General features: G+C 40.0%; 1 protein-coding gene and 1 non-coding gene across 3 annotated transcripts; one reads left to right on the plus strand and one right to left on the minus strand.

Moving 5' to 3' along the window:
* Positions 1–5,009: 5,009 nt before the first annotated feature.
* On the minus strand, positions 5,010–92,823 carry TNPO3 (transportin 3). 2 transcript variants are annotated; one of them, XM_046669601.1, is made up of 24 exons: positions 92,406–92,544; positions 79,976–80,136; positions 59,622–59,822; positions 58,575–58,648; positions 57,155–57,311; positions 49,299–49,442; positions 42,892–43,067; positions 42,227–42,365; positions 40,769–40,915; positions 37,593–37,700; positions 35,792–35,883; positions 33,696–33,835; positions 31,048–31,239; positions 28,749–28,840; positions 27,831–27,907; positions 26,301–26,361; positions 25,071–25,211; positions 22,381–22,497; positions 21,382–21,476; positions 19,848–20,004; positions 18,268–18,435; positions 14,899–15,011; positions 7,827–7,918; positions 5,010–6,170 (listed from the first exon to the last, which is right to left on the minus strand). In XM_046669601.1, exons 3-23 carry the CDS (start codon positions 59,742–59,744, stop codon positions 7,858–7,860), a joined length of 2,574 nt encoding a protein of 857 aa, XP_046525557.1. In that variant the 5' UTR covers positions 59,745–59,822; positions 79,976–80,136; positions 92,406–92,544; the 3' UTR covers positions 5,010–6,170; positions 7,827–7,857. The 2 variants fall into 2 exon arrangements, with proteins under 2 accessions (XP_046525557.1, XP_046525556.1); XM_046669600.1 differs by lacking the exon at positions 79,976–80,136 and having other exon boundaries at positions 92,406–92,823.
* Positions 92,824–117,658: 24,835 nt separating this feature from the next.
* TRNAY-AUA (transfer RNA tyrosine (anticodon AUA)) lies at positions 117,659–117,749 on the plus strand. Its single transcript is given in 2 exon segments — positions 117,659–117,695; positions 117,714–117,749. It is a non-coding gene; the product is annotated as a tRNA-Tyr (tRNA).
* The last annotated feature ends 26,430 nt before the right edge of the window (positions 117,750–144,179 follow it).

Genomic DNA, 144,179 nt, shown 5'->3' on the forward strand with positions numbered 1-144,179 from the left:
GTGAAAGTAGAATAGTATGAAATTCCCCATGCAGTAGCTCCAACAATTATCCATTCATAGTCAGTCTTTCTCATCTAAACTCCCTTCCACAGCCCACCCTGAGATTATTTTGAAGCAAATCCTAGACATAGCATTTCACGTGTAAATAGCATATATCTCTAAAGGACAAGGACACTCTAAAAAACAAAACTACAGTATCTTCCCACCTAATGGGAAGAAATTAATTTTTATCAAATATCTTGTTTAAAAATTTAAGACAGAGAAATTTTATTCCCTTGCAACTTAATTGTGGAAGAAACCAATCACTTTGTTTGTTCTGCATTTCATTTTTGCCTAGATGCTGCCAATTGCGTCTCTGTCACATTAACATAATTTGCCTCCTGTATTTCCTATAAGTTGGTACTTCCATCCAGACTCCGGATTCTAGAGGCCTGATTGGCTGCAAGTTTTTGTTTTGACTACCTCTTGGTGGGTATTTGAGCTGTTTCCATCTTCAGTTATACATAATGCTGCAGCAAATAGGCTTGTGCACACTTATGTCTTTTCATATTTTTGCCAGTGTATCTTGTGATGCAGCCCCAGAAATGGGATTTCTGGGACAAAGGATAAATATGTAATTTGGGGGCTTGCCCGGTAGTGCAGCAGTTAAGTGCACACGTTCCACTATTGGCAGGCAGGGTTTGCCGGTTCTGATCCCGGGTGTGGACATGGCACCGCTTGGCAAGCCATGCTGTGGCAGGCATCCCACATATAAAGGAGAGGAAAATGGGCATGGATGTTAGCTCAGGGCCAGTCTTCCTCAGCAAAAAGAGGAGGATTGGCAGCAGATGTTAGCTCAAGGCTAATCTTCCTCAAAGAAAAAAAGTGTGTGTAATTTTGCTAGATATTGGCAAAATCCTGATAAATCTGAGTGTGCTTGTTTCCTTACAGTCTCACCAACAGACTATATCGTCAACTTTTTGCCAAGCTGACAGGTGAGAAACAGTATCTCAGTGCTACTTCTCGTTGAGCAAGGCTGAGCATTTTCATGTGGTCAAATGGCCTGTGCAGACATTTTAAGTAAACAAGTTTAGAATAGTTTTAGGTTTAGATTTACAGAACAGTTGCTAATAGAGTTTCTATATACCCCATACCCAGCTTCCCCAATTGTCAACACCTTACTTTGGTGCGTTTATCACAATAATGAAACAACATGAATACAGTATTACTAACTAAATTCCATTCTTTATTAGTTTTCATCTAATATCTTTTTTGTTCCAGACTCCCATCCAAGTTATCACACTACATTTAGTCGTCATGTCTCCTTAGCCTCCATTGGTCTGATAGTTTCTCAGACTTTCCTTGTTCTTGATGACTCTGATGGTTTTGAGGGTACATTTTAGAATGTCTTATTTGGGGCTTACCTGATGTATTTCTCATGGCTTTCATAAGGAAGATCACAGAGATGAAGTGTCATTCTCATCACATGGTATCTAGGGTACATACTGTCACCATGATTTGTCACTATTGATGTTGACCTGGATCATCCGGGTAAGGCGGTGTTCGTCAGGTTTCCCCACTATAAAGTGACTCCTCTCTCCCCCATTTTCCATACTGTACATATGTACAGAAGTTTCAGAATTGTTAACTGTTTTGTCTTTAACCTGTCAGTCATTTACAAAGATTAGCACCTTTTCTCCCCACTGGCCTGTACAGTTATATTTCCTCTTTAGATTGAAATTAGTAGTCAATGCTTTACGATTAAGAGATGTCACATATCTGATATCTAGCTTCTCTAAAAAAAATTGGCAAATATGGAAACATTGTCTCACATCCCCCAGGGGCAATAATCAGCTGAAACTTTAGATGGGAACGTCCTCCCAGTTCAGTACAGTCCTCTCGCAGCCTGCTTTACTCCTTCCACTGAAGGCATTTGAGTTTGCAACCCTTCATTAAGAGTGGAGCAGGGAGACCGAGAATAGATGAACTACACAAGCTTGGGAGGAACGTCTGCACTAGGCGATCACTTGTGGACTGACTTCTCCAATACTGCAGGTAGCTCAGTGGCTGCCAAAAATGTTTGGGCTTCTACTTACCTTTTTTTTTTGAGGAAGATTAGCCCTGAGCTAACTACTGCCAATCCTCCTCTTTTTGCTGAGGAAGACTGGCCCTGAGCTAACATCCATGCCCATCTTCCTCTACTTCATACATGGGACGCCTACCACAGCATGGCTTTTGCCAAACAGTGCCATGTCTGCACCCGGGATCCGAACCGGTGAACCCCGGGCCACTGAGAAGTGGAATGTGCGCACTTAACCACTGTGCCACCAGGTCGGCCCCTCTACTTATCTTTTGATCCTTTAAAAATAAAACAAAAATGAAGCTAGCCAAGTGGCATAGCAGTTAAGTTCGCGCACTCTGCTTTGGTGGCCTGGGGTTTATGGATTTGGATCCCGGGCACAGACCTACACACCACTCACCAAGCCATGCTATGGTGGCATCCCACATTAAAAATAGAGGAAGATTGACGTGGATGTTAGCTCAGGGACAATCTTCCCCACCAAAAATAAATAAATAAAAACTAAAACAAAGACAAAAACAGCACACCTGGCTGTCATTTCCTATAGATCTGTGATGTAGCAGCCAGTTGTGGATGAACACTACTCAAAAGAAGTGACAGACAGGGGGCCGGCCCAGTGGCGCAGTGGTTAAGTTCGCACGTTCCACTTTGGTGGCCTGGGGTTCGCCAGTTTGGATCCCAGATGCAGACATGGCACCGCTTGGCATGCCATGCTGTGGTAGGCGTCCCACATATAAGGTAGAGGAAGATGGGCATGGATGTTAGCTCAGGGCCAGTCTTCCTCAGCCAAAAGAGGATTGTCAGCAGTTATCTCAGGGCTAATCTTCCTTCACCCCCCCCCAAAAAAAGTGACAGACATAACACATTCTAGAGATTGAAGGCAGGACAATGCATGTTGCAATTCACTGCGCCCTAGCTGCGCTAGAGATCCACTTAGTAGTGGCTTTTGACTGCTCTGGTGGCCTCTGCTGGTGTTTAAGTTGGAATCCACAGAACACTGATGCTTGTGACCCTGGGGATGAACACATCCCTCTAGCTCCCAGTAGTTCCTTCTCACTTTCTTCCTCCAAGCTCCTCCTCTTCACCAAGTTCATTGTTGTACCCACCTAAATATTCCCCTTTTAATTGAAGACTCCTTTCTCTTATTCAGATTTTCATCAAGATAAAGCACTTTTCAGTCTTCATAGAGTAGGAAAGGATATGGCTTCTTCCCATTTTTCATCAGAGGAATGTTCTTGGAAGGCAACCTTCTCATTTGCTGGTAATATCCCCAAAAGTCGGGCACATCTTGTTGCATAATCTTAGATTTTTAACTTCTCTGGATTTTGACTTTGATTCTTGTAAAATGATTCTGTTAAACAAGGGTCACACAAGGTGGACATGTACATTGCATCCATGAGGGATTGATGGCATTCAAAAGCACAAGTTCCTTTATGTCTTATTTATCCTATGTTCTCACTTACTATCTTTAGATAACAGGTATATAAAAATTACAAGTTGCTTTTCTTTAGTACAATCTTGCTGGGAATAGCCCCAGTGGGTGCTATGTGTTCCACATAATCATGACTAAAATTTCTTGGCTAAGCCAACCATGGAAATGAGAAAACAATTCTGTGGAGACATTATGACTTAGGTAAGTTCAGGTGCAAGACTCTCATCCTGCTTCCACTAGACAGTGTCATGCAGGAACACAGTATCTACATTAGGGTACCAGATCCCAAACAGTTCCTTTTTAAATTAAAATTTTGGTGGGTATCCCTGCTATGCCACAAAGTAATAAGACTAGTCTAGTAGTAAGAACTACTCTGAAGCAATCTGTAAGACACAGTAAGCAGTGAGGCCCTGACACCACTAATGAGGTAAGAGCTCTGGTTTTCAAAGCTATAGCTGTAGAGAGGCTGTTCTTGATATGAACTAGGATATGCATTCCACATGCTATTTTCAGGAGCTGGAAAGAGTTGTAGGAAGCCTTCCACCTGTCAATCTCAGACACAACTTTCTGTGAGAAAAGCCAGATTCCTTAAGCAGAGCCAAGTCAACTAGGTGTTGAAAGGACCTCAGGTTGGACTAGGCTTCAAAATTTTATTGTTTAACTAGAAAATGAGAGGGACAGCTGGGGTAATGTGCTGATCCCCAAAATTTGATAATCTCACTCCAAATGCTGTTTCACATCCAAGTTTTTTTCTCCCCTTCTAATAATGCCCCTTTATGGAGTAAAACTGAGTACCACTGATGTCATGCAGGAAGCTTTGTTTCACTGACTGCAAATACTAGATGCAGCTCTGTAGCCAAGGTTAATTAGCTCAAAGCCCAATTACTATAACATACTGTCTGACCCCATTTTTATAAAACTTAAGAAAATGCAAACTAATCTACAGCGACAGCAGATCTGCTGTTGCTTGGGCATAGTGGAGGATGGGAAGAGGCACGAGGAATCTTTTGGGAGTAAAGGATATGTTCACTATCTTGCATGTGTTAATAGTTTCATGGGTGAATTCTATGTCAAAGCTACTCGTATTACCTTAAATATGTGCAGCTTATTGTATGTCAATTATATTTCAATATAGGCTTTTCTTTTTAAAAGACCAAATACTCAGTAGGTTAGGAAACAATCAATCTACTTGAGTGGCCACTGTGGAAAGAATATGCCACATTTGTTTAACACGCCCAAGTGACCAATTCTCTTTCCCATTGAGGCTACATGAAAGGATAAAATGTAGCATGAAGAGTTTTAGGGTGAATTAGAAGAACAAGAAGTTTAAGGGTGAACTAGAAGAATGAGCCACTGCCCTGAAATATGAAGGGTCTGTGACATTAAGGGCAGGGGCCTGCCTTTTAAACTCCGTACCTAGACGTCTATTAGATAACAACTAAGACAGCTAACATGGGTGGTCTAGCTGTACTATTTCAGAGCTGTGAGGCAGTGAAAGGAAGTAAAAACAAACACTGATTACATTTTTAAAATTTATTGGTTTTTTTCTTTTCTTTTTTTGTTGCTGTGGATTTGTTCTTGAGATGGCTACAACACCAGACAGAACAGTGCCCTCATACCTAACGCCTGGGCAGGGTTGCAACTCCTTTAAAACAGTAAGATCTGCTTTGGTCTTCCCTCTCCCGCCTCACCCCCCATGGAGTCAAATAATTTCCACATTTCTTAGTAAAATACAGTTAGCCCTGTAAACACTTTCTTCTATATTCCCACTGCCTTTTTTCTCTCTCATGTCTGTGGGTGAAAAATTAATTAAAAAAGAAAAAAAAATCTTAAAAAAACCTAAAACTTAGAATATACATTTATATCCCACTCACCCCAATTTTGGCTCTTCTCTCCAAGGCTGATGACAACCCAACATGGATTGGAAGTAGATTTAGAGACAGACTAGGGTCAGGGGTGGGATATACATGAATTTTGGCCCTGGCAGGTCCTATTATCACTGATGTGATCATGATAGAAAACAGAGCAGGCTCCTTGCTTACTCCTCCTTGTCTGAACAACTCTAAAGGTGGGAAGAAATAGTTGAGTGGGAGAAATTTCTAATCACTTTCATTAAAAGAGGAGGGAGAAAGGGAAGGGAGGTGGGAGAGAAAAACAGAGGACAAACAACAGAAAACCTTGAGAGATGATCTCGACCCTTTTCTTTAGCTATTTAACTCATGTGAATTCCCATTTTCCCTAAGTAAATGTTTTTCATTTCACAGAAAGTTTCTTTTACTTTTGTGTGCACATGCATGTTAGCATGTGTGTGTAGGTACATGTATGTATGCGTGTGTGTCGTTTGCTACCAGGCGAACGTTTCAGTTCTGGTTTCAGTTTAGTTTTCCTTTTTTATTTCCTTAAAATTATTTTTCCTTTTCAAAACAAGTTCACCAGGAAACCAGCTCCCCTCCCACCACGCCGGATAGGCCACAGCCATCTTTTTTTTAAACCGCGCTGATTTTCCCTCACACCCCAAACAGGAACTCCTCAGGATGGCCTCGGAAGGCTGGAGTCTCTCCCTGTCTGGCGGGACGCCCTGGTGGCGGTGAAGGCCCCTCTGCCACAATGGAGTTTTCTGATTGTGGGACACAGTCTGGTTTTTGTTTTCTTCCTGTCTTCTAATTTAAAAAGACATTCCTGACAAAAAGAGAAAAGAGAGTCAATAAGTGTGGTCCAGGAGATAGTGAGCATTTTATGAAGTCAACCTCAAGACAGAAGTTTCTATACTTGCACAGGTAGCTCATTCTGGCCTCTGCCACAAGAACTCAGTACAAAAAGGAAGAAGTTGGGTTTTTTATTTGTGATTTCAAGGGAGCTACTGCGTTAATGAAATAATGTCTGCAGTTCTTTTCCAATTCTGAGTGTGCTGTGGGAACCAGGGATGAAACATCAATGGAGAGCCAGCAGGCAGAGGCCACCCACTCCAAACCAACCCGAAAATTTTCACCTCAGTCTGGTTCAGTATTAGAGTTGGAGGTAAGACTTTATTTTGAAGGAAGGCTTTGCCTGCTAACAAAAGTTTAAAAACCACTGATTTAGACTCTGTGGAAAGGGTTACTACATGAAAGCATTAAGAAGAAGGGTTAAAAGTGAGGACTGGCACTAGAATGTCTATACTTGAATTGTGGCTCTATCAATTACTGACTGTAACATCTAGCAAATTGTTTAACATCTTGGAATCTCAATTTCCTCATTTGTAAAATAATATTATTTATACTATTAGTATAATTATAATAGTAACTAATAATAATATAATTAACTCAGAATAATAATAGTAACTGACCCAGAGAACTGTATGAGGATTATCTTAGTTAATACATATAAAGCACTTAGAACAGTACCTGACACACAGTAAGGGCTCCACAAATGTTAGCTGTGAACACCCAGAGTTGTCCACAAGCCTGTGTGTGTCAATGTGTATTACAGATACTGCAAAACCTAAGGATCCCAAATATTATCACTACTCACTAAAGAACTAAAGTTTAGAAATAATTTCTGGTGTGGAGAGGCCCTGCTGAACAGCACCTTCACCTACTAATGCGTTTAATCACAGAAACATCAGTGAGAACGCTGCACATTCATTGAGAACTGCCTCCTGGGAGAATAAATTCTGCTTACGACGTCAAAAGATGGGCTTAGAGGAGAACTGTCTTTCTTCTTTCAGTCAAAAAACTGGCACCCACATCCCAATCCTTTCTTGCCCCAACAAAGCTTCTGCTTCAGCATCAGGAGACAGGAAGCACATGGAGAAAACTGATAATCAGGAGCTAGACAAAGATGCTAGCTCCTTTTTCTGTATCTCCTGCCTCAGTCAAAACCTGGCATTTCAGTGTTCAAATTGTAAAAGTACTAAGAATAAGCATCTTTGTTCATTAAATCTGAAAGGCTGGTTTTAGGAGAATGGTGCTATGTATCATGGTCAACTTTAGGTCAGCCTCATTTTCATCATACTAATAGCCAGGTTAAAAAAGACTTGTTTGTTACCATACACACTTACCATCCTAGAAGCGTCTGTAAAGGGAAATGGGGAGGAATTTTTTTTTGAGATAGTCTGCAATAGCAACTTTCTTATGGGGGTAAAAATGGCATCCAAAGGAAGCTGATGATTTTCTGGCTACCTTGGCCCAAGAAAATCAGGGCCTTGCATTTCCGAGCTGTTCAACAGCATTAAACTATTAAGTCCTTCCCTGACTCTAGCTGTAGTACTAGTTTCATGATGGACATTAAAACCTATACCCAGCCCCAGGTACTCACAACAGCCAGGGGAAAAGCTGGGAACTACGTAACACTCACCTGGGTGACAGGCACAGTGCAGGAGTGTGAGCTATCGAAACAACCTGGTGAAGTCTCGCAAGGCCCAGCAAACTTGTTTACATTCCTCAGCACTAGAAAAGACAAGACAGGTTGGACCCTGACTGATAAGAAAGATGCATAATACACTGAGAAGCAGCTGCAACATAGAGGCGCACCCAGAACCGTCCCAGCTCTGCTGGGAGCTCTCTCCATCATCTCTTGACTCTGCTCTGATCTTTCTATAACTCAAGGGTAAATATTAACTATTTACATGAGAATAATTATAAGTTGTGTGGTCCTTAAAGAGTGGGCTCTGGAGAAAAACTACCTAGGTTTGAATCTTGGCTTGTCTGTGTCTTTGGGCAAGTTAACAATCTGCCTCAATGTCCTAATCTATTAACCTACCTCATAAAGTTTTGAGGATTAAATCAGTTCATATACGTAAAGTGCTTCAGATAACAGAGCAGTAAACAAAACAATATTCAACAAATGTAGGCTGCTACAACAATAACAACACTTGGTTGAAGTCCTTGACATAACTACAAGAAAGCCAGAACCCCCAAGTAAAAAAGCAAGTACATTCTCCAAAGGCTGACAGTTTTAACTCTACAAGCTAAGCTAACTAGGTGCCCTGGTTTCCTCATTCTCTTCCAAAGGCAAATTCTGTTTACAAAGCCCAGTTCAGCAACTAAGTCTGTATCAGTTATCGATTTTCTAGGTGAACAGGCCTGCTCAAGGTTTCCTCCTGTGGAAGGAGGGAGAGGAGAGAGGAAAGGGTTAAGGCATGTAGAAAGGGAGGAGGAGGAAGCAGGACTTGGTCCTCAGGCAAGCACTGAGATGCCTAGGTCGTATGAATAACCCAATATTCATCTGATCCTATTTTTTCAAAAGGTCTCCTTTGTCCAAAACTGCCACCAAGAAACTAGTTGATGCCAGCTTCATTCTTTTGTGTCAGTCTTCATAACTGTTTTTGGTAACTGAACATGAGGCTAAGCCAAAAACAGTGGAAAAGGAACTACTTCCTAATATGCTCACTCTTCCATGGTCTTCTCTTTGCCTCAGAAAAACTCAAGGACCACAGCCTACAGCTTAGGATTCAATGTTAGAAGAAAGCGCTCTCTCCTTGTAACAGTTAAACACAAGAGGAGGAAACTGCTAATAGTGATCCAACAGAAAAGAAGGTGAAATGAGAGCTATTTCCTTAAGTGCCCACATCTGGATTTCCCCACCTATTATAAGGTCTGAAACATCATTAAGAACTTTGATTTAGACTCCAGGACTTGATTCAACAGGATATTCTAGCAACTTCCTTCTAGTCTCTCTCCATCCTTAAAATATAATAAAAATGAGGAAAGTTGTCTGGTTTTATTGGAATTCTGCCATTTGCTCTTTGTGAATTCAAAATACTTTAATGAAAGCACTACATTTCTCAGTCTATTTCCAAATCAATACTGACTGATAAGGAGGCAGCCCGGGTGACTGAGCCCCTATCACTCATGTTCCCAATGTCACGAAGGAGTAAGACACTAATCCAAGAGAAGCCTCTGTGTGGTATGTTATAAGCAACTAAGACAATAAGAAACAGTTAAACTTAGGATAGTGCTGAAGACTCAAAATTCTTTTGCTATCCTAATGCCTTACATGTTTTATTTATTTATTTTGAGGAAGATAGCCCTGAGCTAACATCTGCTGCCAATCCTCCTCTTTTTGCTGAGAAAGACTGGCCCTTAGCTAACATCCATGCCCATCTTCCTCTACTTTATAGGTGGAACGCCTACCACAGCATGGCTTTTGCCAAGCGGTGCCATGTCTGACCCGGGATTCAAACTGGTGAATCTCGGGCCACCGAGAAGCGGAACGTGCAAACTTAACCGCTGCGCCACCGGGCTGGCCCCCTCCTTACATGTTTTAAATTCTACCCTTCTACCAGAGATCTTGGTTTAATCTGGAAGAGAAATGATAACTCCATCCTTAGCCTCTTTTGAGACCCATGAGAAAACGTACTGAAACCAAAATGCAAGTACAGGAGAACTGTGGTGTGACGGTGAAACGAGGCACAGGCCACAGTGTCTCCAGTCAGCTCAGCTTCTGCTCTCAATCTTGTCAGCAAGTGCTTTGCTGTCAAGAGCTTCAGCCAAATGTTTAATGTAAGTGTCCACAGTGATTAAGCCCAAAGAAATGGATTTTAAAAAAACCTCCTTAAAAGCTATAACTATTTTCTGTTTTCTGTCTCAGTCGCTCTGGCATTTAATATTTCCTAGTTTTTCATGTTATTTATTTATTTATTTTAAACTGCCACTATTTTGCTAGGTTCTATTTTCTGGCTTCAGTCTCACAATCCCAATCCTTTCACCACACTTCTGAAAACTTTTATGGTCACTATCCCTCAAGACCTGTAATCCTAGGAGTGTGCTGAGAAATATGACCATTTTCATCTGGATGTTCTGGTAGATAATGGAGAGTAACCAAGCTCCAACTAATGACTTGAGCAAGAAGACACCCCCATAATAGCCTCTAATTCTGGTGTCAATGCCTCCTATATCGTTCAATATCTTCTGACCTTGAGATCCTTATGCAAGTGATAAGGGTCACAAAATAAACACCAGGATAGAGAAATGGGAAACGAGGGTAGAATTTCTTCTAATCCTAATTAGTAGTGTTTAGAAAGCAAGAATGGTATTTTAGAATGAAAAATCCCAGGTTTCTTCAAGCTGACCAACTAAAATACTAGGGAATTAATTAATTACCAGTACCATTTGAAAAACAGGCTTGGACTTGCTGAAGTGAAACAGAACCAGTTCAACCTCCCTGTTATGATGGCAAACAAAGCAGCATGTTGAGGCAGGAGTTATAGGACCTTAAAACCAAAAGGGAGACTGAGTCATGCACGGAACAGAAAGTTCACGGGCAACATGCATACTAAAGAAAGAGAATTACTAAGAGGAGGTGAGCAATCTCAAGCCCTTTCTCTAGCACCTCAACATTACCTCTTACTTCTGTTCACGTCCCTCCATTATGTCACAGCCTGCTATACAGGAGGAGCTGCAGAACTTGTCTAGCAATGAGAGATCAAGTAGGTCAGGGTGGTAGTGTACTATATTTTCCCATATCACAGGGAAAGATCACAGATATTTCTGTTCACAGCACTACATTATTTGGATTCCTTTTCCTTGACCCAAGATTTTCCTTAAATTAGGGAAAGTCCATGACTTTTAGTTCAGATTTACTCTATTCTACCTGTCATATATCAGCCTGGATGAGGGAATATGGGCTTGTTGGAGACTTATTCCAGAATGTGTGGGTGGTTGCCTTAGAGCTGACAGGAGACACGCTCCAGCTAGTTTTGCAAGTACATAATGACATTCTGACAGGTTCTTTTCCAACGAGAAAGTTAACATTCACTGATCACCTGCTACGTGCCAGATCTTTAGATTTCCACATGGTATCTCATAATAACCCTGAGATAGGTATTATTAACCCTATTTTACAGATGAATAAGCTGAAGTTCAAAGTAACAGTCAGTGAGAGGCAAGATTCAAACCAACATCCTTGACTCTAAGCCCAGTCCTTTGAGGGTTCTCCCTAGCTGCCCATTTTCTCTAAGGAAATTACAGCCAATATGATCCTGCGCTACTACTGACCAACCACTAGATGGAAGAGAGCAAAACAGAAGCAGAGAGAAGTAACTGTTAGAATTCTTTCCCCTGAGAGAGCTTGTAGGCGGAACACTACTTCTACTGGGAAGATTCATAGCAAAAAGAAATAATTTTGTAAGGTCATCCCAGTCAATATATGCCTACCTGGTAGAAGGGAAATCCCCTCTTCCAGCAAAACGTGTTACAAAGCCAGTCATATGCTATTCTTCAGTCATGCATGTCACTGATCTACAGCCAAAAGTCAATTACTTCTGGGGCATGAAGTTAAAGCCACTTAGTAAGCTACAAAAGAACAGCACTCAAAGGTATGGGAATTTAACATTAACAAAATTATTACAGATACTCCAAGAGATGAGAAAGTAAATCATTTTGGAAGGTGACATTAAGAAATCAATTTTCAGAGAAGATGATTAGCTCTTGTACCATTGCCTAAAATTTAATTTCTCTCCCTTTTAAAAACTAGGTCTGGTTTTAATTATAAAAGTATACCACATGCTCATGAAAAAAATGCAAATAGTACAGAAGGTTATGAAATGAAAAGTTAAAGTCTCCCTCTCCTCCCATCCTGGTCCTAGTTGTATACCTTTCTAGAAATTTACTATGCATAAAGTAGCCTGTATATATACAACATATATAATGAAACAGCTTTTAAAAGTGCAAGTTGGTTCTTTTACAATAGCATCAAAAAGAATAAAATATTTAAATTACAAAACATTGCTAAAAGAAATTAAAGACACCAACAAATGGAAAGACATCTCATGCTGATGGGGTGGAAGACTTCATACTAAGATGTCAGTACTATCCACAGTGACCCACAGAGTCAGTGCAATCCTGATCAAAAGTCCCAAAGACATTTTTTGTGGAAAAAGAAAAATCTATCCTAAAATTCATATAGAATCTCAAGGGACCTCAAATAGCCAAAATAACCTTGAAAAAGAACAAAGTTGGAGGTCTCACCACTTCCCAACTTCAAAACTTATTACAAAACCATAGTAATCAAAACAATATGGTACTGACATAAAGACTGACACACAGCCCAACGGAATAGAGAGCTCAGAAACAAATCTCTTGTATACATATGGTCAAATGATTTTCAGTAAGGGTGTCAAGACCATTCAACAGGGAAAAGGACAGTGCTGGGAAAATTGGATATCCACATGCAAAAGAATGAATTTAGACCCTTAACATACACCATATACAAAAATAACTCAAAATGGATCAAAGACCTAAACGTAAAACCTAAAACTATAACACTCTTAGAAGAAACCAGGAGAAAAGCTTCACGATATTAGAATCGGTAATGATTTCTTGGATATGACACCAAAAGCACGGGCAACAAAAGTACAAACAGATATGGAGAAATTAGAATCCTATGTTGGTGGGAAGGTAAAATGGTACAGTTGCTATGGAAAACAGTATGGAGGTTCCTCAAAAAATTAAACATAGAATTGCCAGCAATGCTACTTCCGGGTATATATCCAAAAGAACTGAAAGCAGGGTCTTGAAGAGATATTTGTACACTCATGTTCACAGCAGCATGAGTCACAATAGCCAGGAAGTGGAAGCAACCCAAATGTCCATCAACAGATGAGTAGATAAATAAAAGATGGTATATATATATACGATGGAATTCAGCCTTAAAAAGGAAGACAATTCTGATACATGCTACAACATGGATGAACCTTAAGGACATTATGCTAAGCAAGTCACAAAAGAACAAATATAGTAGGATTTCACTTATGTGAGGTATCCAGAGTAGTCAAACTCATAGAAAGTAGAATGATAGTGGCCAGGATCTAGAGGGTAGGGGAATGGGGAGTTGTTTAATACTATAGTTTCAGTTTTGCAAGATGAAAAAGGATCTGGAGATTGCGTGACAATGTTAACGCACTTAGCACTACTGAATAGTACACCTAAAAATGGTGAAGACAATAATTTTGTGTGTTATTTATCACAATTAAAAATAAAAGAGAGCCAGCCCTGATGGCCTAGTGGTTAAAGTTCAGCATGCTCTGCTTTGGCAGGCTGGGTTCAATTCCCAGGCACGGAACCACACCACTCGTCTGTCAGTAGCCATGCTGTGGCGATGGCTCACATACAAGAAATAGAAGGATTTACAACTACAACTATGAACTGGGGCTTTGGGGAGGGGGAAAAAGAGAAAGATTGGCAACAGATGTTAGCTCAGGGAGAATCTTTCCCAGCAAAAAATAAAAAATAAAAAAAATTTAAGTGCAAGTTGGGTTATAAGATACTGTTATTTTTACTTTTATAATATCTTATATATTTTTCTATACCATCACATGCACCTTTTTCCTTCTTCTTTTTTAGTGGATATTTACTAGTATAGACATAATTATTTAACTATTCTCTACTGATGGACAATTATAATATTTCCAGTTTTTTCACTATTACCAACCTTGCTGCAACACTCATAAATCGTTCGACAACTGCATGAATATAATAAGCCATTGCCTAAAATTTAGTCAAAATTCTAAAGACTCTAGATGTAAAAAGGAATATCAGGGAAAGGTAACATCCAGTTACAAAATCCAATTTAAGCTGCTGTTGTTAATACTATCAAGGACCATAAAAGTCTTATAACCTTTGATCCAGTGACTGCATTTTAAGGAAAATAGTCAAGAGAAGGGAAAAGCTGGACTTTTAATATTATCTGTAATACTGAAAAAATGAATATAATCTAAATGTCTGCTAACAGAGGCACTATAAGAAAATCAAGCAACATTTTTATAGCTATAAAATAGTAATTAGGAAGACTATTTAGCTATATTTAAAATGTTTCTTATGTTCACAGTAAAAAAACCACTCATGTACACTTAACATTCTAACTAAGCTGTAAGCAACTGGCTCAATGGACCTAATGCATCCCAGAGAGGTTTTTGATTTGGGCTGCATGAAATTAGAATGAGTATCTTTATGCATAGCAAAAATTTTTCAATTCACTGTAGTCTATATTACTCTATAACATTTTACAACCAATGTTTCACCTATTCAGGCACCTGCATTCTTGACCTCTGAATATGGATGGGAACTGAGGACTTCAAAAAGATAAAGACAGATCTCCTGAAGGGTAGTGGGTTGCTCAGTGCACTTCTCTTGTGGAAGAAATAATACTTCCACTTACCCATTAAGATCTTATACTAGTTAATACTATGTACAATAAAACTGACGCACACATATATAGCATAGCAACATGTTCCCCCAGATTGGTTTCCAATGCCAATTTGTACAACTCAAGGCTAAACAGACGCTACACTGCAAATTTACAAAGGCATACAAGAAACGTACTCCTGGGTAGATCTGTAACTAAGACGACATAAGAAACAAAGCTATATTTTTTCTATACACCCCAGTTGCTATTCACACTCCTTTAAAAAAACCCCAGCATCACTCACCTAGTGACTTGTTTGTGGAAGTCTGTAAGTTGTTTGTGTGTCACTGTGACGGCTCCCACGGTTGTCTCCTTTGGCAAACCTTTCAAAGAATTCTCTAACCAGCGACAAAAAGTCTGTACAGAGAAGAAGAGAGTAAGAGTTTTAGACAGGGCTTACTCAAATGGGACTCTACAGGTAATAACAAAACCCACAAGGTTTTCCATAGTAGCATTAGCTTTCCCAAACTTGGAAGCAAGTAAAGGAATGAACAAAAGTACTATCTTTAGGCCTTCTAACCTTCTGGGGATTGGAATAGTCTACAAAGGCATGCCGAGACTTCCCCTCAAAGGGGCAGCAGTCATCATTTCAGACAGAGCCCTTCTACCATGAAAGTGATGTCTCTTCTGGATGAGGATATTGTTCTGTTCCTGTCATTAAACTTATGTAATATTTTAAAAATTAAACAGCTGCCAGAAAACTCTTGAGTGGAAAGATTGAAGGCAATCCAAAGCAAAGGTTCAGGTACCAGAAAGAGCAGGGACAAAAAGTATAGCAAGTAAACATGTCAAAAAGTATATATGTAATACGAATCCAGAATCTTAAGGATTTTAAGGTCATCTCTCTCAGCAGAAGTCACATCCAGTCAGTTCCTTTGTGATAGCTGCCTGTTGTTTAGGTTAGAAAATTCTTTTGCTGCTTACTCTTGTTGCTATTTAAGAGAATTTGTTTACATCTGAGCATAGTCTCTTTATACCTTTCATACACACAAAACCTGTTTGCCCCCACCCCCTCTTACTTCCTCTTCCTCTTCAAACTAAAAATCAAAATTCCAGAGACTTCCTCTGAGTTCTCTTCAATTGAATTGTTCTTTGAGTCAGCTCTAATTTTTCTTCATGCCTTTCTTAAATAGGATATTTTTCAGCTGTAAAACAACTTTTTCATACCTAAATTTTTTACATTATGTATTTTCCCATTATGTTAATTTATGATCATAATAGACCAGAGCAAAAGTAAATATTCCACTATAATTGCTTAAAAATGTTAATTCTGCAAATGTTACCCCAAAAGAATACAGCACTCCACTCAACACAAAAACCAGCAGGGGCAAAAGATTCAGAAAGCACCCTTAATTGACAAAGTCTTGGCATCCAAAAATGGCCCATGAGTTAACTATAGTATCCCCCAAAACAAAAACAATAAGAACTAAACTAAAAGGCAGAAACTAATTACCTAGCACATAGTGATCCTTACCTTCCAGTAAAGGTATCTATGAAATTTGGTTGAAAACACTGAATAAATTTGCTACAGATAGGTATCCAACAAAGGGAGGAAACAGAGGAAAGGGTTTTAATTGTTTTACTCAAGTAAAGAGACAAAGCTGCTATGCCATCTTCTGTTGAAGGATTTGTGTGTTGAACTTTGAAAACACTATGATTAAGGAAGTGCTCAAGAGGGGCCGGCCCCATGGCCGAGTGGTTAAGTTCGCGTGTTCTGCTTCGGCAGCCCAGGGTTTCGCCAGTTCAAGTCCTGGGCGCGAACATGGCACCGCTCATCAAGCCATGCTGAGGCGGCATCCCACATGCCACAACTACAATGATCCACAACTGAAAATACACAACTATGTACTGGGGGGCTTTGGGAGAAAAAGGAAAAATAAAAAAAAAATCTTAAAAAAAAAAAAGAAAGTGCTCAAGAATGTGAATTTTCTTTGGACTTATATTCTCACATACAATCTCAATTGGTTTATAGGATATAGACAACCCAAATTTAGGTAAGAGTTCCTTTACAAAAACTCAGTTGTAAGTTGATGTTTATAGAAAACAATCACTTTAAATTACTTGGCAGTGGATATATAGTAAACTCCTAAGAGCACATGGCTACCTGGTTTCTGTTCCTATCCAAACTTGCAGTTTTCATTTTCTTCCTCTGTTAGCACTTAACCGTATGTTGACAAATCAAGAATGCTTTTGTAAAGTTAAATTTGCCTAATAAGTCTTTTATTATCTGGGAGCCAAGTGCATTTGTACAAAAGGGAAAGAGTACAGAAATTTTACTTCTCGTTTCAAGAACTTTTGGAATAAACTTGTTGGTCCCCAGGGGCTCAGAGTACTTTCTTTAGGAAAACACAAAAATACTACACTATTAGATTGAAATGGAACACATGTACTGAACAACCAGCAATGGGAACTAGGCACTATTCATTCCTGAAGCACGTGAGCTTATATGGACGAAATATAGAGCTATCTGATGAAACTGTAAGTTACACAGGAGCCTCACAGAGCTTGATAAGTAAGAATTAAAGTTCATGTGGCTGTTTCTGAAGTATAAGCCTAAAGAAAATGTTAGAAATCTATCAAGCATCTGCCCTACATGTGATCATTTTTCATCTGTCTGAGCCAAAGATCCAGTAAAGCATATGCCCACTAAGACAATATACATTAATCACTGAATTTTTGAGATAAACTCAAATCCAAAACTAGGCAGAACTTTTAGCTCAGTAATATTACAGTCTAATGGTAACAGTGTACTCTCACTTGTGAAACTACTGAAATTGAGGCTAAGAACTGCCATCAATGATATAAAGCAGGAGGCAACAGGAAAATGTACATGGACTTAAAAGTTATAAGATACTTATGTGTCTGGATTTCTCTGTGGTTCTAGAAGATAGCTCACTTTAACTAGGTCCAACTGTGCACTTTTCTGAACTGCTTTTATATTAATATTAAAAATTATAAATCCTGTTTTTAAAACAATTTACAGGCTATATTATACCTTACCACTTTGCTCCAAAGTTTCATGCAGAACACGTAACCTGATTTATGATCATGTGGCCCAGTACTGAATTACTTGGACACTATGGATAGACTAAAAAAATTTCCATGCTCAAGTGATAAAGGACCTGGATCAAGAACTACAATAGGATGCAAATAAACCCAAACGGGAAACAAATCCAAGTATATCTTATGGGCTAGTTTTATACTTATATGCCTCCCAAAGCTCTGGCTAGATTTATTATCAAGGTACCAAACAGTACTATCTAAGGAGCTTGAAGTGCATGAACACTTCTTGAATAACCTGTAACTATATAACTGATATATGGGCATAAGTGAACAAATTTCTCACTGACCAGCCACACAGCTGAATTCAGTATTTAGTATTCACTTCTGGTAATAAATAAACCCTACTACAGTGACACAAACATGCTTTCAAGTACCCAATAATAAATTACTGGTTTTTAATAGGCCCCTTCATCTAACACTCAAACTTATTAGCAATATGCCTAAATTAGGTTCCAAGAACACAAAAAAAGGCTGGTTTCCAAGTCCTAGTCGGCCTCAAGACCCAAAGTTTAGGACCATGAGAATGGGTTCCTTAAGAAAATAATCTTACCGGTCTGTCAACCTGCATAATCTCCCAGAGCACTTCGGCCACATCTGGTAGGGTATAAGGGGGGAGACAGAAGCAGCATGTGTGGAGCAGCTGGCTTACGAGTTGCTGTCCAAGCTGGTTCATCACCTGTCCAATCAGTTCTTTCCGTAATTCAAAGTCTTCTTCGTGCTATAAAAAACAAGAGCAAGAGATAAGTTCTTAATTTCAACTTTCCAAAGACCAAGTACTCTTTCCTCTTTAGTCTAGCAATTTCTTTTTCCCAGGGAAGAAGTATATCTAACAGCTGGATTCACAAAGTGCACTAAATATTTTGTCGTTAGGAAGAAAATACTGAGTTAGCATCAAGAAAATGGGCATGGGTTTCAGCTGAGATTAACCTTAATCCTTAGATTCTTCATGAATAGAGGACAGAAGAGAACAATGGTTTGGAGCTGGCACTGTGACCGAATGGTTAAGTTTGTGCACTCGGGTTCGGTGGCCCAGGGTTTCTCTAGTTCAGATCCTGGGCGCAGACATGGCACTGCTCATCAGGCCACGCTGAGGCGGCGTCCCACATGGAACAACCAGAGGCACTTACAACTAGAATATACAACTATATAGCGGGGGGCTTTGGGGAGAAGAAGGAAAAAAAAAAGAAGAAGATTGGCAACAGATGTTAGCTCAGGGCCAATCTCAAAAAAAAAGATGAGAAACAATGGTTAAAGAATAAGGGTATCAATTTTCTTAACCTTTTTTTGTTTCTGTGAAAAATAATTTAAAATGTCCCTATTTCCTTTTTTAAAACCAACTGAAAAAAGAATTGAAGACTTCTATCAGATATCTAATCTTTTCATCAAAAGATTAAAAGATTTCTTATAGTTTTTGAATACACATAATTTCTAATATCTTGAAACAATAACTTTTTTTAATCTGCTTTTCACTTCTAGTTATTTTTTTCTCTTTTACCACCAAACTTCCTAAATAATTAGCATATTCACATACTTGCTTACTTCTTCACTGCTCTCCCTTACCTTTACATCTAGCCAAATCTACCTTTGAAAATTTTGTGAACCACTTCACTACTCCAGCCAAACATGTCTCTTAACTGTCTACTAACATGGTTAGTGTTATGCCTGTCTTTCTCTGATCATGATTTACACCCAATTTAGACTATCCTCCCCTCTCCAATCCATCCAAACTCTACCTATATCTATGGCTTTATTGAGGTCCCTCCTCTTTCAGAAAGTTATCCCAACCTATTTCTTTCCAAAGAGCTTTCTCTCTTATAGCAATCATTACTTTTATCACTCATCTGACAATCAAATACTGACTTCTTGTTGTTATTTAACAACTCTCTATACCTGTTTATCTCTTCAACTAGACACCAAATGGAAGAGACAATTTTAGACTGTTTCACACAGCTTACAGCACTTAGGTTGATCTTAAATCTAACAGTTGATATTTTGGTCAGAAAATGATCCTCTATGGTATATGCCTATCAATAAAGATAAAATAAGGAGACACTGGTTTTCCCCTAAAGAATGAGGGAGATGAGAAGACAATGAGCTGCAAAGCAGAAAAGTTACAACGTTTATACTTACATCATTGGCTACCCCTGTGTGGATGAGGTCTCGTAGGAACCTCATGACACTACAATTGGCATCCCGGTGGTCCAGGGTAGTAGAGGCAATAGCCCACTGTAAGATAGGAATGACCACTTGGCTCCTCAACAAGGTAACAGGGCTACGCTGAATAAACCTAGTGTGGAAAGACAGACTGGGTGTAAACGACAGAATTAGGCTATAAAAGCAGCCACGGTAACAGTTAAAACTATGGAGACAGTAAAAAGGCCAGTGATTGGTAGGGGTTAGGTGGGGAGAGAGGGATGCATAGATGGAGCACAGGGGATTTTTAGGGCAGTAAAACTATTCTGTATGATACTCTAGTGCTGGATTTATGTTATTATACATTTGTCTAAACTCACAAAAGGTACACCACCAAGAGTGAATCCTAATATAAACTATGGACTCCAGGTGATAATGATGTGTCAATGTAGGTTCTTCAATTCTAACAAATGGACCACTCTGGCAGGGGACGTTGATAGTGAGGGAGGCTGTGGAAAGGGGTGTGTGTGGGGGGGGGGGGGGGGGGGGGTATATGCAAACTCTCTACACTTTCCACTCAATTTTCTATAAGGTTTCTCAGATCCTTTAATGTACATGGAGAATCTTCTCGAAAAAGATACAATATTTTTCCTAATTTATTTCACCAAGTAACCATGTGTGCAAAGAGCATCTCTAGGGATTAATTTTTCAAGTAACACACCCTGGGAAAACAGGTTGACAGCTCACCGAATCATTCTCTCACATCAAGTCAAATAAAAGGTTTTCTCTAACTTGTCTAAAAACTAACAAAAAAAGTGTTCAATATTCAATCTGAGATGAAATAATCATGTCAATACCACTTTACATTTGTAAATGATAAAATATATATATGTTACTTATATAATTATATAACCTAATAATGGTTTACTTTTTAAAAATGCTTTTATGTTCACTAACTGATTTGGTTCTGATTTCTTAGCTGGGACTAAGAAGGAATTCAAAAGGTAGGCAATAATGTCAGTGTTACTGGTCAAGGGAATTTAAGCAATAAGTGGGGTGGCAGGCTAGGGCTAGAGCTGGAAAGTACAGTACAGATAACTTCTAAGGAACCTTAAAATCCTAAGAATTTTTTATTCTGAGATATGATTATATCTAAAGGATGCTAAGCTTCTCAAGGAAAAAGCTGAAGTGAAGCATGACATCATAGAAGCATAAAAAGTTGAAACTACAAGGGATTCTAGAGATTATCTAGTCAAATGTTTTTACCAAGCTTGTTTATTGTCTTGTGCATGTTCCCTCCTTCATGATAGGAACTCAGCTACTTTCACCTGCTCCCTTCCAACTCCTCTTCCTTACTTAGGCGGATATTCTGGTTCACAATTTAACTTTTAACTTTGGGTTATGAATCATTAATCTACCTACTCCACTTACCTCATTTTATAGAGAATGAAACAGTAAAGTGTTAGGTGACAAGACTAAGCAGCGATGGGGATGAGCAATAAAAGAAAGGGTTGCTCTTCAGAGGACTGACCTGGTGGCTAGCCTGAACAGGTCATCCACGGTGTCAGGGTGATTCTGAAGCCCATTCTGCTGTTCTAGGAGCTGAAACGTAGGGATGCACAGTGCCTAAAACAGAAATGATTTTAAAATAAATGCTTGTCTACAAATGCCACAGCATTCAGACTTGCTAAATATCACAACATACACAATGGGAACAGATGGGAAGCACAGATGGGAAAAGAGAAAGACTGTGATTCAGAAGCAGATCAAGAAGAGGAAGACAGAAATCATTCTCAGTTGACAGTTTGAAGTATGAAGTCCACATTACAAAAAGTGTTGAGGGTATAGCTTTTAGTTGATGAAACTGGATAGACGTCATCTCAAAGTTTTAGAAGTTTCTGAAAGTAAAGACTGTGTTTATGTACTAGATATGGTACAATCCACTAAGGGAGTAGATGAAATTTTGATAATAATAATAATGAAATGTCAATTTTAAAGGAAAAGACATCTTGGGAAAAGGAGCATCATAATTTAACTCCCTAATATATTTTCCCTTCTGTGACCAGGAGGGGGAAAAAGGTAGTATATCAGGAGCTTTTCCAATATCTACTATTTACCTTAAGACCATGCCTGCTAAGTATATTAGTTTATTGGCTGTTCCAGGCAAGAAATTAAAAACAGAACCATTCTTAAGCTTAGAGATGCTTTATTTGAAATCCATTTGCCCACCTCCCCACTCCCCCAAAAAACTATCATCTCTGGAAACCATACATTAGGCAGTAATATCTATAATGACCATTACATTTGTGTGGTCAGTCTCTCTCTCATTCTCCCAAGCAGACCTGTCTAGAGAACAACCAGGAAGTTTCTATCTCCATTTTTAGGAAATCAACATGTGCGGGGGTGGGGGAAAGGAGGGAGGATCACGACACATAAGGAAGCTACAGATTTAAAGACATAGTGAAGAACATGCTGCCAGGCTTTAGACCCTACAAGCCTGATGCATCTATACTCCCCAAAGAAAACACACCTGGAGCATGTCTAGTAGTCCCTGCCGACAGCCCTCTTCCATGCCATACTCATCCACAAGGATACTGCCAAGGTACAGGAAACAGGAATGCTGATGTATATGGTACACGTTCACCATCTGCAAAGGGAAAAATCAGTTAGCTCAATTCTTCTCTTTTTTTAAACATTTTATTTTTTTATTTTTCCTCTTCTCCCCAAAGCCCCCCAGGACATAATTGTAAATTTTTTAGTTGTGGGTCCTTCTAGTTGTGGCATATGGGACATCGCCTCAGCATGGCTTGATGAGCGGTGCTAGATCCACGCCCAGGATCTGAACTGGTGAAACCCCAGGCCACCGAAGCAGAGTGCATGAGCCCAATCACTTGGCCAAGGGGCTGGCCCCTAGTTCAGTTCTTTAACCTCAAAAAGTATCAACTTAGGAAGCTGTCTAGAGGAAGAAATTCAGAGATACACTGGTTTCTTCTCTTTAAGACAACATAGTAAAGCTTTTGGGCAACATTTTTTGAAATATAGGGCTCAATTCCCCTATAATTTTCAAGTACTCTATTTAGATTTCTTTCAAGTTTTTGACCTTTTATCTTCCAAAAACAATGTTCTAAGAGAGTTGTATAATACTCCAAGTTGGAAGCCATTAAAGAGCTATTATCATCCAAGGCTTGTGTAATATTTGCAAACCCTAGCACAGTATACTTAAAATTCTCCAACACCTAAAGGTTGCTCTTATTTGTATTAAAGATAACTTTTTTTTAATAGCATATATGGCCATAGCAGGGACAAAAATATCAAATGTCCTCATCTCAGAGAAGATTGCAAAAGTAATTGTTTAAATTTTGAGTTGATCCTAAACCCCACTAATCTTTTAAGTAAAAAAACAGTATTTCTGATCAAGATATCTGAATCACAAAAGACTAAAAATTTTAACATAATACATATATTTAAATTAAACCATTTGCTCAGGATTTTGACTATAATGTCCTCCAAAAATTAAGAGGCGTCTATTTAAAATGCCATCACAACACACATGTATTGATCTTATCACATAAATTCAACTCTATGAGCTTGATGGGGGCTGAAAGATAGAGTGACTCTTATCAGCCTACACCATGGACTGAATATGAAATGGGAGCTACAAATCTGTTCAGTGTTGTATACTCAAAACTATATGTTCTACTTAATGAATGATTAATTCAGGGACTGGTAAACTTTTTCTTAAAGGGCCAGAGAGTAAAAATTTTAGGTTTTGCTGACCATACAATATTATTCAACTTTGCCACAGCAGCACAAAAATGGCCAACAGATAATACTTAAATGAATAAGCATGGCTAGCTCTCAGTGAAATTTATTTATCAAAACAGGTGGCAGGCCTATTGGCTATAGTTTGCTGACTTTTGATTTATGAGATTTTTAAAAGTAATTTTCATTTTAGTCACATGTACTGACTTTAGAACAGACTTCCTAAAGTGTGCCACCCTACTCTATTAGGTTAGTCATATACTTAATTAGCAGGAATTAAAAAAATAGTATCAAAGTCATGAGGGTATCCTCTAACAGCAAAGGGGCATTAAATTAAGTTATAAGGGACCTAGAACATATTGCACTGAAGGGGACACTTGACCAGAGGTAGACACAGCCTAAATGCAGACATAAACTGTTGTACTCAGGGGATAGTAAAAGTAGAAAATCACTAAAAATTAAAATTCTGATAAAAGATTTACCTACGCAACTTTAATCAAATCTACGACTTAAGGAGGCAAGGTCACGCAAGTGCCAACAGACATTGCATTAGCATGACCCTGCCTGAGGGTGAGTGTTTCCTTAAGAGTGAGGTGCCCAGGGTACAGAATTTAAGTGGGTGCAGAATCACTGTGAGGACAGTATTTCCCTCTTTAAAATCTGCACCGTACGTAGGTGCCCTGCCCAGGTGGAGAAGGGCCACTTTAGGCTGGGTAGGTGTGGTCTAGCCTGAAGTCCTACAGTACTTTTCCTCATAGTATGGGTGCAAAACGTAAGAAGGCACTTGCTCAAAGTCCTGCAAATGCAGGATCTGCATTTTCCCTCACCTCCCTCAGTTTTGGGCCAATGGCACCTCACTTGCCTTAATCTAGTTCTGGCCCTGCTGTAGGGTTAACATCAACACAAATTACTTGGTGAACTAAGTCACTAGTCATAGGCGTCTCATACAGAGTAGCTCTAGATGTGAATATGATCTTAGAAAACCTAATATAGTGAGTCACACCCTCATAATTACATATCAATCTCAGTGATTAAAAGAGTCAAATTTATTTCATGACAAATAAGAGACTTACGAGAAGGACTAACTACGGTCAAGATAGAAAAAAATCCCTTTGGGCCAAGAAATAGCCAAGGTTGACTTGCCACATTTTTTAAAAGGAAATTAATATAAAAGTGTTTAACATTGGGTATATAAGAGCTGAGCATTAAAGTCATTCTCTTTTCCTAATGTCACACTGCAATGTGTTGCTATTACACTATCACTATCCAGAACAGATTACAGGCTGTCTCCCTTATATACAACATACCCACTACAGAGACTACTTATCTCTTTCAAATATTTTTTAGTTTGTATTTAATGAATACAAAAGCATTTCATTTCATCAGCAGAGTTTTTGTTCTAAAGGCTCCATTTCAAATTCTGTACACTTTACATTTTCCCTCTCAGGGAGAACTTACCTGTGTGACTAGTGGTTGCAGCAAGGCTGCAGATCCTTTGCCTACACAGCGAACAGCAAAGCGGAGGCACCTGCAACAACGCTCTACAATCCGATTATCAGCCCGGTGCTTATTTAGAGTTTCAGATAAAACTGGCCATATCTGAGTCAAAAATGAAAGAACACAAAAAAGAAAATAATGAACAACTAAGAACTGAAAAAATGTTCCAAGCTGGTAACATCTGATTTGACTTTTACATAATTTGGAAAAAGCTTTCTTTACAGGAACACACATGGCCTGATTCTGGCCAGTGGGTGTGTGTATATGCGCAGAGACTCAATACACTGTCCATCACTAAAACACAACCACTTCTTAAGAGCACAGTGACTCTGTAGAACAGCAAGAGGAGCACGTCTAACTTTACTAAAAGACAAAAGACACATTTTCTTAAACTTTGGACTTCCTAATTTAAGATGCAAAGAGCTAGTATGAGTTATAGAGGAAGAGATGCTTAAAGACTGTTCCAAGAAGCTGGAAGACCTTGAACAAAAGGACTAGAGTTAAGGAGATGACATTATTTGATACCTTTGAACACATAAGGATATTTGGTGTTCCTGCTGAAGTCTGAAAAGTACTTTTCAAAACATACCTTTTGATCCTCGCCTTACCCTCAGTGAAAAAAAGTATGAGGGAAGTATGTTATCAGTGGGGAAACTTAACTCATGCGGCTTAATTGGCTTTGTCAAAAAAAATTTTGCTAGGGACCAGCCTGGTGGTGCAGCAGTTAGGTTCACACGTTCCGCTTCAGCGGCCTGGAGTTCGCTCGTTCGGATCCCAGGTGCAGACCTATGCACCACTTATCAAGCCATGCTGTGGCAGGCGTCCCATATATAAAATAGAGGAAGACGGGTACAGATGTTAGCTCAGGGCCAATGTTCCTCAAAAAAAAAAAATTTTTGCTAGTATTGATCAAGCTCCCTACCAACTCTAGGATTCACACAGTTATCTCTCTCTCTACTTCCTTGGCCTTTCAGTGCATTTCCCCACAGCCTATTTTTTTTTTAATCAAATCTAAAATCAAAAATATTTATTTGGATGGTTCTGTTCCTCTTTTCACTGATATTTAAACCATATCAACAAACTGAATCTTCCTATGAACCGAGAAGACAGTACCTTCTCACATTAGTTACCCATAACCTTGTAAGGAAAAAGGAAGAAAGCCCTGTTCCACAGGCATCCATTAGCACTTACTTCCTGTATGACTTTTTGGCACGGATGAGTCTGTCCATTTTCCACAATGGGATTGGTGTGTCTAGAGAAAGACAATGGCCCAAAGTAGTGAAAGAAGAGCAATTTCACCAAGGACCCAGAGCACTGATCCCTGCTAGGTGACTTAGTATCATTCTCACCAAATAAAAATAACATTACTATCTGATTTTCTTTAAGACTCAATATCTTTTCATCCTACACTATTCAAACAAACACAAGTACATAGTTTAAATCATCCTATCATTTTCTGCCACCTTTAAGCCACTTTCAATAGAACATGTAAACTTGATTCCAACTCTGGGTACAGGGGCTGTGGGTGTGCGGCACTACAACTATCTTTTTTATATTTTTTCCTTTATAAACCTGAATATGTAGTCTCTTCCAAATTAATAAAAAATATACACAGGTTGCCTGAATCCACTACAAGAAACCAAGTACTGCTCCATTCCCAGCATTAAAAGGCACAGGCTTTAGGAACTCTAATCTACCAAAGATGCTTCTCATGGTTCTAGTCTGAATCCAACGATATACAATATGGGCCCACCTACAATATGTCAAATCCAACTATTTGTCTAGTTCTAGAATCCACTAATTTGAAGAAATGCAGAAAAAAGAAAAAAAACCTGTATGATTAACTACAAACCTCTTCAAAGGGAAGAAATTCTTTAATTTTAAAAAGCTCAACAGCAACTTAATAAAAATCTAATTTTCTTTAAATCAAGGCATTTCCAACTATTGCAGATTTTCTTTCACTTATTATGAAATAAAGGTTATTATTAACAGATTCTCAGAGAGGCATGTAACAGGGCTCTCCTAATTATACAAGGAGAGCATTGCACCAATGAGAAAAAGGTACCTGTTAACAAGAACTAATAAGCTAAAACAATGCCTCAGTTTTAACTTATTCCACCACAAGCTTTTATGCAACTATTACTCTGAGATTACGGTTATACCTATGGGTCTCATAAATTACAACTGCTTTTTTAATTAGGCTCTTCTTGACTTCAAAGGAGGATTAATTTCACCTGGTCACTGAAGAGGTTTTCATGTTTTTTTGCACCCAAACAGTATACAGCAATGGTTCTGAAAGTACGGTCCTTGGAATAGAAAGCAGCAGCATCAGCATCACCTGGGAACTTATTAAAAATGCAAATTCTTGGGTCCTACCCAAGATCCAATCAATCAGACACTTTGGGGATGGGATCCAGCAATCTGTGTTTTGATAAACCCCACACGTGACTCTGATGCATGTTAAACTTTGAGAATCACTGATCTAGAAACCAGAAGAATTAATAACATTTTAAAGGGTCTTTTGATAAAGGTCTACCAAGAAGAAATTCTTAGAATTTGCTTTGCCCCAAAATTTCAGGTAGCAAGTTTAATTAGTCTCCTGACAGAGGAAATTACAGGAAGTACTTGGAAGTCTGAGAAGAAACACTTGCTTACTTCAATACATAAGGGTCTCATGTGAGATTTTAACCCAAGGCAGGCATATGGAGTTTCCTTTCTTACCTAAATATTACTGCAAGGCGATCTAAGAACACAGTGGGATCTGAGGACAGGCCATTGCTGGGCTCCTGAGACAACAGCTGAAGGGACAGAGACATTAATGTCCAGTTGTTACATATACACCCCTACAGCAAACACTGCGACACACATCCTTTATACATCAACCTCTGTCTCAATCTCAACTTATTTCCTTATAATAGATTCCTGAAAGTTATTCAAATGGTGCACACTTTTAAATTCTTGTTGTCAAATTACTTTCCTCTATCTTACTGTATCTTGGCCAAGACAGCATATTACTACATTTTACTACATGATCATTGTAGAGTAGAAAATAGCATCATTTAATTCTTTTCCTTTTACTTCTACTATGATTAAGATATTATATAATATAGGTTATATAATAACATTATAATGTATTTTATATTTATATTTCACTTCATATTATAAAGCTTTAAAATTATTATAGCTTTATAATATATTTTAAGATAAGGCAAGGTGCCTCTTCCTTCCTAAAATTTCTTAGATACGTCCACAAGCATATCATTAGAGATGAACTTTGGAATCATTTTGCCAAGTTCTCCTAAAAATCCCACTGATGTGTTCACTGTTATTCCACTATAAATGTAGTATGTGAAGATCTAACATCTTTACAATATTCAAGGAAATACGGTAAGTTACAGTTTTGGTTGCTGACTTGAACAGTGTTTATCCCAGTATATCTTCGAAACAGTTTTACTGATAGAATGAAAATCGATTGATTTTGGAATACGTATTCGTGTATATAGCTAATTTGATAGACTTACTAATTTTAATAACTTTTCAGCTCATTCTCCTGGCTTTTCTAAGATCACCTGTAAATAAATAATTTTGTCTTTTCCTTTCTAAGATGTAAACATCTTGTATTTGTTTCACTGGACTCACCTTTTTCAATGCCATAACCTGAACAGAACATAGTTCACTAAGACATTCAGTAATTTTATCCAAAGGTAATCTGGCTAGAACAAGTGCTGTCCCTGAAAGACAAAGAAAGATACAAATGAAGAAAATAAAAGCTGAAGTGAGGTAATTCAGCTACTAGAAAAGGCTGACTGGTACCATTTTTTTAAAAAAGATCAGCACTGTTTTTTAAATTACAATATGTTTTGCTATTTATGGTTGATTTTTCTTTATTTGGCTTACAAGACAATACTGGCTTTCACAATGACATTTACAACTGAAGTTAATATTAGATTATTTCTCCTCAGCAGCCTACAGGTTTAACGATATTTAAATACACCTCCCGTTCCAATTCTTCAAAGACTTTTAAAATCTCTTTCACAAAGCCAATGCCAAAGCTGTTTTCATGTACTGTAGTAGAATGGTTTTCAGCCTTCCCAGAGATTCTGATTGAGTGAGTCAAGGAGAAGCTTTATTTTTGATAAGTATTGTAGGCAATTCTTATCATCAGAGAAGTCCGAGGAATATGGAGAAAATTTTTTTGGAAGAAAGGGCCGACATTAGATATTTAATTCTAGTTCTACCATAACAGAATCTGTGAGCTAGGTAAGGCATCCTCTCTGGGTATCAGTTTCTTTATCTGTAAAATGAGTGCTTTGAACAGAAAGGAAATAGTTGAGTTTGCCTTTCTTTTTTAAATAGTTGTGAAAACCTCCGTACTCCCTGCCCCGACCCAATAAAATCTTCACTTGGAACTCCAATAAAATAGGTTTTGTTTTTGTTTTTTTTAAAAGAGGTAGTTAGGTTAAAGTGGGGACAGAAGGCCCAGAACCTTCCTATTCAGTCTCCATCTTGTCACAATCCCCCACTAACTACTGAAGCATCTCCCTCAAAGCCAAAGGATTACATATTAGACTAGGTCCCCTGTAGATCAAAAATCCCTTGACTATGATTTTTCTCATCTCCTGAAATTTCATTCAACAGAAATCAATCCATAAATTTCCAAATTTGAATAAAAAACAATGATTTTTTCTGACAGTCTACAAGTCACAGATGAGTTAGAGTTTTATTTAAAACAAGGGGGAAAATCTAACTTAAATATGATTTTTTCTTTTAGTTCATTCCTACAGAAAAGAATGGTACTAAAAAAAGTTTTCAGTCTAGAAGATACCGCTGTTAACTGGGATGCCACATTCTATTACAGGATAGAAGTAACTTCAGCAAAAAGGTTAAATTTCACTAGAAAATGACAAGATGGCAGCAGTAACCACTAGCAGTAGTTAAGAAGAATATTTGACTCTGATTTAATGCCTATTGTCTACGCCTACGAAGGGAAAGAACAAAAATTCATGCAACAAAAAGAAAATCTGTCTTTGAAAATGCAGTTACGCTGGCTGGTAAGGAACCTGGTGGTAGAAGTGAGAAAGAACATAGTTAGTTCACACATCAGGGTCATCCAATCTTGCCAAGGCTAACTACTGGGCACTCACAGAGGCTTAAAATATGCTGCACAGGTCATATTATCCAGTCTTTTATTTGATATACCCTAATCGCCTCTAAATTACCAGCTGTGAAGATTTCACTACCTCACAGGACACCCCAATCTGTTTTTATGAAGTTTGGTTAGAAAGCATTTTCTTTCTAGGAGCCAGTAAATTGTAAAGAGTCGATTATTCATAAAATAAATCTGCTCCCTCTTTTATAAGATAATCTTTCAAATATTTAAAAATAGCCATCATATTTAAAGTCTCATCTAAGTCTTTTTTCCTAGCCATAATATCTCTAAGTTCTTCTATTACTCCGAGATTCCTCACCACTCTGGCTGGCTGCCTTTGGATAGGCAATCACTCAGTGTAGGCTGATCAGCAATAGTTAAAGACCACTAAGAGACCAAGACTCTTGGCTTCTACTTATAGGACTGATCCAGGCACACTACCTTTACATTTCAACTTATTTCTTTGGTATGGGAATGCTTATTTGGTCTCCTTTTTTATTCTTCTCTTAACACAGAAAAGAATTATGTTTAGTTTGAATGTGTTGTCTCCACCCAAAATCTAGGTCTGCGCTACATACCATAAGCAGTTTGAATTAGTTATACAGCCTTAAAATATTCTAAGAAAAGAATGCGTGTACACATAAGCAACACCCTATCCCCTGAGTGGAAAAGCCACCTTTCCCGTCACTAAGCAAACTGAAACTGGAAAACCAGGACATGACTGATGTAAGATAACCCCCAGAAGCAGCTTAGAGGAGACTGTTGCTGGTTAACATCTTAAGTAAATACCTTTTAGCAAGCCCACAGCAGCTTCTGGAGACAACATGAAGGAATCAAGGGAACGGGCAATCTCCAGGAGTCCATTAAAGTGCTGAGCCATGTGGTCTCGGCAGACAGAGCAAATATTGTGAATGGCTTTGGCTGCAGCAGAAGCCAGAGGCTTTTCACACAGGCCTTTCATCAAATAGCCCAACACAGGGTCTAAGGAGAAACACCATATAGTAGAGATTACACATAAGAAACTCAAGGAAAACTTCTAGTTTGTTTTTGCTTTTTTTTTTAAAGCAAAAGAATCATATGAAATGTGTTCAAACCCCAATATATAAAACATATAAAAGTGGGGTTGACCTCACTGTCATAGTGTCAGGGAGCCCTGAGTCCTATCTATCCATCTTCCATTTCTTCCCTCATGGCAGTCAACTGATGCTTGCTGCTAGGGTTTCACAGAGTAGTTTGAAAACGGCTGTGAATATGACCATCCAAGTATCAACAATAAGGTAATGTAAGAAAAATGAAAAGCTCAGAGAGTTACCATTATACTCAGAGATGAATCACCTAGTAAAAACAGCCTACATTAATCAGGACAATGACAGCTAGATAAAGCTGACACTTTTATACTTGCTTCTTTATAGTTACAAAAGATCTTAAAAACATGCAGGTGGATCTTTAGCATTTCTAGAAGAATTATGTTTTACTTTTTAGCAAATTTAAGTGTTCCAAGAAAACTGATCATAAAGGTGAATTTCTTTTCTTTCTTTTTTTTTTTTGAGGAAGATTAGCCCTCAGCTAACTACTGCCAGTCCTCCTCGTTTTGCTGAGGAAGCCTGGCCCTGAGCTAACATCTGTGCCCATCTTCCTCTACTTTATATGTGGGATGCCTATCACAGCATGGTGTGCCAAGCGGTGCCATGTCCACACCCGCGATCTGAACCAGCGAACCCCGGGCCGCCGAGAAGCGGAACGTGCAAACTTAACCGCTGCGCCACCGGGCCGGCCCCAAAGGTGAAATTCTATAAAGCAAATTTAACTTATCTTTTACCTTGCTTTATAAAACTGAGAATGTTTTTCTACGAAAAAAGTCTTCAGAAAAATCATACATGGTTAAAGAGCACTTTATGAGTACTTCCGAGCAACCTCATACCAAACCATAAAGGAAAGAATAATGTCTTAAAGCCCTTTTAAAAGTTATCTCCATTTCTAGTCTAATGACTAATACAATGCACCAACCCAGCATGAGCCCCCCTACCCCACTCCACAAAAAAAGCATTTAGCCTAGGAATCAGAAGAACGAGAATCCAGAACCTAGTCTCAGCAACTCTACTACTGTAGACTTCAGTGATTCTGAAACTGAGTACTGGGGGTTTTGACTATTCTAGATTAAGTATGAACATGTAGCAATTTGTCTTACTGCTGAGGCACAAATTTGAATGAGATACTCCAAGGTGGTACTGAATGATAGGTTTTAAACAAATAAACAAACACACTTTGTTTCTTTGTAAAAAAAAAAAAAAAATCGTTCAGAAAAGCCAAATGTTGAGGTGGATAATAGATGTGAAGAAATCTAAGAGTTAGAAAACAGGTATTTTGGAAAAAATTTTAAATGGGTATGATGAACTTGAAAAGTGGCTCAGCTATGATGTGAGTATGTCTAACATGTGCACTGTACACAGAAATAAGAAAAAGGGAACACATCACTTTTTAAGCAAGAGTTTCAGTCAATAAAAAAGATGTGTAAATTAAAAAATTAAAATCAAGTTGAAAGATGGTAATAAAGATAAACACAGGAAACATATCAAACTTGAAACAATACTTTTCACAAGTTTGGGGATTCTCAAAATTCTCAGAATATATCATTCTTGAATATCAGGGGGGCTTAATATATATTACCCTGGACAAATTATTTAGTCTCTTTGGATTTCCTTTTCCTTCTCTGCAAAATGAGGGGGTTAGGGGCTGGCCTGGTGGCATAGTGGTTAAGTTCACACGCTCCACTTCAGCAGCCTGGGGTTGGGTCAAGCCACACTGCAGTGGCATCCCACATAAAATAGAGAAAGACTGGCACAGATGTTGGCTCAGTGACAATCTTTCTCAAGCAAAAAAAAAAGGGGGGTTAGAAGAAACTATTCATAACTTTACTTTCAATTCTAAAGTTACTTTATATGATCTTTAGTTATTTTTTCAAATCAATAAGGGCAGCCAGAGGTTCTATAACTCAACACTCTTCATTTTAATTTGTACTTCGTTTCAAATGATAATTCTTAGTTTTTAAATGCAGCACGTATTTAACACTGAAAAACCCTCTCCTTTGCTTTAGCCTATCAGTAGCTTCCAGGTTAGAACTACAGGAGAGTCCGATTAGCTCAGGCATATGCCAAACACTATCAAAGACAGAAATGTTCATGCTGAAGCACAGTACTGGTAGCAAACTGCTTCCCTTTCCAGATATGTAATCTTTCAAAGGTCCTTTCTCCAAAGTCTGATCACATTATAAATGCTCTATCAACTAAGCAATAACTCATAATATAGTATTTACTCAGTGTCTAGAAACATCCTACCTATCAATAAAAGAGAAAGCAGGAAAATAAGCAAAAGCAAGAAAGAGAAAGAAGAAAATCAGAAAAATCAGAAGCAGCAGCAGAGGGAGAGTTCACACATACCAAGGAACTGAGGATTTCGATCAACCACCTCGCTCATCTCTCCAACCAATTCAATACTGGTGTATCGCACAGCTGTATGCACAGTCTCTGGGAGACGGACAACTCCTTCTAGGACTTCCACAAGTGTTGGATTGTTCTCCCTGAGTACAGAAGGCAAGCACTCACAGTTACAGATTTCAGAGGTTAGGTTCTGGCCAAATAACAGGCTGCAATGACAGAAATCATTGCTAAGGGGCTTCTTTCTAAATAAATAACCATTTGGATAAAAGTGCTTAACACCTGGGTGAAAGTTCTTTAAATCCTCAAAAAAGGGGAAAAGACAGAAATGAAAGATATTGTTTTCAGAAACATACTGCTCCTTAATCTTTTGAACACCAGTGAAGTGTCTAAAGACACATCCTGCTATCAAAATAAGGCTCTTCAAATTGGAGAGGCAGGCATTTACTTTGGATGAATGTCTTCTTTTAAAGACTCTTATCTTATTTATTCCTATATCTGCAGCACCTAGAACAGTGCCTGGCACATAGTGGGCACTCAATAAATATTGCCAAATGGTCAAATGAATGAATAATTCTCATTGATTACTTTCTATCAGTTGTTATTCTCCAAAAGATTTCTTATAGCTGGATACTGGAAACTCTAAGGACAGGTGAGAATGGGTGGGCCAGCTGACTAAATAAAGGAACAAGAACACAAGCTGCAGGAACAGGTAACGGTGCTCTGACTTGGAACCAAAATTAAAGGGAAAATTAAAGTTAACCAAATACTTTCCACAGCTCCATGAATTTATTTTTTCCCTTTCTTTCTCTTTTTTCACTCCCCAAGAATACTAGCTGAAGTTCTTTAAGCAGAGTGGAGGACGTCCCCAAAATAGCAGAACACAATCCAGAAATGAAAGATGTTTAAAAGTAAATAATATCCTGGATTAGAGCAAGAGTGCTCCCTGCTGATAAACGAGTCTATGAAGCCCTTTATATACACTAAAAAATGTAATCATGCAGTTGGCTTGAAATGTAGATAAACAAAAAAACAAAACAAAATCTTCTCTTATCTATGCCTTATGATTCCTAGGGGCCCTAAGCTAATCACTGAGACTCTCTACCCATCCTTTTTCACACCAGCACGTATCGGTTACAATATTAGTGATTTTAATAATCTTCAGACTGTCACTGAATGTTCCAAAACATACCAAAACGGGTTTAAGAGCAAACAGTATGGTGTATAATTCAGAACCAGAACTTCTTAATAAAGAAAAACAAACCTACTCTATTTCCTTGAATATTTACTTGATTAGAAACAAGAAAAGATTTCAATGACTGGGCCCTGAAAGGCAGCTAAGAAAGAAGCTCTGTACTTATATAAATACATGCCTTAACAATCTCTCCAATCAAGGCCTGGATAGAGAGCTCAACTGCAAGTATCCAATCATGATACAAGAAAACGTGATAGATATTAACATCAATTTATAAACTTACAGCACAAAGTAAATTCTGTTTTTAGGGATTCATGTCAAAATAATAAATAGAATTTCTCTGCTAAGCAATTGCAAACCAAATTCTAGTAATTAAACAATTTCCAATGGCAATAACAAAAATAAAAACTGCCCTTTAGATTTTGCTGCTCTTTTAAGTGGAACAGTGCCCATGCCTTGTTCCTCTGAAACTCACAAATGATTCTATGAGACAGAAAAAAAAAACAATATAATTAAATATTTGTAAGGACAACTTACCCGAGATCACAAAAGCAGGTGAGAGCCAAATTAGTGCCTAATCACCTGCTTTTAATCAAGTGCCAACAATTTACCAGTCTAACAATTTTTTGATTATACCAACTTTCACAAAGGAGCCTCGTTTGGAAAAATAAATCAGCATTCTTTTCCTAGCATCAAGAACAAAATAATTTTAACTCTAGGAAACACGGTTAAAACATACATATCAGCAATGCATGCCACTCTGGACTAGACTCTAGAAGTCGGAAGACTAGAGAGTATTATAGAAGTTCTGTGAGTTTCCAACATACACCATATGAGAAAAATTGTGTAATTTTCCTTCCTTTGATATTTAGAGTTCCCAGCAAAAGACTTATTAGACACTCACGGATCAACACTCTTTGCTATAGCAGCCATGATAAAGAGAACCGCTTCTGTCACCTCCCAGGGTGGGTTGCCTTCTTTCAGAGTAGAATATAACTAGAGAAGAAGAGGTGGATTATGGATCCATTAAAAGAAAAACAGAATAGAATTCCAAAACAAACAAAAAATCCTGTTAGTTAAAATAAATACAGCTCCTTGTTTCGAAATCTAGTTAACTATCTCTCAGAGCCAAGGGAGAATATTATTTTCGTTTTTCACATCTTCACTAACTATAACTACTAATTTAATTTTTGAAATAAACCCATTTAGGTCCCCAAGAGTATATTATGATTATTGTCTGCCCCCACAAAATGAGTATTATGGAAAAAACAAAACATATTACATGAGTGTCTTTTCCTGGTCCTGATAATAGCTGATAAATACATAAACGCACTTAAAATTGAAATACAACATAAATCCTCTATATATGCATTAGCTTTACATTTCTATCGTTTGAACTACTTGTCTGCATCAACGCTAGTAGTAGAGACTACATTCCTAAAAAGTAGCTGTTTAGAAGAACCTATCATAATACCATGTGCAAGGCAAGGAAAAAAATAGGAGACCAAGCAGAATACTCAGAGAAGTCCAGAAATTCCCCAGGGTATAACTATCTGTGCTATGACCAGGTGTTAGTCCAAGTAAGATTTCTGTAATCAAAAAACAGATGCTGCCAGGTAAGACAAAATTAAACAATTCTGTTTGTTGCAGGACTTCACAGAGCCTTTAACATACTACTTAAGTCATTTCCCAATTTTACTTGATGACAGAACTTTCATTTTTGCCAAAGAACATCTCATGGGACTGGTGTTCCACAGAGCACATTTTAGACAAAACTGATAATTTATGTAAATTTGTGAACTGAGGTCTGGAGAAGAACAAGTAACTTGCTCAAAGCCACAGAGCCAGTGAGAGAAGAGTTGAAATCTGAGCACGGGTCATCTGCCTGTGACCTGAGGATCTTCCTGACTGAATGTGCTTTCGAAGAATCCCCAACCCTTTGTAATTAGGTCAATAAACACACTTTGCTTAATAGAAAGAAAAAGAGTTAGAATTTTATTAATACTTTCTAGATCAGATTATGCCCCAAAATACACAAAATGACTGGGTTACCAAAAAAAAAAGGTTAGTTTAGTATTGCTGACAAAGCATCAAAACTGGTATTTCAGATCTCAGAGCATGATCCAGCAAAATGAAAACCACCTGTAATTATGCTAATGTTAAGCGATGTGGAATGGTGATGATTGCAACCTTATGAGGTAAAATGTTACTGACTGTCAGGAAAACCACAGGACTGAATCTTCTACTCTAGTATAGTCACCTCTGGGATGAAACTGCACAGGAATCTAACCATCAGTGTGGACAAGGAAATGCCAAATAACTAAGAGTTGCCAGGAGTTGGAACATAATTATTAAAGAAGAAAAACTTGCCTATTTTTCTTGGCTAGGTCCAAATTCCCTACAAGTATCTTGGGGGCTTTAAGGTTTATCTACGATCTTTCACTCCAACTGGACAAGCAGAACAGCTCTCATTAGTAAGAGTATTAGAGTAAACCATAACTGAACCATCCACAGACTGCAATGGGCTTGTAAGATACTACATAAACATAGCTACTATATGCCAGGCAGTGTGCTAGGCACCTGAATATCTAGTGTCCCACTTAGCCATTGAGACTGAAGAAAAAGATGGAACATTTATAGAAGACACAGAAGTGAACACAATTAAATGATCCATAAAACTGTGAAGAATCGCCAAATGGGCTTACCTGAGCAAAACACTCCATAGACCCAATCAAGAAAATCAAGTCTTTCACCAGGTCTGATACCCTCATCCGAAACTCCCCAAAGTCATCAGTCTCCTCAGGAACCCCCTCCTGAAATTTCAAATCAGACAACAGTTGTCTTAAACTCACTAAGGATTTCACTGACCTTATAAAATCAAGAACAAAGAAGAAAAAGTCATTAAGCAGTCCAGTCCCAACGAATAACAGATAAATTGTCTAAATCACAAGGATATTTTATTTTACTATGGTCTCCCAAACTTTCAGGTATGTCAAGTGTCAATATAATCTATCCTCCACCTTTACTATGAGAAATAATAATTCTTCTTTTTTTGCATTTCCAAGCAACACCTTGCTCTATTGTTAGAAAAATTTGGAGTGGTGGGAGTGGGAAGTGACCTGGAAGAGGTGGTAATTTAAGAGTTTACAAGTCTCTCTAGATAAGGTCTAGCTTTTTAGCACTGAATAAGCCTCTGAAGCTTTATGGTTCAAGATCTACCCAAATCAATCATTATCACAATAACTAGATGTAGAACAGAACTTCAGACTTTAAAAAGAATTTTATATAGGTAGACAGATACATAATAAAATAGGTACAGTAGAATATTAATGATAGAATTTAGGGAGTAGGTATATAAATATTCACTATAAAATTATTTCACCTTTGCTGTATATTTGAAATTTTTCATTAAAAAATAGAGAGATTGGGGCCGGCCCGGTGGCACAGCGGTTAAGTGCGCATGTTCTGCTTCAGTGGCCCAGGGCTCGCTAGTTCAGATCTGGGGTGCCTTTATGGCACTGCTTGGCAAGCCATGCTGTGGTAAGCGTCCCACATATAAAGTAGAGGAAGACGGACACGGATGTTAGCCCAGGGCCAGTCTTCCTCAGCAAAAAGAGGAGGATTGGCAGCATATGTTAGCTCAGGGCCAATCTTCCTCAACAACAGCAACAAAAAAAACAGAGAGATCATTTATATTTCATGCTTCTTATATTTTTCTTATTCCAAAACACTCCTATGAGAAAACAAAGGCTGACCAATTGTGAGGTGGTTAAGGGCATGTATAAGAATCTTGGACCAAGAATATCTGGAAAAAGCCCTTAGTACTATTCAGAGTTGATTTAGTTCATTCTCCTTGCTTCAAGATGAAGAAATTAAAGTCAAGGAATAAGGAGGAAATGATGGCTGTCCCATATGAGACAATGAGTTATAAAGCACTATACAAATTACAAAGCACTATACACCTACAAGCGTAAGGAATTACCTGCAAGGGACATGGTGCCATGCAACTAGCAAAGGGAAGAAGGGGATCAAGCAAGCAGAGCCATTTAAACCAGAGCGGCCCTGCTTTTATTTACATATCAGGCTTTCAAGTAAGATGTAGCTGTAGATAGGATTCCTCATTGAAAAAAAAAAAACGTATTGGAAACCACTAGACTAGATCATCACTAAGGTTCTGTGGAAAGACAAAATACCATGACTCAAACAACAATACTGACATTAAAATGAAGAGAACAGACAGTTTTCATGTCAGATTTAACTGTAAGCAATGGGAAAAAACTCACTTCCAGGTCCTACGTTAAAGGACAAGGATTTAACCCACCAACCAACCAAAAGGATGAAATAAATGCTATAAAATTTGAAGAGACTAAACAACGGAGATTAAAGAGTTTTCCAATGGACTATTTTATAATATTTCTAGTATACTTTCTTCTAAGCAAACAGATTATTTCTATATTTTCTTTTAAATTATAATATCAGTACAAATAATATAAAGAAAAATGTGCATGTATGTGGGAGGGGAAGGGGGGATCATATTAGTCTCCAAATCCTCACACAAATATTTTACTCTTGTGTTAGTTTTAATCCAACCACATATTTTACACTATTAAAAATACAGGGTAGGGGCCGGCTCATGGCCAAGTGATTGGGTTTGCACACTCTGCTTCAGCGGCCCAGGGTTCACGGGTTTGGATTCTGGGCATGGACCTACGCAGTGCTTATCAAGCCATGCTGAGGCAGCATCCCACATAGATGAACTAGAGTGACATACAAATAGGATATACAACTACAGACCGGGGCTTTGGGGGTGGAGGGGAGGAATATTGGCAACAGATGTTAGCACAGGGCCAATCTTCCTCATCAAAAAAAAAAAAAAAAAAAAAGAAAGAAAGAAAGAAAAAAAGTTACAGGGCATATTGGGGCCAGCCCTGTGGCTGTGTGGTTAAATTCCACATGCTCCACTTTGGCAGCCCACGGTTTGCAGGTTCAGATCCTAGGTACGGACCTATTCGAATCATCAGCCATGCTGTGGAGGGATCCCACATACAAAGTAGGAGAAGACTGGCACAGATTAACATCAGGGCAGATCTTCCTCAAGCCAAAAAAAAAAAAGGGCGAGGATTGGCAACGGAGGTAATGGATGTTAGCTCAGGGCAAATCCTCCTCACACAAGTATACAAAACTTAGCGATTAAGTTTGGCATGCTCCACTTCGGTGGCCCAGGTTCGGTTCCCAGGCACGGAACCATACCACTCCTCTGTCAGTAGCCAAGCTCGGTGGCGGCTCACATAGAAGAACCAGAAAAACACACAACTATATGCAACTATGTACTGAGGAGGGGTCGGGGGTGAGGGGAAAGAAAAAAGGAGGAAGACTGGCAACAGATGTTAGCTTAGGGGGAATCTTCAGCTGTCCAAAAAAAAAAATAGAGGGTATAAAATTTTACATTCTGACGTTTTTCATTTAGCATACCAACCATCATTATTTCAATAGTTACTTTTAAGTGCTGCACAATGATCCATTAAGTTGCTACATCACAATTCATGTAACTCTTCTTCTATTGCTGTACACGGATTTACCATTTTTTACTTTTATAGATAATGCTTGGTACATAAAATAGCTATTTTTTTCTTCTGCAGAATTATTTGAGGTAAATTCCCAGGAGAAGAATAACTGGCTCGGCAGGACTGACTTCTTTCTATACAGGCCTAATACTCTTCAGTATTATTGGTATTGACTTCTTCAGTTAAGCTATAGAGTAACAAAAAACCTACAGATTCCATTAGTTTTATTCTCTGTCTTTTTGAGTTCCCTTTCAAATTAGCATTGAAAAGAGGAGGAAATTAAGATTTGAAGAAGTAGAGACGGGAACTTAACTTACATGGTCTGGTTCCAGCTGGCAGTGTCGAGCCAAGGCATGAAGCAGCCTTTGAATGTAGGCTTTGAAGATGCCATGAATAACTTCATCATTAGTTTTGTATAGATGCTCTCCTAGTCGGTACCAAAAGTTAAAGGAAATTTCTACTACCTGTTAAATTAAGAGAGAGAAAGAGAAAAGATGGTTTATTTGAATCAGAAAAGAAATGGAATAAGAAGACAGGTTTATTATTGCTAGGGCATATAGGAAAGAAGATAAACTTTTAAATACTAGGAGTAGAGCCAGTTAAGCAGCCACATTTTCTCTAGCAGATTTATTATTATCCTCCCAAATTACCTTCCCATATTAGGCCCAAAACTCCATTTAAAATGACTGGCTTTACCTTCCTGTTTAGCCCTGGGATACCTTCTCCAACAGTATATTAGATTCTGAATTCAGAAAAATAGATACAGACATGGAAGTCTCTTTTGAAGTGTTTTCTCCCCAAATTCTGAAATAATTTCATTTTATGTTTTAGATTAGAAAAGCTCTTACCAGAAAAACCATCTACAAAAACCTGAACATACCAATCTCTTGCCACTTTCATTCACCTGCTCTCTTGAGTGGGACAGTCTGGGACTTTATCCATAGCTTATCTTACATATGGCACTGTTTACAGGAGTGATAATTATTATGTAGTGCTACACTTCCTCCCCAAAAAATTCTGAGTTTCATCCAAATCTAGATATCCTCATGAGATTATGTCAAACAAATAAATATTATCTTTTGTGTGATAACAGAAAAAGGGCTGAGAGTCACAGGACTACTGTGCCCCTCCCAAAGAGGGGCCCTACCATTCTTTTCCCATCAAGGATCCAAAATAGGACTATTTAAAACAATACGCAACTTGAGAATTCTCTCTCACTTCTTCGACTATTAAGAGGAGGTAAAGCTTCTTGAATAAATGGAGAGACTGTTTTTCTAAATCTAGCAAACTTAAAAGAGGTAGGGTGTCGTAGAGATTTTGGAATGAAGGACACTCTTTAAGTTCTTTCAATCTCTTTCTCATTCCCATCCATAATTCGGAGAACAATTTTGGACATTAAGACTTGTGGAGGTACAGTTAAGATTTGGTCTTTCCTTTTTCTTTCTTTCTTTTTTTTTTTTTAGCTATAAAGCTCTAAAGAATAACTGGAGCTAGAGAGGGGACTCAGTAGAAAGGTAATAGGCTTCCTTTCTAACTGGTTCCTTGAGATGCCAACACCAGTCAGTCCAGCTAACCAGGTAAGAAAATAGAACAGGATTCAAAGAAGTCCAAATATAATTAAAACAAAGAATCCAATATAGAAGAAAGCCCAATATCACATTAATTAAAAATAAGATTATAATTTCCCACAAATAAAAAGCTGGACAGGAGACAATATAGACAATATGCAACATAAAACTTTAAGAATAATTGCTTTACCACAGTATAAACACTACCTCATATTGAGGATGTCCTGCACAGATAAGAAGCAGTTCCAGAGTTCGTAGGTCTCCAAGACCTTGGCCTGGAGTACAAACAATTTTTTCAAGAAAAGTTTCACATAGTTCAGTGAAAATACGGCAGTAATTCAGAACTCTGTAGATGAAAGACGAATGAGAGCATCAAGTCAGAAATCTGGATATTATATGTACATACTCACAGACACAATTAATCAAATAGAAGGATCCTCAGCCTAAGAGACATATAGTGATTATCTGCTATGCTGTACCACGATCTCCATAACAACCACCTTTTCTTACATCATATACTTTCATACATATAAGCAAACGACTCATAAGTCAGTTCCAATTCTCAATTACTAAAACATTTGAATAAAATTTCCATCAAACCACACTTGATACTTCAAAGTTCATCCCTATTTCTTAGAGCCTTACCCTTCATAAGTACAAAAAATTGCTACTTTCTATGATTACAACTTCTCCTTCTACATCCAATTCGCCACTCTCGGTTCAGATGAGAATAACAGAGCATCTTTAGGGTGCAGTGTATATATTTACAGAGTCACAAAGAATCACAAAGGATAAATAAATAATGAAAAGTGACTTAGAAGAACACCAGACTGCATGTGAACCCAGAACTACTGCCTTAAATAATTACTCACTTGTCTAAATCTTCACGTGCCACAGCCATATGATAGGCAGTCTCCAATGTTAGGACTCCTTGAAAAAGTTGCATGGCTAATGGCAAATTAGTCTCCACATTCTCAATGGCATAGAGAGCTGAGCACACACAGTCTGAAGCAGCTTCGTGTAGGTTGGATGAGGTCTTATCCTGTTGCTAGGAGATAACAGGAATAGGAAAACTTTAAGAAGTATGATTAGGCTGTAATACAAGTAACAGGAAAACAATTATAGCCTGTTTCCTAACATGTACTTTAAATGCCTAACAACCTAACAGTCATGGCCTTTGATGAGACAACATCCATCAACCTTCACAGTCCTATTTCTATTTCCCTATATGCCAAGCAAAACAGCCTTTCTGTACCTCAATTACAGTCACATGACTCCTAAAATCCATTGTTTTTTTCCATCAAGTCCTTCCAAATGCAATGCCATGTGTTTCCTGCCCTACTTTAATCTGTGGAAATCTTTTCCATCTTTTTTCTGACATTCAAGTACCATCTAAAATGAAAGGGTCCAACAAGTATCAAGGATCCATACATAACACATCACCATGATATTTCAGAATACCAAGGTTAAACAGAGATTCTTAAGGCTTCTGGGGAAAAGAGGAGAAGGTAACATAGAAAGGAGCAAAAATCAGACAGTTATCCCGCTTCTCATTAGGAACGATGCCTGCCAGTATACAAGAGAGCAAGGTCTTGGAAATTCTGAAGAGAAGGAATATTAAACCTAAAAGTGGGGGCCAGTCCCATGGCTGAGTGGTTAATTTCATGTGCTCCACTTTGGTGGCCCCACTGTTTCACTGGTTCAGATCCTGGGCATGGACCTAGCATGGCTCATCAAGCCATGCGAAGGCAATGTCCTGCATAGCACAACCAGAAGGACCTACAACTAGAATATACAACTATGTACTAGGGCTTTGGGGAGAAGAAAAAAAAGGAAGATTGCCAACAGATGTTAGCTCAGGTGCCAATCTTTAAAAAAAAAGAAAAAACCTAAAACTCTATACTTAGTTAAATGATCAATCAAGAGTGAAAGTAAAATAAAAATATTTCTCAGGCACGCAAAAACTCAAAGTTTACTTCCCACATATCCTTCTGGGGAAGGTATTTGAGGAGGTTCAAAAAAGAGTTAATCCAATCCAGAAGCACAGTAAAGAGAAGTCCCAGGATGACAGCTGGGGAGCAGATCTAAAGAGCAATTGATACAAATTAGAGCACATCAGAAAGTTCAAAAAGGGATGCCTCCAGGGTTTCCATTTTGAAGAGTACAGTTGAGAATTTAGTGAAGGCAACTTAGTCTTCTGTGAATAATAAAAAACAAGGATATTTAGAATCTCCAGGGTCGGGGAGGGAGGAAGCTATATTAAGCAGGGTTGGGAGAGCACAGATACAAATTATTCATTAGGTTATTCTTAGACTGAGCGGTGGATTCAAAAATATTCATTGTATTACTATGTTTTAAAAGTTAAATAAATGTTCAAATTTATTCTTTTGTATATATCAAGTACTATATTTTTAAAAGAATTACAGGAAAAAAGTTATATAAGAAAGTTGTAGTCAAAATATAAAGCAAACTAAAATACATCATGATTTTGAACTACAGAATGAATATAAGAACAAGAATACACTTGACTCTAGAAACACTAGACTCTAGAAACACTCTTCTTTTAAGTGGCAGAGGGGTCCTGACACTGGATCAGTAGAGAAGATAACATAATCCTGGCATACTACTTAGCTTGTTCCTTATCCCCATCTCTATTCCCAGAAGTCACTACTGTTTTAAGTTTAAAGTGTATTCTAGACTGTTCTCCATTTATATGTAAGCATATTTATAAATTTTTTAAACAAAAGTGGGATTTGAATTTATTTATACTGACTACTCTTCACACAATCTGGTGAGATGAGAATAAAAATTACCATTATTGAGGTAGGGCATCGAGAGACATGGAGACCCAGACAATGACTAGCAAAACAATTATTAACATCCCAACTTTCCTGAGTCTCAGCTTCTGATACAAGAATGACAGAAGAAATACACTGACAACAATGAAATGTCAAAAGTGTTTCCTTAGAGAATGTGCTTTCCTTTTCTTTCTTTAATTCACAGAGATATCAATCTAGTATCATGCTTCTATCTTCTAAAAAATAGTGTACCAGCACACAACTACTGTGCTTAAGATATTGCTATGTTTCTTGTTCTAAAAACTAGCCCCTTTATTCCAAGCACTCACTTACTCCTATCCACCAAAACAGAGGAATGTATTACCAGGCATTACTACTTTCAAAGTTTAAGGAAGAAATGAACAAGTACATAGAAGGACATTAACTCTTTATTCTTTCAATCCCCAAAACCCAAAATCCATCCTAGACATACCCTGATGTTTAAGTAAACTATTTAAGGTACAAAGATAATATTCTGATCTATAATTGCCTCAAAGGCCCAATGACCATTATTAGAAACCACAACTTTATACCTTTTAAAACAAGGAAGAAGAAGGGATTGCTGGGAAGATGTCAGCGTATTCACCTCCTCCCACAGACACAACAAATTTACAACTACCCCAGGAACAATTACCACTGAGAGAGAACTGAAAACTGGATTAAAAAGAACCCCCAAAAGAAGGGACAGTGCTGACTGAGGTGGAAGAGGCAGAAATTCCTTTCTGGAGAGGAAAAACCCACACTCTAGCCATGGTGCCTTATGGCTGGGAGCAATCTCAAGGTATGAAGCATTCCCTAGAGGAGTGGAAGATCTGAGCAGGAGAGCTTTGCTACAATAACCAGCTTCTGTACTCAGCACAACTGAGACAAGTGTCATAATATCTGGCTTTGCTGGCTCTTAACAACAACAGGGAATACCCCCAAAAAAGCTATTGAACATAACGGAAAGAAAAGCCTGCTCTTACAGGGCCCACAGGCAAATCCACTCATGTCAGAAAGCAACATAAAATCACCAGAAAAAAAGGTGTGCAGTCCTTTGGTGAAAAGAGACTCACTTGAAAGGCTCTGGGGGCATCTCAGGAAGAGGCGAGACCTCCCCAGGCTGGGACTACCTCCCCAGGAACTGAAGACATTGGTGTCAGCCATTATTGTGACCTAGTACAGGCATGCTGACACAGACACTGGCAGATGCTATTGGAGTTCTTCCCCTAGCCTGTTTAGCACAAGGGTCTGCCCCACCCGCTAGAGCACTAGAGTTAACCCAGCTCAGCCAAGGCAGGGAGCCTGCCTTAGGGACCGGCCCCAACCAACAGCAAGCCCATGGGCAATTTGTGGGCCTGCATAGGCAGGATACCGCTGCAGCAGGGACAAGTGGGTCCACCTTTGCAGGGCAGGGTGTGCCCAAGGGGCAGGCCTGTGTTGGTGGAGTGTGCAGGGCCTCTGGAGCAGAGTGAGTGGATCTGCTTCAGTGGGTTGGGGTGTGTGCAGGGGGTAGGACTGCACTAACAGGGTGTGTGGGCCTGAAGGCAGTGGGGCTTGTCAGCTGCAGCAGACTTGTGCTTCTCAAAATAGCAATACAGAGGATCAGCCCCACCTTCCAATGCCTGAAAGAACTGTGTGCTGCCATACCTGGGGCTGGCCCCACCCAGCTACACTACTGAGAGAGCTGACAACAGCCTTGCAGGCTGGAGGCCTATAGCAATTATAAGCCCCTGAGCCTAGCAACCAGTCATGCTGGGGAAGTAATCACTTAACAGAAAAACTGCAGAAGGAATATGCTATTAGATCTTCCAGCCATCTGTGCTGGGGTTCCCCATGCCCAATAAAGTGACTGAAACGACCATCGTAGCTGTACACAGCTGAGCATTACAACTAGCTGGCCAGTGGGACAGCCTAGACTTTCCATGCACCTGCAGCAAGAGCAACCCTGCCACAACAGAAGGACACACATAGCCCACACAGGGGACACTCCTAGAACACTTGGAACTGGTGACAAGAGGGAAGCACACTGCTGGGCCTCAGAAGGCATCTCTCACATAAGGCCATGTCTCCAAAATTAGGAGACGTAGCTGATCTATCTAATACAGTGATATAGGCAGAGAGAAAGAGGCAAAATAAGGAGACAAAGGCATATGTTCCAAATAAGGGAACAGGACGAATCCTCAGAACAGGAACTAAACAAAACAGAGATAAACAATCTACCTGATAAAGAGTACAGACTAAGAGTCATGTGGATGCTCATTGATCTTGGGAGAAGAATGGATGAATTCAGTGAGAACTTCAACAAAGAACTGGAAAATATAAAAAAGAACCAATCAGAAATGAAGACTACAATAATGGAAATGAAAAATTCACCAGGGAGAGGGCCAACCCGGTGATGCAGCAGTTAAGTTCACACGTTCCGTTTCAGTGGCCCGGAGTTCACCAGTTTGGATCCTGGGTACGGATCTATGTACTGCTTGGCAAGCCATGCTGTGACAGGCATCTCACATATAAAGCAGAGGAAGATGGGAATGGATGTCAGCTCAGGGCCAGTCTTCCTTAGCAAAAAGAGGAGGATTAGCAGCAGATGTTAGCTCAGAGCTAATCGTCCTCAAATAAAAGAAAGATATCAAGTACCAAATAGAAATTCTAGAAATAAAAAAAAATTCACTAGAGGGAATCAATAGCAGAGAAGACGATACAGAAGAATGTATCAGCAAGCTGGATGAAAGACTAGAGGAAATCACCCAAGCTGAACAGATAAAAGAAAAAAGAATTAAAAAGAATGAGGACAGTCTAAGGGACCTCCAGGACAATATCAAGCACACTAACATCGTTTTATAGGTGTCCCAGAAGGAGAAGAGAGAGACAAAGGGGCACAGAATCTATTTGAAGAAGTAATAGCTAAAAACTTTCCTAACCTAAGGAAGGAAACAGACTTCCACCTACAGGAAGCACAGAGAGCACCAAACAAGATAAACCCAAAGAGGCCTGCACCAAGACACATTATAATTAAAGTGTCAAGAATTAAAGATAAAGAGAGAATACTAAAAGCTCCAAGAGAAAGCCAACAAGTTACATACAAAGGAAATCCCATGAGGCTATCAGCTGACTTCTCAGCAGAAACCTTACAGGCTAAAAGGGAGTGGCATGACATATTTAAAGTGCTAAAAGGAAAAAACCTACAGCCAAGAATACTCTACCCAGCAAGGCTATCATTCAGAATGCAAGGAGAGATAAAGAGTTTTCCAGAAAAGCAAAAACTAAAAGAGTTTATCACCAATAAACCAGCCTTACAAGAAATGCTACAGGGACTTAAAGTGGAAAAAGAGATCACAAGGGGACGGCCCTGTGGCCCAGTGGTTAAGGTCATGTGCTCTCCTTCGGCAGCCCAGGGTTTTGCTAGTTCAGATCCTAGGCAAGGCCATGCTGAGGCAGCGTCCCACATAGCACAACTAGAAGGACCTACGACTAGAATATACAACTATGTATGGGGGGAACAGGAGGGTGCTTTGAAGAAGAAGAAAGAAAGGTAAAAAAAGGATTGGCAACAGATGTTAGCTGAGGTGTTAATCTTTAAAAAAAAAAAAAAAGAAAGAAAGAAAAGACCACAAATAAGAACAAGAAAATTACTGGAAAAAAACCAATAAAATCACTGATAAAAGCAAATACACAGTAAAGGTAGCAGATCAACCACCTACGAAGGTCAAAAGACAAAAGTACTAAAATAATCTATTTCCAGGCTAAGAGGGTAACAGATACACATGCACAAAAAAAAGGTTAAATGTGATATCAAAAACATAAAATGTGGGAGGAGGGTAGTAAAAGAGTAGAGCTTTTTAGCAAGAGGTCAAACTTAAAGAGACAATCACTTAACATAGACTGCTATCTACACAGGTTATTACATATGAACCTCACGGTAATCTCAAATCAGAAACCTATAATAAACACACAAAAAATTAAGAGAAAGGAACCCAAACATAATACTAAAGAAAGCCATCAAACCAAAGGGAAGAGAGCAAGAGAAGAAAAAAGGAACAGAGAAGAACTACTAAAACACCCAGAAAAAAAGTAAGAAAATGGCAATAACTACATACTTATCAAGACCTACTTTAAATATCAGTGGACTAAATGCTCCAATCAAGACAAGAAGTGGCTTATTGGATAAACAAGGAAAAAAGAGACCAATGGTTTTTTGTTACTTGGATTTTAATAGGTAAATCATTGATTTACATACAAGACTGTTTTCCTCTTAAACCTAACTAATACATTCTATTCTGGGTATTAAAACTAATGCCTTAATTTGGTACTTGGCAACAAGGAAGGGACACTGCTGTGTTCTTACTATACACCTTCCAATCACTGTGCAGAAATCTGAAAACACTACTATGTCCCAGAAGGATAGTTACTCTAAGTGACTATATGGCAGAAATACTTTGATAAACAAAACCATTACTTACCAAAACCTCAAAAAGGAGTGCTAGTAACTTATTATTAGCCATGAAGTTACTGTCCAAAACACCTAAGTTAAACCAACTTCCCAAACAGCGAAAGACCTTCATAAGCATTTTCTCATCCGTTCCTGCTTTTTCTACACAGGTCATCTGAAAAGAAAGAAAAAAAGTTAAAACAAATAATGCCAATCTTTATATTTAAACCATATTACAATCACCTTACAGGTGTAATCATGAGAAGGATGACAATAATAACAGCTAACAGTTAAAAGTGCTTTGTAAGTGACAGACACTGTTCTCAACACTCTTAATTCATTTAGTCCCCGCTAAAACTCCATAGGTAGGTACTATTATTACCTCCACGTTCGCAATTGGGAAGGTGATGTACAGAGAGGTTACAGACTTGCCCAAAGATAGATATATTTCACAAATAACTAGGTTTCTTAGATCCCAGTTCCGCATTAATGTAAACTTACCAATAGAATTGTTCTTAAAGTAATTCTCAGCTACACCCTTGATTTTATAGGACAGAAATAAGCTAGTCATACTACTGTATATTGTCCCATAAAAAGGCGATATTTCAACTTCAGCATTAAAATACTCTAGAAAATAACGCCATTCCACAAAAAGTGACACTACCATAAATATGACAGTTTATAAAAGAGGTAAAATGAAAAGTCAGACTAAAACTCACCATTGTTTCCCTTTGCAAACTGTTTTTCTGATGTATATTTTTTCCAAAGTAAAGTGTAATGCAACTCTTTCTGGATAAAGAACGTTTAAAAATAACTTTTGCAGGCAACGGGTTAGAAACATAATTGCCATGGGGTTTGGAAGGCATGGGGGTTATGGAATCCATAATGATCTAAATGCTGACATTTGTACTTCCAGTAGCCATGCTTCCCCTATGTTTGCATACTTATTAATTAGTTTTAATTGCACTGAACTGAATTGAAATGAAGGAAGAAAAAAAGAAAGAAATCCAAGTAAGTTCATGGCAAACCACCCCCACCCTATACTTGAATCTTTGAAACTCTCAATGTTAACTCACCACACAATTGCTTGGCCTTTTTGCCTCCTGAATGACATTTCAATTTAATAAGGCATGATGTTTACAAATGGAAGGATTTGACTGTACATTCTAATTACTGAGTCAAACTCAATAACAGAATTTTGGAAAAACCTTACATCTAAAAGTAGTTTCTCTGAAGAGAACAAATTCTGTTAATTAAATCAAATATACAATAAAGCTTCAAAACTTAGAGTTATCTTTAGTCCCTCTTTGAGAACTATATAATTTAAAACACTATCTCTTAAAGTAAGGCCTCAAAAGCTGAAAGATAAATGCCAGAAGACCTCACCAGTAAAAATACAGCAGAGGTAAATAAAGAATTGCTCTTGGATTAACAAAATGGAGAAAAATATTAGAGGATAGGCTCAGTTCAGCTATAGAGCAAGATGAATAATACTAAAAACTTCAAAAAGTTCAATGCAATATTTAAGAATGGGTCCATTTGAATAGCCCACGAAAGTATCATACTGACAAGAAGATGAGATTGAATAGAAACATTAAAGAGAATGTAAGGGAAATAAATGAAAACGGTTTTAAGAGGCCTTTGGCATTGCTACTACAGCCAAATATCTATTTTTCTTGACAATTCTGGACTAATTTCGTTCTCTGGGTTCTATAACGTGACAAGCTACATGACAAGATTATAGACATTTTTAAGTACCAAAGGGATATATTTTTCAGATTTCATCACAAGTCAGACTGTCACTTGTTGTCAATTATAATGAAGTGCTAAGTCAAGCAAGTGCCTTGGAAGCCCAAGTGGCTGCTACACCAGACCAATGTGGCAGTAATGATGACTGTAAGAACTGTAGTGTTGGCTGGATTCTTTTGAGTTCATTTGAGTGCTGTTACAAAAAGCAAATGACAAGCTCAGCTCCGTTAACTCTTAGCTCAAGTCACAGTCTGAGAACCAGAGAGCTTCCGTAACATCTCTAAAAGTAGCTCTTATTTTTTGTACCTACAGGGCTAGGGTGCTGAAACTTATATATAAAATTTAATTGTGTGGCTTGCTGAATTACAAGTAACAGTTGAATTTACAGTCTCAGTAAGTTTCTCATGTGAAAGTCAGGAAATTGAGTGGTAAAGAATGGGATTCTGAAACTTGGAATGGAGACATCAGGTTGGACCTTAATGAAACTGATAACCTTTTTTTTTTAAATGGAAGACATACACTTTATTTTCTTTTTTTTGTAAAGATTGGCACCTGAGCTAACAACTGTTGCCAATCTTCTTTTTTTTTCCTTGCTTTATCTCCCCAGATCCCCCCAGCACACAGTTGTATACCTTAGTTGCAGATCCTTCTAGTTGTGGCATGTGGGACGCTGCCTCAATGTGGCCTGATGAGCAGTGCCATGTCCATGCCCAGGATCTGAACCGGCGAAACCCTGGGCCGGCGCAGCAGAGCGCGTGAACTTAACTGCTCAGCCACGGGGCTGGCCTCGAAACTGATAATCTTGAACCCCTAAGCCACTCTTACCAGTGGAAGTAGCCTGCCTTCCAGTATCTGAGAAGACTAGCCTTCCTCAGCTTGAAAGCCTTGTAATAACCTCATCTGAGACAAAAGCCTTGAAAGGGGATGCTCACTCTCTTCAAGACCCCCCTTAACCATCTTCTGTGCCACCCATAACTAGGGTCAAATCTCAGCATGTTCCAGGGGCATGGGTACATACAGGAGGAAATACTTTATACACCAAGAGAATCACAAAACTTTGCCAATAGGTATCTGAAGAAACCTGGGAAACATAGGTGAGAGCTGATTGACTCTAAGGGTGTCAGACCCAAGCAGGCTGAATATAACATTAAATTGAGCCAAACTCATTGATATGAATGTACTTCCTAGAGATTCTGGATTTAATGAGTATATGGAGTCTCTGGGAAGGGGGAATATCACTGGCAGGAATATCATGATGCAAATATCTAGGACTTTGGAGCAAATCTATGCTGTCTGCTGAAGGTCGCTAGTCTCCTTTTGAGAAGCAGCTTCTGGCTTGCTACTGGGCTTTGGTAGAGACTGAACATCTAACCATGGCACACCAGGTGATCACATCGCCTGGGTTTCCCATCACAAACTGAGTATTGCCTGAACTACCTAGCCATAAAGTTGGGCAAGCGTAGCAGCAACTTGTGATCAAATGGAAATGGTACATAAGAGACTGACTTCAGGAAGATCTGCAAGGTACAAGAAAGTTGCATGCACAGATGGCTCAGATTCCTTTGACACCAACTCTTCTTGCATTGATTCATCCCCCTCAATCCATGCCCACGGCCTCCTGGAGTATTCCTTATGACCAGATAACTGAAGAAGAAAAAACTCAAGCCTGGATTACAGATGGATGGGCGCAATATGCTGGTACCACCCGCAGGTAGACAGCTACAGCATTACAGGCCCACTCAGGGGCTGTAGTGAAGGACAGTGGTTTAAAGAAAATCCTCTTAGTGGGCAGAACTTCAAGCAGTATATTTGGTTGTCCGCTACATCTGGAGTGACAGATGACCAGAAATATGGATCTACACTTATTCATGGAAATTTGTCAACAGTTTGGATGAATGATTAGAGATTTGGAAGACTGGTGACAAGGAATCTGAGGGAGAGGTATATGAATGGGCACAGACTACGGAGATATTTCTGTCCTATGAGAATACTCACAAAAGGGCATCCACTATAGAGGAACTTCTCAACGACAGATGGACAAAATGACAAACTCTAGGATGTCAGCCTCCTTCCCCAGCCACTCAGTGCTGGCTCAATGGGCTCATAAACAAAGTGGACATAGTAGCAGGGATGGAGGCTACACATGAAATCAACATGGGTCTCCACTTACTGAGGCTTAAGTGGTTAACACTACTGATAAATGTCTACTCCGACAACAGCAGAGACCAAAAATGAGTCCCCAGTACAGCACATTCACTTTGGGGACAAGGTTGATTGATTACATCGGACTTCCATCATGGAGGAAGCAGAGATTTGTGTTTACAGGAATAGACTCATATTCTGGATATAGATTTGCCTTCCCTACTTGTAATGCTTCTGCCAGCACAATCATTCACAGACTAACAGAATCCCGTTATCAAACTACCATGACATCATATCTAATCAAGGAACTTATATCAGAGTAAAGGAGGTACATTAATGGGCAACTTTGGTCTCTGTGGTTATGGAGATCTTGGTCCCCAGGGAAGGAATGCTTCTATCAGGAAACATAAAAGTGATTCCAGTGAATTGGAAGATAAGACCACCATTTAGACAACTGGGCTTCTTATGCCACTGAGCCAACAGGAAAAAAAGGGGTTAATCTACAGGCTGGAGTAATTGATCCCAATTACCAGAAAAATTGTGTTGCTTCTATACAATGGAAGCAAGGAGTTCTTGGTCTGGAAACCAGGGAATTCTCTAGGGAGCCTCTTAGTACTTCCATGCACAATAGTAAAAGTTAAGGGAAAACTACAGAAGCAACAACCAAAGACAGGAGGATGATTTAGAGCTCAAGCCTCTGGTAAGACACTTTCCCTGAACAGCTTTCTTGGGCTTCCTGGAAAGCAGACTTCCAGCAAGTACAAGAAGAGAGATTTTCAGCACGTGTGAGAAGACAGATTTTCGGCAGCACGCAGCACCACACATGGCTATGGCCCCTCCAACAGGGTCTGGATCTCAGCCCTGGGAGAAGGATGAACTCTTCCTTCCTTCCTTGGAAACTCTATCAAAGCCTTGGGGTTAAGGACTGCTCCTTGTATCTGTTTTATTTCCATATTCTTTAGAGCATTCTTTACTCATTATTAGGCAATCCGTCATAACTGTAACCTCCTGTTATAGTTAATCATTCTTCATATTAAACGTTCCCACAAATTACTAGGTGGTTTGTCTCTCCTGATTGGACCCAGACTAATACTAAAAGGAACCAAGAATTCTAGATCTGGGGCAAGAAGGTAATAAGATGAGTGTTAGTCATCTTTTTGTGTTAGGAAGCAAAGAAGTGCTCCAGTGGCCAAAGTTATAACATTTTAAGCATCAAAAGAATGATTTTAGTGGAGAGCCTAAATCAGTGAAAATCCATGTATCCATAATACTCCATAAACAGAAAGCCAGAACCCCAGCAACATTTGAGGCAGCTTTAAAACAAATCCTTATTGTGAAAACAGGAAATTAAAAAAGAATTAAGAGGGGCTGGCCCCGTGGCCGAGTGGTTAAGTTCACGCGCTCCGCTGCAGGCGGCCCAGTGTTTCGTTGGTTTGAATCCTGGGCGTGGAGATGGCACTGCTCATTAAACCACGCTGAGGCAGCGTCCCACATGCCACAGCTAGAAGGACCCACAACGAAGAATATACAACTATGTACCGGGAGGCTTTGGGGAGAAAAAGGAAAAAAAATAAAATCTTTAAAAAAAAAAAAAAAGAATTAAGATTTATCCTGCCTTTCTAATAGGAACTCAGAAGAATGCAAACTAATATATATGTAGAAGGAATGAGAGAATTAGTAAAACATTATTTTGCAAACCACAATGAAATTATTAAGGCAAGGATTATCAACTAGAATTTAAAACCATTAGGCAAAAGGTTCGTATGGAATTGGACATCTGTAAAATAATAAACTACCATCATATAAATCACATTATATTACAAAGGGGAAAAAAAACTTTATAAACAGAAGAACGAGACTGTCATCATCCTAATCCAGTCAATCCTGGCATCACTAATAGAAGGTCAACCAAAAAGTATTTATCTTCTGATAAAATGCAGCATAAAGTACCTATGATGTATTGGAGTCGAAAAAGTATAACCTTTTAGTACTGATTCATCAAGGCTTTCAGTCTTTCTTAACTAGGGTTCTGGGAAAGAATTAATTCCTGCAGAAAATGATTTGAGTGACTACTTTGTCGATTATCCTATGGATGGTATATAGCTAGACCATTATCAATGCATAGGAGAGAATTCATTACATACAATGGATGTCTTAGGACATTAAGGTTTAATTCTCTTGAGGAATCTCTACTGAGAAAGGCTGCTTTGGATATAACCTCCAATTAGAGGAATTATAGAGAACAGAAAAACAAGCTAAATGAAATAAAACAAGGCAACCAGAAATTCCAGAAGGTTAAGATATTTTATAAAACAAGTGGCCCAATCTCTTCAACAAATCCAGTGTCATTTTGAAAAATGAAGGGGAAGAGCGACTGTGATTAAGAGTCATAAGAACCTGATACAAGACATGGTTCTAGACTGGATATTAATTTGGAAAAACGCTGCAAAGCACAGTCTGGGACCAACTTGGGAAATGGGGATATGCTCTGGTTATTTATTAGATGATATAAAAATTTACTGAAATGGAAAGATAAAACTGGATAACTGAAAAAGGAAGCTGCAGAAGGGAAGGCAGAGTAAAATCTCAGCTGGATTTAGAAAATCTGTACATATGTTAATAGAGGATATGTACTAAAGGGTTATTTAACAGCATAATCTCCAGATGGTTTGACTGTAACTGCTTGTCTATATTTTCTAATTTTCTATACTACCTCTTTAAAACAAACAGTTAATTGAAAAACATTTAACAGAATAATTTCCCAATGAATTTCTAATACCAAACTGAACACAATTTGAAGCAAAATTTTGTTTTTTCAAATAAAAGTTCTATGATCCTGAAGTATTGAAAAAAAACCCTGAAAAATAATCTACTATAACCACATTATTGAGAAAACTGAGCTGGATTATAAAGACATAAAAATGAGATGTGGGCTAGATAATCAATTTAATATCACAAGTTCAGGAACCAGCAAATATTTTCTGTGAAGGGTCAGACAGTAAATAGTTCAACCTTTGCAGACCATAAAGTTCCTGTGAAAACTACTCAATTCTGCTGTTAGCCCAAAATTATGGACATGGACAATACGTAGCTGAATGGGCATGACTGTGTTCCAATAACATTTACAAACATAGGTGACCAGCCCAGAGACCATAAATTTACCCTCCTAATCTAGAGCATTAAAATTTCCACTTAACTGAAAAGACGTAATCACATTTAACTCTTTTTTAAAAGATAGTGGAGTATTAGCCAATCTCTAATTGTGATATTGCTCAAAGATCAAGTAAAGTCCTATACACCTCCCCATCAAAATTTCAATCCATTCTTAAGCAAGGATACTCTCTTTAAGTAAATTTACACACACTTCCCTTAGCATGGTCCTTCATCAAAAGCTGACAGCTTGTATCATGAAGTAGTAGAAGAGCAAGGGATATGTAATCAGAAGGCCCAAGTTCAAATTCTGAATTAGCAGTTGTGTAATTCTAAAGCCTTTTTGGGGGGGGAGGAGGGGGTGAGGAAGATTGGTCCTGAGCTAACATCTGTTGCCAGTCTGCTTCCCTTTTTCTTTTTTTTTCCCCCTCCCCAAAGCCCCAGCACATAGTTGTATACCCTAGTTGTAAGACCTTCTAGTTCTTCTATGTGAGATGCCACCAAAGCATAGCTTGATGAGCGGTGTGTAGGTCAGCGCCCAGGATCCAAACTGATGAACCCCAGGCCACTGAAGTGGAGCATGTGAACTTAACCATTATGCCACCGGGCCAGCCCCCTAAAGCTTGTTTCTTATTCATAAAATGGAAATAACATCAACCTCACATTTACTTAGAAGTTCAAAAAGTATGGTTTCTGAATGTATTTTTGAATTGTGAAGTGTTATATAAATGCCATACTTGTCAAATTTTGCAAAGAAGCTATTTCACAATAGTGCAATTGAATTACAAAATAACCACTATGGCTTTTTGCCCCTAGGCAGCAGCTTAGTATTTCAAATTTACTCACCAATAAAGATACCACTGTACTAGAGTAGAAGGCCAAATCTTCTATAATTTCTGTGCGACGGTTAGCTCCAATCCGTAAGGAACGACTATGTACTTCTTCAGGTAACACTGTAAGGATCTCCAGCAGAAAAGGCAGAGAAGTTACATCATTGCTATATCTGAAAAAGAAAATGTGAGAAATAGATGTTATCTAGAGTCAGAAAATACACAATCACATAAGAAAAACACAACAGCCATCAGAATAACCAATGATAACAAAAGTAGCATTCTTACTACAGTTAAAGGGGAGAAAAAAACAGATGTAATTTTTTGGAAATCAAAATTTCAACCTGCATAATCTTTGATCCAGCAATTCCACTTCCAAGAATTTATCTCTCAGAAAAATCTCACATATACATGCAAAGTATACAACAAAGGTGCACTGCAGTACTTTTTTATAATAGCAAAAATACTGGGAAAACATAAAGGTGCTCTGTAATTAGTATAAAAAAGGTTAAAGACAGTTGTACAATAGAACATGCACAGCCATTACAGTAAGTGAGATATCTATGTTATAACATGAATAGACGCCCACAGCATACTAAATGACAAAATGAGTGAATACATAGGTATATGTATATTAAAACATACATGCACTTATTTATTTTAAAATGCTTAAAGGAAAGTCTGGAAGGCTATTTAGCCAAGCATTAACAGTGGTGACTTATGAAATATAGGAAAAAGGAGAGAGGAAGGTGTTCTCTTTTTACTTGAATAGCTTCCATACTGTTAGAATTTTTTCAAGGAGCAAGTCTCAATATTCTTAATAAAAATTTTCTTAAAACAAGAAATAAACTATTCACATAAAGGCTTTAATGACACACTATAGTTGCAGGTAAAAAGGACATCCACTTTCTTCAAAATAAGTTTCTCAGCAAATGCTAAAATGCAAGCAAATATCAAGATTATTTGCCAAGACCATGAGGAAATACTTTATTCAAAGTAGCAGTCTCCATATATCTAAAAATAATATTGTCCCTTTGATAGACATGAAAACAAACCCCAACTAGTAAGAACGTATATTCATAATGACTTTCAATTTAATATAACATTAAACATTTTGACAACATTTTTACAGAACTGTGGATACGTCAGTTGGTGGGAGTGATCCACAAAGCAATAAAGGACTTTGCTGCAGTTAATTCAAGGAATGTGTAAGTGTGTGTGTAAATTATGAGGATCTTTTATGTAGTCCCACATGACATATTTCTGTAGTATTTAAATTTTAAATGATTTTCTTCTAATCGAACAAAATTTAATAATAAATAATTCTATGTTAAGGGTTTGGGGAAATGGTCCAAATGTTTAGCTATTGCTAACAAATTTCTCTGTAAGTTAATAGTAATTCCAAATGCTAGCATACAGTCAATACAAGTACTTACTTTTCCACCAATGTTTGTACACATCCCTTCCAGGAAGGCATCTGTAGGGCAAGGTCTGCTATTGCTAAAGCCAGCTGAATAAGAAGAGATTAAATAAATGAATAGAACAGATGAACAGAGTTACCATAATATTAAATGGAAAAAAAAGAAACTAAAGTTCTTCCAAACAACATGACAACTAAGACTGACAACCCCCTCCTCCCCCCACCCCCACAACTATATATATCATGTAAACTCTTCTGGGCTAGCTATAAATTGCTAGGATTTAAAAGTTTAACTTTTAAAAATGAAGAAAAAAACAAAACCAAAAAGTAGTCAGAACAGACTATAGATTTTCCTCAGACTACATCAATACTTACTTTTATTTGGCAATACCATAGAACTTCATGGATAAATTATACTTTGCAATAAGGCCAAAGCTACTGACAAAGTCAGCCCTTTGACTCACTCCTCAAGTAATGGATTGCCATTTCCCTTCTCTTTCCATTTCTCATCTTGAAGCCTTACGCAAAAGCCTCCTTCCTCTTCAAGGGCACTTCTATGCCAGGCAGAGAACATGTGTAAGAATACATTCACTGAAGCTTCCAGTTTCCTTCCCTTTCTAACTTACCTCCCTGTCTAAGGGGGAGATGTCAGATACTCTAGTTCGCCGTTTCATTCATGTGACTTTTACTAGCCAATCGGTCTAGAAAGGATTTTTTAAAAATGCAACTATGTAGACCTCTGACCCAAGACAATGTAGTTTTTTTTTTATCATCTGCAATTTTAATGTGAGGGGGGCGGGGCAGGGCGGCAACTGCCTATCTGTGTAAACCTACACTCACCTACCTCCCCCACTTCTGGTATTTAGGTTAGTTTGAAATCAAATGAACTTTAAGACTAAGACAAAAGATTTAAATTTTCACTTTCTAGCCACTTAGAAGAATATAGCAATGAGTCTGTAATAAAGTTAACATTACTTCCTGCGGCCAAGCAATGTCAATCAAAATTAACTTCATAAATCCAAATGGTCTTACAAATTTCCCTAAAGCGAAGCACAGGATTTACCTGCGTTACAATGACAGGTGACAAGTCTTTCAAGTTCTGGATATGGGTTAGTAATGAGTCCCGTAAAGAGGCATGAGAGTCTGTGGGGAGCTCATAAAATGAGGTCTGAATCTTCATTTTCATGGTCTGTGCAGCAAAATAGCATGATTCCACATCCTGTCGGATCTGTAACAATTGATCTGAAATCTCCCACGCATGGACCTGAAAGTAGATCAGACAAAAATGTCTTAGAGACGACTTTTCTACATAATTTCAATGCCATACAACCTCAATACATATATAACCATATTTGGGCTGATATATAATAAAACAAAAATATGAGAAGCTAAAACACCCATTAATTCAGCCAATACTTCAACTATATATTTATAGGCCCTGTTCAACAAAAGTATTACCTAAAATCTCCTGACTCATTCTAGGAAGGCATTGAGAGTTATCAACTGCATCAATAGATCTAATCTTGCTGACTAGAATCATTAACAGCGTAGGGGGTAGAGTAAGAAGAAAAGTATTCCAGAAATTTCTACTAAAACTAAAATGTCACTGTGTAACTCCAAACCCCTATCTACAGGTGGATGTTTCCTCTCTTTTCCACTTAAAATAAGCTTTGTTCACTCTGAGAATTGAGTCTGGAAGCTATTTTAATATATCCTATAAATAGGAGACTATATTTCATATTGGTCTCAATAGGCCTACATTTCAATCTGTAGTTCCTGAATAAAACAGCAGGAAAACAATCTTCACATGATTCAATTATTTTCTGATGTATTTATATTTGGCAAAGTGCTATACATGTTACTAAAATAATTTTCACAGGAAAATATATTTATATATGGAAATAATATACAGAACAAAAGCATAGAATTTGGTCTCTAACAGCTAATCAGAGTTATAAAAGGGAGTAGTCCTATTACGAAAGATAACTCTGGGAACAAAATTGTGCAGTACACAGTAGGTAACTAATTAACTGACAAATTCTAATCCAATTCTACTCAAAACTGCCTGTTCACCAGAGAAGGCTAAAATGGGCTGGCAATAATGAACTGAAAAAACTTTTCAATCTCAATTCAGGAACAGAGCCAACTGTGAAGAGAGATCACACAGACTTACTTAGTCAATTTCTTATGAAGATAGAACACTTTGCAAGTTATACATAATAATTCTTCAATATCTTTCCAAAGATAAACAAGAAATCAAGGAAAAGAAAGAGGTAGAATAAATGGTCTGTACAAGTTCCCAAAGTAAACTGAAAATAGAGACCTTAAAATTCACAATGATAGGCTTATTGACATAAAACTTAGCTTTAAATCAAATAATAAATTGGTGGAAAATAAGCATGAAAAACTAGGTTCCCTGCAGATAAAACATATTTTATTAATTTCTTGTACCTTTCACTCCTGGCATATCACAAAACATCTTCCAGGCCACAAAGTTTTTAGCCATTCATTATCTAACCAATAACCTAAATACGTCTATGATTTAATAGGCCATCAAAATTTATTTTGCTCAGTGCCAGCCCCATGCCCAAGTGGTTAAATGCTTTTACTCTGCTTTGGCGGCCTGGAGTTCCCAGGTTCAGATCCTGGGCACAAACGTACACACTGCTCATCGAGCCATACTGAGGTAGCATCCCACATACCAATAAATAGAGGAAGATTGGCACAGATATTATATTAGCTCAGGGGCAATCTTCCTCAAGCAAAAAGAGGAAGACTAGCAACAGATGCTAGCGCAAGACAAATCATCCTCACAAAAAGAAGAAAAAATTTACTTTGCACAAACTGATATTTTTAAAAATAATAGCAGAAAGATTCTATGAAGCCTCAAAATCTGCAGAAAAGCCCTTATAAAAACAGAGGAAGTCAAAACAAAACAAAAAAAACGATTTCTTTTTGGGGAACTGGTAAACATGGGGCAGGGATGCAAAGGAGATTTATTTTTCAAGGACCTTTAATAATGTCTGAATATTTTTTTAACATGTCCTTTGAAACTGCCTTTAAAAATAAAGACGAAGTGACGTCAGCATCATGGTGGTGTGAGCTCTCCAGGTAATCTCCCCCCTCCACCATACAACAAAAAAGCCATTCATACTCCAACACAGGACATACAAACACAACACGAAAGACATCTGAGACACCCAAGGAGCCATACAATGGAGGGTGGAGACAAGGGAGCCCCCCTCAGAGGAGGTGGAATGGGATAAGAGAAAACTTCACTCCCTGCCCAAAAGACTGGGAGCCGGGACACAGGCAGCGTCTGAGAGTGAATGAACAGGGGGAAGGCACGTTCCTTCACAGGAACATCAAAGATCCCCACCTCGCAGCCTAGGGGAAAGCCCCTACCAAGGTGGAAGCTAATGTGGGGGTGACCTCCTCAAGTCAACACCCCAGGAGAGCAGATAGTGAGGGCAAAGCGAGAAAACCCTGAGAGAATGTAGAAGAAAGCACCCCTCCCCGCAACCTGCCCAGGGCTAGCTCCAGTGCCTGGGATCTTGGCGAACACAGAGGGCTCAGAATGCAAAGCTAGTGACATCCACCCAGTGGCAATGGGCATAACTGTAACCAAATAATACCACAATGCCCAAAAACAGAGGCATTCCTTCTAACAGGATCAAAAAATACATTACATCCCCAGCCCAGAAAGAAAATGACAAGGACTCAGAAATCAGTCCTGAGGACACAGAAATATGTAATCTAAATGATAGAGAATTCAAAACAGCTGTCATCAAAAATCTCAATGAGTTAAAAGAGAACATAGAGAAATAATTCAGCAAGTTCAGGAGCTACTTCACAACCGATTGAAACTATAAAGAAGAATCAATCAGAAATAATGGAGATGAAAGACACATGGAAGAGATAAAACAAAATATGGAATCCCTGAAAGCTCGAGCAGACAACACAGAAGAGCGAATCAGCATAATCAAGGACAGACATCCTGAAATGCTCTAGATAGAGGAGAAAGAACTAAGACTAAAAAGAAATGAAGAAAGTCTCTGAGAAATGTCCAACTCAGGAAATGCAACTTAAGAATTTTAGGGATTCCACAGGGAGAAGAGAAGGAGAATGGAGCAGAAAGCTTGTTCAAAGAAACAATAGCAGAGAATTTCCCAAACACAGGGAAAGGGATGGAAATCCATGTGGAAAAGGCTACTAGATCTCCTAAATATGTCAATGTAAAAACACCTACTGTAAGGCATATAGTAGTGAAATGGCAAAAGTGAATGACAAAGAAAAAATACTGAGGGCAGCAAAGCAGAAGAAAATAGCCTAGAAAGGAACCCCTATCAGGCTTTCAATGGATTTTTCTTCAGAAACCTTACAGGCTAGGAGAGACTGGAATGATATATTCAAATATCTGAAGGACAAAAACTTTCAGCCAAGAATATTCTATGAAGCAAAAATATCCTTCAGATATGATGGAAAAATAAAAACTTTCCCAAATAAACAAAAGCTACGGGGGGCTGGCCCCGTGGCCGAGTGGTTAAGTTCGCGCGCTCCACTGCAGGCGGCCCAGTGTTTCGTTGGTTCGAATCCTGGGCGCGGACATGGCACTGCTCATCAAACCACACTGAGGCAGCGTCCCACATGCCACAACTAGGAGGACCCACAATGAAGAATATACAACTATGTACTGGGGGGCTTTGGGGAGAAAAAGGAAAAAAATAAAAAAATAAATAAAAAATAAATAAAAAAACAAAAGCTACGGGAGTTCATAGCAATGAGAGCCCCCCTACAAGAAATCCTCAAGAAGGTCCTCATACCTTGGGGGGGGGGGGGGGGGGGGGGGGAAAAAAGGTTTAAAAAGAAAGGGGGAAGAAAAAAAATAAAAAGACAAAAATCAGAAAATTGTAGCTATACATCAGAACAGGTTAGCAAATACTCAAGAAAAGTATTAAAGATAAAGGTAAAGGGAAGGAAAACACCAAAAACAGATAATCTTGTCATTTTAACCACAAACTCACAACACATGATGGAATAAGATGTGAGAAAAACAACTTAGGAGGGGAGGAGGAAAAGGAGTGAAGTGGTTTAGTCTAAGGATAAGAGGCCATCAGAAAATGGACTATCTTATACATGAGATTTTGAATATAAACCTCATGATAACCACTAAACAAACACGCAGGACAGACAAATAATAAATAAGGAGAAAACAGAGAAACAACATAAAAAACTACATAACTCAACTGGTAGACCAAAATACACAGGACGAGAAACAAACGAAATGCAGGACAACTGGAAAACAAGCGATAAAATGGCAGCATCAAGCCCTCATATATTGATAATCATCCTAAACATAAACGGATTGAATTCTCCAATAAAAATACACAAAGTGGCGGGATGGATTAAAGAGCGAGACCCAACAATATGCTGCCTCCAGGAAACATATCTCAGCTCCAATGACAAACACAGGCTCAGAGTGAAGGGACACAAGAACAATACTCCAAGCTAATGCAAACAAAATAAAGCAGGTGTCACAACACTTCTATCAGACAAAGTAGACTTCAAGATAAGACAGATAAAGAGAGACAAAGGGGGCAGTATATAATGATCAAAGGGACACTCCACCAAGAAGACATAATACTTATAAATATCTATCCACCCAACACAGGAGCACAAAAGCACATAAAGCAACTATTAACAAACCTAAAAGGAGATCTTAATAGCAACACCGTAATAGTAGGGGACCTCAACACTCCACTCACATGAATGGATAGATCATCCAGACAGAAAATCAACAAGGAAACAGAATTAAATGAAAAGCTAGACCAGCTGGACATAAGAGACATATAGAGAACACCATATCCAAAAACAGCAGAACATACATTCTTCTCAAGCGCACAAAGAACATTCTCAAGGACAGACCATATGTTGGGAAACAAGGCAAGCCTCAATAAATTTAAGATTGAAATAATAACAAGCATCATTTCCAATCACAATGCTATGAAGCCAGAAATTAAGTACAGAAAAAACACTGAGAAAGAGACAAAGATGTGGAGACTAAACAACATGCTATTGAACAAGAAATAGATCAATGAAGAAATTAAAGGAGTAATCAAAAAATATCTGGAGACAAATGAAAATGAAAACATACCATACCAACTCATATAGGATGCAGCAAAAGCCGTATTAAGAGGGAAATTCATAGCAATACAGGCTCACCTTAACAAACAAGAAAAATCCCAAATAAGTACTCTCAAACGACACCTAATTGAATTAGAAAAAGGAAGAACAAACAAAGCCCAAAGTCAGCAGAAGGAGAGAAATAATAAACATCAGAGCAGAAATAAATGCTATTGGAACAAAAAAGGCTGTAGAAAGGATCAATGAAATGAAGAGCTGGTTCATTGAGAAGATAAACAAAACTGACAAACCCCTAGCCAGGCTTACAAAGAAAAGACAGAAAGCTCAGATAAGTAAAATTAGAAATGAAAGAGGAGAAATAACAATGGATACCAGTGAAGTACAACAGATTATAAGAGAATACTACGAAAAGCTATATGACAACAAAAAGTCTTAGACTTTTACAACCTCCCAAAGCTGAATCAAGAAGAAATAGATAATCTGAACAGACCAATCACAAGGAAAGAGATTGAAACTGTAATCAAAAGCATCCCAAATAATAAAAGCCCAGGACCAGATGGCTTCCCTGAAGAATTCTACCAAACTTTCAGAGAGGATTTAATACCTATCCTTCTCAAGCTATTCCAAAAAATTAGGGAAGATGGAATGCTTCCTAATACATTCTACAAGGCCAACATCACTCTGATACCAAAGCCTGACAGGGACAACACAAAAAAGGAAAACTGCATGAACATAGATGCAAAAATCCTCAACAAAATATTGGCAACGCAAATACAGCAATACATCAAAAAGATCATACATCACGATCAAGTGGGATTTATACCAGGGACACAGAGATGACTCAACAGCCGCAAACCAATCGATGTAATACACGACATTAACAAAATGAGGAATAAAAACCAAATGATCATCTCAATAGACGCAGAGAAAGCATTTGACAAGATCCAACAGCCACTTATGATAAAAACTCTTAACAAAATGGGGACAGAAGGAAATTATCTCAACACAATAAAGGCCATATAAGACAAACCCACAGCTAATATCATACTCAATGAGGAAAAACTCAATGCCATCCCTCTGAGAACAGAAACAAGACAAGAATGCCCACTATCAGCACTCTTATTCAACAGAGTACTGTTTGGGAGGTTTGGGCCAGAGCAATTAGGCAAGAGAAAGAAATAAAAGGAATTCAAATAGGAAGCAAAGAAGTGAAACTGTCACTGTTTGCAGACAACATAATCTTATATATAGAAAACCCCAAAGAATCCACGGGAAAACTATTAGAAACAATTAACAGGGGCTGGCCTGTGGCCAAGTGGTTAAGTTCACAGGTTCTGCTTCAGAAGCCCAGGGTTTCGCTGGTTCGGATCCTGGGCACAGACATGGCACTGTTCATCAGGCCACACTGAGGCAGCGTTCCACATAGCACAATCAGAGGTACTCCACATAGCACAACCAGAGGCACTCCACATAGCACAACCAGAGGCACTCCACATAGCACAACCAGAGGCACTCATAACTAGAATATCCAACTATGTACTGGGGGGCTTTGAGGAGACAAAGAATTAAAAAAAAGGAAAATTGACAAGAGATGTTGGCTCAGGTGTCAACCTTTTAAAAAAAAAGAAATAATTAACAACTACAGTAAAGTTGCAGGGTACAAAATCAACTTACAAAAATCAGTTGCATTTCTATACTCTAATAACAAACTTATGGAAAGAGAACTCAAGAATACAATTCCATTTACAACAGCAACAAAAAGAGTAAAGTATTTAGGAGTAAATTTAACCAAGGAGGTGAAGGACTTATACAATGAAAACTATTAAGACATCATTGAAACAAATAGATGATGACATAAAGAGATGGAAAGAGATTCCATGAACATGGATTGAATAACATAAGAATAAACATAGTTAAAACGTCCATATTACCCAAAGCAATCTACAGATTCAATGCAATCCCAAACAAAATCCCAATGACATTCTTCACAGAAATAGAGCAAAGAATCTAAAATTTATATGGAACAACGAAAGACTTCGAACAGCACAGCAATCCTGAGAAAAAAGAACCAAGCTGGAGGCATCACAATCCCTGACTTCAAAATATACTACAAAGCTATAGTAATCAAAACAACATGGTACTGGCACAGAAACAAACATACAGATCAGTGCAACAGAACTGAAAGCCCAGAAATAAAACCACACATCTACAGACAGCTAATCTTCAACAAAGGAGCCAAGAACATAAAATGGAGAAAACATAGTCTCTTCAATACATGGTGTTGGGAAAACTGGACAGCCAAAAGAATGAAAGTAGACCATTATCTCACACCATACACAAAAATAAACTCAAAATGGATCAAAGATTTGAAGATAAGTCCTGAAACCATAAAACTCCTGGAAGTTAACAAAGATAGTGGACTCTTTGAAATCGAACTTAAAAGGATCTTGTTGAATACCATGTCTTCTCAGACAAGGGAAACAAAAGAAAAAATGAACAAATGGGACTTCATCAGACTAAAGAGCTTCTGCAAGGCAAAACAAACTAGGAGCAAAACAAAAAGACAACCCATCAACTGGGAGAAAACATTTGCAAATCATGTATCAGACAAGGGGTTAATCTCCATAATATATAAAGAACTCACACAACTGAACAACAAAGAAACAAACAGCCCAATCAAAAAATGGGCAGAGGATATGAACAGACATTTTTCCACAGAAGATATACAGATGGCCAATAAACACATGAAAAGATGTTCAACATCACAAATCATCACAGAAATGCAAATCAAAATTACATTAAGATACCACCTTATGCCTGTTAAATGGCTATAATCACTAAGACTAGAAATAACAAATTTTGGGGAGGGTGTGAAGAAAAGGGAATCCTCATCCACTGCTGGTGGGAAGGCAAACTGGTGCAGCCACTACGGACAACAGTATGGAGATTCTTCACAAAACTAAAAGTCGAAATACCATATGACTCAGCCATTCCACTACTGGGTATCCAGCCAAACAACTTGAAATCAACAACTCAAAGTAACATATGTACCCCTATGTTCACTGTAGCACTATTCTCAATAGCCACGACATGGAAACAATCCAAATGCCCATTGACCAATGATTGGATAAAGAAGATGTGGTGTGTGTGTATATACATATATATACACACATACACAATGGACTACTACTCAGCCATAAAAAAGACACAATCACCCACTGGGAACAACATGGTTGGACCTGGAGGGAATTATGCTAAGTGAAATAAGCCAGACTGAGAAAGACAAACACCAGATGATTTCACTCATATGTGGAAAATGAACAAACACATAGACAAAGAAACCACTTCAGTGGTTACCAGGGGAAGGGGGCTGTGGAGTGGGCAGAGAGGATAAAGGGGAGCATTTATGTGGTGACAGACAAGAAATAATGTACAACTGAAATTTCACAATGATGTAAACTATTATGAACTCAATAAAAAATTTGTTGAAAAAATAAATAAAGATGGATTTGTATTCTTAATATGGAAAGCTCTCTAAGATACACAATGAAAAAACAAAGGTGCAGATCTTGTAACAACCTTTTTGTAACAATTTAAATTACAAGCATACCTCATCTTATTGCGCTTTGCTTTACTGCACTCTGCAGATACTGAATTTTTCACAAGATCCTCACCAAGAAAAAGATTAAGATGGGGCCGGCCCTGTGGCCGAGTGGCGAAGTTCACACACTCTGCTTCAAGAGCCCAGGGTTTCGCTGGTTCAGATCCTGGGTGCAGACATGGCACAGCTCATCAAGCCATGCTGAGGCAGCATCCCACATGCCACAACTAGAAGGACTCACAACTAAAAATACACAACCAGGGCCGGCCCGGCCCAGTGGAACAGCGGTTAAGTGTGCACATTCTGCTCCGTGGCCCGGGGTTCACCAGTTCAGATCCCAGGTGCGGACATGGCACTGCTTGGCAAGCCATGCTGTGGCAGGCATCCCACATATAAAGTAGAGGAAGATGGGCACAGATGTTAGCTCAGGGCCAGTCTTCCTTAGCAAAAAGAGGAGGATTGGCAGTAGTTAGCTCAGGGCTAATCTTCCTCAAAATATAAAAAAATTTAAAAGGAATTTTTAAAAAAAAAAGAGAAAAAAATACACAACTATGTACTGGGGGCTTTGGGGAGAAAAAGGAAAAATAAAATCTTAAAACAAAAAAAGATTATGACTTGCTGAAGGCTCAGATGATGGTTAGCAATAAACTATTTTTTAATTAAGACACGTACATTATTTTTTAGACATAATACTATTGCACACTTAACAGACTACAGTATAGTGTAAACATAACTTTTATATGCACTGAGAAACCAAAATAATTTGTGTGACTCACTTAATTGCAATATTCCCTTTATTGTGGTGGTCTGGAACCAAATCTGCAATATCTCCAAGGTATCCCTGTACACATACTTTTTTAGAAAGTGTAGTGAAGCTTTTTAACACAGAAGAGTTAGTTTTATACTCCATATGCTCCTTAAACAACCTCAAGCTACTGTGCTCATAACATTTATCAGGTGTTTCAACTTTGCATTTATCACACTAGCTGGCATTCACCAATTTTCCAGCCAAAACCAAAGACAAAAGATGAATTAAATACAAAAAAGAACTTCTCTGAAGACACCAAAACTACCAAGATTGTTAGAACATGAGGCCACAGATTCCACAGACAGGGACTGGAAGAGCAGAGAGTTCAACCCATTATTTGGCTCCACTTTTTCCCTCAAGGTACTTGTGTATTTGAATGTGGAAGACAAGAGGCTTAAGAAGCTTAAGAGTTTTGGGCAGTCTCACTAGACTGGGGAGATGAAAACTGGAATTCAGAGCCTGCCAAGGAAGAGGGGGCCTAGTAAATACTCTAGTAACAGGAAATATACCTCAAAAAGACTTCTCCAGGACAGAACAGATGTTAGGCCACAAAACAAGTCTTAATAAACGTAGAAAGACTGAAACCATAGAACATATCTTTTCCAATCACAGTGAAATGAAACTAGAAATACCAGAAGAAAAACTGGAAAATTCATATGGAAAAAAACCTGGAAAATATGTGTAAATTAAATAACATACTCTTAACTGTACACCAACAAGTCAGATAATCTATGTGTCCAGAAATGGACACACTCTTAGAAACATACAATGTACCAAGACTGAATCAAGAATAAATAGAAAATCTGAACAGACAATATTACTATAACTACAGTCATGCAACATTTAACAGCAGGAATACATTCTGAGAAATGCATCGTTAGGTGATTTCGTCATTATGCAAACATCACAGAGTGTACTTACACAAACCGAGACAGTATAGCCTACTACACACCCAGGCTATATGGTACTAATCTTATGGGAAGACCATCATATATGCGATCTGTCATTGACAAAAACATAGTTATGCAGCACATAACTGTAGTAAAGATTGAATGAGTAATCAAAAACCTCCCAACAAAGAAAAGCTCAGCATCAGATGGCTTTACTGGTGAATTCTATCAAACATTTAAAGAAGAATTAACACCAATCCTTCTCAAACTTCCAAAAACTTGAAGAGGCAGAGGGAACATTCCTAATTCATTCTATGAAGCCAGCATTCCTCTGACACCAAAGCCAGACAAAGATACTATGAGAAAAGAAAACTAAAGACCAATAGCCCTTATAGATACTGATACCAAAAAAACCTTAACAAAATAACAGCAAGCTGAATTCAACAGTACAGTAAAGGATTATACACCATAACCAAGAGGGATTTATTCATGGAATGCAAGAGTGGTTCAATATATAAAAACCGAACAATATAATACAGCATATTAACAGAATGAAGAACAAAAACACATAAACAATTGATGCCCAAAAAGCATCTGACAAAATTTAACACCCTTTCATGATAAAGACACTCAACAAACCAGGAAAAGAAGGAAACTATCCCAACGTAATAAAGACCATACATGAAAAACCCATAACAAACATCTTACTCAATGATCAAAGACTGAAAGCTTTTCAAAACTCTAAGATCAGGAACAAGACAAGGATGCCCACTTTTGCCACTTCTATTCAACATAGTTGAACAGTCCAGAGCAAGTGGGCAAAACAAATAAAAGGCATCCAAATTGGACAGGAAGAGGTGAAATGATGTCTGCTCCCATATGACAATCTTATATATGGAAAACTCTAAAGATTCCAAAAAAACCTGTTAGAACTAATAAAGGAATTCAACAAAGTTGCAAAATACAAAATCAACATTCAATAATCAGTTGTTTTCATACACTAACAAAGAACATCCTCAAAAGGAAATTAAGAGAACAACTGCATTTACAATAGCATGAAAAATAACAAAATACTCATGAATAAAGCAAGGAGGCAAAAAGACTTGTACATTGAAAACTACAAAACACTGTTGAAAGAAATTAAAGACACCAATAAATGGAAAGACATTCCGTGTTCAAGGATTTGAAGACTTACTATTGTTTCAGTACTAACCAAAGTGATCTACAGATTCAATGCAATCCCTATCAAAATCCCAATGATGGGGCCAGCCCCAGTGTCCTAGTGGTTAAGTTCAGCATGCTCAGCTTTGGCAGTCTGGGTTTGGCTCCCAGGTGCAGACCTATAGTGCTCTGTTAGCAGCCATGCTGTGCTGGTGGCCCACATACTAAAAAATAGAGAAAGATTGGCATGGATGTTAGCTCAGGTGTGGACCTACACCATTGGTCAGCCATGCCGTAGCAGTGACCCACATACAAAATAGAGGAACACTGGGGGCTGGCCCGGTGGCACAGCAGTTAAGTTCACACGTTCCACTTTGGCAGCCCAGGGTTCGCTGGTTCGGATCCCATATGCGGACATACGCACTGCTTACCAAGCCATGCTGTGGCAGGCATCCCACATACAAAATAGAGGAAGATGGGCACGAATGTAAGCTCAGGGCCAGTCTTCCTCAGCAAAATGAGGAGAATTAGCTTAGGGCTAATCTTCCTCAAAAAGGAAAAAAAAAAAAAAAAGAGGAAGACTGATACAAATGTTAGCTCAGGGCTAAACTTCCACAGCAAAAAAACCCCCACAAAACAAAACACAAAAACCCACTCATACAACTCAAAAACAACAAAAACCAAACAACTGAATTAAAAAGTTGGCAAAGGAATTGAATAGACATTTCTCCCAAAAGATATACAAATGGCTAATAAGCACATGAAAAGATGTTCAACATCACTAATCATAGTGAAATGCAAATCAAAACCACAATAAGATACTACCTCACTCTTTAGGATAGCCACTATCAAGAAAAAAAAACAAGTGTTGGTGATGATGTGGAGAAACTGGAACTATGTGCATTGTGGGTGGGAATGTAAAATGGTGCAGGCACTATGGAAAACAGTAGGGCAGTTCCTCAAAGAATGAAAAATAAAATTACCATGTGATCCAGCAACTCCACTTCTGGGTATATACCCAAAACAACTGAAAGCAGGGGCTCAGATATTTACACACCAATGATCATAGCAGCATATTTCACAACAGCCAAAAGTTGAAAGCAACTCAAATGTTCATTGATAGATAAATGAATAAACAAAATGTGGCATATACATACAGTGGAATAATATGCAGCCTTAAAAAGGAAGTACTATTACACGCTACAACATGAATGAACCTCGAAGACATTATGGTAAGTGAAATAAGCCAGATGCGAAAGGATACATAGCGTATGATTCCACTTACATGAGGTATCTAGAATAGCCAAATTCACAGTGACAAAGTTAGAATTTTGGTCACCAGGGGTTGAAGGATGGGGATAATGGGGAGAGTTACAATTTAACAGGTACAAAGTTTCAGTTGGAGAAGATGAAAAAATTCTGGAGACAATTGTGGTGATGGCTGTACAGCAATGTGAATGTACTTAATGTCACTGAATTGTACACTTAAAAATAGTTAAAATAGTAAATTTTATGTTACATATATTTTACCACAAAAAGAAAGAGAAACAGTTTAGAATCTGCTCAATCCCTTCTCAGATTAAAGGGATCTAGTCCCACCAAAAAGACCTGCCAGGGAGCCAGCCCTGTGGCAGAGTGGTTAAGTGTGCATACTCCACTTCAGTGGCCCAGGGTTTCACTGATTCAGATTCTGGGCATGGACATGCCACCACTTGTCAGGCCACATTGAGGTGGCGTCCCACATGCCACAACTAGAAGGACCCACAACTAAAAGGTACAACTATGTACTGGGGGAACTTGGAGAGAAAAAGCAGGAAAAAAAAAACCAGACTGGCAACAATTGTTAGCTCAGGTGCCAATCTTTAAATAAATAAGTAAATAAATAAACAAATAAACAAATAAATAAAAGACCTGCCAGAAGGACAGTCAGAAATAGAAGGGAAGAGAAACATGGGAAATACAGAACAAGCAGAAAACAGGAGATAAAATGGCAGTATTAAGCCCCATATAGCAATAGTTACTCTAAATGTAAATGCATTGAATTCTCCAATCAAAAGACAGAGAGTCAGGGCTGGCCCCATGGCCTAGTGGTTAAATTCCCATGCTCCGCTTTGGCAGCCCAGTGTTTCACCAGTTCAGACCCTGGGCGCACACCTAGCACCACTCATCAAGCCATGTTGAGGTAGTGTTCCACAAAGCAGAACCAGAAGGACCAACAACTAGAATATAAAACTAGGTACTAGGGGGATTTGGGGAGAAGAAGAAAAAAAAGACACAGAGTGGCGGGATGGATTAAAAAATAAGACCCAATAATTTGCTGCCTCCAGGAAACATCTCTCAGTTCTAAAGACAAACACAGGCTCAGAGTGAAGGGATAGAAGACAATACTCCAAGCAAACGGCAAGCAAAAGAAAGCAGGTGTTGCCATACTGCTATCAAAGCAGACTTCAAGATAAAAAAGACAAAGACGGGCAGTATATAATGATAAAAGGGACACTGCAACAAGAGGACATAACACTTATGAATATATATGCACTTAAACACAAGAACACCCAAGTATATAAAGCAACTAGTAACAGACCTAAAGGGAGAAATTAACAGCAACACAATAATAGTAGGGGACCTCAACATCCCACTTTTATCAATGGATATCTCATCCAGATAGGAAGTCAACAAGGAAATACGGGACTTAAATGAAAAACTAGAACAGATGGACTTATTAACAGATATATAGTGAACATTCCATCTAAAAACAGCACATTCTTCTCAAGTGCACATGGAACATTCTCAAAGATTAAAAACTCTCAATGAAATCAGTATAGAAGGAAAGCACTTCAACATAATAAAGCCCACATATGACAAACCCACAGCCAACATCATATTCAGTGGTCAAAAACTGAGTCATCCCCCCGAGAACAGGAATAAGACAAGGGTGCCCACTCTCACCACTCCTATTCAACATAGTACTGAAGGTTTTGGCCAGACCAATTATGCAAGAAAAAGAAATAAAAGGAATCCAAACTGGAAAGGAAGAAGTGACTCTTTCACTGTTAGAGGACAACATGATCCTATATACAGAAAACCCTAAAGAATCCACCAGAAAACTACTGGAAATAATCAACAACTACAGCAAAGTTGCAGGGTAAAAAAAAAAATCAACGTACAAAAATCAGTTTCATTTCTACACAATAACAACGAGCTAGCAGAAAGAGAACTCAAGAATACAATCCCATTTACAATCGCAACAAAAAGACTAAAGTATCTAGGAATAAATTTAACGAAGGAAGTGGAAGACTTACACAATAAAAACCAGAAGACATTATTGAAAGAAATTGAAGATGACATAAAGAAATGGAATGACATTCCATGCTTGTGGATTGGAAGAATAAACATAGTTAAAACGCCCATATTACCTAAAGCAATCTATGGATTCAACGCAATCCCAATCAGAATCCCAATGACATTCCTCACAGAAGTAGAACAAAGAATCCTAAAATTTATAAGGAACAACAAAAGCCCTCGAATAGCAAAGCAATCTTGAGAAAAAAGAACCAAGCTGCAGGCATCACAATCACTGACTTCAAAATATACTACAAAGCCATAGTAATCAAAACAACATGGTACTGGCACAAAGACAGACACACCGATCAGTGCAACAGAACTGAGAGCCCAGAAATAAAACCACACATCTTTGGACAGCTAATCTTCGACACAGGAGCCAAGAACATACAATGGAGAAAGGAAAGTCTCTTTAATAAATGGTGTTGCAAAAACTGGACAGCCACATGCAAAAGAATGAAAATAGACCATTATCTTACACCATACACAAAAATTAACTCAAAATGGATTAAAGACTTGAATGTAAGACCTGAAACCATAAAACTCTCAGAAAAAAATACAGGCAATACACTCTTTGACATTGGTCTTAGCATCTTTTTGAATACATGTCTACTCTGGCATGGGAAACAAAAGAAAAAATAAACAAATGGGACTACACCAGACCAGAAAGCTTCTGTTAGGCAAACGAAACAATGAACAAAATGAAAACAACGACCCACCAACTGGGAGAAGATACTTGCAAATCATATATCTGACAAGGGGTTGATTTCTAAAATATATAGAGAACTCATACAATTCAACAACAAAAAAACAAACAACCTGATCAGAAAATGGGCAGAGGATATGAAGAGACATTTTTCCAAAGAAGATATACAGATGGCCAACAGGCACATGAAAACATGTTCAACATCATTAATCATCAGGGAAATACAAATCAAAACTACACTAAGATACCACTTTACACCTGTTAGAATGGCTATAATTACCCAGACAAAAAACAACAAATGTTGGAGAGGATGTGGAGGAAAGGGAACCCACATACACTGCTGGTGGGAATGCAAACTGGTGCAGCCACTATGGAAAACAGCATGGAGATATCTCAAAAGATTAAAAATCAAAATACCATATGACCTAGCTATTCCACTATTGGGTATTTATCCAAAGAACTTGAAATCAACAATTCAAAGACAAATCTAAATAGTTGGGCATATTAAAAACAAAGACAAAATGGGCCTAGATTTGTTTCTTAATGTCACTATCATAAAACAAACAAAAAAAAGTACCCTGGGGAACTAAAGAGACATAACAACTAAAAGCAACGCATTATCCTTGACTGGATCCTGGATTAGGGAAAATAAAATTTTTTAAAAACTAGAAAGCTGTAAGTGACACAATTGTGAAATTTGAATATGGACTGTATGTTAGATAAAACCATAATATCAATCTTAAATTTCTTGAGAGTGATAATGGTTTTAGTTTAGTTTAGAAAAATGTCCTTGTTCTTACAAGCTATATGTCAAAATGTTTAGTGAAACAGCATTATAAGGTCTGTAATTAACTTCCAAAAGATTAAAAAAAATACACACCCAGAGAAAAGAGACAGAAAGAAAGCAAATGAGAACTGTCAAATTGAGAAGAGTATATCACTTATGAGTTTTCACCATGCAATTCTTTCAAGTTATGAATTTTTCAAAATAAACAATTTGGGGAAAATCAAATAGCTGATTAATATACTGAAGGAATTAGAAGACAAACTGGAGAATTTCCATTAAGAAATGGAATCTAGGGCCAGACTGGTGGCATAGTGGTTAAGTCTGAACACTATGCTTCAGCAGTCCAGGGTTTGTGGGTTTGGATTCCGGGAGCGGACCTACACACTGCTCGTCAAGTTATGCTGTGACAGCACCCCACATACAAAATAGAGGAAGATTAGCACAGGTGTTAGCTCAGGGACAATATTCCTCAAGCAAAAAGAGGAAGATTGGCAACAGATATTAGCTCAGGGCCAATCTTACTTACCCAAAAAAAAAAAAAGAAAGAAAGAAAAGAAATGGACTTTATAAAAAAAAGAATCAAATGGAAATTCTAGAATTGAAGAGTACAGTAACTGAAATTAAGAACCAAATGGAAGAGTTAAATAAAAATAGCAAAGCAGACAACTGAAGAAAAGAGTACTACACTAGAAAATAGGCCTATAGAAAATAAGACTGAAGCACAAAGTCAAAAAAGGATAGAAGGTAAAGAATGAGAAGAATGCAAGTGACACATGGGACACAGTGAAAAAGTCTAACATCCATATAACTGAAATCCCAGAAGGAAAAGAAAAAATGAGGCTGAAGCACTATTTAAAGATAATGGCCAAGAAATTTCCAAACTAATAGAAGATACCAAGTCATAGATTTAAGAAGGTCTACAAACCCCAAAGACAGAAAAACCAGACCTAGGCACATCATAACAACACTGCCAAAAAACCAAAGACAAAAAGGAAAATCTTAAAGGCCAGAGACAAAAAGATGCATTATCTTTAAATGAACAACAACTAGACTGACAGCTGACTTGTCAACGTAAACAATGGGAACCAAGGGGCTGGCACAGTTGCACAGCCTGGGGTTTGACAGCTCAGATCCTGGGTACGGACCTATGTGTTGATTGGCAAGCCATGCTGTGGCAGGCATCCTACATATAAAGTAGAGGAAGATGGGCACAGATGTTAGCTGAGGGCCAGTCTTCCTCAGCAAAAAGAAGAGGATTGGCAGCAGATGTTAGCTCAGGGCTAATCTTCCTCAAAAAAAACAAAAAAACAAAAAAACAATGGGAACCAAGTATTTTCAAAGTACTAAAAGAAAATAACTGCCAATTGGTTATTTTATACCCAGCAAAAAATCCTCCCAAAATACAATAAAATTAAGACATTTTAAGACTAAAAAGAGTTCATTACCAAGAGACCCAAAAATAAAAAAATAAAGAATAGCAAATAAACCATAAATTAACTTTTCTTAAATGTATCAGAAAGCTGAGGTTGCAAGGTAACCAAGTAGACTGAAATCTAAAGACAGACCTCTCCAAGGAGACAGGAGGCAAGCATTGGCTCATCTGTAGCAGAACAAAGGTGGAAGAGATGCAGAGCACCAGACAACCAGGCAATAAAAATTCAGCTAAAATTATTAACAAATTGATAAAGGCTGAGTGAGTGTGAGCTAGCAAAACCCCTGGGACTCACAGACACAAGGGGATTTCATAGCCACTTACAGGCTTTTCTCCACAGATCTCCACGACACTCAGGAGAAAGACTGGAGGTAAGGCAGGAGAGCAGAGAAAACCTCCTTTCTTGGTGCAGTCCTGGGAGCAGCAGCCTCATCTGCAGAAAAGGCATAAAAAGCTCTGACTGGACACTTCTCCCCTACTCAAGAAAAGCCTAAGCCATGTGGGAGGGGCAGCAAATCACGTCACCACCAAGACATCAGCTAAGACTCATTGCTGTTGCAATAAGGGTAAAAGAAAAAACCTCTACTCCTAGCAGACAGGGTATAAAACAGTCTTGAGCCCATCATACTCGATGAATACTATCAGAGGTCTACTATCACTGAAGAAAGGGCGAAAAAATTTATCCTGCACAAGGTCCACCAGACGCAAGGCAGAGCACAAATGCCACGGGAGAGGACAGGATCACTGAGAAAGCCCCACCAGGGAGAATAACAGACAGTGGAACTGTTAAAGATTACAGAAGACGAGGGCAACAGAGAACATTCCTGTCCCCTATTCCCACAAACAAACAAACAAATACTAAACACATCGTACTCAAAACTCCTGAAAGCCAGAGATAAAGAAAAAACACTGGAGGCAGAAATCATTTTACCTTACTCCCAAGGTATCCTTGACTCTGTCACAGCTCAGTTGTAGAACTTTATGTTGTAATTACTTGGGCCTTTGTTAATCTTTCCTAATAGACTATAAGCTCTTAAAAAGTAAAGCACAACCTTATTAATTACCTCTGCATCTCTCAAAATCCTTTGGCCATAAGAGGCACTTAAAGTATATATTAAATTGTTAAATATGAAGCAAAATAACAAGATACCATCATCTCATAAATCTATAACATCTCTTTGTTTTCCCAAACATGAAGACCATTCCCTTAGCAGGTAGCTGAGATACCTACTAAATTGGAAATCAGCTACAAGACCAGAATCCAAAATGTTTAGAGAGAGAAAGGGCAACAGAACACAAGCAAATCAGGTCTTTACAGATAAAGAAAACAAAATACCTGAGAGGATGAGACATTTTTCATTCCAAGTCCTTATTTGCAGAACTTCAGCTGCCTTGCCCAGATGGAGCCTTGATTTTGTTTTGTTTTAAATATATATTTTGTTTTAGAAATGGGAAGAAGCTCAAAATTTTCTTAGCTAAAATCTGAAGATTTAAAAATTTCACTCAGGGGCTGGCCCCGTGGCCGAGTGGTTAAGTTCGCGTGCTCCGCTTCGGCGGCCCAGGGTTTCGTCGGTTCAGATCCTGGGCGCGGACATGGCACCGATCAGCAGGCCATGTTGAGGCAGTGTCCCACATGCCACAACCAGGACCTACAACTAAAAAAGTATATACAACAATGTACTGGGGGGGATTTGGGGAAAAAGTAGGGAAAAAAAAAAAGATTGGCAACAGTTGTTAGCTCAGGCACCAATCTTTAAAAAAAAAAAAAGATTCAGTGAAAGGAACCTTAAAGTCTCCCCAAAATAGAAGTCTTTCCTGGAACAAACTTACTTTAAAATATTACCAGTATTTCTGAAATAGGAAAAAAAGGAGAACAGCACTTAGGCCCTGGCAACTAAACCAAATACAAAGCTTGCATGTTCTAATGCTCATTATGCTATTATTTAGTTTTTTATTTTTTAACTAAACTAAAATATAGATGGCAATTATATGAATTTCCTAGGATAATTCCATGAGAAATTGGTCTTAGAAAAATTCCCCAATTGCTCCTTGCACAAATGTATCAAATAGAACCAAAGTGAAAGAAGAGCTCTCTTCTCATTTCAAGCATCATTATTTATCTTGATGCTGCCTCACCCACTGGTCAAATGTGCCTCTCTTTTCAAGTATTTGTCTTTTGTAATAAGAACAAAATACAAGAGTGACCTCTAAAGAAACCTGACAAACTGGAATACCACAAAGCTACTAAGCAAACTGTCAACGAAAAATTACCCAGAACGATACTACCAGTACTATATATTAAGGGGTCATAATTTATCACTTTATTTTGAATGCCAGAGTGTTTAAGAATTGTTGGCATCCAAAAACAATCTTACTTTGGTCACTGAATCATAAAGGAAATGCAACCAAATCCTGACACCCTAGACACTATAGCACATTGCTCACTGTTCTTCCCCTCTGCTAAGCTGCAGAAAAAAGGAGAGAAGGAAGGAAGGTAGGAAGGAAGGAAGGAAAAGGGATTCTTTACAAGGAAAGAATAAAGCACTTACACTTCATAGGACTTTCTAGCCACAGATGCCAGGTGCTACCCACTGAAATCCAGGCTTGGACTAAGCTCCACATTTCTGAAAGGACCATCTCAACCGAAGCCTGGGGCTCAGAGTCAGCAGGAGGAAGCTGCAGCTCCCACTAGCAGCACATTTCAAAGAGGCTGCAACAAGAGAACATTATCCATTTAAGCATCTAATTCCAATCTTCCATTCACAAAGCAGTAGCAGAACAGGCCTTTATATCAGTCTTTTCAAAAGATATTTCCATGACTATGTGATGAATATAAAGCAGGCTATGGCCCAGCAATCTTTTCACTAGCATGCTCTAAGTCTTTCATTATACTGCACAGCAGATCCTAAAGTACTTGCCCCCTTTTTGCTTTAATGGTGCATTATTGCTCCAAGACTCACTTCTACACCAACAGTTCTAAAACTGCCGAATCAACCGAAATCACTGAGCAGGCCCTCAACAATGCAGGCATACACCCAGATAGGAGCCTAAGGATTCATTAGCTGCCAAGAATTAGCAGCGGATTAAGGCTGCTAGTTAATCCTACACAAAAATTCCCCAAATTAAGCAGAATTACTTAAAAGACATCACTGAGGACGGAAGAGCTCTGGCAAATAGGAAATGAGGTTCTGGAAATACAAATATTTCAATGAGATTTGAAAAGTAACATAAAAGTGTCAGCTTGCTGTACTTTTTTAAGCATTTCAATTAGTGAATAATACACTTATTAAATAAAGACTTTCAAAGATTTATAGTGTACTGGAGGGAGGGGGAGACCAGGTCAGAGCACAGAGTAAGAAGAACTAAAAAACATAATCAAACAAACGCAACATTTTTGACACCTGCCCTGTAACAATGTTGTATAGAGCTAGAAAATCAGAATTTCCCAAATCAAGAAAAAATTATTTTCATGAGACAGGTAAAGAAAGAAAAACGTTTAATTTATCTGAAACAGAGAAAGCAATTATCACCCAACTATCTTAAGTTTTTGTATCTAATCCTTTACGATAACTTTACAAATTTAAGACAAACTGCTAGATCTGTCACAAGTTACTTTCTGATGCTTTGAAAGGGAGAGAAAATGGTGTGAGGGGATATTAAGAAAACTATAAGCTATGGGACTTAAAAGATAACCATCACTACCTAAAAATGATATTTTCAAAACTCCTTGTTTTGCAAGATGGCCTGAAACACAGAAACTATGATGAAATGAAACTTAGCTAATACCTTCACCGCAGCAGTGATGAGTAAACAACTCCCACCACCAAAAGCAGAGAGCACACAAAAAATAATTATAAAGCCCTTTGCTAGCTCCCAGACGCATAGAATACTCTTGTATGCATAATCTTTTTAAAAGCAAAACAGCTCATTTATAGAGACAAGTTCAGCCAACTTACATTTCACAGCTATTTTCAAAATAAGTGAATAGATAATTAAAAGGGAGACATTATTTCCCTTACGGGAGGGAAGAGATTTCTGGCTAAAAATAATTCTTTAAATATCAGAAGCTATTCAAATTCCAGAAGAAATACTCAAACACTCTTCAAGACAACTTTGCAAGTGCCCATGTGCACTGTTCTATCTTGATCTCAACAAAAGAGATCAGTAAGACCAAGTGACAGCAATGCACACTGTGGTCTTCTCAGTTTCTGATGAAATCCCAGTATTTCTCGGACAAGTGTTTTCAAACAATCCTATGTCGGAATGACCTCTGTCAAATTAATTTTGGCTCAAATCTGTAGCTGTCAGTCATGCATAATGTGGTACTGAAAAATCTTGCCAAAACTTTTTCATGACAAGTGCAAAGAATCCCTATCCCATTTACAAACCCTCAGTCACCTATGCATATGATTAACCTCAAGAATGGCCCTGAAAAAAGGCCCAAATACACTTGGATCTAGAAGACCAGCTTGGGTTGGGAGTGACTGAAGCATGCATTCCTTGGTAATCACTCCACAGTGGGCCTTACTAATTATACTGAGCAGCCTTGCTTTAAAAGTAGAAAATGCCAAGCTTGAAACCATTTCATTTGAAGCAAAAGAAGCAGCCCGTGTAAGAGCTTCCTGAAAGCGAAAAATATAGAAAATGTATTTCCTTTAACTACTGGTCTCTATTCCTGTCTATCTGAGCAAATTTCATAATAATTCATATAAAGGAGAATGATGAGATTATCAGATTTATTAAGCATATGTTAATGAGATGCTGAAGTTCCAAGTTTTCATGTTATAGAAATCGGAGATGTCTAGCTTAAAGCATTGTAAAAAACGTATAACAGTGTTAGAAAACTCTGAATGCTTACATAAGAACATGTACATTTTCATGTCTAGTTGCAAGTATATTCTTCTGCTTTGGGGCTATCTGTTTAAATGGTATTAAACTTGGCTGAGACAGAAAATACAAACAAAGAAACAATGAATACAGGGAAAAACAAAAGAATTGTGCTATGGGCTTAAGAAAAAAATAAGTAAAAACCATAAATGTAAACTCTGTTAACAGAAAATTTCTTACCTGCCCCCCCAAATATGTTTCATATTTTCATTTTGGGAACTCTACCAAAAAGAGGAAAATTAAGTCAGTACTTTTAAGGAGTTCTACCTGCCCAACACTACAAAATTATCCCCTTTAGCAATACTGTGAACTTCTAATAAAGAGAAATAACGTTTCTCTCTCGGGCTTCACCTATACAGCAATAAAACACTCTGGTAATATTTCAGTACCAGGGTACAAGCTAGAGAAATACAGCAGAGGGAATCTGAGCAATCTCAACTTACTATGAATTAGTTTTTAAGTTCAACAGAGCTTAAAATTCTATAAAACCTGGAAAACAGTATGGCAGTTCCTCAAAAAAAAACAAACATAGAATTACCATATGTTCCAGCAATTCTCCTTCTGGATATATACTCAAAAAAATTGAAATTAGGGACTCCAACAAATATTTGTACACCCGTGCTCATAACGGCATTATTCACAATAGCCAAAAGGTAGAAGCAACACAAATGTTCACCGAGAGATGAATGGACAAACAAAATATGGTACATAATTATTCAGCCTTAAAAAGCGATGAAATTCTGACACATGATACACCATGGATGAACCCTGAGGACATTATGCTAAGTAAATAAGCTAGTCACACAAGGACAAACAACTGTATGATTTCACTTATTTGAGGTAGTCAAATTCATAGAAACAGAACACAGAATGGTGTTTGCTTAGGGATGGGGGGGGGGATAAATGGGGAATTAACCATGTTTAATGGGAACAGAATTCCAGTTTTACAAGATTTAAAAAGTTCTGGAGAGAGATGGTAGTGACAGTTGCAAAACAATGTGAATGTACTAAAAGCCACTGAACTGTACACTTACAAACGGTTAAAATTTTCCTTTTAAAAAAAGGAACGAAATTTTGACACATGCTACAACATGGATGAACCTTGAAGAAATTATGCTAACTGAAATAAGCCAGACACAAAAGGACAAATACCGTATGATTCCACTTATATAAGGTACCTGGAATAGTCAAATTCATAGAGACAACATGTAGAATGGTGGTTGCCAAGGGCTGGAGAAAGGAGGGAATAGAAAGTTATTATTTAATAACTACAGAGTTTTAGTCTAGGAAGATGAAAAAGTTCTAAAGATGGGTGGTGGTGATGGTTGCACAACAACATGAGTGTACTTAATGCCACTAAACTATACACCAAAAAATGGTTAAAATAGTTCCATTTTATGTTACAAATATTTTACCACAATAAATAAAATCTATTTTCCATTTCTGTCATAAACATCAGTGCAATCAACATGAAAGAATGCTGAAGAAATATCTGGAAGGCTTTGAAAGAAAACTACGTTATAATTAGAAGATGCAGCAGTGTCCTGATAATTTTATATCCTGAATCAAACCATCAACTCTGGTCCAAGGCCTGGGAAGACAAGAAATAAACTAATCCAAATCCAGATGAATGCCACCATGTAACAGACTACCATGCCAACAGAAATACCATCAAACTCTCATTCATAGGCTCCAATACACCAATAACACAAAATGTCCCTATCTGCACTATCCAAGACTTGGAATGTGTCAGTACAAATAAGGAAGTGATTTTAACTTTTATTTAATTTTAATTTAAATAGCCACAGTAGTCATCTGGCTATTGACTACCATATGAGATGACACAGCCAGATTAGCAAACTCTTTTGGGAGAGAGTTTTTGGTTTTTATCATTTACTTATATACTCCCAGTTTCCAGCAATGCAAGGCATACAGGATTCCTATGTTCACTGAACTAATCAATCCACAGAAGTTGTATAGGAACATTTTCTATTTTGTAGAAGGCTTTCTTTTCAAAAGTATATTATGTTTTAAGGATCACTTAACTGGAGGATGAGAGCATAAGCATTAAAAAATGCGTAGATTTTCAGATACATCAAATCAATGACTGCAATTGCTAGAGAAAAACCAAAGACCCTAGGTTTCAGAACTAGGCTAAAGAATCAAGGAATTCCAAAGAGGAAAATTACTAGGAAAGAAGTTTGAAGCCAGTACTCCATGATCCATGACCTTCCTGATATGATATTTAGAAGAAAAATTCCCAAGGATATGTGATAAACCAAAAATGACAATGCCAACTTAGTCAATCAACGTATGACTTGATTTCACTTGGTTTGTGCTTTTTATGCTTTTCATCAATTCTTTTCAGTGTTCAGATAGAACTATAAAACTTTTAAAGTAACCTCTAACCCACACATTGTCTCTGTAAAAGCAGTCTCCTCCTTATAACCCCAACTACAAAATAGAACAAATGAGTAGCATAATTCATTAGCCCTAGAAAGAGATGGTCTTTCCTTCCATTGCTTTCTAGATTTTCTACTAATTTTGGTTACTGGAGGTGGACAAAAGAAACCACCAAGTGTTCAGAACAGTCCACTGTTACATAGGCTTCCTTTAAGATCTGTTTCAAAATAATTTTATTTTTTTTAAAATACTTTGAAGATATGAGTGATATCTGCCTATTACATAAAACAAAACCATGGCTGTAGGCTATTTCCAAGAATTTTGGCAGGAAAAAAGTTTAGAACAATGAACATAGATTCGTCAGAAAAATGGCTGTTTTATACAAATATTAAAGAGAAAAAAGGCTAACTCATGGCATCAGCTAAATCATACCCAAATTACACCTTTACACCAAATCTATAGTCACCAGGGTCATTATAACTACACTAAATGACTCTAAGATTAGTAAAGCATGGGGCATAAGAGAGTAAGGATAATAGTTTTTCAAAATGTATATTCTTCAAGGTGGTTTTGAAACAAATCAAGCAAATTCTGTTCCTTACCAACTTCAAATTGAAAATTAAAACCCGATGCTTGTTATTACATCAAAATACTTCTGGTTAAATGTATCACTTAGTGACTACTTGGAGAAAGACTTCTTGAGTCAAGAAATTCCTCCCCCTTTCTGTACCCAAGTATTTCAAAGCATAAAAAGAGGTCAATATAAACTCATAATAAAAGTTGTTTAAAAAAAAAAGGATGGAAAGATCAAAAACAGAGCATCATAGGAGGTTGAAGAATGCCTATTTTCAATTACCCATGGATATGGCAGAGAGAAGCAGCGAAAAATGAAATTCATAGAAAAAGACAAATCTGAGTTACCCAACTATCCCTTTGGAGGTGCCTACAAGCTACTGATTCAAAAAACATTTTTAAGAACCTATGTTTTGGGGCTGGCCCCATGGCCTGGTGGATAAGTTCGGTGCACTCTGCTTTGGCAGCCTGGGTATGGATCCCAGATACAGACCTATACCACTCCCCAGCCATTCTGTGGCAGCGACCCACACATAAAACAGAAGAAGACTGGCACAGATGTTACCTCAGGGCCAATCTTCCTCAGCAAAAAAAAAACAAAAAACAAAACAAAAAACCACATCAGGCATCTTGATTCCTTCTTAATAACCATGGTTTATTCCTTCAACTATGGGTATCAGATTACATAAACAAATAAAAGGATACGACAGCCTAGCGGGGGAGTCAAACAAATTTTCAAAAAGATGAAAAAAATGATAAATGTAATTAAATAAAGTGCTCTAGGTTTGTAGTGCTGGCAGAAGTGACTTTCAGTTGAAGAGAATCATTTATGACTCTAACTTTGAAAAGATGGGTTAGTTTCTTCACTTGAAAACAGGACTGGGAAAGAGTAATAGCAAAAGCAGAGAGATAAGAAAGAATCAAAGAAATCACAAAACTGGACAAAGGTAGCATCTTCTTCCCCCAAAAAACCATTTGCTTACTATGGGAGATACTACAGCTGTTTGAATGCTGATGGAAAGGACCGAGTAAAGAGGTAGTCTGAGTAAGTGAGACAGAGGATAACCAAAAGATCAAGGTTCCTGAGAATTCAGGAAATGAGATGCAGAGCACCTAGAGCTGACAGAAGCAGGTGGATACATCCATACTGAAGTTTTACCAAATAACACATGAAGGGTTGATGGTATATTTAAGAAAGTGACTAGAAGGGGCCAGCCCCGTGGCCTAGTGGTTAAGTTCAGCATGCTCTACTTGGCCAGCCTGAGTTCGGTTCCTCAGTGCAGACCTACACCACTCCTCAGCAGCCATGCTATGGTGGCAAACCACATGCACAACAGAGGAAGACCGGCACAGAAGTTAGCTCAGGGCTAATCTTCCTCAAGCAAAAAGAGGAAGATTGGCAAGAGATGTTGGCTCAGGGTGACTCTTCCTCAGCAAAAAAAAAAAAAGCGACTAGAATGAGAGATCTTGGAATCCAAATTGGGTAAACAGAAAAATAAAGATAAGACCTAATAAAGAAAAAGTAGGGGCCAGTCAGTGGAAGGTTTTGATAAAACTGAAGATCTAATGCAGGGACTTCTGTTTAACATGATTGAACTAATTGAACACATCTGTTTGCCCTCAGGTCTCCTCCAAAAATCCACTAAAATCAGAGTAAAGATATTTAAAAAAGGGGGGAGGACCCACAAGGACAAAGAGAACGGAAACATGAGTGATATTAACAAACCTGTGGAAACTAGATAGCTAACAGATGAGTTTTAACTGTCAGCAGGTCTAAGAAAGCTAAAATTTGCCTGGGGACAGGGAGGGAGGATGGGATGAGAATGGAGAAGCCAAGGGGCAAACTGATTCATGTTGCAAAATCCTAATTAAGGCTCAAGAATTAGCAGTACACACCTGAAGGCAGATGCACAGGTGGAAAAGAAAACAAAGGGTTGGGTTCAAAATCTGTATAAGCAGTTAGACTCCTAGATTTTCTCCCTGACTGTGAGTGGCCAGGCTACTATCCTCCCACCCTCAAAGAAGACTCATGGTTTACTTTGGAAAGACCGAAGTAGAGGGACTCTGCACTCTTGAACAACAGACTCACCTAAGGACAGGAATATCCTAAGGAAAATAGGAGATTAAATTAAAGCCTACATACTTAGTGATGAGATCCATCCCCCAGCTCATTCTCCTTCCTGCTACCTGCAGGCTCATTTATAACCACCAGGCAGAAAACTAGAGGAATTCTCTCCAGGTAAAAGTGCTCCAAAAAGGCCAACAGAAAGACAATGAGAGAGAAGGGGTGAAGATTCCCTTCTCAATTATCCATCAAATGAGGGAGTAATCCAAGAAAAGATCATGGGATCCAGGATTCAGCACATCCAAAACAAGAGGTGAAGGGAATTCCCTAGCATAGTGTTAAATAGAGACCTCAGGACAACAGCTGCAACAGATATGCAGAACAACCAGGCCAGACTGGAGCAGGCAGCTCTTGGGAGAAGTTTCCTTCCACCAAAAAAGGGAACAGATTACCAGTTTGAATATACTAAGAAGATATTTACACTTACTGACAGAGTTTGGGGATATATATAAAATAAAGTAAATGTGAAAAATAGAAAAAGGTAAGGATTACCACCAAAAGAAAAATTTTTGACAAAAAAGGAAATATTACCAGGATATACATATGCTAGATGGAGAGAGCCTAAATCCTCATCTTTCATAGGAGAAAGTCTATACGTAACCACTTTTTTTATCCTAGGCCTTGTAAAACTATTTCCATTTTACAACTTTTTTTAAAAGTATGGTTTAAAATTCTTTTAATTTTAAAAATAAAACTTTTTAATTTTGATAAAAATTAAAATTAGAGCCAGCCCTGATGGCCTAGCAGTTACAGTTTGGTGTGTTCGGCTTCAGCAGCCTGGGTTCAGTTCCCAGGCATGGAACCACACCACTCGTCTGTCAGCAGCCATGCTCTGGTGGCGGCTCACATAGAAAGAACTAGAAGGACTTAGAACCAGAATATACAACTATGTACTGGGTCTTTGGGGAGGGGGAAAAAAAAGAGAGAAAGATTGGCAACAGATGTTAGCCCAGGTGCCAATCCTTAGGGGGAAAAAAAGGAAGACTGGCAACAGTTGTTAGCCCAGGTGCCAATCTTTAAAAAAAAAAAAACACACAAGCTAGAGGCATCACAATCCCTGACTTCAAAACATACTACAAAGCTACAGTAATCAAAACACCATGGTACTGGCACAAAAACAGGTACACAGATCAATGGAACAGAATTGAAAGCCCAGAAATAAAACCACACATCTATGGACAGCTAATCTTTGACAAAGGAGCTGAGGGCATACAATGGAGAAAAGAAAGTCTTTTCAACAAATGGTGCTAGGAAAACTGGAAAGCCACATGTAAAAGAATGAAAATTGACCATTCTTTTTCACCATTCACCAAAATAAACTCAAACTGGATCAAAGACCTAAAGCTGAGACCTGAAACCATAAGGCTTTTAGAAGAAAATATAGGCAGTACACTCTTTGACATCAGTATTAAAAGGATCTTTTCGGACACCATGTCTTCTCAGACAAGGGAAACAATAGAAAGAATAAACAAATGGGACTTCATCAGACTAAAGAGCTTCTTCAAGGCAAGGGAAAACAGGATTGAAACAAAAAAAACAACCCACTAACTGGGAAAAAATATTTGCAAGTAATACATCTGACAAAGGCTTAATATCCATAATATGTAAAGAACTCACACACTCAACAACAAAAAATTAAACAACCTGATCAAAAAATGAGCAGGAGACATGAACAGACATTTCTCCAAAGAAGATATATGGATGCCCAATGGGGACATGAAAAGATGTTCATCATCGCTGATCATCAGGGAAATGCAAATCAAAACTACACTAAGATATCACCTTACACCCATTAGAATGACAAAAATAACTAAAACAAATAGTAACAAATGTTGGAGAAATTGTGGAGAAAAAGGAACCCTCATACACTGCTGGTGGGAATGCAAACTGGTGCAGCCACTATGGAAAACAGTATGGAGATTCCTCAAAAAATTAAAAATAGAACTACCATACAATCCAGCTATCCCACTACTGGGTATCTATCCAAAGAGCTTCAAGTCAGCAATCCCACAAGTCCCATGCACCCCAATGTTCATTGTAGCATTATTTACAATAGCCAAGACGTGGAAGCAACCTAAGTGCCCATCAACAGATGAATGGATAAAGAAGATGTGGTATATATACAATGGAATACTCCAGAGCAAAATCATCCCATTTGCAACAACATGGATGGACCTTGAGGGAATTATGTTAAGTGAAATAAGCCAGATAGAGAAGGACAATCTCTGTATGACTCCACTCATATGAGGAATTTAAACATGTGGACAAAGAGAACAGACTAGTGGCTACCAGGGGAAGTGGGGGGGGTGGGCACAAAGGGTGAAGGGTTGCACCTACAACACAACTGACAGACAATAATGTACAAGTGAAATTTCACAAGATTGTAACCTATCATTAACTCAATAAAAAATTTTTAAAAAATAAAATAAAAAAAATAAGACTTCAAAAAAATAAAAACAATTATATGAGGTTACTTGAGATTGGGCCAGCAAACTGGAAGAAGAGTGGGATATGATCAGAACAGAATGTCTCAGTTAGTGATAGGGGGAGGGGGGGCCCTGGTGACTTTTTAATAATGACAAGATCCAGGGTACGAATGTGTGAACAGGTGGCCAAGCTAGTGATTGGGTGGGGTGGTGACTTTTTAGTAATGTCAAGATCCAAAATGTGACTGTGCGACCAAGTGATTGAGAAAAAGAAGTAAAGGAATTAAGAGGCCAAAGTGCTGGGTAAATTATCAATCCAGATGCTAAAGTTGCCTAAAAATGATGATGTGTGATTGCGCTGGATATTTTCCAGGTCCACTTGTCCACCCTTCTTTACCATGTTTTCTACCTCAGAGTGCTGACCTGTATGGACTACATCAACGGGTTCCCGTGTCCCCTACCTTCTGGTTGGGTTGTTCAATGGGGAATCCCAGGAGGAGGTTAGGAGAATAAGGTCAGGATATTTATTACTCCAGCTCCCTCCCTGCAAAGTCACCTCATGCTGACTGTATCCCTTCAACTGAAAACTACCACTCAGGGGCCAGCCCCAGAGTGGTTAAGTTCGCGCTCCACTTCAGTGGCCCAGGGTTTCGCTGGTTCGAATCCTGGGCGCCGACAGGGCACTGCTCATCAAGCCATGCTGAGGCGGCATGCCATATGCCACAACTAGAAGGAACCACAACTAAAAATACAGAACTATGTACCGGGAAGCTTTAGGGAGAAAAAGGAAAAAATGAAATCTTTTAAAAACTACCACTCATCTCAAAGCAGCCAACTCCATACTTTTCTTGAGAGTTCAAGTAACTACTCCCCCTCCCATCCCTTCCAGCTTAAGGGTGTTAACATTTTGGTTACAGGTTCCTACACTATCTTTTGTGGTACCACATTATACCCACATCTTTATAAATAGTACCAATATCAAATAAACCCTCCACAAATTACCCTATTTCAAGTGTACCATCTGTTCCTGTTGGGACCCTGACTGTAAATAGTGATGAAGATGATGATCTAAGACTGTAACAGAGACTAATGAAAAGTAAGAAAAGTGACTACCATTTAAATAACAATTACTAACATATTTTGAGGTCTAAGTTCCAAGAACTTTGTTAAGCTTTTCATAAGTATTAATTCATTTAATCATCACAAATATCCTATGTAGCAAGCAGAGATTTTTGTCTGGTTCATTTTCATATGCCAACTCCTAACAGTTGCTGGTACATGGTAAGCACTCAAATACTGATTTAAAATACACACAAGAATAAGCAGGTTTAGTAGGGAAGAGCTGATTTTCGGTTTGGGGTGGCATTTCTCCTAGTTATACTTTGAAAACTATACAAAGATCAGGGACTTGTGACTCCCAGATGACAAAAACTAGACACTAAATAAGACCATACATGAGTAATTTTCTTCTGTAGCTTACAGTGAGACTTACTCCTTTATCTTGCCGTAAGGACCTGGGTTCCCAATTTTTTTTAAGTGTAATATTCAAAGTTGCAAATTTTTAAATATTTACTATGCACTTGCAGCGTGGGGGCTGATTTAAAAGGACAGAGCACCTTTAAGGACCAGTTATGAGTTTAAAAAAAGAAATGAAAGGAGGGAGGCAAATAAAAAACACGCTTGCAAGTATAAAATGCAAAAACGAAAAAAGGTAAAGTCAGCAAGATCACCAAGTATACATACTTACACAGAATTAAACACAGCAAAGGTAAGTATGAAAATCAGAGAAGGAAGCCTAAGACACGTGAATCAAAGAATGGAGAAATACGATAGGTATGCTAGGTCGCAATTAAACCCCTCACTGGCTGCTCACAGTTATATGGAATAATCAAGGCAGCTATGATACCCATCTTAAAAAGAACCGAAAAGACAAGGTTAGAGAACCAACATGCAGCAAAATGAGAACTGCAAAGATTTTCTGAATCCAGAATTGATATTTTTTCTTTACATTATGTTGCACTCCAAAACGCGGGGAAAATTCACGTGTTTAAGAATCTAGAAACCTGCGAAGTTTCGAGAATAATGTGCTCAAACTAGAGTGCAAATCACCAAGGAACAGTGAAGCGTAAAGCTACAACCTGGAAGGAATTGCCACATGCAACATTTGGACACCGAGAGGAGACAGATAAAGCATCCTTAAGTGGAAGATGGAGAAAGCCTGGGACTGGATATGACTGAAGGAAGACAAAACAGAATAGCAGGGCCTAAGAAGCAAATAGCAACGGGGAAACTTACAGAAGATCACCAGGTCGATGCCACAAGCGAGAAGTATCGGACCTACAAATCAGATTCCACGGGGTGGGGAAAGGGCCAGTTCGCGACCGACCAGCTGCGAGTAGTTTCCGAAAAGCGGCACAGATGTAGCTTCGCAGCCCCACCCCGCGGTAGCAGCTCCTCCCCAAGGAGGACCTCGCGAGGCCAACCGCCCGGCTCAGGCTCCAGCTCGAGCCTCGGTCCCACGCGCCCTTGCCCCGCGGCGCAGAACGGCCTCTCTGGGCCCCTCACCGAACGCTGCAGCTCCCCAAGCCAAAACGAGGCGCGCTCCTTTCCGCTGGGATCTGGGTCGTGGTAAAGCGCCTGCACTGCCTGGTACACGAGCTGGAGTGTCGGCTTTGCCCCTTCCATGGTGGTGGCGGTGGTGGTGGCAGCGACGGCTCTGGCTCTTCTCCCGAGGTTTCTCCGGTTGCCCCCGCCTTCGCGCTTCCTCACTGTGTTGGCCACGGCCGCTCCCTGACTGGCGCCATCTCCTCTTTGGCCGTTACCACGGCAGAGGGGTTCCCTGTGGAAGTTGCCCCCTCGGAAACACAGGTGAGATCGTGTTCAAGTTCCTGGCCTTTTTTCCGATTCTCCCACTAGACTCGAGACTTCTGAATCCAGACGCCGGTAGTCCCCTTTTCACCTGCTGACCTGCCCTCAGAAATCTGTCCCGGCACGACACAAACCATGCAGTGTACCTAAGCCGCGTTTACCCGGACCGGAAGCGGCAGCACCAAGACCTCTGGCATACTTCCGCCTGGTGCAGTGCAAACGGCCTCTTTCCCGGCACGCCTCCTGTTGTCTCCCCGCCCCCTTCCGGAAGTGTCCTTGCAGGGCCTGGAGCCGGCAAGGAGGAGTCGGATGTGGTTCTCTCAGTTTCTTGCGTCCGAGTGGAGCTTTAGGACCAATGTGGATCCCATACCGGAGCGGCACTCCTCTGCTTGGCAATGGATCCTAGGTCTCTCCGCCCGTTTCCGATTTTTCCATCCCTCTCCAGGGAATCCTTTCTGACCCGCGTGTACGAGGTGCGTCAATTGAACCATCCTTGGAGTGTCCACTGTACTGGAAATCCAAAGGTGACTTAAGATAGGGTTTCTGTGCTGACTCCAAAGGAGGAGGCAGACACGTGATCAAATATTGTACCAACCTGAAATACGTGCCACATTGTAGTAAATCCAAAATGCCTAGAATGCCTGTTTAGCCTCCCCTTTTCCACTAGATTGTTACACCCAAAGGGTATTTCATTCTATTGCTCGGGACACTCTGAACTCCAGAGTATTTGCACACATCTTTAGGGTCAGTCTCACATTGAATTGTATTTTTATGTATGCATTTCTTTCCCAATCAAAAATCAGTGGTCTAACAATTCTCAATTAACAAAAGAAAACAGAAATCCTGGAATCTGTACTAAGGAGAGGTTTGGGACAAAAGGTAGCAGTATGTTAAAGGATTTCCCAACAATGCTGCTACTTCTTTGGAATAATAACTGCTACTATTTAGTGAATACTTACAATGTCCAAAGCACTGTTGTTACAAGATCTCATTTAATCCTTTTAACAACTATACCAACTGAATCCTCACTTGAAGGAATAAGAAGTAGGTAATGTAATTTGCCCAAGGTTACACAGTTCTTAAATAAAAGTCAGGATTTGAATCCAATTCAGTTTCTCTCCAAAGCCTGTTAAATTGCAGAGTCCCTATCATCCTGTAGTATGTTAGTTTCTGAAATGTTGTCAAGGGATTTTTAACTGCCAACATCACAATGAAACATGTTATTGTACATAGATGATATAAATTCAGACAAAAGAAAATTATTTTGGTTACCTAATTCACCCATTCATTAAAAGAAAATTTAGTAAGACCACCTTGGTCTCTGCCCTCATGGGGTTTACTGTCTAATTGCAAAGAAAGACAAGCAATTCAATACAGTTAAAAATTTCTATGAATATCCACAAGCAGAAGAATGATTTTAGACACACATTGCACCATATACAAAAAGATAAAGAGGATCATAGAACCTAAATGTAAGAGCTAAAACTAAAAATCTTGGAAGAAGACAGGAGTATATCTTTATGACCTTGCGTTAGGCAATGATTTCTTAGACATCGCACCAAAAACACAATCAGTACAAGGAAAAAATAGATAAATTGGACTTCATCAAAACTAATACCTTTTTTTTTTAGGAAAATTAGCCCTGAGCTAACTGCTGCCCATCCTCCTCTTTTTGCTGAGGAAGACTGGCCCTGAGCTAACATCGGTGCCCATCTTCCTCTACTTTATACGTGGGACGCCTACCACAGCATGGTGTGCCAAGCGGTGCTATGTCCACACCCGGGATCCAAACCAGTGAACCCCGGGCCGCCGAGAAAAGGAACGTGCAAACTTAACCACTGCGCCACCGGGCTGGCCCCAAAACTAATAACTTTTGTTATTAGTTTAAGAAAGTGAAATGACAACCCGCAAAGGGAGAGAAAATATTTGCAAATCTTATATCTGATAAGAGATTAGTATGCAGAAATTATAAAGAACTCTTAAACACTTCAACTATGAAAAGACAATTCAGTTTTTAAAATGGGCAAAGGATTTGAATAAATATTTCCCCAAAGAAGACATGCAAATACATATCAAAAGATGCTCAGCATCATTAGGCATCCAGGAAATGCAAATCAAAACCATAATGAGATACCACTTCACACCCACTAGAATGGCTAAAATAAAAAAGATAGACTATAAGTATTGGTGAGGACGTGGAAAAATTGGAGCCCTCACACACTGCTGGTAAGATCGTAAATTGGTGCAGCCACTTTGCAAAACAGTCTGGCAATTCCTCAGAAGGTTCAACACAGAGTTACTATGTGACTCAACAGTACCACTCCCAGGTATATACCCATAAGAAATGAAAACATCAGTCCATACAAACACCTATATGTTATGTTCATAGCAGCTTTATTCATAATAGCCAAAAAGTGGAAACAACCCTATGTCCATCAACTGATGAATGAATAAACAAAATGTGCTATATTTTTACAATGGAATATTAAATGTTAAAGGAATTAAGTACTGATACATGCTACAATGTGGATGAAGCTTGAAAACATTATGCTAGGTGAAAGCAGCCAGACAAAAAAGGCCACCTATTGTATGATTCCACTTACATGAAATGTCCAGAATAGGCAAGTCTCTGGAGACAGAAAGTGAGTTAGCGGTTGCCCAGGTGAGAGGAAGTGGAGAGAGATGAAATGTTCTGGAATTAGATAGGGGTGATGGTTGCACAACTTTGAGAATATACTAAAAACCATTTAATGTATGCTTTAGAAGGATGAATTGTATGGTATGTGAATTATATTTCAATAAAACCTCCCTTTTGGTCAACAGCTTTCCCCCCCAAAAAACACCCCACATCATACCTTACTCATCTTTGTATCCTTAAGCCATTGTGTAGTATATAGTTAGTACATAGTAAATGTTTTAACAGACTGCTCTCTTAGCTCTTTAGTCTTAGAAAAATCATTCTAGCTGCAACACGAAATGGCTTGGGCAGGGTGGGATGGCAAGAATAGAAATAAGAAACTGTTGTAATAATCCTAGTGAGGAGTGATGGTGGCCTAGAGTGAGATGTTCACAGTGAGGATGGAGATCGAGATATTTAAGATGAATTTAGAAAGAAAAATTTTGACGCGGTCATTGTTTGAGCTGTAGGGTATGAGGAGATGGAGAACCCCGGCTTCTGAATAGGGAAGCTTTTACGGCAGTGGGGAGGGGTGCAAGGGTGAAGATGAGTTTAATCTTAGACATGTTGAGTACTGAGGCACTTACGAGCCCCCTAAGGCCAGCGGACTGTTGCCTGTGTGAGACTGAAGCCAGGGACTGGGTTGAAGCTATAGATTTGACAGTCATCAGTGTTTATATAGGTGGTGGGTGAAGAAGAGGAGGTGGTTGAAATGATCCAGGGAGAAGAGGGACCAAGGCAGGGCTCTCCAGAGAAACTTTTCAAGGACTGGCAAAGTAGAGGCTAGGAAGGAGTAGCCGAGGGGAAGGTGGAGAACCAGGAAAATGTACTGTGGAGGGATCGTCTTGAAGCAGCATCAGATGCTCCAGAGAGATCAAGTACTGCTAGAACAATACATTTGAAATAAAATATTAGAAATGTATGAAATATTTGAAATACCAGAACCTCTATAACTTTTATCCTGAGGCACGATCGCTGCACTAGTAATACTGAACTCTGCTGCAAAGTTTGATGTGCCCAACACCACTCCCAGCAAAGAGGGCCCCCACTCCTTCCTCCTACAAGCAAATGAAATATGTTTTCTTTAAGCAAGAAGGTGATTTTCTTTTTTTTTTTTCCAGATTTTATTTTTTTCCTTTTTCTCCCCAAAGCCCCCCGGTACATAGTTGTATATTCTTAGTTGTGGGTCCTTCTAGTTGTGGCATGTGGGATGCCACCTCAGCATGGCTCGATGAGTGGTGCCATGTCTGCGCCGAGGATTCGAACCGATGGAACACTGGGCCTCCTGCAGCAGAGCAGAAGAACTTAACCACTTGGCTACGGGGTCGGCTCCGGAAGGTAATTTTCTGAGGGATAGAAGGAAAGAGAGGGTGAGTGTTTCTTTTACTCACTAATGGTGAGCTTACCCAAAGGTTGACTACCATACTTCAATAAACAAGGTCCTCTCCAGTTCCATATGGGGGCTGCCATTGGGACCTCTATAAAACCTTAAATCTGCCATGGGATGGTGCTTGTGACTTGTAGCAAACTTCAGGTTACACTAAGCATAGATCATGGCCCCACAGTGTCCTCCTTAATTCTCTTCTGTCATCCCCTGACTCCCGCTCGTCCATCTTCCAAACCTCAGGGTGAGGCGAGACACTGCACTTTGGGGAGAAGTTTCAAAGGCAGCATGGCAGAGGCCAATGGTCTTCTCCTCATGCCTATTCTTTTCTTGTTTGGGTTAGTCCTAGAATTCCTTAAAGGAATGCTCTTTTTTTCCGAACTAATTCAAATTGAGTTTCTGTCACCTGGCATCAAAAGAATTTTGATGAATAATCTGCTGTCTTAGTTCAGGCTGCCATAACAAAACACCGTAGACTGGGTGACTTAAATGACAGAAATTTATTTTCTCACAATCTTGAAGTCTGGAAGTTCAGGATCAGGGCACCACCATGGTCAGGTTCTGGTAAGAGCTCTCTTCCTGGCTTGCAGATGACCACATTCTCACTGTGTGCTTATGTGGTAGAGAGAAAGAAAAGTCAGAAGGATCTTTCTCTCTTCCTCTTCTTATAGGGCCACAGTCCTATTGAATAGAGCATGACCCTTATGACCTCATTTTTTTTTTTTTTTTGAGGAAGATTAGCCCTGAGCTAACATCTGCTGCCAATCCTCCTCTTTTTGCTGAGGAAGACTGGCCCTGAGCTAACATCGGTGCCCATCTTCCTCTACTTTATATGTGGGACACCTTCCACAGCGTGGCTTGCCAAGTGGTGCCGTGTCCACACCCGGGATCTGAACCGGCGAACCCAGGACCGCCCAAGCAGAATGTGCGCACTTAACTGCTGCGCTACCAGGCCGGCCCCTATGACCTCATTTAACCTTAATTGCCTCCAAAAGACCCTATCTCCAGACACAGTCACATGGTAGGCAGGATATAGGGCTTCAACATATGAATTGGAGGGCATGCAATTCAGTCCATTGCATCTGCCATTACCTCCACTGGCCTTGGAGAGCTAGGAGAAGGCCCTCATCTTCACCCAAAAGAATCAGATAACATCAGACGTCTTTGGCACACAGATGATGGTAAAAGCTCAGACACAGCTGTGCAGACTGCCCCAGGGGCAGAGATGTGCTGTGCTTCACCAGAAGACAATACCCTTGGATTGACTATCACAGCTCCACTGCCACACTGCCAGGAACAAGCAGCCACAATTTTCTCAGGTAGTAAAAGGACACTTGTAGGGTAAAAAGGTGTATGCATAGAAATGTCCATCCCAGGATCATTTGCCCTAGTGAAAAAATGAAAATATCCTCAATTTCCATCAATAAGGAACTGAACTTTAGGGTGTATGCAAACATCAGATACTAGGCAGCCATTGAAAATTGTCAGAACTATTGTTAATTTTTGTTACATATGATAGTGGTCTTTTGGTCATATAGCAAAACGTCCTTATGTATTTAGAGATATATGCTGAAGTATTTAGGAGTGACGTAGTATAATAAAGAATATATCAGGGCTGGCCCCGTGGCCGAGTGGTTAAGTTCGCGCGCTCCTCTGCAGGCGGCCCAGTGTTTCGTTGGTTCGAATCCTGGGCGCGGACATGGCACTGCTCATCAAACCACACTGAGGCATCGTCCCACATGCCACAACTAGAAGGACCCACAACGAAGAATATACAACTATGTACTGGGGGGCTTTGGGGAGAAAAAGGAAAAAAATAAAATCTTTAAAAAAAAAAAAAGAATATATCTGGTCTTTGTCCCCAGTTCCTGGCACGGTGCTTCAAAAACTCTTAGAATTTCCTAAGTGATAGGAAATTTTCTGTTGTTGTGACTCCTGGTAGGCCACTGATAGCTTCAGGATTGGTGTTGATCACCAGAAAGACCAATCACGTGATTAGAGGGTTGTAACTTTGGGCCATAATGACCTCCTAGGAGGGGAGGGGAGCTGGAGATTGAGTTCAGTCACTTGACCACTGATTTAATCAGTCATGCCTAGGAATGAAACCCAGATCAAAGGTCTGGACATTGAAGCTCAGCGGAGCTTCCTGGTTGATGAACACATTGATGTGCCAGGAGGGTGACGCACCCAGTCTCCACTGAGAGAGGTCATGGGAGCTCTGCCTTCCTCCCCGACCTTGCCCTCTGTCTAGCCTTTATGATAAAACTTTAACCATAAGTACAGCACTTAACTGAGTTCTCTGAGTTGTTCTAATAAATCATCGAATCTGTAGGGGTTGTGGGAAACCCTGAATTTGTAGCCTGTTGGTCAAGAGTGCAGGTGGCCTGCGGACCCCTGAGGTAGGGTTGACATCTGAAGTGAGGGCAGTCTGGTGGGAGACTGAACCTCAAGCCTGTGGAGTCTGATACTAACTCCAGGTAGTTAGTGTCAGAATTGAATTGCACTTCACCCAGTTGGTGTAGAAACAGAACAGTGAGATGTTCATGAAGTCTATGATTTAGTTTAACAGACATGAGCCTCCTCTTCAAAAAACAGATGAAGCACATATGGCGAAAGGTTAACAGTTGTTAAATGTGTGGGATAAGTAAATGTGTTCAGTATATCATTCTCTCTACTTTTCTATGTTTGAAATTTTCCAAATTAAAAAATAGTCAAAACTAGGAAAAAAAGATCATGTCAATTTTTATTTATTGACATGAAAATATGTCAGAAAATATTATTGGAAAGAGAAACAGGTGAGAATACCCACTGATGTGAAATTATATCTATGTCTGTAACAGGCAAAGAGAGGTGTCTGGAAGGATACTCAACAAAGTGTTGACAATGGTTATCTCTGTTGATGGGATTTTGAGTGGTTTGTACTTTCTTTTTTGTGTGTCTCTTCATAGTGTTACTCCACAAAACTGGGGTTCTCTTGCCTGATGTGCATTTAAAAAGCCAATTATTATGGCATTAGCTTTTGGGATAAGAAATCAGCTTTATTTTGCAAGATCGATCTGCAAGGAGACAGGGACATATGCTCTCAGATGTGTCGCCCCGATCCAGGGTTGAGGTGCAATTTATAGGCTGAAGGGCAGGGCAGTCTGAAGTGTGGAGATAGATGACTGAAGGTAAGGAGGAGTGAGGTAATTGATAATATGCATAAGCCTCGTCAAGCTTCATGCCTCTTCACAGGATGCATGTTCACAAAATGGTGGTATTACCGTGATCTGAGGGTGGAGTTTTTAGCTCCTTGATGTCAAAAAGGTCACTTATCAAGCATTTGCACAGGCCCAGTTGATGGGTTGGTGGTTTCAACCAACCTGAACTGAACAAGGGGTCTCAGTTCCTGAAAAACCACTCTTAATTACTCTGTTGATAAGATGGGGTCAATTGAACTGGTCCTGGAGGGCCCATGGTTACAATAGCACTTATCACTTGATATAGTCCGTATTTTTTTATTTTTTGGCTAGTCTCCCCATTAACATGCAGCCTCTATGCAGACAGAGACTTTGTGTGGTCTCTATCCTATCCCCAGTGCTTTGAATGGTGCCTGGCATATTGTAGATGCACAAAAATATTTGCTAAATGCATTAATAAAGCTTATATGATTTGAGTTTTTTCTTTATAGTGATTATTTACATTTTTAACAAATATATTTTATAAAAAACAACACAGTTGCTTTTTTCCAGTGAACACTATTCCCATGAAGTCATAACTGTCAGGGGCCAGTGTTGACTGAATCTTGGTAGCTGTTTGCCAAGAAAATGCTGCACAGCACAGACCTCTCCTGGCCCAAATTCTCCTGTGTCAATGCAAATAATCCATAACCAACCTGTAAATGAAAATTTGGGTGAGTTTATTCTGAGCCAAAATGTGAGGACCATAGCCCAGGGCCTTCCTTCTGCAAGGAAGGAAGGGCACCAAAGAAGTGGGGTGTACAGAGTGGTTATATACCCTCAAACAGCATGTTTCACATATGATTGAAATGTCCCTTTTACAATAATCACAAGACTGCTCTGTTGGCACGGCAATTGATGGACACAGCAGGGTGGCAGGTCTGCTGTCTCGAGCTGGGTGGTCACGGGTGAGAGCTGGGTGGTCGCAGTTGAATGCAGCGATCAGTTCCTAGCCTAGGGAAAGATATTTATCCTTAAGGAAATGCCAATGTGGGGGAAGTTGCACCTTCATCTTAAGGCCCTTTGTTCTTGTCTTTGGGACATAGCAAATGCTTAAAGCAGATACACAATGCATGCTCAAGGGCCATGTCAGTCTCTTATGGAAAAACAAAGTCAGGCTGAATCAGGGTTATACTAAATGGCTTCCTCATATACTCCGATATATCCTATTGCTTGCCATTTATTTGTCACCTGGCTACTCAACCCTTGGGGTACATATTCTAGACTAAATTCCTCCAGCTGCACAACCTGAGACAGCCATAAACCAAGCACTGAACAAGTCTCCTTTCCCTCAATTAAGCCCACATTCAGGGCTCGTGTGCTGAGGACAGCATCTGCCTTTGTCTGGTTCTCAGCTCAGAACTGCCTTCAATGTGGGCCAGCTTTTCACCCGATTTCACTTGCAAAGCAAATTCACACTGGTGGGAGGGGCTAGAAGAGGAGGATGGTGAATAGAGATCATGAATTTCTATGGGATAATGAAAGCACAAATTAACTGTCCACAGTCCAAAGGAGCCTTGTTTAAAGATGTTCTGAGGGACAGCAATAACACTGGAGCGGGAGAGCACTGAGTAGGTCTGAATTTTTCTTAACATTAACAAAATGAGATTTATTTCAGAAAAGGAATATGGTACAGAGAATCTAGGAGCAATGGAAGAGAAAAAACATACACAGTTCAGTAAATGTCCACCAAGCTACCCCTGCATCCTTCTCCTTTATCCCTCACGAAGTCTTCCCTCCCCTGTTGAGCTCCTTTCTTTGGAAACCTGATATAGAAGAGGGGGAAAAGTAGCTTTCTCCCAACAAGATTAATTTGTGTGTGTGTGTGCGTGTGTGAGGAAGACTAGCCCTGAGACAACATCTGTTGCCAATCTTCCTCTTTTTTTTCTCCCCAAAGCCCCAGCACATAGTTGTATACCCTAGTTGTAGGTCATTCTAGTTCTCCTATGTGGGATGCCACCACAGCATGGCTTGATGAGCGGTGAGTAGGTCTGCATCCAGGATCTGAACCAGGGGACCCTGGGCCGCCAAAGCGGAGCACATGAACTTAACCATTCAGTCACGGGGCTGCCCCCCCAACAAGATTAATTTTTATGTCATTTTATATCCACAGTTTACTGACACTTAGCCCAGTTTTACTTCTTCAGGATATTAAGCGATGCATTGGGGCTGGTGTGATATGGGCCAGACTGTTGTCAAACCAGGCTGATGGGAGGATGCACTTCCCTCGCAAATGCAAAAGGCTCCACGTGGCTGTAGGGAGAAAAAATAACTCTTTTCTTGTATGACATGGTGGAAAGAGGACTCTCCAAAAAATCAGACCCCCTGGTGCCTGGCCCAGCACCACTTTTTTCTAGCTATGTGACTCTAGCCAGGTAACTACATTCCTAAGCTGGATTCCTCTGCCAAAAGGGGTCATGATGCCTACCCATCCAACACACAAGGAGGACCAAGCAAGATCATGTGAAAGTGCCTGGCATTGGTTCAGTGTAAACAAGTGTAAAGTAGTTAAATACAGTTTTACAAATATATGGAATCAAACAGTCACTTCTGGTCTTATTGATATTCTTAGAAAACACAGGTTTTTACCCCAAACCAACAGGCTTTTCAAATACTGGAGGAGCACTGTATTTAATGAGCTACTCAGGCAGTCAACAAGCCCAAGGCTTGGCCACCCCACCAGCCATACACTCTAACCACAGTCACACCTGTCACGCTGCCTGCATCTCCCTACTTCCCTGGGTCAAAGTGCTCCCCAGCTGGTTCTTACTTTCTGAAGAATTTAGATATTTAGATCCACTTATGACTCTCACCTTCCCTGCCAGTCTGCGTAGGAGGCACTGAGCACGTACCTGCACTAGTTCCAAGCTGCTGGCTCTAGACTCCAAGGCCTCTTTCCGTGAACAAACCCAAAGCCCTCATCATTGTCCTCCAGTCTTCTAGATCTCTCTATGGCGTCGGACATTCATACTTCCCTCTTCCCCCAGTGCCCATATATTTCACCTTCTAGGACTCCGACTTCTGTGGTTCTTCCCTCTCTGATTGTCACTTTTTTCTCAGTGGGGCCTGCAAACCCAGTTGCACATTAAAATCACCTGGGGGATCTTTAAACAATACCAATGCCTGAGTACCTCCCTAGACCAGTTAAATCAGAAACCCTGGGGCTGGGCCTGGAGGGCCAGTCTAGGTCCTTTAAAGTTTCCAGGTGATTTTAATGTACAGGTAGGTTGCTAGCCATGCCTTCATTTAGTTCAGAGGGGTTGCTCAGTGGGAGAGAAACTGGCATTTGGGGCGGGACAGATCTTCCTTGTGCGGGTCTAACCCAAGCACTGCAGAATGTCACTAGCACACCCCAGTCATGCTGATGACCAAAAATGCAACAAACATCTCCAAATGCCCCCACTTGGGAATCTCACTGACCTGACCCCTTCTCTTCCTTTTGTGCACCCCCCGAAAAGTGAAAGCCCCTCCTTTCCTGCCCCACTTTTCACTTCTCAGGTGGCCAATTGTTCTAGTTTGCTCAGGACCAAGGAGTTTCCCGGGAGTAGAGATTTTCAGTGCTAAAACTAGGAAAGTCCCAGGCAAACCAAGATGCTTAGTCATCCTAGATCTTCTTCTATTGCCTCCCATAAGGGATACCCATTGTTTTTTCTGCCTCCCCCACCTCTTTTCTGGGAACTGGCCCTTCCCAACCCCAACATTCCTCCATTCAAGGGTTATACTGGGAACGACCTTGAGGAGATTGCTGACACAACCTGGGCCACCTGAGCTCCTCCCCCAGAATTTGCAACTGGAACTGGATGCTAGTCTCAATTTGGTTAGTGCTCCAAAAGAGATTTAAATTTGGGAATTATTGGTGGCCATTTTCTACCACGAAGACTACTGTGAGGTGTAGGGGAGGATGGGCAGTACAGAAAGCCTGTCTGTAGCAACAGAGGAAACACAGGCCCAGAAAGAGCAGAAGTGAGATAGAATCTTCCCGGCTTCCCCCTAGTGCTCAAGTGATTCTCAAACTTGGGCCTGCGGCAGCATCCATCACCTAAAGGGTTCCTTAGAACACACACGCTGGACTCCACCCCACCCCCACCCCCAAAGGCTCTGAATCAGTAGGTCTGGGTGTGGCCCAAGGATTGCTTTCTTAAGGAGTTCCCAGGTGGTGTTGATGCTGCAAGTTAAGGACTACTGTGAGGACGGTGCCCTGGGCCAGAGTTCCAGGACCTTGGAGGGACCAGCAGGCCCAGCCCTGCCTTAGGTTACATGACTTTATATCTTTCTAGTAAATAAGTTCCCATTTTTTTCTTTTTTTTAGGTTTTTTGGGGCTTTTTTGAGGAAGATTAGCCCTGAGCTACCATCCATTGCCCATCCACCTCTTTTTGCTCAAGAAGATTAGCCCAGAGCTAACATCCGTGCCCATCTTCCTCTACTTTATATGTGGGATGCCTGCCACAGCATGGCTTGATAAGCAGTGCATATGTCCACAGTGGGGATCTGAACCGGCAAACCCCAGGCCGCCAAAGCAGAGCTCGCAAACTTAATTGCTGCGCCACCAGGCCAGCCCCACATTTTTTTTTTTCCTAAACTGCTTTATGGAGATATAATTCACATACCATATAGTTCACCCATTTAAATGTACAATTCAATGATTTTTAGTAGATTCACAGATAAAGATACGTACAACCTGCACCACAGTTAATTTTAGAACATTTTCATCACCTCAAAAGAAATCTCATACCCTTCAGCAATCACTCCTCTCCCACACCCTCCTCCCCCACCCCAGCCCTAAGCAACCATGGATCTACTTTCTCTACATATAGGTTTCCTTGTTGTGCTCATTTCATATGAATGGAATTATAAAATATGTAGCCTTTTGTGACTGGCTTCTTTCACTCAGCATAATGTTTTCCAGATTCATCCACATCGTAGCATGGATCAGTACTTCATTCCTATTCAGGTCTGTTGCCTATTTTTATTGGATTTTTTTTTTTATTGAGTTGTAACAGTTCTTTATGTATTCTAGATACAAGTCCTTTATTAAATATATGATTTGCAAATATTTCCCCCCATTCTGTAGGTTGTCTTTTCACTTTCTTGATGGTGTCTGCTGAATGTGTCCCCTCAAAATTCATATGTTGAAACCCTGATGTCCAATGTGATGATAATAGGATGTGGGACCATTAGGAGGTGCTTGGATTGTAAGAGTGGAGACCTCGTGAATGGGATTATGCTCTTATAGAAGAGATCCCACAGAGCTCCCTAGTTCCTTCTGCCATGTGAGGATACGCTGAGAAGTGTGCAACTCAGAAGAAGGCCCTCACCCGACCATGCTAGCACCCTGATCTCAGACTTCTAGCCTCCAGAACTGTAATAAACAAATTTCTGTCATTTATAAGTTTCCCAGTGTGTGGTATTTTGTTATAGCACCTGGAATGGATTAAGACAACGTCCTTTGAAGCAGAAAAATTTTTAATTTTGATAAAATCCAATTTATCTATTTGTTGTTGCTCGTGCTTTTGGTGTCATATCAAGGAGTCTTTTGCCAAACCCAAGGTCATGAAGATTTACCACTATGTTTTCTTCTAAGAGGTTTATAGTTTTATATCTTACGTCCATTTTGAGTTCATTTTTGTGTATGGTGTGAGAACTTCATTCTTTTGCATGTGGATATCCAGTTTTTCCAGCACCATTTGTTGAAAAGACTAATTTTTCCCCATTAAATGTTCTTGGCACTAGTGTTGAAAATCAGTTGACCATAGCTGTATAGGTTTATTTCTGGACTCTCAGTTCTATTCCATGGATCTATATGTCTATCCTTGTGCCAGTGTCACTCTTTCTTGAATGACATTGCTTTATTATAAGTTTGGAAATTGGGAAGTGTGAGTCCTCTTACTTCTTTCTTCTTTTTTAAGATTATTTTGGTTTTTCTGAGTCCCTTACAATTCAATATAAATTTTAGAATCAGCTTGTTAATTGCTACAAAGAAGTCTTCTGGGACTCTGATAGAGATTACACTGAATCAGTAGATCAGCTTGGGGACTATTGCCATCTTAGCAAAGTCTTCCAATCCATGAACATGGGCTGTTCTTCCAGTTATTTAGCTCTTTAATTTCTTTCAACAAGTGTTCGGAAGTTTTCAGAGTATAACTTTTGCACTTTTGTTAAGTTTATTCCTAAGTATTTTATTCTCTCTGATGCAATTGTAAATGGAATTGTTTTCTTAATTTCATTTTTGGATTGTTCATTGAAAGTATATAGAAATACCATTGATTTTGTATATTGATTTTGTTTCCTGCAACCTTGCCAAACTCATTTATTAGGTCTAACAGTTTTTTAGTATATTCTTTAGGATTTTCTGTATACAAGATCTTGTCGTCTGCAAATAGAGATAGTTTTACTTATCCCTTTCCAAGTGGGATGCTTTTATATTTCTTTTTCTGGCTTCTATGCCAATGTAAATGAATGAATGGTAAGGATCTAGGAGAGCCCATTTCCCACCCAGATGAAAGAAGGAAAAGATGCAGCACTGGATATATGTATTGTTTAGAAAAAAACAAAAGAGTTTAGTGATAGTACATAAACATTTTATATGGTCCCTTCAAATTTTGTGCTACAATTTAATTCTTCTAGGGAAACTTAGTATTAATGCAGGTACTGAATTTACATTCCTAATCCTTATGAAAGCCTCCTTTTATTCCACTTGTCTTGAAATAGTGATTTTCAGATTTTCCACCAAAGATGCCCTAAGGGCAGAGAAGAGGAAAAATTTGAGGAGTAGTCCTACACAGCCTATAACAACTTGAAATAATTTTGAAGTGCTATGTTTTATCTTAAAAATTCATGCAAATTTTATCTTCTACTCCAAGATAGAGTTATGTTCATTTTAATATTAAGATAATGATTTTTGTTTTCAAGATAAGAAAGGAAGCCTTTACTACGTGATCCAGCAATTCCATTTCTGGGTTATATCCAAAAGAAGTGAAAGCAGGAACCTGAAAAGTTATTTGTACACCCATGTTCATAGCAGCATTATTCACGATAGTCAAGCAATGGAAGCAACCCAAGAGCCCATTGACAGATGAATGGATAAACAAAATGAGATATATACATACAATGGAATATTATTCAGCCTTAAAGAGGAATGAAATTCTGACACATGCTATAGTATGGATGAACCTTGAGAACATTAAGCTAAGTGAATTAAACCAGTCACAAAAGATACATACTGTATGATTCCACTTATATGAGGTATCTTGGGTAATTAAATTCATAAAAACAGAAAGTAGAATGGTGGTTGCTAGGAGCTGGGCAGAATGGGGAGTTATTTAATGGGTATAGAGTTTCAGTTTTGCAAGATGAAAAAGTTCTGGAGATTGGTTGCACAACAATGTGAATATACTGAACAGTGCTGTCTTCTACACTTAAAAATGGTTGAGATGGTAAATTTTGTCATGCATTTTTTACCACAATAAACGAACAATTTGGAAATTTAAAAAAATTTTAAAGAAGGTCTTATGATTTGATCACAAGGAGCAATTACCATCATCCCTCGATATCCCTGGGGGATTGGTTCCGGGACCTCCCACGGATACCAAAATCCATGGATGCTCAAGTCCCTTAAAGGGTCCTCTGTGTCCATGGATATCGCATCCTTGCATATGGAGGGCCAACTGTAGTATCTAGATTCAGCTAGAGCTAAATACACTGCCTTGGTTTAACTTATGGAGATGTTTACATAGTCACCTTTTAATTATCCTGTTAGGGACTTCTTTGCTCAGAGAATCATCCTAGTCCCCGGGCCAATAATAAACAGGAACTGAGACAGAAGGATAGACTATGTGACTCTCGGTGTGTTTCTGTCATGCCATGTGGGCCCTGGGTAATAACCTATAGTGTTCCAGGATTTAGGATGCATTCTAATATGTCACTCAGGGGCCAGCCCGGTGGCACAGCAGTTAAGTTCTCACATTCTGCTTCAGCAGCCGGGGGTTCACCAGTTCGGATCCCAGGTGCTGCGAACCTACACACCACTTGTAAAGCCGTGCTGTGGCAGGCGTCCCACATATAAAGTGGAGGAAGATGACCACAGATGTTCACTCAGGGCCAGTCTTCCTCAAAAAAGAGGAGGACTGGCGGCAGATGTTAGCTCACGGCTAATCTTCCTCAAAACAAAAACAAAAACAAAAACTCCTCTAATACGTCACTCAACATAAGTTAAGGATTAGGCTTTACGAGGTAAAAGGAAATCTTACAAGGCTGAGTCAGCAAGCAAAGAGAAAGCAGGAGTCCTGCATGCTTCTATTACCCCACAGAGAGGTGTGCTGGGGTCAGGGTGCTCTCCTGGATCCACAAAATAAGTCTGTGTTCTGCTGAAGGGACATTGCCCCTCTCTGTTCTGCCTGGTTCTCTCAGTGCTGTTAAACATAGCGTTACCATTTGACCCAATAATTCCACTCCTAGGTCTATACCGAAGAGAAATGAAAACGTGTGCACACAAGTTGTACACAAATGTTTACAGCAGCATATTCATAGTAGCCAATATGTGACAACAACCCAAATACCCACCATCTGGTGAATGGATAAACAAAATGTAGTATATCCATACAGTGGAGTATTATTCATCCATAAAAAGGAATAAAGTACTGTTATATGCTACAGCATGGATGAACCTTGACAACATTATGTTAAGTGAAAGAAGCCAGACACACACACACACACAAACACATATTGCATGATTCCATTTTTGTATGAAATCTTCTGAATTGGCAAATGTATAGAGACAGAAAGTAGATTATTGGTTGCCTAGGGCTGGGGTTGAGAATTGGGGGGAAACTGAAGGTGACTGCTAAAGAATACAGGGTTTCTTTGTAGGATGCCAGAAATGTTCTCAAATTGATTGTGGCGATGGTTGCACAACTCTGTGAACATAGCAGAAACCATTGACTTATTGCTTTAAATGGGTGAGTTTTATGGTATGTGAATTATATCTCACTAAAGCTGTTACAAAAAATAGTATATTCCTTTTTATTGATGAGTAGTATTCCATTATATGAATATACTGCTGGAAAATATACTTTTTTTGTCCATTCACCTGTTGATGGACATTTGGGTCGTTTACAGTTTTTGGTTATTAAAAATAAAGCTCTAGGGGGCTGGCCCTGTGGCCGAGTGGTTAAGTTTGCATGCTCCGCTGCAAGCGACCCAGTGTTTTGTTGGTTCGAATCCTGGGCGCGGACATGGCACTGCTCATCAAACCATGCTGAGGCAGCATCCCACATGCCACAACTAGAAGGGCCCACAACAAAGAATATACAACTATGTACCGGGGGGCTTTGGGGAGAAAAAGGAAAAAAATTTTAAAAATCTAAAATAAATAAATAAATAAATAAATAAAGCTCTAGGGGCTGGCCCGGTGGTGCAGCAATTAAGCTTGCACATTTCACTTCAGCAGCCCAGGGTTCGCCGGTTCAGATCCCAGGTGCAGAGCCACGTCCTGCTTGTTAAGCCATGCTTTGGCTGGCGTCCCACATATAAGGTAGAGGAAAATGGGCAACGATGTTAGCTCAGGGCCAGTCTTCCTCAGCAAAAAGTGGAGGATTGGCAGCAGATGTTAGCTCAGAGCTAGTCTTCCTCAAAACAAAACAAAACAAAACATAAATAAATAAAACTCTATGAACATTCATATACAAGTCTTTGTATGGACATATGCTTTCTTTTCTCCTAGGTAAATATGCAGGAGTGGAATGGCTGGATTATATGGTAGATGTGTTCAACTTTTTAAGAAGCTACAAAACTGTTTTCTAAAGTAGTTGTACCATTTTACTTTCCCACCAACAATTTATGGGAGTTCCAGTTCCTCCACATCCTTGTCAATTCTTGGTATGATCAGTCTTTTTAATCAGACATCCTAATAGATATGTAGCAATATCTCACTGTGATTTTAATTTTCATTTCCTTAATGACTAATGATGTTTAGCATCTTTTCATGTGCTTATTTGCCATCTTTTCATTTGCTTATTTGTATATCTTCTTTGAAATATCCGTTCAAATTTTTTGTCCACTGTTTGAAAAATTGAATTGTCTTATCATTGAGTTTTCAAAGTTCCTTATAAATTCTAGACACGAGTCCTTTATCAGATATGTGTTTTGCAAATATTTTCTCCCAGTCTGTGGCTTGTCTTTTCATTCTTCTCACAGTGTCTTTTCAAGAACAGAAGGTTTTAATTTTCGTGAAGTCCAATTTGTCAAATTTTTCTTTTATTGATTGTGCTTTTGGTGTCATATCTATGAAATCTTTGTCTAATCAAAGTTTACAAAGATTTTTCTCCTGTGTTTTCTTGTAGTAGTTTTATAGTTTTCAATTTTACATTTAGGTCTGTGTTCTATTTTGACTTGATTTTTGTATATGGTATGAGGTATGGATTGAAGTTCATTTTTTTGCATACAGATATCCAGTTGTTCAGCCTCATTCATTAAAAGAGCTATCCTTTCTCCATTGAATCGTCTATGGATCTTTTTCAAAAATCAATTTTTGTTATATATATATGCATATATATCTGGACTTTCTATTCAGTTTCATTGCCTATCTTTGAGGTCAATAGCACGTTATCTTGGTTCCTTTTGTTTTATAAGAAGTCTTGAAATCCTGTAATGTTGGCCCTCCAACTTTGTTATTCTCTTTCAAAATTGTTTTGGCTATTCTAGGTCTTTTTCATTTTCGTATGAATTTTAGTCAGCTTGTCAATTTCTACAATTTTTTTTCTGTAGAGCAGAGACAGAAATATAGCATATTAATGAAAAACCCAGGGCTCCGATGTTAGTCTGCCTAGGTTCAAGACCCAGCTTTACCTCTTCATTGCTGTTTGACTTTGGGCAAGTTACCTAATTTCTCTGCAACTCCATTTCTCATTCATAAAGCTAAGATAATAATATTAACAATCTCATGGGGTTGTGATGGGGCTTAAGTGAAATAATACGTATGATGCTGAGAGACTGAAAATACAGACAGACGATGGCCAGACCATATATGACAACAGAACTCTGACCACAGCCTCTGCAGCAAACAGTCCACGAAGCCAAACCACAACCTCTGCAGCAATTGGCCCAGAACAGTCAGGACTTGACCAAATCAGTGAGTGCCAACTTACCTACTTTTTGCCCTGGCTGCCAACTCAGGATCAAGCAGAAAAGCCAAATATGCTCCCCAAACCAATCACATAGGATGCCCCATTTCCAGTAAGCTTCCCGCCCCAGAGCAAAGCTCTGAATAAACGGCTTCACTTCTCACCTGGGTGATGTTCATTTATTTCCACAATGTTTAACACTATGTTCTCAGTTTAATGGGTGCCTAATAAATTTTATACAGAGCAGCAGAATTGTTTTGTCAAGTGAAATTTTACACAGAATCCCAGTATATAAAACAGACCAAAGTGGCTTTTAATAGTTTATTTTATTTGTCAGTCAGTACTAACAGAGGGATTGATACCGAACTTCTTAATCTCAAATTTGTGCGCCAGATGCACAGGAAGCCAAACACTGAGACATCGGTGCTTGGAGATGGAGAAAGATTTATTATAAGTGGCCAAAACCAGTAGGCGGGAGCCTGGGCTCGATCAAATCCACCTCCCCCCAAGAACAGAAAGCTGGGGAGTTTCATAGAGCTAAGGGGCTTGGCAGGAGGAGCTTTGGGGAAACAAAGGGGTCCCTCCGATAAGCCCCTAGGCAATCTGACTGCGGGGTGTCAACGCTGCTGAGGGCCGGTCTTTAGGTGATCGCAACCTCACCAAAGGCATTCTCTTTCTTCTGCAAAACAAGCTCACAAATCCTCTAGACCCCTGAGTCACCCCTCAAATTAAACAGCAAAAACAGCAAATTGGTTTAATATCTACAGTGCCCCTCAGCTTCAGGACTTTTGTGGTGACCTCAATAATATTAAATGGGGATGATGAATGACAACTGCAGACTCAGTGTTAAAAAAATCCCCATTCTTGGGGGCTGGCCTGGTGGTGCAGCGGTTAAGTGCGCACCTGCACTTCGGCAGCCTGGGGTTCGCTGATTCAGATCCCGGCTGCAGACATGGCAACACTTGGCAAGCCATGCTCTGGTAGGCATCCCACATAGAAAGTAGAGGAAGATGGGCACGGATGTTAGCTCAGGGCCAGTCTTCCTCAGCAAAAAAAGAGGATTGGCAGCACATGTTAGCTCAGGGCTAATCTTCCTCAAAAATAAATTTTAAAAAATCCTGATTCATACCACAAAAAGCTACAAATACTAACAGCTTGGTTTTTTTTTCTTTTAAGCGGGTCTCTTTACAATAAAGTATTTGTCAAACCCCCCAAAGCACCTCTTCAAAACTCTAGGGCTCTCAGAAAAATGGAGTAAGAACTAAGGGTATGAGGTCAGAGTTTGTAGTCTTAATTTAAGTCATAGGATGCTGGCTGCCAACCAGCTGCGTAACCCAGGGCAAGTCACTTGAACTTGTCTGAGTGTTGTTTCTTCCTCTGCAAATTGAGGAGGCTGAGCTCAACAAGAACTTCTCAAAATAGTGTGCACCACCACACGTGCATAGTGGAGGGGGCGGCCATGTGTGTGCCTGTTTAGAAATGCAGGTTTCTGGTCCAGCCAGTGGTGCTAACTCACTAAGTCTGGGGTAGGACACTATCTGCATTTTTAACAAGCACCCAACTGATTTTCACGCTGGTCATCCCTGTGTATAATTTGAGAAACACACGAGTAAATGATCTTTTAGGCTCCTTGTGCCTCTGGAGCGTGATTCAGGTGGAGCTGGTGAAGAGAAGTCACAGGGCTGGAGCAGGGGGGAGAGGAAAAGTGAAGGGGAAAATCGCTCAACAGTTAGGAAAATGTTGATGGGGAGTGTTTTAAAAATCCTATTGCATCAATAGTCTCGTTCTGAAAGCCCTCACGACTCCGGTCCAGAGAGACTTGGATTCCTGGCATTGGTCTCCGAGCCCCAGCAAAGGCAATGCACATTTTATTCCCCACTAGCCCACAAAAAAAAAGCGCTCCCGAACTTCCCAGCCCCCAGATTAGAATACGCCAGAGACGAAATGCAACGTGCAAAATGCCTCGCTGCCTTCCTGCTCCACAGTTCCTCCATGGCTCTCTTGGGGTAGGAGAGGACAAAGGAGGGTTTGGCCAGTCTGGGGTGTAGTCCTCAAAACCGGGTTACACCCAAGCCGCCCCTCCAGCACTCAGGGCAGAATCCTTTCAATTCGGCAGTGAGACCCCAGCTCAGTGTGGCTATACCGCCCTCTTTCGGCGGAGAACGGGACTACACCTGGCGAGAAGAACAAACGCTAGGGGCAGAAACAGCCCGCAAAGACCTACAGTTCTACCGGATCCAAGGGTAGGTAAGAGAAGGAGGAAAATAAAGACGCCACCAGAGGGACACTCTTCATTGCCTCTTTCTACTTTACCATTTCTTTCTGCCTCCCAAAGCCAGTCCTCCCACTTATCCTTGCCTTCTATTAATAACTTGTAATGCCTTGCAGTTTACAAAGTGTTTTTCACAAACATCATCTCATGTGATCCTTTCTCACTCTTTCACATCACCTCTCTTCTCTTCCAGAATGAGAAGGGAAAACTGAAAAATAACGACCTATGTAAATGCTTTTCTTGTATTTTGCACAAGGGTGGACCTGACCACACCCTTGTTCTTGGGTTTCGGGATCTTGAAGCTGAGGTCATGACCTTGACCCCTGTAGGATCCCATTAACTTTGTTCTGCTCTGTGGTCACAAATAGAGCCTTGAACATGCCAAGGCTTGGTCACAAGAAGAAAAAGCAAAGCATACGACCAAAGAAGCACAAGCCGAGATAAACAATTATTTTTTGGTTTCATCAACTCAAAAAATTAACCAAATTAAAATAAAAATAGAAAGATGTGCAAATCATAAATGTACAGTTCAGCTAATTTTCACAAAGTGAGCACACCCATGTAACCAGCATCCAGATCAATAAACAGAACATTACCAGCACTCCTTAATGCTGCCCACGTGCCCTCTTCTAGTCACAACTCATCCTCAAGATAACCAATATTCTTTTTTTTTTAAAGATTTTATTTTTTCCTTTTTCTCCCCAAAGCCCCCCGGTACATAGTTGTATATTCTTCGTTGTGGGTCCTTCTAGTTGTGGCATGTGGGACGCTGCCTCAGCGTGGTTTGATGAGCAGTGCCGTGTCCACGCCCAGGATTCGAACCAACGAAACTCTGGGCCGCTTGTAGCGGAGCGGGCAAACTTAACCACTCGGCCACGGGGCCAGCCCCAACCAATATTCTTTTTTCTTTTTTTTTAGGAAGATTAGCCCTGAGCTAACTGCTGCCAATCCTCCTCTTTTTGCTGAGGAAGACTGGCCCTGAGCTAACGTCCCTGCCCATCTTCCCCTACTTTATACGTGGAACACCTACCACAGCATGGCATGCCAAGTGGTGCCATGTCCACACCTGGGATCCGAACTGGCGAACCCCAGGCCACCGAAGCAGAACGTGTGCACTTAATCACTGTGCCACTGCGCCGGCCCCTGCTTTTGAATTTCGTATAAAAGGAATTAAACAATATGTACTCATGTCTATGACTTGCTGAATATTGTGAAATTAATCTGTGTTGTCACATATGGTTCATTCTCATTGCTGTAGTATACCATTGTAGAAATACACCACAGTTTGTCCTTTTTACTGATGGTAGACATTTGGGGTTATTATAAGAATGCTTCTATGAACATTCTTGTGCATAGCTTTTGGGAAATATATGTACGCATTTCAGTTGGCTTCATACTGGATCTTGGGATTGCTTTATTTGATACTGCCAAACAGATTTCCAGTGTTGTACTAGTTTACATTCCTGGCAGCAATGTATGCGAGTTTCCCTTGTAGATTCACATTCTCGACAACGCTGTACATTGTTTTTCATTGTAGTCATCCTGGTGGGTGGGTAATGGTGTTACCTGGTAGTTTTAATTTACATTCCCTGATGGCTCATGAAGTTGAGCACCCTTCAAAGAGCTTATCAGCCATTTGGTTTGGATATCTTCTTTCATCAAGTGCCTATTCAAGGCTTTAAGGCAAACAATTTAAAGCCTACATTTACCCACCAGAATGATAAGAGCATTGTTCAGTATTCACTTTAATCCCAAATAAACACCTTCTATTTATGGGTTATGTTGAGGGATAGTCCTTATACTCGTGTTGTATTTACATGATGCCATTTGGTTAATATAACGAGTATTCTGAAAAGGAGAAGGCGGAAGTTGTGTTTGTTCTATGGAGAAGATGGCAGTCTTGGGGAGATAGTGACATGTTCAAAATAAGTAGCAGAACCCACACCCTCCATCAAGCGTTTTGCTGTGTCTTGGCCAAATGCTCATTTCCAAACCCATTTAATCTCCTCACCTTTTATAACAAATATTTTGTATCACCCCCCCTTTACTACAATGAAATTATAGATAATTTCAAAAGATAATCAATAAGTTGCCCCTATAGTATAAAGGAGAAATAAAAGAATAGTGATTTATAATAAATAATTACTATATTCACAAATAAAATAATCTAATAATAGTATTATTAGAAATAATATAATAAATACTTGAGCACAATTATACTAGAACATGTAATGAAATAATAGATGCTTGCCCCTAAAAGCAGGCTTACTATAAGCAAATTCAAACAGCCATGAACAAAGACAAATCCCAGTGGTTGTACTGACAACTCTAACCCCACACGCTGCTGTCCCTGACATGACTTTCCAAGTTGGTGAACAACTTTAGGTAAAATTCTGAACAAAACAAAGTGTAGTCATCCCTTAACTTACACAGTAGTTGTATTCCTGAGAAAGTCATTGTATTTTTTTTTTTTAAGGAAGATTAGGCCTGAGCTAACATCTGCTGCCAATTCTTCTCTTTTTTTGCTGAGGAAGACTGGCCCTGAGCTAACATCCGTGTCCATCTTCCTCTACTTTATATGTGGGACACCTACCACAACATGGCTTGCCAAGCGGTGCCATGTCTACACCCGGGATCCGAACTGGTGAACCCCAGGCTGCCAAAGTGGAACGTGCAAACTTAACCACTGCGCCACCGGGCCAGCCCCGTCACTGTATTTTTAAACTGTGTAAAACATACTCTGTGCTTACATACAAAAAGGAGTTAGGTTTTAGGCTCAGATAATTATGGACAGTTTGTCACCTACATGACTATCTGAGGACACATTCAAAAAGCAGACAGGATGCAGGACAATTCTTCATTTTGTAGGATTGTCACATTTATTGCAGGACAGAGTAGCAGGCCTGGCCCCTGCCCTCTAAATGGCAATAGCGTCCCCCAATCATTGTGACAACCCAAAACTCCTTGGGGCAGTCCTTCTCCTACTGAGAACACTATAGTACATGCTCTGTACAGCAAAGTCCTGCCTGAAATATGGGATGCGACCAAAACGCTGGGCTTCAGACTGGGAAAGACCTGAGTTCAGCACTCAACCTAACTTGCTCTGTGAGACCCCAAGCAAGTCACTTAACATCTCTGAGCCTCAGTGTCTCCAGCTGCGAGGCTGGCCTCTGCATCCCGTAGCAGCAGCGGCAGCAGCGGCAGTTACTATGTCCCTGCACCTGTGGCAGGCTGTATAGCGAGAGCCTCCCGCCTCCTGCTCAGCGGCTCAGCCCTCCAGTCTACCCAGCTCCTGCCCTCCTCATGTTGGCAGCACTTTGCAAGGTTGACTAGTTGCCCCTGCACATAGTGCTTTTGATCTTCCCAGTCCCTGTTGATAATATGAAAGCAGTTGATGGCATGGAAGACGTCAGCATCAATTGTCAGAAGAGAAGTATCAACTACTCAGCTGTAAAACAGAACAAAATCATCCCATTTGCAATAACATGGATGGACCTTGAGGGAATTATGTTAAGTGAAATAAGCCAGCGAGAGAAGGATAATCTGTGTATGACTCCACTCATATGAGGAATTTAAATTTATGGACTAAGAACAGTTTAGTGGATACCAGGGGAAAGGTGGGGTGGGGGGTGGGCACAAAGGGTGAAGTGGTGCACCTACAACACGACTGACAAACATTAATGTACAACTGAAATTTCACAAGATTGTAACCTATCATTAACTCAATAAAAAAAAATAAAAACAAAAAAACAAAAAAAAAAGAAGAGAAGTATCAAAATACATGTCTGTTGCCTCAGTAGAAAATACTCCTTAAAGCCTTAGCTATGGAAAAAATACGCTAATTGACACATTCCCAAGTCTGAATGAGTTACCGCAGCATGACCCAAACCTTGGAAAATATAGCACCCTCTCATTGGGATTCCAACTGCAGGCCTTGCTAACACATGCCTTGTTTAAATTGGTGATAATTGCTTGAAAAATAGAAATCAAATTAGTGAGTGATATCCTAGTGGATTCAAAAGTATTGATAGAGCTTAAATCAAAGGCAGAGGCGTGCGGAATATGAACATAACATGAACGTGCATGAACTACACTAAAATAAAGGTTTTTTTAAGTTAATAACCTGACCTTATGCAAATACAAAAGTAACATGCAAAGATTTTATTCAACTCATTAATTAATGAAGGAACCAATAAGATGTTAAAAGAAGTTCAAATGAGAATTTGACACACTGGATAATGTATTTTTACGGTTCTATGAACAGAAACTATTTGCATGCACCCTTCGATAGCTCAGCTGGTAGAGCGAAGGACTATATAGTCTGGTCTCTGTAGGAATCCTTAGGTCGCTGGTTCGATTCCGGCTCGAAGGAGTTGCACACGTTCCCCTTTGGAGCCCGCCGGGTGGCGCAGCAGTTAAGTTCGCACGTTCCTCTTCAGCAGCCCAGGTTTCGCCAGTTTGGATCCCGGGTGTGGACATGTCACCGCTTGGCAGGCCGTGTTGTGGTAGGCGTCCCACATATAAAAAGTAGAGGAAGATGGGCACTGATGTTAGCTCATGGCCAGTCTTCCTCAGCAGAAAAAGAGGAGGATTGGCAGCAGATGTTAACTCAGGGCTAATCTTCCTCAAAAAAAGGACAGGGGCCGCCCTGTGGCCAAGTGGTTAAGTTCGCATGCTCTGCTGTGGCGGCCCAGGGTTTCACTGGTTCGGATCCTGGGCCAGGACATGGCACTGCTCATCAAGCCATGCTGAGGTGATGTCCCACATGCCACAACTAGAAGGACCCACAACTAAAAATGTACAGCTATGTACCAGGGGGCTTTGGGGAGACAAAGGAAAAATAAAATCTTAAAAAAAAAAAAAAAACCCACACAAGAGAAAAAGAAACCATTTGCATTACTATGGGCAAGAGGCATTTGTATTGCTATCAATTTTCTACAATTCAACTTCTACCCCTACAGGTTGTAAAACAAGCTGATATTCATTTCCTATCGCTGCTGTAACAAATTACCACAAATTTGGTGACTTAAAACAATACGCATTTATTATCTTACAGTTCATTTGGAGTGTCTTACAGTTGGAGGTTGGAATTCCAAAATGGGTTTCACTTTGGCTAAAATCGATGTGTCATCGGCAGGGTTGTGTTTCTTCTGGAGGCTCCAGGGGAGAATCATTTCTTTGCTTTTTCTACTTTCCAGTGCTCACTCTCATTCCTTGGCTCATGGTCCCCTTCCTCCATCTTCAAAGCCAGTCGTGGTTGGTGAAGTCTTTTTCACTCTGCATCACCCTGGGTTCTCTGATTTCATTGTTACATCTTCTCTGACTCTGACTCTCCTGTCTCCCTCTTTCACTTATAAGCACTCTTGTGATTATATTAGGCCCACCTGGATAATCCAGGATAATTGCCCCATCTCAAGATCCATCAACGCTGCAAACTCCTGTAAAATCAGATATCCCCCAGAGAGTCCGAGAGACTGCCCCCTGCAACCCACTGAAAGCACACCCAGTGATCTCCTTTGCCCTTTTCCCAGTCTCAGACAATTTTTCCTGATGATGCCAAGGCTCATAACAAGGGTGACTGTGCAAAACACAAGATCAGACAGCCCTGGGACCGCAGTCCCTGAGCAGGGAAGCAGCTGCCCCTTTAATCAGGCCATGGTCGCTGTCACTGCCCAACCAACTTGGCTTGTTTCCTTTGGCCTCTGCTGGCATTTGAATTTTCCAATCCTGGTTACTGATTGATCAAATTCTCTCTCCTCCGCCCTGAATGGGCACAGAGTAGAAACATTTAGTCCATAAACTGGGAAAAAGCTAGGAGACAAAGAGGGAAAACACGTATACAGATAGGGCACAGACAAAGCCAAACCTTAGCTACTTTATGATTTGGTGTCTGCCTGATATTGTCCTGGGGCTGGGCAGGAAGTGGCGGCAATAGAGCGTAGGGGGGAGATGTCTCCCCACACTGCCCTCCTCCTCCCACCTATTTGGCTCTCATGGAATAAGGGGGAGCCAAGAGTTCCCCTGTCACAAGTCCAAGACAGCGTCATGCTATTAACTAAATGGCCACAGTGAAACGGGAAGTAGCTGGCCACTTGATCAATCCAACAATTTTCAAACTACTGCTGCTCAAAGGCTTGTTTAACACCGAGTTTTTGCATTTCTTAGTTACTCATCTCATCTCTCCTAAGTGAACTCTCTTAAGTAAGTGGCAATTAACCACATATTGAGGAGGTGCCTGACAAAGGAGCGAAGGTCACTTCAGTCAAAGCCAAAGTAACTCATTCCGTCCCTGAGCAAACACTGACTGAGCCTCTGCTGAGTGCAAGGCACCTAGTCAGGCTCTGCTGGAAATACGGATAAGTCCTGCCTTCAAGGAGCTTCCAGGCCAGGGGGTAGAGAGGGAAGGGTGAAGTTACATGTTCAAAGCAAAGAGAGGGAAGAAGAGAATTCAGAGTGATGGGACAGCAGCAGAGAAAGCACAAAGATGTGGACACAGAGGATGTGTCCTTGGCTGGGAACTTTAGATAGAAGTTCAGTCTATTAGCTCAAGTTCAGGATGAATGGAACGACGCCATGGGAGATGAAACTGAAGAAGGGGAGGAGGACCAGATTAATACGTATGTGCCTTCAGTCTGGAGTTGAGTCTTTCATTCACTAGGTATACATTTAGCACTTTCTATGCACTCTGTACCAAGTCCAGCACTGCTAACACAAATAAAAATGAATAAAGAAATTGCCCTACCTTCAATAAGCCACAATCTAGGGAGAGGAAAGAGCTATGCAAATAAATACTTTCAACAGAGTGAGATATGTGCAAAACGAGGTGTGCTTACATGCTGAGCAAAGGACCCACGAACTCTGCAGGAATGGGGAAGGCAAGGAAGGCCGCTCAGAAGGCTTTGCAGAGGAGCCATATAATTAGTAACGTATTTCCTGAGTAACAAGTAGAAGGTAAGAAGAATTATGGAATCACAACTCATAGTCTACTCCATGGGTCTATGCTTATAGACACTCTAAAGGCACAAATCTCATCACATCCAGACTGATTGGGTCCTTTATTGCTTGGCTCCCATCGCATTAAGACAATCTAAGGCCAGATTTAAAGAGTGCACAAATTCACTTTTCTACTCCATTCACTTGCCTCCTGCATTACATGCCTTGGACTGGTTTGTCTCTGCCCTGCAGCTCTGCAATTTAGGCCAGGATTTGGTTTCTCCCAGCTTTTGACCTTGGACTCACTGTCTGGCTGCAGCTCTTTTAAGTTCCTGATTCTACGAAAGGCCTTAGGGTCTTATCAACCACTTCTACCAGTTACTCAGTAACTAACTCGCAAACTCTGAGATTCCCAGTCAGGCGAGAAGGAAGAGTTTACAGGCACTCCGCATTCGCTCTGCTTGGCTAACTTGGCATTGTAAAGAAAGTTTATCTTTTCAGAGGTGAATTCCAGCTTTTAAAGCCAGGGGAGCCGACAGTTCTGAGCCTCTAAGCGCCACTGCCAACCTCCCCCATGGCTGGCCAAGTCCACAGCTTCCCAACTACACCAAAAACATTGCAGTTTCATGGCGTCCTGGTGCGGCTGCATAAGTTTTTGGCCCTCCAGACCTCATGTTTTTTGGGCAAGGAGAATCATAGAGTGATTTCTGTTTTCCTGCCCTACTGGGAAACTCTGAAATGATTTGTGCCCCTCATGTAGCCAGAAGGACCCTGCACAGCATCCACTCTGCTGGATTCCTCATGGGACTATATGGAATAAAGAAGACCCTGGCAGGCATTGGCCAAGGGCCGCTTCAGCTAAAGAAGGGGTTAGTGAGCCTCTCTTTCATGAACTCTGCTCCCTTGCTCTGGATTTGACTGTGTGCAAATTTCCAGGAAGCATTGAACATAATGATTCTATCAATCAGCTTGCATGCTGAAGGAGTTGGCCTTACAGAAATGGTAGCCCTGAGGATGTGACAGAAAGGTAGGCTGGCTAACTGCCTATACCTGCTCACCAGCCTGGCCAAGCCCAGAACCTGGCTGGGGGCTGTCCACAGAATGCAGGCCCATGGGGACGACTATAACTATATGTACATGACTATTTATGCTGTGGATGAGACTTGCTGCATGTTCCTCCCCAAATAACCTGCCAGTGCCAATCGTTTTTATTTTATTTTTTTTTTAATATTTATTTATTTATTTATGTTGAGGAAGTTTAGCCCTGAGCTAACTGCTGCCAATCCTCCTCTTTTTGCTGAGGAAGACTGGCCCTGAGCTAACATCCATGCCCATCTTCCTCTACCTTATATGTGGGGCGCCTACCACAGCATGGTGTGCCAAGCGATGCCATGTCCGCACCTGGGATCCAAACTGGCGAACCCCAGGCAGCCAAAGCGGAACATGCGCACTTAACCGCTGTGCCACTGGGCTGGCCCTCCAAACGTTTTTATACATTCCTCTTTTCCTTCATGACTCACTACTTATCTGCAGAAATTTTTCCGTGGTTGGAGCCATAAAAGTATTGAGCCACCATATCAACCAGGGCCAGTCCACTGGGCCCAGATGCCAACACACCCAGACTTCTGCTCTTGGTGAATGTCAGAGCCAGACATGCTCTACTGGGGGTGAGAGGTGTAAAAGGGGTTAGTCCCACATGAGACCCCATGACAGTTGGCCATGGGACTTGTGAAACCTCTGACATTTTTATCACCACTTGTCATGATGATCCTGGCATTTACCTATTTCAAGATGCCAACGTAGTGCCCTGAGACCTCAGGTGGCAGCCACTCCTCAGCTACCTGCTGCTTGTCAGCACGACTCACAGGCCTCACGGTCAGGTGCACGCCCACCTCCCCACTCCTAGTCCCTCCCTACTTCCAGATCCCTCCTTTCATCTGACTCACTCCACCACTAGCCAAACGCAGGAACAGTAAATAACCGCGCATGGGACAGTGGCTGTGCGCATGGGACAGTGGCTGTCCGTGGCATCACCCTTCTGCTGACTGTTGCTCATATTCATATAAAATGTCCAGCACAGGGGAGAGCACTGAGCAGGCTCTTTATAAACGGTATCTATTTTCATTACCGTTATGCTATGTGACGATGCCCGAATATACAGTTTTTAAATTCTAGGACCATCTTTCTTCTAATCATCAGTGGAACATTCCTACTTTGTCTTGCCATGACTTCAAAGTCCACATGATTAAAACTGAACGTATTCCCTCCAAATCAGGTTTTTCCTTCCATCCTCTCTATTTCTGTTACCATACTCTCAGTATTTTAGATTAGAAACCTGACAGTCCTCCCTCCAAATCCTCCCTCACAATCATCTCTCTTATTTTATCAGTTACTTGATACTTTAGATTCTTTTCAAATGCTTCCCTAACCCAGCAGTTCTCAACCCTGGCTATACATTAGAATTACCAGGGCAACAATCTTAAAATACAAACCTGGGTCATGGCCGGGGCCACCCCCTCAGACAGTTGTGCAGATTATTCAGTGCACAAGGGTAAGCGGGTGGTTGATCCAGTTCGTGTTCTGCTTGCTGAGCTGTTGGCCCTGGCGTGGAGCTGCCTTTCATGGGATGAAGCGGAGCCTTTTGAACTCACACAAAGGCATTGCACGGACCAAGAAAGCCCTGCCATCCCTCTGAAATTCTGATTCAGCAGACCCAGGGATTTATATTTTAAATAGTTTCAGTGAAATATTAAAACTTTACTCTTATATAGCTCCATTCCCTTCTCTCTTTTTCATGCTGTTATTGTTAGACATATTACTTCTATGTATGTTATAAATGCAACAATACATTGTTATAGTTATGACTGTTAAAGAAGCTTAGAGGAAGAGAGCAGGTATATATTTGCAGAGTTTTTGTTTTTAAAGATTTTATTTTTCCTTTTTCTCCCAAAGCCCACCAGTACATAGTTGTATTTTTAGTTGTGGGTCCTTCTAGTTGTGGCATGTGGGGCGCTGCCTCAGCATGGCTTGATGAGCGGTGCCATGTCCATGCCCAGGATTCGAACAAGCAAATCCCCGGGCCTCCGCAGTGGAGTGTGCAAATCCAACCATTCGGCCACAGGGCTGGCCCCATAGAGTTTTATATTAACCTTCTGATTTACACCTCCCATTTCTTTTCACTTCTTCCTATGGATTTGAGGTACCATCTGGTGTCATTTCCTCATTCCAATACAGGTTTGCTCCCACTTACCTTCTCTGTGCTGTTATTGTCAAATATATCACATTTTTACATGTTATAGACCCAACAATACAATTCTATACATATTATTTTATGCCACTACGTTTTTTTAAACAAGATATTACTCAATACCATAACATTCACCCTTTGATAACTATTGATGACTAGTGCATGTTGGCCATTTGTGTATCTTCTGTAAAGAAATGTCTATTCAGAGCCTTTGCCCATTTTTAAATTGGGTTATCATCTTCTTATTGTCGTGTTATAGTTCTTTAAACATTCTAGGTACAAGTCCTCTATCAGATATATGATTTGCAAGTATTTTCTCCCATTTTGTGGATTATCTTTTCAATTGATTCTTTTCTGATGGTGTCCTTTAAAGCACAAAAGGTTTTGTTGTTTTTTTTTAAGATTGGCACCTGAGCTAACATCTGTTGCCAATCATTTTTCTTTTTTTCTTCTTCTTCTCCCCAAAGCCCCCCAGTACATAGTTGTATATTCTAGTTGCAGGTCTCTCTGGTTGTGCCATGTGGGACGCCCCCTCAGCATGGCCTGATGAGTGGTGCCATGTCTGCGCCCAGGATCCGAACTGGCGAAATCCCTGGCCACTGAAGCAAAGCACGCGAACTTAACCACTCGGCCGTGGGGCTGGCCCCACCCAAAAGTTTTTAATTAAAAAAACTCTTACTTTTTCTTTTCTTTTTTTAAAAGAAAAGCTGTTATTTTTTCTTAAAAGAGTTTTATAGTTCTAGCTCTTGAATTTAGGTCTTTGATCCATTTTGTGTTAATTTTTGTATGTGATGTAAGGTTGAGGTTCAACTTCATTCTTTTTTTTTTTTCCTTGAGAAAGATTAGCCTTGAGCTAACATCTGTTGTCAATCTTCCTCTTTTTTTGGCCCTGAGCTAACATCTATGCCAATCTTCCTCCACTTTATATGTGGGTCGCTGCCATAGCATGGCTGGCAAATGATGTAGGTCTGTGCCTGAGACGAACCCATGAACCTGGGCTGTCGATGCGGAGCATGCTGAACTTAACCACTATGCCATGGGGTGGCCACACAAACTTCATTCGTTTGCATGTGGATATACTGTTGTCTCAGCACCATTTGTTGAAAAGACTATTCTTTCCCCATTGAATGGTCTTGGCACTTGTATTCATTTTCTAGGGCTGCTGTAACAAATTACCAGCACAAACTGAGTGGCTTAAAATAACAGAAATTTTTCTTTCACAGTTCAGGAGGCCAGAAGGCCAACATCATGGTATCAGCAGGGTTGATTCTTTCTGGAGGCTCTGAGGAAGAAACTGTCCCATGCTTCTCTCCTAGCTTCTGGCAGCTGCTGGCAACCTTTGGCATTCCTTGGTTTGTAGATGCATCACTCCAGTCTCTGCCTCCATTGTCACATTGCATTCTCCCTGTGTATCTCTGTTTCTGTGTATCTTTTCCTCTTCTTATCAGGACACTAGCTGTTGGATTTAGGACCCATCCTAATTCAGTATGACCTCATTTTAACTTTAATTACATCTTCAAAGGCCTTATTTCCAAATAAGGCCATACTCTCTGAGAGTCTGGGTGGACATGAATTTTGGGGGTGTCATAAATCCAGTACAGTCTACCCTCTGGTCCCCAAAATTCATATCCATCCCATGTGCAAAATATAATTCACCCCATCCCAAGATGCCCAAAAGCCTTAACCCATTCCAGCATCAATTCTAATTCCCATATTTCATCTAAATATCAACTCAAAAAGTCCCCAAACTTACCATCTAAATTATCTAAGCAAATATGGGTGAGACTCTGGGTATGGTCCATCCTGGGGCAAGGTTCCTCTCAGTCCACAAACCTGTTAAGCATAGAAAATAAGTTATCTGCTTCCAAAAGACAATGGTGGGACAGGCATAGGATAGACATTTCCATTCTGAAGGGAAGAAAAATGGGAGGCTGTAAGGGTTACAGATCTAAAGCAAGTCTGCAACCTAGCAGGGCAGATCCCATTAGGTTTCAAAACCTAATCCTCTGTGGCTTGATGCTCTGCCCTCTGGGTCCCCTAGGATGACCTCGCCCTCTCTGGCTTCTGCCTCCATAGCTCTCCCTTTAGAGTCTTTCCTCCTCCATTTCTTCCCATCTCTGTCCCTTTCAGTCAAAGCTGGCAGTGTTTCTCCTGGTAGAAAATTCTCAACAACGTTGTTGGTCTTCTGTGATGTCAAGGAGATCCACACCTTTAGACACACCAGTTCTCCAGAGTCTTCCTGGAAAACCCATCTGTATTCCTGGCTTCTAGTGAGATGGTTGATGGGATCCATAAGTCACATGCCTAATCTCTTTAACAAATGGTTCTCCAGAGACCATTAGTGTTCTCTCCAGAGCACATATTCTCATCTTCTGCAATACAGACAGGCTGAGAGTTTTCCAAATCATTAAGCTCTGGTTTCTTTTTGTTTAACAGTTCCTTTTTTCAATTGATCTCTTTCCTCTTTCATTTTACTATATGCAACAAGGAGAAACCAGGTCAGGCCTTGGATGTCTAGATTAGCGCTTTTCATCAAATTTGGGAAGTTTTCAACATTTGTTTCTCTGAATATTTTTTTCTATCTCTTTCTCTCTCTTTCTGGTACTACCATTACGCTTATGTTGGTGCACTTAATGGTGTCACACATTTCTCTGAGCCTCTGTTCATTTTTATTCATTCTTTTTTCTCTTTGTTCTTATGATTGCATAATCTCTATTGTTCTATCTTCAAGTTCACTGATTCTTACTCTGAGGGATGAAATCTACTGGTGAGCCCCTCTAGTGAATTTTTCATTTTGGTTATTATACTTTTTGACTCCAGAATTTCCATTTGACTCTTACAGTTTCTATCTCTTTACGATATTCTTTATTTGATGAGACACTGTCATCATAAATCCCTTAAATCTTTGGGCCTGGTTTCCTTTAATTCTTATGCTTTGGAGTCTTTGCTAAGTGCACCATCTGGGCCCCTCAACGTAGGTTCTAGTGCCTGTTTTTTTTCCTGTGTATGGGTCACACTTTCCTCTTTCTTTTCATATCTCATAATTTTTTATTGAAAAGTAGACATTTTAGATAATAGATTGTAGCAACTATGGATGCTGATTTACCACCTAGGGGGTCGTGGCTATCGTTGTTTGTTTCATCATTTGTTTATTTGCTTAATGACTTGACTGAACAAATTTTGCAAAGTCTCTCTCCCCTGTGGCGTGCAGCCTTTAATGTCCCTGCCCAGATATTTTCCTCTTGTTTTTATCTTTTAGCCTGGCTACCTAAGGGCTGCCCTGGGTTGGCATGAGCTGTTTATTGGTCAAAGGTTGTATTTAAGGCCCCTTAGCCAGTTACATTTTTACCCTTTATCGTTGGATGTGTGTTTGGCTTGGAGGCTGCCGTCACAGTTCAGGGAGTTTACTTTTTTGCCCCAGGTTTGTCCAGGGCCTCGTAGATTGGAAATTCTTCTCTGGTCACTCCTGATAGGGTGCAGCCCTGAGCATGCCCACAGTCGTCCAGAGTACCAGGGATGGGTGTGATTTTACTTTTAAGCCTGGTTTCCTAGAAGTTGCCCCTGGTCAGAGTAGCTTATTGTTCAGTCACTGTTGGTCAGAGGTGGGGTTTAAGCCCCTTGAGTCCTGAGGGGCCCTGTGTTAATGGACCTGCATGTGGCTTGGGGAGTGTTTTCAAGTCTGACACATGCCCTGCTCTGATTGCCCCTGAGTGGGTGCAGCCAGGCACGTGTGCACAGCCTTCCAGATCTCTAGAGTTAAGTGTGCTTCCACATTGGCTTTCTCTTTCCCTGGTTCTCTATTAACTTTATAGCTGCTCTGCCATTTTGCTTGTATCATGGAGCTACCAGCCTCTTAGGTGCTCTATATCCAGATCTCTGTTGTTTCCCACAAGATTTTTAGGCAGAGTTCTCCAGGCTCTGTTCCAATAAAGTCAGTGTCTCAAGCAGAGCTCTACAACTCTTTGTCCTTATGGGTTGCCTTTCCTCCTGGGCAGAGGCCCTGTGCCACCGCATCAGAGCTGGGGGTGGGGCCCCACTTTTTGTGGAGTGACTCCATGCTCTGTGGGTAGGCAGGGGGCAGGAGATGGAAGCCACTGATCTTCTTGGTTTGTTCGTTCTCATGTAGAACCCCATTCTTCAAACTGGCTTGGGGGAGAGGTAGAGTGATGGAGCCTCAGTATTCTCAGCCCGCCATTCTTACAATAGAATTTCTGCAACAGAGGACTAGGGCAGTGAGAAGACCCAACAGTCTGCCTCTCCCAGGCGCAACTGTAGCTACAGACTGGGAGCTGGGAGGAATCTTCTTGTTGAGAATAGAGCTCTCAGCTAAAGCTTCCATAACAAGGAGCTGGGGGAGAAGGGCTAAGGGAATAACGAGTCATGGCTCAAATGCCACAGACTCTCTGCTTTCTTCCTGAGATTTAGGTTTTCTTGTATAATGCTTCTCCATTTGCTCTTTGCCCTTAGAACAATTTCCAGGGTTTTAAATGATTGCGTTGTGTTTTTATTTTTATTTATTTTTATTTTTTTGAGGAAGATTAGCTCTCAGCTAACATCCGCTGCCAATCCTCCTCTTGTCTTTTTTTGCTGAGGAAGATTGGCCCTGACTTAACATCCACACCTATCTTCCTCTATTTTATATGTGAGACGCCTGCCCCAGCATGGTTTGATAAGTGGTACATAGGTCCACGCCTGGGATCCAAACCCATGAACTCTGGGCCACCGAAGCAGAGCACACGAACTTAACCGCTGCGCCACCAGGCTGACCCCTTGTGTTGTGTTTTGTTTTATACTTTTTTTTTTTTTAAAGATTTTATTTTTTTTTCCTTTTTCTCCCCAAAGCCCCCCTGGTGCATAGTTGTATATTCTTAGCTGTGGGTCCTTCTAGTTGTGGCATGTGGGACGCCGCCTCAGCGTGGTGTGATGAGCAGTGCCATGTCCGCGCCCAGGATTCGAACCAACGAAACACTGGGCCGCCTGCAGCGGAGTGCACGAACCTAACCACTCGGCCACGGGGCCAGCCCCTTGTTTTATACTTTTTATCAGGTAAGTTGTTTCGCTGGGGAGAGGGTCCACCTCACTCCTTACTCTGCCATTCTGGAAGTCTCACCCTCTAAGTACTGTATTTAGAACAGTGCCCATCATGATAAGGGCTCAACAAATGATAAGTGTGTTACGTCTTGTTTCTCTCCATTTATCCTTCCAGATTCAGTGTTGTCCACCTCCTCAGTGAAGCCTTCTTTAGGTGACAGCCAGTCTGCCTCTGAAGCCGGTACCATGTATTATGTGCTGCTTTGCCCACTTACTTACCTTCTATGCATGGGTGCTGCCTCCTTGGCTGGGCCATGAGATGCTCTTCTGCTTTTTTATATTCCCAACACATATGACGCTCTGTAGATATCTGTTAAGTGATATGAAACACAGAGCAGTATTACTAATAAAGGAATAGTTTGTTCCTGACAACAATGTAAATAATCCCATTGACACTTCCACTCAATAGGTTTTTTTTTTTTAAATAACAGTTTTATCATAATTCACGTACCATACAATTCACCCATTTAAAGTATCCAAGTCTAACAGGAACAAGACAAGAGTGCTCACTCTCATCACTCTTATTCAATATGGTACTAAAGGTTTTGGCCAGAGCAATTAGGCAAGAAAAAGAAATAAAAGGAATCCAAATAGGCACTGAAGAAGTGAAACTCTCAGTGTTTGCAGATGACATAATTTTATATATCAAAAACCCTAAAGAATCTATCAGAAAACTATTAGAAATAATCAACAACTACAGCAAAATTGCAGGGTACAAAGTCAGCTTACAAAAATCAGTATCAGGGCTGGCCCCGTGGCCGAGTGGCTAAGTTCGCGTGCTCCACTGCAGGCGGCCCAGTGTTTTGTTCATTCGAATCCTGGGCGTGGACATGGCACTGCTCATCAAACCACACTGAGGCGGCATCCCACATGCCACAACTAGAAGGACCCACAACAAAGAATGTACAACTATGTACTGGGGGGCTTTGGGGCGAAAAAGAAAAAAAATAAAATCTTTAAAAAAAAAATTAGTAGCATTTCTATACTCTAATAATGGACTAAGAACACAATCCCATTTACAATCCCAACAAAAAGAATAAGATATCTAGGAATAAATTTAACCAAGGAAGTGAAAGACCTATACAAAGATACCTATAAGACATTACTGAAAGAAATTGATAATGACATAAAGAAATAGAAAGACATTCCATGCACATCGATTGGAAGAATAAACATAGTTAAAATGTCCATACTACCTAAAGCAATCTACAGATTCAACACAATCCCAATCAGAATCCCAATGACATTCTTCACAGAAATAGAACAAAGAAACTTAAAATTCATATGGGGCAACCAAAGACCCCAAATAGCCAAAGCAATCCTGAGAAAGAAGAACAAAGCTGGTGGCCTCACAATCCCTGACTTCAAAATATATTACAAAGCTATAGTAATCAAAACAGCATGGTACTGGTGCAAAAACAGGCACACGGATCAATGGAACAGAATTGAAAGCCCAGAAATAAAACCACACAGCTATGGACAGCTAATCTTCAATAAAGGAGCCAGGAACATACAATGGAGAAAGGAAAGCCTCTTCAGTAAATGGTGCTGGGAACACTGGACAGCCACATGCAAAAGAATGCAAGCAGACCATTATCTTTCCCCATGCACAAAAATAGACTCAAAATGGACCAAAGACTTGAAGGTAAGACCTGAAACCATAAAACTTCTGGAAGAAAATATAGGCAGTACACTCTTTTGACATCAGACTTAAAAGGATCTTTTCAAATACCATGTCTACTCAGACAAGGGAAACAAAAGAAAAAACAAATAAGTGGGACTTCATCAGACTAAAGAGCTTCTGGAAGGCAAAGGAAACCAAGATCAAAATGAAAAAACAGCCCACCAACTGAGAGAAAATATTTGCAAATCATATATCTGATAAGGGGTTAATCCCCATAATATATAAAGAACTCACACAAATAAACGACAAAAAAACAAACAACACAAGCAAAAAGTGGGCAGAGGATACGAACAGACATTTTTCCAAAGAAGATATACAGATGGCCAATAGGCACGTGAAAAGATGCTCAACATCATTAATCATCAGGGAAATGCAAATCAAAACTACACTTAGATATCATCTTACGTCCATTAGAATGGCTATAATCACCAAGACAAAAAACAAAAAATATTGGAGAGGTTGTGGAGAAAAGGGAACCCTCATCCACTGCTGGTGAGAAGGCAAACTGGTGCAGCCACAGTGGAAAACAGCATGGAGATTTCTCAAAAAATTAAAAATAGAAATACCAATGACCTAGCTATCCCACTACTGGGTATTTACCCAAAGAACTTAAAGTCAACAATTCAAAGAGACTTGTGCACCCTTATGTTCATTGGTGTTTATTTCACTTATTGAATAATATTTCACTGTATGAATATACCACACTTTGCTTATCCATTCATCAGTTGATGGACACTTGAGTTGTTTCCACTTTTTGGCTATTATGAATAATGCTGCTCTGAACATCCATGTACAAGTGTTTGTGTGGGCATGTTTTCATTTCTCTTGGGGATATACCTAGGAGTAGAATTACTGGGTCATATGGTAAGTCTATGTTCAAACTTTTGAGGAAGTGCCAGATTGTTTTCCAAAGCAACTATACCATCATACATTCTCACCAGCAGTATATGAAAGTTCCAATTTCTATATATCCTCACCAACACTTGTTATTATTTGTCTTTTTGATATAGCTATCCTAGTGAGTATTAAGTGGTATCTCATTGTGATTTTGGTTTGTATTTCCATGATGGCTAGTGATGTTGAGCATCTTTTCATGGCTTATTGGCTATTTGTATGTCTTCCTTGGAGAAATATCTATTCAACTCTTTTGCCCATTTTTAAATTGAGTTATTTGTCTTTTTTTTTTTTTGATTGGCACTTGAGCTAACATCTGTTGCCAATCTTCTTTTATTCTTTTCCTCCTTCTTCTTCTCCCCAAGCCCCTCCCAGTACATAGTTGTAGATTCTAGTTCTAGGTCCTTTTGGTTGTGCTATGTGGGACGCCACCTCAACACGGCCTGATGAGCGGTACTAGGTCTGTGCCCAGGATCCAAACCAGCAAAACCCTGGGCCACCAAAGTGGAGCACGCGAGCTGACCAGTCAGCCGTGGGGCCAGCCCAAGTTATTTGTCGTTTTATTACTTAATTGTAAGAGTACTTTAGATATTCTAGATACAAGTCCCTTACCACGTATATGATTTGCAAAAATATTCTCTCCCATTCTGTGGGTTATCTTTTCGCTTTCTTGATGTCTTTTGAAGCACAAAAGTTTTTAATTTTGATGATGTCCAACTTAGCTATTTTTTCTTTCTGTTGCTTGTTGCTATTGTTTATCCTTAAAAGTTATAGACATGAAAATTGTGCAGAGAAAGAAAGATGCCTATGATGAATGTGCCAATTTGTTGACATATGACATCTACCCGATTCAAGTGAATTTTAGCAGAAAGGGAATTTATTGGTCATGAACTCTGAGAAAGTTTGAACAACTAAACCATAGGAAGGTCAAGGTCATGGATCAGGCTTAGAAAGAGCTGGATCCAGAATCTCTAATAACACCAGGACTCTCTTTGCAGCTCTCCTATCACTTATTTTAGTTACATGGCCAGAAACACCATCCCTGGCAGCTCCCGGGGATTGTACATCTTACAATTTTGACACCGGGGAGGGGTTGCTAACTTGGTCCATGTGTCCACACTCCTAATAGGAGCAAATCTACTGCTTGCTCCTAGCCCCTCACAGCACATGCCAACCCCCCTCCCAAGCCACACCCCTTATATGAAAAGTTATTTTCTAGAAAGATGTGTAAGACTTAACAGTGGTCACCGGGGATGAGGGTGGAGGGAGAGACTGTTACTTTTTACTTTACACTTTTTATCACGTGTATTGAATTACTTTTATTTTTTAAAATTTAAAACAAAACAAACCTTTAATGTTTAGAAGTATATAGGAGAAAAGATGGGAAAGGAATCATCCAAATGCTAGCAGGCGACGGATGCATTAAGAGGATGCAGTCATATATGATGTTCTTTTTTCAACTTTTTCCCAAATCTTTTTGTAATGTAATTATATAATTTTATTCCACAGATAATCTTTTAAAAAACAGAACCATAGAAAAGCCGAAGAAACTCTTCAGAGATGCTTTTGTAAAGGAAAAACTAACTAACTAAATAAAAACATAATCACCTCCTGAATTAATCATTTTGGGAAAAATCTTGATTTTCGTATCTCAGTTTGGCATAAAGCAGAGCTGACCCAGAATCCCTCTGCCCTTTTGGTGCTAGCCGTCGTAACTTTGCTGGCAAGTGTGTGAGTCGGAGAACTGAGCCAGAACCTCTTCTGTAGCCCACCTGAGCCCAAGTCTGGTTCTGGAGTAATAACCTAGGAAACAGTGGTGAGGTTTTTAGAAGCCTAGAGATGATGATAAAGCTCCTTTACTGTAAGCGAAGTGGGGTTAGGAACAAAGTCCGCTTGGCTGCTCCAGATTTGTTGCTGGACAAGCTCCACCTGGATCCGCCCAGCTGCAAGAATTTGCTCAGCCACAGACACAGCTGCAGGGAAGACCTTGGAACGCACTTTGCTGGGTTGTAGATTTGTTTCGGCCTCAGCCCTAGCCTTCCTCCTTCTCCTTTCTTTTCAGGACTATCTCCTTTTATATGGTCCCCAGTCTTTACGGGGTTAATCATTGCCCTTTACATTGGGCTTCTCGTCTCCTGAGGGCTTGCCATGGCTTTTACTGTGTTGTCCAGCAAATCAACATCAGGGAGCAGAAAGGACAAGACGACTGGACAGAAGATGACTGAAGTGACCACATTTCTAACCAGCAAGCTTAGACTAGGACCCAGCAGAGCTAGGCAGGATGAATCAGGGACTGCAAGAGAACTGGCTCTTTCCCTTCTCTCCAGCTCCAAGACTCAGCCCCCGGCTGTGGGGGTGGGAAAGAGACAGTGGATGGGGTAGTATTGGTTTTCCAATGGGACTCTTGTTATTTTGGAATTCCAAACTTAAGAGAGACTTTAACTTTCCTTATACTATCTGTTTATTCATGTCATTACTTTAGCATGGCCATCATATTTTATACATCAGTGCAAATTCCTTCTTAGTTTGCATGTTAACACCAGTACAGGCCAGCAAAACCAGAGCATCCAATCGATCACTTTAGTATATCCTAGAGCTATCTGACCCCTTTCCTCAAAGAATCAAGCTGACTTTCAGTTTGGGGGAACTGGGTTGGTTCCTGTTCACAGGGACATTCTCAACCTTGTCGTTGGGAGTGGGGTGGAACGAGGTGAGTGGCAGAGAGTACTGGCCTGGGACCAAAATTCAGAGTGGGAAAATTACTGGAATAGAAAGTTGCTCCTTTGTAATGTAGATCTGGAAGCTCCTGAGACTCAGCTGGCCTCCTGGTATTAATTCAAGTTTGGTTTTACTTAATGGAATTGTGGTCCCTTTCTCTCATCCTGTTTAAGCTCAGGCCATGATGTCCTAGGGCTGGGGGTTGGGCTGCAGGAGACTCTATAAGGGATGTAGGAAAGGTGTGTGGAGGGGCGGGACGGGGCAGGCAAATCTAAGGAGTTCTCAGAGGGTGCCAAGATTTCACATCCCAGCATCAGGCTGTACAGCCCATAGAGAGCCAGGGGCATCTGAGGCTAGGCCAGGATTTAAGGAGGAAAAGAGAGATCCAAGAATCAACAAAATACCATTGTGAAATGCAGGGAGGCTCGCAAATGCAATGTGGCAGATTTTTTTCTGCGTGTTAAAATTGCAGGTCTGATTATGAATAAGAAGGCACTGTTGGCTCAGGGGAAGGCCCGATTGGCCAGGCTGCCCTCCAATAGCTCTGACCTCACCAGTACTCAGCCTCCTCTCAGTGTGCGGAGGAACCAAAATGGCCCTTCCTTAAGGACAAAAATATCTCCCATCTTAGGTCTGATGCTGGACCCTGAAACACATTTGTTCCTTTGATGTGAGTGTTTCTGCCAAACTGGATCCAATTTCCCTGTTAAAATGCAAATACATACTCAGAGCAGTGGCGGGGGGATGATCAAGTAATAAGCTTTAGCAGCTATCAGCACTTTAGCATGAATTACCTTAGGAGCAAAGAAAAATTTCCTAAAGAAGACAAGATACATAATGGGATGGTGAGGGGTTCTGTTGTTGAGTGGTGGTGGTAGTTGGTTGTCTTGGTTTTTCTTTTTTTAATTCAGGGCTTGGGGAGAGTGCAGGTTGAGGCGGGGGAGGGGACAGGTTTGGCTCAGAACCAAAGCAGGCCTGAGTAAGGTACGACGCAGTCTATCATAGTCCTTGCTCTCAAAGGATACATAATTCAGGCACTAGTGAGGCAAGATAAACCACTGACATCCTAGTTTCTCAAAGTAGTCATTGGAAATGGAAGGAAGAGCTAGGACATACTGCAGATTGTAGTACTATGGAAGGGGCTCCTGGGGTTGGGGAATCTTTTCACCTCTCCACTGGGCAGAAAGCTCTTGCTGGAGGAAAGGGTTGTAAAGAGAAGGTTGAACTCAGCAAGAAAAATGTCTTGGGGCCAGTCTCTGCATTGCTAAGTAGGACCTACTACCCTGGCTGCCAAGCCCTACATAGGCCACGTCTCCAGGGAAATACCAGGGTTCCACTTCCCTTCCGTTCCAAGAAGCAATCTGACATCTGCTTGTGCTTTATCCCACAGGCCACAGGGTTTCCTGATCTATCAAGAGGCCCGCACTTTGTGAGTGGTCAGGCACTTACCCTTCATTTAACCACCTAAGCACCACCGACCAACCGCCACCGTCAGAGGTGGTCCTTGGAATCTCTGGGGAATTAGCCATGCTCAGCTCTATGTCCCACTGTGTTATGGCTCCTGGCACCCTGGACAGGGGCTCTCCTCTGCATACCCCAAATAGCAGCTGGGCTTGTTAAACTGTGCCAACTTGCTTATAAATCAATTCCTTCAGGCTGTATAAAGTCATAAAACCTCAGAGCTTTAAAGGCCTTCAGAAAATATCAAGGCCAACCTCTCTAGGAAGCCTCAATGCCACCATTTTACAAAGGAAGACACGAAGCACAGAGAGGTTAGGGGCTTGTCCAAATCACACAGCTCCTTAGTGGCAAGTTTGGAACTAGAACCCAAGTTTCAGCTCCCACTTAATGTTCTTTCCTCTAGAATCTAGCCTCTGCCCCCTTATTATTTTTGGCATAAGAGAGAAGGATTATATTTGTGGCTCTAGGAAAGCTTTGCTTTTGGATTGAATTCTGATTTTCTCCTCTCAAAGCTCGTTGAAAGCCACATAAAAAATTTCTCTGCTGGATTTGAGGTTTTAAAAAAATGAATCTGAGGGGAAAAAATGGCAAATCTGGTATCCTAATGAGATAATGAATGCACAAGTACTTTGAAAGAGGTACAGCACTTCAGTACTTTTCAAATATAAAGTATTATTATGCTCTTGAAAGAAATGCATAGGCCTTACCAGTGTGGGGGTGGGGATGGAAGCCTGCTAGAGATGGTGAATCACAGACTGTGGGAAAGAGGGTTTTCTCTAGAAAGCTGACTCATTTCTCGGTTATCCCAAGATCAGAGAGCCAAACTTCTTGGGGTTATTTCCCTCCTTAGCAAGGGGCTGGCGGTGGGTCCTTTCTGGGGTCTAGCACTGCAGGAAGAGCTGCCCACAGTATAGGGGTGAGTCATCTGCCTCAGAACTACCCAGGCCAACTGTGGTTACCGGAGTTAACTGTGGTTGGCTATCGGCATAACCAGCCTTTGGGATCCACCTTTAAAAGAGCCCCTCCATACTTCTCTCTGCTGGAGATGCTAAAAGGAGGTCATCAGGCAATCTCCAGAGGTAAAGAAGTCAATGGCTGAGTATAAAAACAGGCATCCTAGATATGGTTACATCATGGTGCTCTGGCATATGGGATGAATTCCTGAGAAAAGATGAACCTTATTAAGGAACACAGCACACAACTGGGTTTAATGGTGTGCCAGTCAGTACTTGTCCTAGTACATTTGGCTGCTATAACAAAATACCATAGACTGGGTAGCTTACAAACCTCACAAATTTATTTCTCATAAGGAAAGTCCAAGATGAAGGCGCCTGGCAGATTTGATGTCTGTTGAGAATCTGCTTTCTGGTTCCTAGCTGGCTGTCTTCTTGCTGTGTCCTCACATGGCAGAAGAGACGAGGGAGCTCTCTGGGGTCTAATCCTATTCATGAGGGCTTCACTCATATGACCTAATTACTTCTCAAAGGCCTCACCTAATACCATCACATTGGGCATCAGGTTTCAACATATGAATTTGGGGGGACACAAATAATCGGTCTATAGGAATACTTTTTCAGTTGTAAGGTGACTGAAAATCCATTTCAATCTGAATTAGGCAAAACAAACGAATTTGTTGACTCACATGACTGAAAAGTCTAAGAATAGGGCTGATTTGGGGATCTTAGGTCTCAAACAATGTCATCAGGACTTAGTTTCACTCCATCTCTCAGCTCTGTCTACCCTCAGTGTTTACTTCGATCCAAGTGGTGGCCCTCAGTGGCAGCAGGTCATCTGTAATGCTAGGGGTCCCAGCAAAAGAAAGAGGGAATCTTTTTCAGTAAGGTTCCTTTTCCCCACCATACTCCAGGACTCATTCTGATTGAGCCAACTTGGATCACATATCCATCCCAGTGTTCTGTTGGCCAGAACAGAGGCACATGCTCCAACTCTGGGGCCCAAGAGAAAACTCTCCCTTATAAACTTAGCCTGAGAGGGAAGGTAGGGTAGTTTCCCAAAGGAAATCTAGAATGCTGGGACAAGCTCGGGGAATGGATGCTGGGTTTGGAAAAATAACGAACAGGGAATCAGTTTTACTCCTTTAAGCGTTTGAAACAGTTTCTCCCTCAAATCAGAGTGACTGAATTTCATACTCATGAGATTCTGTCTGAGTTCTATCATCTTTGATTTCTGGCTGGCTTGAAGGGAGGGTATACAGAATAAATGTTTTGTAAATGTGTGACTTTCACAGTATGAAGTGTTGATATTGGACTGGGTATCCCTCCCAAGAATATTTGCATTTTAATAAGCTATTCAACACCTTAATCTAAAATGAGATTAGATTATGATCGGATTAGAGAATGATGGGAATTTCAGGCAAGATGGTAAAGGTGAGAGGTAGAGAAAGAGAAGCTTTTATAGAGCCCCTCAAATGACACAAAAATGGACAGTGCTCTACCCCCATGTGAGTGTAAGGCTGCTCCTGGTAGGAAATGTTCCCAACTCCCTTGTTTGCAGTCCACAGCCCCAGTCCCGGTTCCACAGAATCACTATACTTCTCCTGAGGTCACCACTGGGTTGACCACTTCCCTCACTGACAAGTTCCTAGTCTACAAAGGTCAACCTTCCTCTGGACGTGTTGCTTATATTCCCCTGATCCCCACCCTCTCTATCTACAGCTGCTGTTCTGACCTCTCATGCTCGCTCCAGTTCCAGATATCCTACAGACAGAACATCTCCAACGCATCTGGGGCCCCAGATTCCAAGCCTTATTTGTTTCCCACCCACACAACCTGAACTCTGCTGCCTATATTCTGAAACCCTCCTCAGTCAGCCCCCAACTTATTTCTTGCTCCTCCTCAATACAATCTGTTCTGGTTTTCAAGGTCCTGCTGTTCCTCTGGCTCTTCCTCCCTGCAGAAGGCACTCACAGACTCTCCTCTTCACCTTTGCGCATGATGCTCCTCCCTGCTGCCTCGCTAATTTCTGTATCGTCTATCTCCTCCACCCACTGTGATCTAGGGGGATTACATTGCTGGTGGAAGTTGAGTACAACTGGAATTTTTCACTGGATTCTGACAAACTTCAGTGCTTTTGACTTCTTGAGTGAGTACGCAAGAACCTGAAACTCCCCCACTCATTTCCTGGTTTGTAGTATTTCTGCTTAAAAAAGAACTCCAAAATTTCCCAGGGCCTTTCGCCAATTCACATGTTCGTCGGGATCATCTTGTTACCATTCCTACAACGTATTAGATTTTTAGATTCCCCGGTAACATGTTCCTGTCCTGTAGACAACCCCCAATTTAAAGCAATGAGTCCAATTTTAATCTGTAGAAAATACAATAATTACACTAAAAAGTGTCTTAAAAGTCTGGAAATAAAGGGAAAATTATATTTATTTGTGAAATAAACTTTTTTTCCACAATAACAAATGTATCCATTGCTTCAAATTTAGAGATATTTCACTGAAGAGAGGTCTCGGGATTTAAAAAAAAAACAAAGCAGGGGCCAGCCCCGTGGCTGAGTGGTTAAGTTCACACGCTCTGCGGTGGCCCAGGGTTTCACTGGTTTGGATCCTGGGTGCGGACATGGCACTGCTCATCAAGCCATGCTAAGGTGGCATCCCACATGGCACAACTAGAAGGACCCACAACTGAAAAAAAAAAAAGTGCAACTATGTACCAGGGGAATTTGGGGAGAAAAAGGAAAAATAAAACAACAACAAAAAAACCTAAACAAATAAAACCCCCATACATATTATCTGAAAAGCTAAATAACACATGATTTGAAAATTATTTTATCCTGGGGTTGGCCCAGTGCTACAGTGGTTAAGTGCGCATGTTCCACTCTGGCAGCCCTGGGGTTCGCTGGTTCAGATCTCGGCTGCGGACATGGCACCACTTGGCAAGCCATGCTGTGGTAGGTATCCCACATATAAAGTAGAGGAAGATGGGCACAGATGTTAGCTCAGGGCCAGTCTTCCTCAGCAAAAAGAGGAGGATTGGCAGGAGTTAGCTCAGGGCTATTCTTCCTCAAAAAATAAAAAAAAAAGAATAAAAAATTTATTTTTATCCTGTTTCCTAACTTTGCAGACACTCTGTACTTAGAACAGTGACTGGCACTTAGTAAGCACTGTTACAAGTATTATTTTCTTCTGACTGGTTAAGTCCCATTACCTTCACAGGGAAGGTCCTCTCCTCGTGCTTAACTGTTGTCTAGTTCAACATCCTTACTTGGGAAACTCTTAAAGTAGCATGTCTCCAAAGAGCTTGATCTGCCTACACTACTCCTTGCTGTTCCTGGTGAAGTGATATGCATAGAAAGAATATTATAGACACGGCCAAAAAGAGTAAGTAAGCAAGTGATACTGGAAACCACTGATTTTATAAATAACCGGGAAAGTTAATTATAGAAGATGCATCAAGACCCTAAATTAATGCTGACCACTTTTTTTTTCAATAATTTATTTTTTGCCTGGGTAATACATTCACAGGGTTCATAGTCAAAAGATGCAAAAGGATGTGCAGTGAAAACTCTCCCTTCCACCCCTGCCCTCCAGCCACGTGTTTCTTCTGGGCTGGGGGATGGTGTTGACCCGTTGCTTGTGTCACTTTCCAGAGACAGTCTGTGTGTATTCAAGTCCACAGTGCTTCATTCCAAATCCCTGGGGACAAATGTGTTTCAGAATCTAGAACTTTTCAGATTTTAGGCTGTAATAATGTCTGTATACCACGTATTCCATAATACCCCAGGCTATGTCCAGGTCGACCAGTCAACCCAATTTACCCCAGACTGTCCCAGTTTTAGCCTTGTAAATCTCATATCCCAGGAATCCCCTCAGTCCCAGGCAAACGAGGCCAATCTAACCACTTTTTAATTTAACCAAATTTTTATGAATGGCTTCTTTGCTTTTGCTGCTTCTTAATGTCAGTTCAAGATTGTTTTAAGGTCACTGCATTCTTCCTTTTCCTTTGGTTTTCAGACTTGACCTCTCTTTCAAACCACTAGGCAAAACATACTCTGACAAACGTATCAAATTCCGCATCAAAGTGGACCCTTACAGGGGGCCCAGCCAGTGGCACAGCAGTTAAGTTCGCACGTTCAGCTTTGGCGGCCCGGGATTTGCCGGTTCGGATCCCGGGTGCAGACATGGCACTGCTTGACAAGCCATGCTGTGGTAGGCGTCCCATATACGAAGTAGAGGAAGATGGGCACAGATGTGAGCTCAGGGCCAGTATTCCTCGCAAAAAAAAAAAAAAGAGGAGGATTGACAGCAGATGTTAGCTCAGGGTTAATCTTCCTCAAAAAAAAAAAGTGGACACTTACAGATAAGTTTGGCACTCACTAAGCATTAACCTCAAATTAACCAGCAAAATGAGCAGGATTATCAGGGGACAGTTCAAAAGGCAATTACAGAATTCTTTCTTTTGTTCTTTAAAAATTCCAGATATTCTCCATAATGTTGTATAGGTCTCTGGAAAACATTAAATATCAGACGTTTTATGTAAAATATGTTTTTTGCATGCGCATGCATGTGCCCAGAGAAAATTCTGGAAAGCAGCGGGCTTACAGATGATTTTTACTTTCTCCTTTTTTATTATGTATATTTTTTATAATGAATGTGTTCTAATTATATAGCAGTTTGAGGTTCTTTTTTTCTTTTTAAAGCGGTGCTGGTATGATGTTTCCAGATAGTTCAAGAATTATCTTGATTCTTTTCAAATTTATTTTCTGTCTTCATTGATAAGGCAGAGCTCAATTTCTGTTTTGAATCTGAATAGTTTAGCTAAGCTCCAGCTAGGTTATGTGTTCCTTAATTTACACATAAGCCCGTGTTATTTGTACCCCAGCACTTACCACAATGCCTGACACATAATGGCGGCCCACAGCACGTTTGCTATACTGTATTTGAACACTCCTACAAGCATAATTTCCTTCAGGATACTAGTATCCAAATTCTGTTCATGGATTAAATAGTTTAAAGCTATTGTCATCCGTTTTCATTCATGGTGAGTGCCCACAAAAAGTACCACAGAGAACAGTATCCTACTACAAATACATCACCTTGAGAAGGTGAGTCACAGCTCTTCTTTAATTAAGGTGACATAAAATCTAAGACTAATAGTGGTCAAAATTGCCAGTGGTAATGTCTACCCTAGCAATTGTTGTCACAAATACGTGGGTTTTATAATAGAAAGAATATAGTCTGTGAAACCCAATTTTTATTCAACCCTTCTTTCAAAAAGGGACAAATTCCATCTGTTTTTTGTAATGAAGTTGTATCTTTAAAGAACTGATCATACCTGAAATGTAAAATTCAATTATACTTCAATATTTTTATTTATTTTTCCATGTCATTCTGATAAGAATTTGCAACAGACTCCCCTTGTCTGAAGAACTCATAATGGCCTTCCCCTGGCAAGGGACTGCAGGTCCTCCTAAGGACCCATACCCACTACTTCTCATTGCCCCTAGACCTAGATAAGGTAAGTGACAGCACAACCCACAGGATGAAGTACAGAGTATAACCTGTGAAGAGATGAGATACCTCCTGAAGAATTGCATTATTTTACCAATTTACATCAACTAATTCCCAGACAGGAACAAGTTCACAGACCCAGAGCCCCTTGCAATGAATTTACCAATTTATGTCAACCTGGGGAATATGAGTAGGAATGAATCCTAAGAGTATGAGGTGAGGGTGAAAGAAATATAAAGTTAGACTAGGCCAAATTTATCAATATGGGCTCACTAAGTAGAGATGCTGATTTAATATGTTAGCTCAAGTTGCTGGAAATGGCTCTTGTAGTTTGCTTACTTAACTGAAATCTGGACCCAAAGGTGGCCTAGACTGAATGGATTTTTTTTAGTGCACGATAGAGCAGGGTTTCTCAACCTTGGCAGCATTAACGTTTGGGGCTGAGTAATTCTTTGTTGAGGGAAGCTGCCCTGTGCATCTCAGGATGTTGTAGCAGCACAGCCGAGACTAAGGTGAGGTGAGGGAGGCAACGAGTTTTGTGCCCTGGGAGCCTCACTCAGCTCATCCTAGTCCTGGCCCTGTTTAGCAGAATCCCTGGCCCCTAACCACTAAATACCAGGAGCAGCCTCCTAGTTGCGACAACCAAAAATGTCTCCAGACATTGCCAAATGTCTCGTGGGGGCAAAATCGCCCCAGTTGAGAACCACTGCTATAGAGGAAAGTTTCCAAAGGCTTAGGGGTATTGGAACGCTAAAGTAGATTTATCATGTAAGATGTGCTCACCCACCCTTTACTGTGTCCCCCCAGGACAGTGAGAAAGATATTTGTAAGGAGAGCTCCAGCTTCCTTAAAGAACTCTGTGGTGGCTATTCTCTGCAGGCCAGGAATGACAGTGAGAACTGCTATCACTAAACTGGGTTCCCTGAATTCAGGGAGGATGATGGGATCCCAGGGTGGCAAGGACCAAGGGGTGGTACTTAATTGGCAAAGATAATGTGCTGTGGTTATTGCCATGGACAGCAGAACCGAAGTAATAATCTGAATTGAGAATAGAGAATCTCAGCCCTTCAACCAATTCCAAGACTAGAACAAGTTCAGAGACCCAGAGCCCCTTTCATGAAGGGGAATCCAGGTCCCCTTGAAGAAGGAAGCTGCTACACAGTCAAAAATTTATACTGTAAATCGTCTTCTAATTAATTATGGAAGCCTTCTCTGATAGGAACTGCAGCCATTTTCTTGGATGGCTATGCCTTGGGAAAGGGGAAATAATCATTTTAGGGAAAACTGGACATTGGCTCTGAACTGATACTAATTCCTAAACACCCAAAATGCCAGTGTGGTCCACTAGTCAGAATAGGGGTTTATGGTTGTCAGGTGATAGTGGAGTTCTGCTCTTGGTTTATCTCACAGGGGGCCGAGCGGGTTCCCACAATCAGCCTCTGGTTAATTTTCCCAATTCTGTAATGTAAAATTAGCACAGGCAGGAATCCCCATGTTGGTTTCTTAATACATAGAGTGAGGGCATAGGTAGGAAAGGCCAAGTGGAGACCTTTAGAACTGCCTCTACCTGCCAATATAGGAAACTCAAAGCAATCCCACATTCCTGAGATTATGCCACTATCAAAGACTTGAGCAATGCACCAGTGATGATTCCTAACACATCCCCATTCAACTTGTTTGTTTGGCCTATGAAGACAACAGAATCTTGGAAAGTGAAAGCAATTTAATGTAAACTTAATCATGTGGTGACTTTCGTTGTAGCTGCTGTTCCAGCTGTGGTTTCTTTGCTGGAGCAAGTCAACGTATCCCCTGGCACTTGGTAGACAGCTGTTGACCTGGCAAATGCTTTGTCCTCTATACTGTTAGTAAAGGCCGTAAGAAGCAATGTGCTGCCAGCCAGTGGGACCAGTATACACCTTCAGTGTCCTACCTCAGGGCTATATCAATCCTCCAGCACTACGTCATGATCTACTCTTCAGGGAGCTTGATCAACTTTTCATTCCACAGAACATTGTGCTGGTCCATCACCTTGATGATATCATATTGATTGGACCCAGTGAGCAGGAAGTAGCAACTCTGTAGACACATTGGCAATACACATGTGCCAGAGGGTTGGAAATACATCCCACAAAAATTCAGGAGCCTCCCACCTTAGTAAAATTTCTAGGGGTCCAGTGGTTAGGGGCATTTGAGATAACACTTTCAAGATAATGAACAGGCTGTTCCACCTTGGCCCTCCTACCTCTAAGAAAAAGACATAATGCCTAGTGGACCTAGTGGACTCCATTTGGGAGTGCTA

This window comes from Equus quagga, chromosome 8 (genome assembly GCF_021613505.1).
Source record: "Equus quagga isolate Etosha38 chromosome 8, UCLA_HA_Equagga_1.0, whole genome shotgun sequence".
In the NCBI taxonomy this organism is placed as follows: domain Eukaryota; kingdom Metazoa; phylum Chordata; class Mammalia; order Perissodactyla; family Equidae; genus Equus; species Equus quagga.

Coding starts and splice junctions, on each gene's coding strand:
- TNPO3 (XM_046669600.1), bottom strand. CDS start 92,525: ATGGAAGGGGCAAAGCCGACACTCCAGCTCGTGTACCAGGCAGTGCAG. Junction 27,908..28,748: donor AGGTTATGGCATTGAAAAAG/GTGAGTCCAGTG, acceptor CTGTCCCTTCAG/CTGTTGTCTCAGGAGCCCAG. Junction 25,212..26,300: donor GCCAAAAAGTCATACAGGAA/GTAAGTGCTAAT, acceptor TTTTTGACTCAG/ATATGGCCAGTTTTATCTGA.